At 43.0% G+C, this 119,341-nt stretch overlaps 4 protein-coding genes across 6 annotated transcripts; all 4 read right to left on the reverse strand.

Annotated features, from left to right (window-relative positions):
* Positions 1 to 1,252: 1,252 nt before the first annotated feature.
* LOC128490294 (hemagglutinin/amebocyte aggregation factor-like) lies at positions 1,253 to 3,402 on the reverse strand. The gene is made up of 4 exons (XM_053462124.1): positions 3,273 to 3,402; positions 2,289 to 2,376; positions 1,502 to 1,690; positions 1,253 to 1,409 (listed from the first exon to the last, which is right to left on the reverse strand). The coding sequence occupies exons 1-4, from the start codon at positions 3,400 to 3,402 to the stop codon at positions 1,253 to 1,255; spliced, it is 564 nt and encodes a 187-aa protein (XP_053318099.1).
* Positions 3,403 to 13,240: 9,838 nt separating this feature from the next.
* BRAF (B-Raf proto-oncogene, serine/threonine kinase) lies at positions 13,241 to 34,965 on the reverse strand. Of its 2 annotated transcripts, XM_053465310.1 has the most exons (20): positions 34,706 to 34,965; positions 25,644 to 25,745; positions 24,455 to 24,685; positions 24,153 to 24,256; positions 23,749 to 23,851; positions 22,806 to 22,954; positions 22,184 to 22,303; positions 21,459 to 21,618; positions 21,068 to 21,107; positions 20,279 to 20,398; positions 19,343 to 19,482; positions 19,140 to 19,257; positions 18,330 to 18,414; positions 17,709 to 17,885; positions 17,531 to 17,577; positions 17,274 to 17,392; positions 16,906 to 17,037; positions 16,531 to 16,665; positions 15,683 to 15,836; positions 13,241 to 13,358 (listed from the first exon to the last, which is right to left on the reverse strand). In XM_053465310.1, the coding sequence occupies exons 1-20, from the start codon at positions 34,826 to 34,828 to the stop codon at positions 13,336 to 13,338; spliced, it is 2,382 nt and encodes a 793-aa protein (XP_053321285.1). In that variant the 5' UTR covers positions 34,829 to 34,965; the 3' UTR covers positions 13,241 to 13,335. The 2 variants fall into 2 exon arrangements, with proteins under 2 accessions (XP_053321285.1, XP_053321284.1); XM_053465309.1 differs by lacking the exon at positions 13,241 to 13,358 and having other exon boundaries at positions 15,238 to 15,836.
* A 1,786-nt stretch (positions 34,966 to 36,751) lies between these two features.
* MRPS33 (mitochondrial ribosomal protein S33) lies at positions 36,752 to 41,012 on the reverse strand. 2 transcript variants are annotated; one of them, XM_053465306.1, is made up of 4 exons: positions 40,912 to 41,012; positions 39,622 to 39,717; positions 37,667 to 37,908; positions 36,752 to 37,185 (listed from the first exon to the last, which is right to left on the reverse strand). In XM_053465306.1, exons 3-4 carry the CDS (start codon positions 37,879 to 37,881, stop codon positions 37,080 to 37,082), a joined length of 321 nt encoding a protein of 106 aa, XP_053321281.1. In that variant the 5' UTR covers positions 37,882 to 37,908; positions 39,622 to 39,717; positions 40,912 to 41,012; the 3' UTR covers positions 36,752 to 37,079. The 2 variants fall into 2 exon arrangements, with proteins under 2 accessions (XP_053321281.1, XP_053321282.1); XM_053465307.1 differs by lacking the exon at positions 39,622 to 39,717 and having other exon boundaries at positions 40,912 to 40,969.
* Positions 41,013 to 47,762: 6,750 nt separating this feature from the next.
* TMEM178B (transmembrane protein 178B) lies at positions 47,763 to 119,074 on the reverse strand. The gene is made up of 4 exons (XM_053465297.1): positions 118,652 to 119,074; positions 96,575 to 96,688; positions 48,356 to 48,493; positions 47,763 to 48,019 (listed from the first exon to the last, which is right to left on the reverse strand). Exons 1-4 carry the CDS (start codon positions 119,022 to 119,024, stop codon positions 47,769 to 47,771), a joined length of 876 nt encoding a protein of 291 aa, XP_053321272.1. The 5' UTR covers positions 119,025 to 119,074; the 3' UTR covers positions 47,763 to 47,768.
* Between the last annotated feature and the right edge of the window lie 267 nt (positions 119,075 to 119,341).

Raw genomic sequence — 119,341 nt, forward strand, 5'->3', positions numbered from 1 at the left:
GAGGGGGGACAAAACTGAGCTTTTTATTTACAATTTTTTTTGACCGGTAAACAATGCATATAAAGTAATTATGGCTTAGGGCTACTATACAACTCAAACAGCTACAAATAATTATGGCTTATAAAAGCATGGCGTCCAGCGTGTCCTCTAACTAACCTGGCGCGGTGGCGGCCATACGAAGTGTTCCCGGCCCAAAGCGTGAAACCAATAGAACACTGGTTTCCATGGTGATAGAACCAGGCTTAACAAAATAAGTGGGAATTGGGTACAATCTTGGTTGATGTCATGTGGGTGAGGGTATCTTTAGTACCCCCTACAGCGACCCCAAAACATGGTGCTCTCGGCACCCGCATTATCTGTCTCGTTGGAAATAAGGCTTCGTGGTCTGGACTCGCACGTTCTTACTTTTCATCAGTCCTCTTGTCTTGTTAGTGAGCCGACCCACCTTACGATTAGGATCCCATATATATATGTTTATTATATATATAATAATAATATATTTATTATATATATATATTATGATATTATATATATATATATATATATATATATATATATATATATATATAGATATAATATAATATAATATATACCGTATTGGCTCGGATATAGCCGGCACCCTAAAAGTTTGGTGCTAAGAAAAAGTTTTTTTTAATAGACATGCTGCCAGCCCCCCCCCCATGACTTACCAGTGCATAGAATATATATTATATTATATAATATATATAATATAATATATATGACGGTGATATCTTTCCTGCCATTCATTACATTAAAAGGAGCTTCTGTTTAGGATAATATTCACTGTGAGACGGACGCCGTTTTGTTTTCACCATCATTTATTGAAGATACAGATGATAACAAAAAAAGTATGCACGGAAACGTTAAAAGGGCATTCATTTATCATGGAAATTAAAGCTAAATTACCATCTTATAAGGTTTTCTATGTGTAATTAAAGATGTTCTTGAGTGATCCAAGTTCTTTGGGATTCGAGGAGCGATTTTCCCAGGATTACCCGCTTCTCTCACAGGACTGGTAAGCCCAGCGTCTGTCCCTGTATTGAAGTAAAGGAAAGACACTGATCAGTGACAGGTCGTGCCAGACCGGTGACTCTATTTGTTTTTGGGACGGGTTTGGAGGAGTAATGACTGAAGGACATCGTGGTCTTTCCATGAGCTCTCTGCCGGACCACGGTGAGTACAGAGAACATTTTAACATGCACGTAAAGACGTTTTTAATTTTGGGGTCAACTTACTCTTTGCCGTTGTCATGATAACTTCTGGTCCCCACCAGGTGGTGATTAACTGGGGCGTCCCATCGCAGGTACTGATCAAATTCGTTGACGTAGTCGCTCCATTTGCAGTTGCGAGTTACGGGAACTTCTCCCTGACAGCATAAGAATTTCCACCTGGGGACAAACCAGACGGGGAAGACGTGAGAACTAATGGCCGGCAAGCCAAAGGGAATCATGCCATTTAGCGAAACCCTTAAGATACGTACCTTCTATCCTCTTTACCGTTGTCATGGTAACTGTCCATGCCGCTGAGGACGGAGCCAAAGGGGCAGGTGAATGCTATTTGCTCATCAAAATTATTGACATAATTGGTCCAGGAGCAGGTTCCAGGACGGCTGAATGTGTTTTGGCAGCCGAAGTCCCACATGCGATCCTCTTTGCCATTGTCATGGATACTGAGAAAAATCACGAACATGGAAATGACTGTTTCTAACGGCACGAAAAAAACCCCATAACTGAGCTAAATGAGCCTGGGAGGGGATACTTTGATGCTCTTCTAACTTAGAACGTTGATAACGGAATCCTTCATAATCAGAACATGATACAAAGTTTCCAATGTCATAGAACACAAGTAAGACTTATGTTGGTGAGACATCCCGCGGCGTACGGACAGCAGTCTCGTAACTTGTGGTCCTTCAATACATAGTTTATGATATCTGACGGCAAACTAAAGGTTGTAGCTATGGATACTTCAATGTAGGGCAGGAGAGGCTCGTAACTACCCACCTCGGAGTTGGGTCTCCAGGTGGGATCTTTACCTATCTGCTTACCAAGACTTCATCCAATTCACCTCCCAAGACTTTTGTCCCTCTTTTCAGCCCCGTCTCATCTCTCTAATCTCTTTCTTATGAACCACCTGGCTTGTCTGGTGTCTGTAGATGAGTGTTTAATAATACTTCTACTGCCCCCTTAATTTTAAGTGGAAGGGTTTTCCATCACCTTTACCCCCCATAACTTATGTAATAATCCTATCTACTTATAGATTTTCTGTACCTTATGATTAAGTTGATGCTCTGATGGTTTTGACATTGGAAGAACAGGGGTTGGTCGTAGCTATTCACCCATCTTTCATCTTTTCTTCCTGCAAGTACATTAATAAAAAACAAAACGAGAGAACAAAGTCAGACGTATATTATGACACGGAGTATATATTATTAGCTGAACCTAAAGGTTCTTTTGTTGGTCATGTACGATGCGGTATGCAGACAAATCCGTTGAACGGTAGGGAAAACCTTCTCTGGTTGTGAATTGATAGCTGTGATTAAGTTGTATGTTAGGTAGACATGGCTAGTCCTAAACTAGATTTAAGACCAGGACTATAAGTAGAAAATCGAGAACAATGTCCGTATTACCTTCTGGAGCAGCAAAAACAGCGGTCAGGCCCAATAATAGAACCAACGCCACCTGCATCTCGAGAGGATCGGAGGTCTGAACTTCAGTAGAATTCTGAAGACGTTGTACTGAACCTGGGATACTAAGTATCGGCGTGGGTTTTATAGAGTTCTGTGCTGCTGCCCAGCCACGCCATCAAATATTAACCAGACATCTGTTAGATAATGTCCCCCTTTAATCGCAACTGAAGGTCGGCACTCGAAAACCGGAGCAAATGCTAATCTTTGAGTTTGTTAACTCTGTTGGATAAGAAGAAACATGCAAATTTATTTCCATGGCCTTTCTTATATGAATGATTTTATAGCGTATCGACTGATATATTTTACGCAAAAAAAATAGACCAATAGAATTTATATAAGATGCCAGATATTTAATCAATCGATATCAAGTGTAGATCATTTGTAAAGGGAAGACGAATTGCATTTTTATAATCCAATTAGTCGTTCAAAACTTGTATTTATTTTTTATTTCACAAAGAGTTGAGTCCAATTGTTGAATTGAGAAGCTCGGGCCGACACCACTGGCTTGGCTGATATTGAGCAAGGCAGCTTTTCATTATGGCGGACTGGACGGTCCCCCCCTAACCACAGCGAAAGTCGACTTGGCTTGGGTTGACCTCACTACTGGTCTGCAGCGAGTTTTGGGGCAAATCATCTCTTCGCTTAAAGTAGACTTTGGTCAAGATGGCTGCTGAGTGGGGGAAAGGCTCCAACATGACAAAATCAACTTGACTCTTCAGTAGAAGACGAGTTGATTCACAATTCCAATAAACTCAACCTACATGAAGGACCCAACCCGATGATCAACTCAATAGCTGCCAAGTTAAACTCAGTGTCAACCCAACGTAGTAGTAATCTCACAAGGTCTAATTTGGCTCCTAAATAGTTGAGTTGATGTTTCATTGGGTGCTGTCCAGGGAAAACTGGAACCTTCGGGAATAGCCCTACTGGTGGCAAAAATCAGATGGTTTCATTGTAGAGACATAAACTAAAAATGTTATGATCATGGGGTCTATTCACTAAGTGTTGAGCTGACCACCAAGTCACTCAGCGTACTGAACCCCGTGACGAGCGATGACAGCAAGGTCAAGACAAAGAAGATGGCAGAGTCGGGTCTATGGGAGTGCAGGCCAGGCACCCAAATTACCAGGTCTCAGCTATAGCAACACGGCTGAGATTTTACTTCCCAGGAGGGGTAAAGGGACCAGGGTGTCTTATACTTTGGGGTTTATTTTCTAAGGAGGCATTGGCAGGAGACGCAATGAGCTTCTGCACCAACAGTAGCATAGCTGGCCCTGTATAAAGCATTATCAAATCTGATAATCGAACTATACATTGTGCAGGGCCAACCAAGCCCTTCTTGGGGAGAATGTGCCAGAGATGACTCGTAATAATAATACATAAAGAATTTAAAGAGTTAAAACAACGATCCTGCTAGTTTCTTATTTAGTGAATAAATCCCTATGTGGGTTCTCCTTTGTAACAAACTGCAAAACCCTTAAAGCAACAGATGGGATCCGCGGTGAGCTCGCTGCACAATCTCTTAAAAACATGAAATATCTGTTTTTTAACCTTGGACTCTGTTATTTTCTTGTTACTGTTACTGAGAACCCAAGGAGAGTCGCACAGTATCTACTCACATGGACCAGGATCGTGACCACAGAAGGACAGACTGTGTTTGTAGGTTTATAAGACAGGGCAGAGGCTGCAGGGTGTTCGTGTTCCCACACGTTGCTATAAGGACTTTATATATGTGTTATATAACTTAACCCTCGAGCTGAGCTTCATCCAGGAACCCGGTGGTATAGAAACTAAATAGACGCGGTGGTCTTCACATAAAGATGTTTGTGGGTAACTACGGGCCCATCCCTGAATAAATTCCACTGTTACTCATTGACAGACTTACCAAAAATTGCCCCGGGACCCCCAACGTCACCAAGTAACACGTCCTACAGTGATACCTTTGCCCCAAACAGCTTGTGAGTGCCTTTGCCCCAAGCAGCTTATCAGTGCCATCCTAACCCCAAACAGCCTGCCCGTGCCATCTTTCCTCCAGCTTGTCAGTGCTCCCAAACAGCTTTTCTGTGCCTTCATTGCTTCTCACACCACGCATGCTAACGCGTACTCTATCTCTCTCTCTCTCTCACACACACACACACACCGAATTACACATCCATGCTCACACACACAATTACATAGACATTCATGCTCACATACATGTATGTGTTAGAGTGAGTGTTTGGTTGTGTGTGTCTGTATGTTATTGTAAGTGTCAGTGTCTGGGTGTGTGTGTGAATGTCCGAGTATGTTAGTGTGAGTGTGTAATGCGAGTGTTTGTATTAGTATGAGTGTGAGTATGAGTGTCTCTGTGTTTAGAGGTAATCATCGAAATTATTGACATAGCCGCTCCATTTGCAGCTACGAGTGACGGACACCTCGCCCCGACAGCATAAGAATTTCCACCTGGGAGAGAAAGAGACGGACGCAGGTAGGAGCTTTCTAATCACATCATTATCTGAAGGCGCTCAATGCGTTCTCTTTGTGCTTTAAACACTTTTCACTATTCAGTTTGAACAACAAAAACGCACCATCCTTGTTCGTTTTCATGTTCTCCCGAATACGAATGCGCGAGTCTAGTTAAAATTAAAAGCGTGGGATTTCTTAGTACCCGGAACGGATAATTTGTAGGCAATCGCCTTATCCTGCTTTTGGGCTACTTTTAAGTATTATGATTTTGTCTCCTTTCTAAAAACCATTCCATTGAATAAGTCCTAGTTTTTAATGTTTTTAATATATATATATGAAGTGTGATACATGCCTTCTGTCCTCCTAATAGTTGTCATGGTAACTCTCCACGCCGCTCATCTTTCCATTTTATTTAAAACTGCCAAAAAAAAAAAAAAAAGTCAACATCAAGGACGGCTAAATATAAATAGCTGAATCTAAAGTTACCTGTTTATCAAGTCATTAGCTTTTTTTGTCATTGTCACAACTAAATGTGAACAAACATTAAAGATAGTAGTGGACATCCTCTCATGTTCCTTTTTGGACATTAATACAAAATAATCAAATAGTAATATACTGAGTTTTTAATGGTGACTGACATTTTTGTTTAATTACTTATAAGTTGCTGTCTTCATTTGTAAAAGATAATTATATCATGTTTTCAGGCAGCTGCATATCAGCCATTTGTATGAGATCTGATCCCCGTTCTACACCCCGACACCTTATCATACTGCCTTTGGGGAACAATAGAATGACTCAGTCTTAATCACAAATCTGGACACTCTGACTAATGAAAGTCAATGGAGGAACGGACTCCATTAGCATTGTCATAAAGCATCAGGTCAGTGTGGTGACTGAGCCGGGAAAGTCACCCAAAATATCACATGACTGACAACAATGGCGGCCCCCAGGTCTGCAGATAAAAGGGAGTTCCATGGATCAAAATGAGATAGAAACAAGTTTTCAAAAATCTACGTTTTTGTACCCAGTATGGAACAAAATATTTTTTTCAATGGGACTTGCTCTTTAAGATTTAAAAATGCATTATACTTAACAATTAAGATCAATGTCAGTATTACCTTCCGGGGCGGCAAAAACAGCATTCAGGCCCAATAATAGAACCAACGCCACCTTCATAACGACGGGACGGGACGGGAAGTCCGGATGTCAGTAGAGTTCTGAAGACGTCTTAATCGTTGTGGGATACTTCGTATCAGCCTGGATTTTATAGCGTTCTGTAAATATCACAGGCGACAGATAAAAGATTAACCAATTTAATCAGTTAATTAAAGGCACACCTTTTAGTTGGAAAAGAAAGTTGACTTAAGGTATGTTTACTTTGTGCTGTATAAGAAGATCATTTATGGGTTTTATCTTAATTGAATTAAATTTATCGGACGAGTGAATCAACTAAACATCGTCCGGGGGGAGGGGTAATGCAGTATATGACTATTTTGTATTATATGATACAGTACCTATATATCTCATATACTAGTAACCCATTTTCTTCCCCCAATGACTAATTTACATTAAAAATAAAGTTTGAAATCATTCATTTAAAGTTTGGAAAGTTTAATGTTGGTGGGGCTCCATTCTCCTTTCTTTCTCTGCCGATACAGTTTAGTTTTTTCTATTTTTTTTATCAGCCTATTCCGGGGTTGTTGAGATGAAGTCAATGGCAATTGGATCCAACTCAACAAAAACGACCCACAAAGTCCAGGTTAACTTGCTGGGAATCGATGGGTTACTTTAATATTTGGCTCAGTGCGATGGCGTTGAATGGTTTCAAGCTACTGTAACCCGAAAGAAAAGTGGAGTAGTGACTATCTTCGATGTTGAGTGGAAAGTCCAGTTACTTAAATCATTAGAACCACAAAAAGAACCAAGACCAAGACCAAATTCCACAAGAATGTGCTGGATTCAGTTATCTCGATGAGTCCAAATCTCAACTATAGTCCTATTAGCCCCCCCACGCAATCTTCTAATTATTTTAGGTTACTTTATTAACCCCCCAAGGCTGGTGGCTGCCACAGTAAAATATGCTGTTCCTTTGACCGGTGTTAAAGACCACTTAAGGGTTAACTTATACTTAATAAATTTAATACAATTCTGTTTTAACCCCCCAAAAAAGTTAGGCAACACTTTAGTATTAACCAATTAATGGCATGTTTTTAAATCGCAAATAAAAGCCAATTTAATCTGAGGAATTTTGGGGAAAAAAAGCGTATTTAAATGAATTGAGTACTTAAGGAAAAAGTTCATTGAGGTGGCCGGCCAAATTGAGCGAGTTGGTTGAAAATTAGCAACTTATCTTTTTACCGTAACGAATTCGGCTTTCAGCTCGTCTTTAGTTCACATCGTCTGGACTTGTGTTGAAGTTTACCATGAAAACTACAGAAAATATTTTTTTTTTTATGAATATAAAAAGAAAATTAACAATTAAAGAAAAAAACAAAAAACAAACCAGTCTGGTTTTCCATGCAGTCAATCTTTATTATATCAGTGATCCCATTATTCACATCAGGTACACATACCCTTTTGCCTTTTTTATATAATACAACTCTTTAAATAACTTTACACAGAAATAGTATTCGTCGCTTTAAATTTTATCAAACTTTTTTATTTTTTTCATTTTTTAATTTTCTCAAGTTTCCATGCTCTCTAACCAAAATGAATATTTCCCCATTGTACAAATTTACATGAGAAAAGAAAATTAAAAAAAGGGAGATAGACGGAGCCGTGTAAGGCCAAATAAAAAATTACACGCTGGGATTTAAAATTAAAAAAAAATAAAAAAATAAAAAAAAAAAGTGGAAAAAAAAATAAATATTAAAAGCTAGGTACAAGAAAAAAATCTTGAAAAAATTGTGAAAAAAAATGTGAAAAGATTACTGAAAGGAGGGTACCAGAAAAAGAAAACATACATACTATGTATCACACTGGTGTTTATGTAACAGAAAACATAAAAATAAAGATCTGAGTTTTAAAAAATAAATGTTTCAAGACAGACATATTTGTACTTGATTTATTATTTCTGAGAAGCAGCTTTTTTGTTTAAAAACCTTAAGGACGCAAAAAAATATCTCCAGAAACCTGATGTAGAGATCGGCAGGACCAGCCGGAGATTTATTTGCAGAAAGCATACACGGTGTATATATACGGCGCGGGATCTGCAAAGGTGAGCGTACGTACCAGCGAAGGGATATCCACCTTGCTGTAAATTCTAATAAAGATCCGGCGATTATTATACAAAAATGACAGCTTTCAGTACGATGGAAAATATAATCTTTACTAAAAAAAAACAAAAAAAAAAAACAAGCCAATAGCCATCTTTATTATATTACCGCCAATGTCACAAACCCTTTTAATCCTTCCGTTAAAAATAATAAAAAAAAAAATATGGATTTTGAAATCTGCAGTTCCAGAGTTTTAGTGGAAACAGATTTTTGGGTTCCTATAGGGCTACATTTTAAGTTATCGATACTATGTTAGAAATGCCGGAAATTATTGCAACATTCTGCATTTTGCTTTGGTGAGTTTATGCAAAAAATTCTGCTTTAAAAAATATTAAATAAAAAAAAAAATTGAACAGCGGATTAAGGAAAGAAGCAAGAAGGTTACCGTGGAAACACAATTGTCTTTATAAACTGTACAAGAAGCATTTTGTCGTCTTCGCGGGTAAAATGGGCACATGGGTGCAGACGATGAAATTCGACATTAAGAAGGGGCATCAAACAGCACCAAGAATAAAGAAAATGAAGGAAAGCAGAGTGTATACGAATAGTAGAGACCCGCGCATGTCTAGTATACCCGAAGAGCGCGAACACGACGTCCCGCAGTCTCTGCTTTACGGGAGATCACCTGGGAACGCTTAAAGCTGGCTAAGGAATCCTCAAATTCATCAGGACTGATTGGAAAAATTCAAGTATTCAGATTACCGTTAAGACGCCGCATCCAGATCACGGCACGGCTTCGGAAAGCACGAGGTACGGATGCGACACAATCAAACCGCTGTGAAAAAACGAGCACCGGAACCGGTTTCATCGACCCGGAAAAGGCCAGATGTTGCCTAATTCAGCCAATCGTCACCAAAAAAAAAACAAAAAAAAAACGCTAAATCAGGGACATCCGTTACTCTGATCTTATGAGGTTCTACGATTGATCCGTTTGCACGAAAATCCCAACTCACGGGAACGCGGACATGTGTTTGGAACGGCGGGTGGACAGACCGAACGATGCGACTGAATCAAAAGGACATAAAAAATGTGCCACGGAGATCCAGGAGCAATAAAATATTTGAAGACAAATACATTTTTTTGTTAAATCTCTACAGCTACAAAACTGTATCCAAAAATCAGCCTTCACTCACAGACTTACATCGAGGAAGCCGGCTGTTATCTGCGGTCAGATTCTTGGTTACTATGTTACATCGGTGGAATGTTTGGGATCACTTAAGAACGGAAGAGACCTTAATGAACGCTGCGGAACATGCGGCCCCCGACAGAATAAAAGTATAGGACGGGGCAGAGAAGGAGGCCAATGGATGAAACCATCATAGAAACGCCGAGGAGCAAAGAAGAAGCATTTGAGATGGTCAGCGGCGAAGGAAAATGTATCATGACGTACATGTACGTCACAATGTAAATGGACGCTTGAATTTTTCACAGCTTTCAGTAGAGTTATTGCACTTCCGATAGTAAACTCCAAAAAGAAAAAAACGTCACCTTATGCACATCTATATATACACATTTTACAGGAGACATCGGCCAGAAAAGATGGAAAGTAAATATGGTTTAGGCTATTCTCTACCTACGACTAAATTACCCCGGGCTGTCACACTCCGCATCTACAAGGCCAGGGAGGCATGTATAGGATGTATGGGGAAGGTTATGGAAAGGCTACCCCTGGAACAAAAAAAAAAAAAAAAACAAGAAAACTAAAATTAAAAAAAAATAATAAATAAAAACGTAATAGGAAAATTACATCAAAAAATAAATTAAAGGACAGACATAACACAAAGATGGGCTGATCGCAATCTTAAAAATATTACAAACTGAAATTTTGAAACTGAACATTAAAAAAAGGATTGATTCGACCCGTTCGGTGCGGCTTTGTCCCACCAGCAATTCCAAGGGTTAAAACAACAACCCAAACTACCCCCTATATTATTTTTGGCCCAAACAATGTAAGACTGCGGAAGGTTAATGTTCAGGGGCTTGCGAGTGTGCGTTATGTACACAGTAATGATATGTATAAAAAAAAAAAAAAAAAAAAAAAATTAGCTAATTCTGGAAATGACCATTAAAGCTTAATTTTTTTTCTGTGTGACCCATACTTTTTTCCGCAATCATTTACAAGAAAGATGGCCTTCCCTTCTCGGATAAAAAGCACTTCTAAATATTTATGGGGGGGGGGTGAATGTTAAAATATCACTAGATTCAAAAGACCTAAAAAAAACTTATCCTACCAGCCACCATTTCAAACACAAAGCGTTAGCCGCTCGGCTTCCACCATCACACAAACCCACCACTGGCCGATTACATCCAAAACACCACAAAAAAACAATTAAAAAAAACAACAAGTATTGCTCTTCATACAAGAATGCTTTTCCAGTATATTTACAAGGTGGGGGAGGGGGGCCACATGCTACCAACAGCCAATCCAGTGTTTTAGATGTAAGGCCAGTCCTTGATTTGCATTACGAATGTCAATTTAAAAGTGGGTGGGGCTACCATTAAGCCCCTCCCACTGTATGTATATATATATATATTTTAGTCCAAGTACAAAATACAGAAAAACAAAGCTACATGTTTTTGGGGGATTTTCGGCGAAAATTCATGTTTTGTAAGATGAGAAGCTCGGCGGGGCCGTCCCTCAAACAATCGGCAATTTTCAACAAACGCCTGAAAGAATTACCTAAGTAGTCACGATAATTAAGTTATTCTTTACCAAATTTGCTCTTTTTCCCCCCGTTGGACGGTTAACACGACACTGCTCTACGCCTCTGACCTACCGTGTGATTCGTTCTTCTTAACTTAAGAAATAAACATTGCCGTATTAATTAGAGAAAATAACCCAGAAAATGCTTTAAACCTATAAATGGACCGACATCCATAAGATAATATTTAGGGTTGCCTTCTTCAGACAATTAACCCTTTAAGTGTTTCCCAGGTAGCGATGCCGGCCTCGTTATCCGAGGTCTTCAGCCTCTTCCTCTATCGCAAAACAGACAGGCAAGGCTCGAAAAAAATATGGGGGGGGGGGATATTTCATTAGGACGGCAACCGCTCGGCCCAAAGAGAAAGGTAGTCCCTCTCATAAATAACCATTGGAAACAACCCAAAATGGAATAGAGGGTGTTTTTTGTTACATATGAAGTCTCGCCGACAGCGGGAGAGACAGGCGGGGGGGGGGGTTTTGGGGTCGAGCGGATCGTATCACAGTGGGGGTCCGATAATTACACCCATATACAAGGCCTGGTTCAGCTCGAATATGCCCGACATTTACACTGCAAAATAAATTAAATAAATAATATTATATATATATATATTTATATATATTTTCTTCCTAGTCTGTACACAAGCCCAAAATGACCTTGCCGTGTGCCAACATTTCAGCGTGTAACACGTATGTAAAAGAAACATACAACTATCACTACCCAGAAAGAATGGATTATAAATGTAATGCGTCCAGCTACCCAATAATAGAATGAAAAGGGAAAAAAAAATATTAAAAAATAAAACCCAAACGTAAGATTTTGGGATGGGACGTCAGTAACGACTGTATAATAAAAACAGCCGATAATTTAACGAACCGCCTCTAATCCAAATATTACCCGGAGCCCACGGCCTACGATACGGCTTCTGTGCGTAACCCTTTGGCTGCCAGTATTTAATTACACGTCCCTCTGCCAATGGCAGGCAGCCATTCTTGGGTTTACAAGGACCATTTACTCAAAACCCACCAGCGGCTGTGGAAATTCAACTGTAGGGGATGATGGGAATTGTAGTCAATTTGTAGCCATTGAACTGATCAATAAAAAAAAAAAAAAAAAAAAAAAAAAAAATCAAGGAAAGGATCATTGCTGAAATGATTTGATTAGGCTGCCGGACAGAGTTTATAATCATGATGTCATTAAACACTGCAATTCTGTGCACATGCAATTATTTCCGAGAGAGAAATGATAGGAAATAAATTAATAAAATACATACAATAGGAGAGAGAAGAAAAAAAAAATAAAAAAAGGGATAATTGTGTTAGAACCGTAAAGGAAGGAGGTTGAGAAAAACCAAATACCAGGAACATTAAAACCCAATAAATCTCAAATTAAATAAAATGCAGAATCTCCATTTAATGGATGTAAGGGAACATTTCCAATAATTAAATTTATTTTTTTTTAATTGTTTGGGTTCAACCCAGAGAGAGGAAAGTGTTTTTTTTTTTTCCATTTTTTTTTAATTCCGTGACATAACAGCATAGATTGTTATGCGACTTTTTGAGTTTAAATCACTAGACTTTCCCCAAATATAAGACAACTTGGAAGCACCGCTACATTAAAAAGTAGAAAAAAAAAAAAAAAAAAAATTACACTAGACATGAAATTTTTTTTATATAAATTATGGAGTCCCTTATGAGATAAGCGTTTCCTCCACTTTTTTTTTTTTTTGGAAAGGTAAAAGGGGGGAGATCCGGCATTTTATTTTTACAGATTAGTGAAGAGAGTGACATCAAAGTCGATCATTCGTCCCGTTGTGATTGGTGAGAATTCCGCACAGAACCCAGAGGTTTGTTAGTAGGTTAGACGGTCAGAAGAAAATAAAATTTCCACAATGCAGAAGGATCCAAAGTTCTCATGCCTGCGTAATGCCACAATTTCATGCCCACTCCTTCGGGGTGTATAGAGCAAGGTACAGGGAGCTACCGACCAGCACTGCTGTGTTCAGGGGGAATGTTGAGGTTTTGGTTGGTCCCTTTTCCCTCCCCATTTTTAATTTTTTTTCCTGTGATGGTTCATGCTGATCCTTTATAGAAATTGGACGTATTATCTGCTTATTTTTTTTTTGTGCGATTAGTTCCAGTGCTAAGTAAAACTATAGGAACACAAGACTTTAGGAGTAACGGAGGTGCTGGGGGGGCTGTGAAGTTCACTTGAAGGCTGTAAATTCGCCTGCAGAGGGAGGATAAGAGAACCAGGTTTATCACAAGCAGAAAACAGTCCACAGAAAGAAATTATAGTATATTTTGGAAAAAGAAAAAAAATCTTTACATATCCATTCAGCGAAGCTTACAATCTAATATCTTTCTAGAAGGGGAAAAAAAAAAAAAAAGGAAAATCCTACTTTTGAGAGCTCCCTTACATAGACTCCTCCACATCACCCCCACCTAAGCAGCCCTTCTCCTTGAGCGTCCGACCCCACTTAAGCCGCTAATAGATTGTAAGCTCCCAGGAGCAGAGAGCTCGCCTCCTGCGGCCCCAATGTCAACTTTTGGCGACATCTTAATTTTCACCACGGGATCTGCTCTGTGAAGACGATAAATCAATCCCTGAAAGCCTTTACTTGGGTGCTATAGATTACATTCCTATCGTGAAAACATTTCTTTAGAACCCAGTTTAGCTGGGAAGAATCTCGAAGAACGTGGTGTAGATTTTCTGCTAAATTTGAAAAGCATTAGCGCAAAAAGAAAAAATACTAAAATAAGTGCATAGATTTTTTTTTCTTCAACAAGGTTACTCGCGGAGAACTAAAACGTTTGAGAATCATTTAATGCTTACAAGATGCCGCAGTGACGTCTTGGTCATCTTTCAAACACGGGGATATTTATTTTTGGGAAGTATGGCAAAAAATAATAAAAATAAATAAAAGGTTCTTCATGATGTAAAGGCTGCGACAAGTGATGTCATCGGCTGTAGACTTTTCTACGAGGCTACGTTTAATCTTTAAGGCCATTGTGTAACAATCTTTGACTGTATGGCAGGCATTATAGGCATTCGCCCCCCCCCATAATTCATTATTTTCATGGGGAACGATCAACTAAACTTGCCGCCGAAAAACTAAAAGCCCAAGAATACACAGCCGATGGATGTATTACCATCTGTTTATCCCTATATCTGTTATAACCCAGAGATACAAAACCTATTCTTATCTATAAGAGACAGCAGGTAAACGAGCGCTCGTTATCACGCCATAAAACCATACACCCGAAAACGGCAGGAATCACCCCAACCCTTTGATCCACTACGTCGGCAAAATATCATAAAGCTAGAAAACAGCAGCTGTGCCATCGAGTAGAAACAGCCACAAAGCAGAGCCGGTTCCTTCTTCCGATACCCTACGCCCGCTTCCCTTTAAAAACCAATCGCCCAGATGCTGCGCTGTTTACAGGAAGTTATTTTTTTTTTCCTTTTTACATTGATAAACCCGGCTTTGCCCCCAGACTCCAATAAAGCCTGAGATTATCAATCGATAACCGCTTTGTAATTGCTGTGCCGAGCGATGATGCAAGAAAGAGGAATAAAAAGCACCTTGGTTAAAGCATGGAAGAAGACCAGATTCCCCCCCCCCCAAAAAAAAAATAAAAAAAAATTAAATTTTTAAAAAAAAATAATAATAATAAATTGAAATCCTGCAGGATTGCCAGATATTTGAGCACATTTTCTGTAAATTGGATTATATTTGCAATAAATAAAAAAAAGGAAAAAAGAAAAAATAAAAATACATAAAGTGGGGTTATTCCAGAAAATACAGCAATACAGAAAATTCCCTCCACGGCCATAACGCTCTGCTTGAAAATATATATTTTTAAATAAACTATGTGCCTGCATTTTCCATAACTCAATAAAACGCACATCCTAGGTGCTTTATACGAATCCCCCCTTCAGCCAAACCTAATGCCTGTCCGCTAGCCAAAAAACTAAAAATTAAATGACGCCACGCTACGCACCGGGTCGCCCGTTTGTTCTATCACAGCATTGAAAAAATGTACTAAAAGCTTGCGAATTCTTACCAAAACAAGACACTTTATAGAAGAATGCTTACCGGAAAGTGTTTCTTTTCAATAAAGCGGATATAATTACAATAAAGGACTAAAACAACCCAAACAATCTACTACAACCCACAATAATTTAGTGTTCGTCCCAGTTCTTAGTTTAATGACCTAAGACTCTCCCCCCCCAAACAAAAGTTCTAATAAAATAAAAGAAAAAATTGGGCTTAATGCACAAAACAGAACATTCTTTAAACACTGGAAGTATACACAATATCACACACACTATATACACAAACACGAGCAGGTTTTTACAGAGAGGTACACAGCGTGACGGCACACTCATCGGCATCATTTCATGTACGATCACAACGGCGTTTTGGGAAACGATCTGCTACATAAGGCGTCTGGAAACTCCTGCCAGCAGGGAGTTAAGTGCTTGCAACAAAAAAAAGGGCATTTTCGCCGTCGGTCCGGCCCCTCATAGTCTGTGTATCACAAACCCACCATATCCGCCGGCCTGGATGGGAGTTTTTGGAGAAGCGCAAGTGTACAGGCTGAAGTCCTCCGTCTGGAAGCCGGCTCGGTTCAGGGACGGCTCGGACGCACTGCGGTGAATTTTTGGCAACGAGCGGGCCAGGAGCTCGATGGACGCGAGTATCTACCGGGCAAAACGAGGAGGAAAAAAATAAGATCAACGAACGGAAGAAAAATGTATAGCGACGCATCTTAAGACACAAATTATATCGACTGATTTAAATGGGATTTTTTTGGTCTTCCCTTCACAATGAAACAAGACTCATAGAATTTGCCAGCAGATCGGCCCCATTCGGCCCCCGTCTAGTCGCCCGTTTCTCCTGCTGTAAAGACCCAAACCTTAATCAGTCATTGGTCTCGTCTTAGATTCAGGAGTCGTATGTCTATCCCATGCATGTTTAATACCCTCGCTGTATTACCCTCTACCACCTCTGCTGGGAGGTGCTCGCTTTTTAAACAGCTGTGTAAAAAAAAAAAAACTATTAAAGGATACTGCAAATATATATATATATATCCCCATTGAAAGTAGTGCTAACAGTATAGATGGCGTTTCCCCTTTTGTTGCGTACATTTAAACAGAGAAACAGACTGGTGGAAGTTCACCTATTTTGTTCAAATAGCCGATTTCTACATTTGGGCTTCCACTTTCCTGCGGGTTCCCTAAGCTTTGGATTTTTTCCCGAGTTTTTGTGGCCTCCATAGCCTGTCCTGGGTGATTACGTTAACACTCCAAGCCAGGAACGGCCGCAGTAACACTTCCGCGGCGGGCATAAAAACCGCTTGGAGTTTAGACCTCAACGCAATAGCTGCGCTCTTACCTGCGGGAATAGGGGGCGCTCATCTCTCTTCTTCTTCAGACAGTCTGCCATTAACCTCTTCATTGCTTTAGGACAATTACTTCGAACCTTGCTGAAGTCAGGGGACAGGTAGCCCCTTCCAACCATGAAAATGATCTACAGAAAAAATATATATATATATATAAAAACAGAAAGAAAAATGAAATTAACAGATTATCTTGTTGAGTCTCTCCAACATACTCTGAGTTTAAGGGTAGAATTTGGGAAATTAGAACGACAGGAGACCAGAACTCTAGACGACCAACACATGCCTCCGACGACGGTCCACAGCCTTCAGTCTGCTCCATACCAGCAGAGATGTTCTGGCTCTAGAGACTTAAAACGTTACTTATTTACCTGGTCTCGGTTGTTGATGTTAGAGTAGGGTAGCTGCCCCGTCATCAATTCATACAGTACTACGCCGAATGCGTAGACATCAGACTGAAAGCTGTATGGGTTCTTGTCCTGCATCCTAATTACTTCTGGAGCCTACAGAGTTAACAAAACAAAAAAGAAAGTCAACCAGATCCGACATATTATAGCAATTACACCTGTATGTATTAGATTCCCACCTTATATGTAATCAGTACAACCAGCGGTCTTCACTAAAGATAATTAGTTAGCCCAGGGCTCCTAAAGGTACAATAGTCTCCAAGGCAAGCCATGTTTATCTGCTTCCAACAGAAACGCAGCAGGCGACTGGTCCACGGGTTGTGGGTACTCACCATCCAAAGAATGGACCCCGATAACTGTTCAAACTGATGAGAACCGCTCCATCGGGACTTCACTGTGGCAAGACCAAAATCACCTATCTTTACTGTGAGGTCTTCATGAAGAAAGATATCTGGGATTGGGAGTCAAGGTCAAAACAGCACCTACATAACCTTGACATTGTATACTTTTTTGATGACCTATGGGTACGTCACCAATACGATATACTGGGGGGGGGTTAAAGATACCCGTCTGGGATGGTTAAGGATACTATTGCTCTTCAGATCTCTGTGGATGATCGACTTTGCGTGCAAGTAGCTGAAATATTAAAATTTTACATAAAAAATAAATAAATCACTGTACGAGTCAAAAACAATAGTAATAAAATCTGTGGCCAGGTAGGAAACAATATGGACCATGAACTAAAAGGAGAGGTTGCGGCTACTTACTCCATGCCCTGCGCCGTCTGCCGGGCAATGTCAATGAGCTTAATCATCTCGAATTTGGTCTCTATGATGTGCAGGTGGTGGTAGAGGCTGGAACCTTCACACCACTGGGTGACTATCGCCAGCTGGGGCTTGGTGGAGTAACCCATGAAAAGTAAGATGTTTACGTGTCGTGTTTTCCTGTAATAAAACAGCCACTCTTAAAAGCATATGAAAGAAAAAAAAATAAAAAGAAAAATAAAATAAAAGAATTCTAACCAGAAAAGAAACAAAAAAAAAAAAAAAAAAGTGAAAAAAAAAAAACAACAACGAAGGAAAAAACAAAGAAGGTGGATTTATACATTTATGTTTTTTGGGGATTGCACAATAATATTCTGCCGGTCTATATCTCCAAGTTTTTACAGAAAATGAGATCTCTAAAAGCACATTTAGGAGGGGGAAACATACATTTAAATTGTTGGTGCTCAGAGGATACGCACTCAATGAATTATGTTTTTTGTATCGAAATATACAGCAATTCACTAGGGGGCGCTAAAGCTCTTCAAACAGGTACCAAAACTCAGCCAGGTCAGAGGTTACGCGCAAGTGACAAAAAAAAAAAAATAACGGAAAAATGTCAGTTACCTAAGCACGCCAACTTCATTTTTAAAGGCCTGTAGTTGCTGTGGCGTCGGCGCAGTTACATTCAACATTTTCACTGCAACATCCCCTGGAAGACAGAATAATTAACACATCAGACACAGGGTTTTTTTCTTGATTTAAAAAGAAAGTAATAAACATTTAACTTATGGAGAGGATAGTGGTGTCCGAATGTGTCCTCGTGGGCCAAAACCCCCCCAAAATGACTCAGATATCTCATATCAGGCCAGTTCCATTAGTCTGTAATTGAACACTAATGAGGTCATCGGGAACAAAGATGCCATTTAGCTGGGTGGCTCAGGTCCTTTTAAAAATGGAAACTGTACTTTTTCATATCATTCAGAAAATCTTACACTTAAAAAAAAAAAAAAAAAAGTTATATATAAATATATATAAAAAAAATAAAAATCTAGTTTTGCTGCATAATATAATATGTTTTCAGGCTGCTGCATATCAGCTATTTGTATTCATCTGACCCATCATCTACTAGACAAACCTGTGGGGAACAATAGAATGACTCAGTCTAAATCACCCAAGCAGAGACCCTGACTAACGAAAGTCTATGGAGGAACGGACTTCATTAATATTGCCATAAAGATTCGGCTCAGTGTGGGGACACCATTATTTGGGCGCATTTTCATTCTACGCCCTAAACTCCCCAAGAAAAAAAAACCAAAAAACCCAAGAATTCTCCAAAGAAAGTATATTAAAGATTTAATAAAGTAACAAGTTTTTTTTTTTTTTTTTTTTTTTTTTAGTGTTGCCAGTCATTCTTCAGTAAAAGTTGTGCCGTACCGTGCCATTTTCCCTTATACACTGTCCCAAAGGATCCGGATCCTATTCTTTGCCCAACCGTGATTTGTCCATCTGGGATTTCCCAATCATCGCTGGAGTCTCGACGTCCAAGCGTCTTCTGGAACAACATGAAGGGGAAATAAGAAGGCAGCCCTCGAGAGCGAACGTTAGGTAAAAACGCAGAAAGTCTTCCCGCAGCTCACCATACGACTCCGGTCTTCGGTGGAGGAAGAGGACGACTTGCGCTCGCGCTGCTGGCCGGGGGATTTCTGTAGCGATTTGACACTAGCGAGGGATCCTGGGAGGGATGCAGGGGGAGTAGCAGAGAGCCCTGGAGTCGAAACTGGAAATATATAATAAAAATTTTTTTACAAAAATGTTTAGGAGAAACACAAATTAAAATAAAAACCCTCCACTTGGACTACGCTACTCTAATAAAAATAATATAAGGGGTGGGGGGAATCAAAGAGTGGTGCCTTCTGCCACAAGGTTTTCCAAATATTTCATCATTTATATGCATGAAAATAACCTTGAGATAAACAATAAAACATAAGGAAAAAAAAACTAATATTTTACATATATTCCAGTTTAAGACAGAATAATGAAAAATACTTAAAATAAGTCTAAAATCCCCCAAAATATATATATTGTTACATTTTTTTCCCCATTAGCGTGCATTAAATAGAATGCTGTTTTTTGGGGGTATCAGGCTAGAACCAATAATTGCAAAGTCGCAAGACTCCCTCTATTTCAAAAGGGGGGAGGGCGAGAATATTTAGGTCTAAATTAAGCATGCACGTTACGCCGAGATGTTAGAATCAATAGAAAGCATAGAAAAGGTAAAAGATAGTTAAGAATTAATAGAATCATAGTTTTGTGCATTTGTACTAATCAAACCATATATGGATTAATACTTAATTATAAAAAAAAAAAAAAAAAAAAAACAAACAAAAAATACACAACACACAAAGCATGGGATTCCAACATTGGCGTTAGCACAGTCCGTGTTGAGAACAGTTCTAAGCGGTGTAAGTAGGGACATATGGTATCAGTGGCTTTAGTATTTTGCTTTCAAAAGTGGGGGGTAGGTGAGAAAAAAAAAAAAAAGAAAAAAAGAGAAAAAAAAAAAGCCCAACTACCTCTGCAAACTGGGTCAGATTCAAAATCAAAGACTATTTCACTGGGGACAGAATGGAGGAGTGGGCTGGGGTTCCGAGAGTGGTATTTCCGATGGCTGTGGGTCGGCTGGACCATTGGGGCTGCGGGAGAAACACAGGCATAAAGAAAACAAAAAAGATTTGGGGGAGAATAGAAAGAGGGGGAGATAAAAATGTAATAGTTGGGGGGGGGATATTTGAGTGGGAGGGAAGAATTAGGAGAAACGTCAGCAAATTATTGCGATATACAGACATCTAATTAACACGTTAACATTGGGCAGCTCAGATTAAATCCATTATAAAAATTATAAATTGTAATGGCAGCACGGAAAAGTTACGTGAGAATACAGAGCGGAGAAGAATTTAATATAAATGATTGGGGTTGGTCTCTGTGCATTTGAAGGGGGGATGCATGGAAAACAAACAAATATGATTTTGCATGGAAAACAGAATATCTAAAATCACAAATAAATGAAAAGACCAAATTGTAAGCATTGGCAGAAGAAGCGTTTGAAGACATACACGGCTACATCGTATGATAAAAGACCGGACAAGAACAAAAAAAACGCAACAACGGCTTTAAATTTAATCGGGTTCCGGTGATTGGAAAAATAATTGAAACGAGAGATAAAATGCCAGCCCCTTCTATTCCAAAAGCAACCAAAAACCTAATCATTTTTTTCCTTCAATAAATAATCTTATTTCAATAAACAGATACATTTGGGCCGCGTCACGTCGATTGTTGGTTGAGAAAATGTGTGTTTCACTTACCTCCCTCGCTCCGCTGGAGTCCGGGGTCTCTGATCAAGTCCTAAAAACAGCAAATTATTATTATAATAAAATCAATAATAATAATAAATATTATATTATAATTTTTATACATACAGCCTCCTACTTCAAATAGTTAAAAGTATTTCACATATATTGCTAACAACCCAATCAGACTCTACTGCAACATTCAATTTGGGTTGATTGTGGCCGGTGCCATCAAAAATCTTAGTAAAATAAACACGGGTACGTATAAATCTGAACGTTGGATCATTAACAAACGCAGGAATCCATTCAAGCACAGAAATAGCCGCTACTGTTCGATACGGTAAACATACGACACAATGGGTTAATAAATGATAACTCAGCGCAGAATTCTCTTAAAAGGTCTTACGTCTATATTGACGGGCTCGATGGTGTTTATGTGCACGTTGGGCGCGGAGGACGAACGGTCCCGCTGGCCAAACTGATTCCGGTGGTCTTCATCAGCTGGTCGGAAGGGCTGAGGGATCGGGATGGATTTGGACGGAGAGTTGCTCGGTAGGCTGGGGGGTCTGCGGGAAAGAAAAAAAAATAAATAAAAACCCAAAAGCTATTAATGGCTTCCCTAGCTCTCCATTAACAAACAGTGCAAGAATCTTCAAAAGCTTTTTTTTATTTTTATTTTTATTTTTTTATTATAAAAGGTAGAAAGGTAAAGGGTCTCGAGACAGAAGACTTTGGCAAGCGCTTATTCCGGAGTCACGTTGTCTTTTGCTGATGGGGATAAAAGTAAATCTCTTAGCCAAAAAACACAGCGCTGTTAGCGGAAACTAACCCCGGGTCACAATTCTGAAATAAGCAGAAAGGAGAGGAATCCGCGGACCTCCTACAGATTAAAAGCACAGAAGCACTTTCCGCTTGCTCCTCTCCTGGCTGGTGGACCGCGTTGGGAGAGGATTCGGGGGCCGTGGCGCGTAGTTAAGAGATAAACAATTACAGATGTAGGAATGGACGAGTGAAACACTTATTCAGGGTGGTCTCAAATATCCGCATAGGTAGAGCAGAGATTTTGCCAGGATTTGCTTTTTTTTTTTATGGCGTCATCAAGGTTGGGGAATAAAGGGGGTCAAACCTTACCCAACGACATCTGGAGGGGGTGAAGGGGAACTAGATTCAACGGATGGAGCAACCTCCTCAAAATGAGCTTCCTCCTGAGGTATTGGGTGGTGTTCAAAGAACTTGGATACAAACAGCAAACTAAGGAAAAAAGGGAAAAAAAGAAAAACTTAATAAATCCTAAAGAGGAGAGAATTCACTTTTATAGCCAAGTTTAAGAGGGTATTTCCAGAGCTTCCAGATGGTACTTTAATGACCGTTTAATTAGAAAAGTTTAAAGTTTTTAAGCTGAAAGGCCAGAGGGAGTCAGTGGAGACATCCAAAGCTCCTACAGTTAGTCCAGAGAACCTTTACGGAAAGGGTGGTAGATAAGCAGAGCAGCCTCCCAGTAGAAGCAGTAGAGGGTAATACAACGAGGGGATTTAAACATGCATGGGATAGACATACGGCTCCTGAATCTAAGACGAGACTAACGATTGATTAAGGTTTGAGTCTTTACAGCAGGAATAACCGGGAGGAAATGGTCCAAACCGGACTGATCTGCCAGCAAATTCTATGTTAAGCTTTGGCATATCTTTCAACATTACACAAATAAAGTAAGAGATTCCCACTGTACACAAATTGTGTTATTTATTTAACTCACTCAAGTCGGTCGTAGTTAACACACATGAGCGGCACCTCGGTGCTACACCGCTGGTGGAACTTGTACCCACAAGTCTGGCAACGGAATCCCTGGAATAGCAGCTTCCGGCAAAAGTCACAGAACGCCAGCGTGAAGAACGTCTTCCTTACCTATTAAACACAGAGACCGTGAAGCATTTCCACACAGAAATACATAAAACCAAGTATACAATGAAATGACTAGAAAAGCAACTTTATGTATCTACAAAAATAGGCAAAAATCGGTATTTAAACACAGAACTTTTTTTTATTATTATTATTTTTCATATTACTTGTGCTGTCAGCTCCCAAAATATTCTATTAAGGAAAATGTTTTACGCTGTCCATGTAACCTGGATATGGAACTAAAAGGATCTGTTACCTATAAGAACCCCATGCAGGATTGGTATACAGGATCCCATCAGACGATTCAGAAACGTCGGTGCAACCCTTTTATCAGAACGTCCGGTTTTTCAGATTACTTACCAGTGATTTAGCACCGATTGGATTTTACTGAAAACATGAATGTTCATTTACAAAAATAGCCATTTCACAAAAACGAGACCAGATTAATATTTTAAAAAGTCTGGAGTCCAATGGCCCTTTATCACTCCCATCACTCCTGTGTTCCAATGGCCCTTTATCACTCCCATCACTCCTGTGTTCCAACGGCCCTTTATCACTCCCATCACTCCTGTGTTCCAATGGCCCTTTATCACTCCCATCACTCCTGTGTCCCAATGGCCCTTTATCACTCCCATCACTCCTGTGTTCCAATGGCCCTCTATCACTGTACGCTAAAGGTTTATAATCTGACAGCAGGACCGGCATTTGCCCGGTTATACAAAGTGAGCCGTCTTACACACCCAAGTCCTGACTGAGGTAAGTTAGGTGATGTCACATACACCGGCTCCAATTGTACCTACAAAATTATGGGTCGTCAGGGGCACGTTCTCCAGAACTTCCACGTGTAGCTCTTCGCCGGTGAGCCAGCTGATGTCTGTATCCCAGCCGATTGGTTTCTTCTCTCTGTTGGGGCCGAAAGCAGAACCGTAACCAAAAGTTTTTGTTTTTTTTTTTGTTCTAAACAAAAAAAAAAAACCCCTCGCAAAAAAATAAATAAAAATAAAAAGCCACCGGTTTGAACACCAAACTATTTCAGAGATATGAATAAAATTATATAACAAAAAATAGAAAATACATTGTAGGCGATGGATCAGATCAGTGTCCGGCTTTCCGAAAGATCCACCTGCGTATGAGATCTTCAGGGCTTCTGACGACACTACAGACTTTTTTCTCCTGGGGGGGGGCAAACTAATGGAGATCTTACCCATCCTGATCTCTGTACACTGCACAACATTCTGGAATCAGACCCCGCATCATCAAGGCTTTCTTTAGGCTGTCCCTCACGGTGACGCCGCATCTGGCAGGTACCTGGGTGGGCAAAACATGTTCAAAGAAACATTAAAAACTACACGAAAAAGGAAGACCCTGACAAAATGTAAAGAAGGTCAACATCTTTTTGTAATCACCTATTCCTAGTAAACCAGCCAAGTCCCACTGCCTTTACATGCACTACGAAGCCAGATGGGCAAGCTGTGGACGTGGCGCCATTACTGTCCATGTACTCACCACTGTGCGTTGTTTGTTAGGCAGGAAGACTCTAACGATGGGTTTCTGTGGCGACCTGGGATTGATGCGAGAGAAATCCGACGGGTTCTGGAGGATGGAAAGGGACGGCGGCGCCAGGGGAATGGTGTCGGAGGACAGCGAGGAGCAGTCCGATCCGTTGCCCATGGACTCCAGTAACTGCTGCTCTCTCTTCTGCAGGGCGTCTAGTTTGCTCGTGTATTCTTCATAGGCCTGCGGAAGACACAGCATCGACGTGAACGTCTCAAAGAAGAGTCCGAGAACAAAAAGCTACGTTTCCCCAAAGCGGATCCTGGTTACATTTTGCAGACGCCTCCTGGCTCGGAGTTGTTCGGTTATTCAACTTTAGCTTCTTATCTATGCAATAATTTTGGTCTGGCTCAACTGAAGAAAGGCTAATTAAAGCCTGGATGGTGATAATTATTTGCTTTCATCATTTGGCATGATAAAAAAAAAAAATACAAGGGTCAGATCCTCAATGCCCTCAGTTAGTTAGGGACAGGAAAATCTGACGCATGGCTGAGCCGACCCGCTGGGGGAGATGATACCTGCTGTTATATCGAGTGTCAGCTCCTGTTTACACAACACAGAGAGAGACTCAAGGACAGCGAAATACTGGAGCGCTTACAAATCCTCTTTTTTTTTTGGTTAGGTAAACAGATGGGGAGACAGACCGGCTGTGTGTGTGTGTGTGTGGGGGGGGTAAACAAAAAAACATGTCAGCCGGTCGTAGGTCTGCAGACCAGACTTTGCCCGTTAGGAGACATCTCAAAACCACAGCACTAGATTATACTATAACTAATCGGGGGGGGGGGGTTCGAAGGATGAGATAAGAAGTTGAAAAAAGTTCAAGAGTAGCATAAGGTCCGGGTAAAATCAAGTGGACGCGTCTCCCAATGCAAGCAAAAAATAAAAATAAAAAAAAATGGGGGGTATATGTGATGTAAGCGTGTTTTTTTCCTTCAAATGTATTTTCTTTTTTTTATTTTTGCTCTCAGATGCAATTTAATTATCAAACTGTCCAGATTAAAATATTTAATACAATTAAACAAATTGTGCAACTAATATAAACAAAACCAAACCAAACCAACAAACAAACAAGACACAAACTTTGTAATACCGCATATTTGCGGCTTTCACCATCCAGGGCCGAGCGGATGGCGGCACTAACCTCCAAGTATAATGACGGGGGGTTATTGTCTCCTCCAAATCTCGCTAGAAGGGCTTCAATGTGCTCTTGTGTTAACTTGATCATCTGCTTGATATTCCATACCTAGAAAATAAGAAAATAATCAAAATTCATATAGGAGAAAAAAATAGTTTACATCCCTCTCCAAAAACCAGAAATGGTTGGAGGAACGGTGCGCTCTTTAGGGGCCACAATACCAAGAGGCGTCTCTCTTGGTGAGGGCCACATGTTGACATCGCGAGGTCTCCGGCCTTAATTTAGGAAGCAGTTAACGCGCACGTCTGTACATTTACATGGATGATTTTAATGGGAACATTGAGTGGCGGCTTCAAGCAGCCAATCGGTGGCAAGAACAGCCCGGGGAGGGCGCAGAAGGGCAGCTGCGGAGCCGAGAGACCCCGTAACGTAGGTTCCTTATAAACGGATTTTTGGTCTCATATTAAGCACTACTGCATAGATTGGCTGGATAGAAATGTAAGATGTAGAAGCTGGAAAGCGACAGATTTCTTTTGAATAATTCTCTCTGTGCGTTTGTTTTGCTTGCTCCTCGCGGATAAGAGTTTGGCCAACAGAAATAAAAGAGAAGCCAAAGGACACTTTGCCTCGTTATTGTTGGAACCCAGTAAGAATATGAAGAAAAAAAAAAAAAGATCACGAAATGTATCTAATAACGTATTTACAATCAAAATATTGTCTTATTGCATAGGAGTCGGCGGTGCAGAGAGAACAGCACTACATGCCAGCCCCAGAGGTTATAATATATATATAATTTTATTTAGTACAAACCTATAACATCTGAATCTATTCTGTATCTATTTTAGTGAGAACATTATTAAAGGGGAATTCCTATGGAAAAAATATTTGAACCCCCCACCAGCACTGTATACATTAATATGCCTCCCAGCACCGTATGCAGTAATGTCGATCGGTGACACAAGCCTGGTTTTATCCTGTTTTGCCCCAATAAACGCCCTTTATCTGCAGACCTGGAGCCGCCGTTGTTGTCAGTCATATGATATTTTGGGTGACTTTCCTGGCTCAATCACCACACTGAGCTGATGCTTTATGGCAATGCTAATGAAGTCCGTCCCTCCATAGACTTTCATTAGTCAGAGAGTCCGACTGGGTGATTAAGACTGAGCCATTTTATTATTTCCCACAGGCAATTTGATAAGGAGTCAGGGGGTTTGTCTAGAAGATCGGGGATCAGATAGAGAGAACTCACTGCCGGGGAAAAAAATAAATAAATAAATAAAAAAATATATATTTTTGAAAACTCATTTTTAATGTGATAGGAGGAATATCTTTGTAGGGAGGTCCCCACTTAAAAATAGATTAAAAGGTTCTCGTCAGAGTTGATCTTCTGGATTTTCAGACTGCGTATTGACATCAATAGCCATCTACTTGCTGAATTTAGCTTTGACTGCAGTTGGTCGGCGCCTCTATAATTTTAGGAGTTTAAGAAAGGGTTTATCGAGACTTAATTTGACAAACACGAGACAGTTGTGAGGGCTCTGCCCATGAGCTTACAATCCAGGATTATAAACAGATTACATTTACTGCGCATCTCGGTGTCCTCACCTGAAACGTAACCATTCAGCAAAACTGGGTGTTGGATCCAACTCACCCGGATTACGAGTCGCTCTCGAGCGCCTACGACAGGATCAGCAACTGCTAAAGCCTCATAAAAAAGCCCCGATTACGCATGTTTTTAAATTCGGTACCATGTCAGTAACTCATCATCTTAAACAGAACAGCGTAAACCCTAAGTGTTTTTTGGGGATACCAAGAATAGGCGGCCGGGGATGGGCAAAGTAGGACCCCGAGATTCCACCGAGTGTGAAAATAATACACCTGACGGGCCCGACTGATGATTAACGGATTTTAAATACCCAATTCTTAAGGGTTTGCTGCACGAGAAAGGACTTGTGTTAAAGAATTTAGGACTATGACCATTTCCCCACCATCTACAATCCCAGTTCTTCCCCCAGTAAGTAAAGGGACACTCCGGCCATCATATGCACTTTAATGCATTGGGGGGGCTTCTGCGGACTCCCTCAAGATCCATTTGTACCCCTTTCCCCCCCCCCACCACCCAGGTAAAGGTCCTGTAGGAGCTTCGGCCAAACATCTCCCGGCACAGGACGGACTCATCTCCCACCGAGCGCTACTTCAGCCAATCAGTGGCAAGAAGTGCCCCATCATGGCGGAAAGATGATAATGGGGGGGGGGGTGTCAGGGACGCTAAACTGTCTCTTTAATATTCACCCTACAATAGTGTTTGGAACTTTTTTTTTTTTTTTTTTTTACACTCAATGGGACTTGGGCAGCGGACACCAAGGGAGGGGGTTAAGTAATAAGGCGTTCAACCTGAACAGAACACACCTAGAGATTCATTAGACGGGCTTAGAAGACACGCAGAAAAAGTTATTTTTGAAGTTTTTTGGGGAGAAGAAAAAAAAAAAAGAAGATCTTAAAAGAGCACATCGGTAAAGACAGGGCTTTGCGTGTCACAGCGGTAATTAAGGGAGCCGGTTTGGTCAGAATAACCAGTCGAACGCGTCAGGGAATTGGAGTGCAAGAAGAGGAAAAAAAACGGAGGGCGAGTATAGAAAGGCATCTGGGGGTAGATTTAGATATAAATCTCATAAAACATACAAAAGGCATTTTTATGCTTGAAAAAAATATATATGACAGGTGATAAACAATCCATCTTGACAGCTGGACTGTACAGCTTGCTGAAAAGGGCAGAAAATAAAAAAAATAAAGTATTTGAATAAAAAAAATTGTCTTGAATAACCCAAAATAAATCAGAAAAACTGTTGGCGTCCAGGTTGTTACTACGATATCTCAATATCTAGATCACAGTTTTTTTGTTTTTTTGCTGTCGTGATCTTTAGCATCTTGTATAAAAGGCTTAAAAAAATGTGGTCAGGCTAGAAATTAAGAGTAATAAGGATTATAATTATTAGGTTTTATTACGTTAAATAATGAAGTCAACAACCTATGGAAATAACCAAAATGGTTACACGACGCTGAGCTCAGCATTACAGGTAAACGCTTTGAGGGACAACACCGGAAAATATAAAAAGAAAAAAGTTAAATAAGTAAAACAAAATGACACACACACACAATAATAAATATAAATAATTATATATATATATATATATATATATATCAAAGACGGATAAAAGCCAGAACACAGAGCTTTGATTTTAGCGACATAAAATACAATCTTAGAACACCAAGCAACATTGTTACAGCTTGACGAGTATATGGCGGAGGGATTTTACCCCCATTAACCCTTTAATTAAAGAAGAGCTCCATATTGGCCCAATAGGAGGTGTTTTTTTTTTTAAATTTATTAATTTTTTTAAATATATATATTTATTTTTACACTTTCTACCCGGCTGATTAATAACGGCAGGTTTGTCAGCGACCGCAGAGCTGCAGCTGTTACCCGGATGGCGGCTGCTCGACTCTGGCACGGGTTATTCCCAGTCCCATTACATCTGCCGGTCCTGCCGTCGCCCGTGGGGCGTCTATCAGCGGGTCTGAGAGGCGAGACTCTGAAGAGAGCGTTTCAGGAGATGAGCGCTTTGTGACATTGGTGATTTCAGCTGGGAATCAGTATGCAATATCTCCCTCCCATTCACTCCCTAATGCATTAGGGCTGCAATAATCACACCATATCCCTTCATTCACACAGAAAACAAAAAAAACCCAAAACATGCTTATCTGACCCCGTTTTGTGGGGACCATGGTGCGTGAACGTGCATTCTTTAATGATATAAGTTTCTAACACCAGTCTTATTAAATCCTCCCCCAACTGTTTCTACAGAAAGCACAAAGTGTTCCATAATATGCTTTTCTGCACATGCTCAGTAGAGTTCCAATTCTAGTCAATGGGTGTTCAGCACCCATAGACAACAACAGGAGTGGAAGCAACCAATCATAGGTATAGTATACAAGCATGTACAGGAAGTGTACCTATGCCTACTTCCTGCTTTCAGTAGGAGGCAGCTGGGGGAGGAGTCCCCATAAAAGAATTTATATATAAAATTAGAGAGCTAGACTGTTACTTTTAGAGCTTGTATTGATTGGCTACAGTCATGTCATGTGACTCATTTTGGGTACTTTTATACCATTTGTTGAAGGAATATACTGCAGCGCTATTGGTTATCGCTGAGAAATTTCTTCTAATAGACGGAGAGGCCTACCCAGCTTTCTCTACTTCAGCCCTGACCACAAAGTCATCGATTGTGGCAGAGAACGTGTGGTTTTCATTCAACAAAAGGGCACCGCCGATGCTTCCCAGGAAGACGCAACGATCAATATTAAACCCATTTCTTTCCGGCTGATTAAAATCTTGTCTGCGTCGAGCCCAGATAATAGGTCCGAAATACGGAAGCCACACATCCATCCAGCAAGGGCAGCAGAACAATTTGGGGTTTGGTTCCACCATCATTATTATTTTCAACAGAAACGACTACCGATGCAGCATCTTGAAACGTTCCTGTTGGTCTCGTCTACGATTCAGGAGCCGTATGTCTATCCCATGCGTGTTTAAAATCGCCTCGCTGTATTACCCTCTACTGCTTCTGCTGGGAGGTTGTTCCACTTATCTACCACCCTCTCAGTAAAGTAAAGCTTTAAACCTGATTCTTTAATCTAGAGGTCGACACAGCTACAGGACAAACCCCCCTCAAAAAAAAAGTTAACTCTGAAACCACAAGAAGGTAAGGATCATCATGTAAGAGAAATAAAAAAAAAATGCTTTAAGTGGTTCCAAATACACCCCAGTATTAATTCACTGGAACAGCAGCCTTTATAGAAATTAAACGCCTTATTTGGTATCTTTGGCATTTTATTGCCTTAAACAAAATACCGAAAACCGTCTGAGATCATAAACAACCGAAGATTTTCAAGTCTGGCTGGAAAAAGTTACAAGGGGGCAAAAAACACTGAATTCAATTTAACTGAACGTGTTCCGCAGTCGAAGGCTCCTGTGTGTTTATTATGTTAACCTCTGAACATAAAATGTTCTATTTACACGGCCGTTCAAAGGTTTGGGGTCACCCAGCGGTTTTCATGGAAAACGAGGATATTTCTGGCTGTAACAGAATTAGTCTTTTAAACTTAAACTGGGATCAGCGAACACAACGTGCCATTGGAACACAGGAGTGATGGGAGTGATAAAGGGCCGTTGGAACACAGGAGTGATGGGAGTGTTAAAGGGCCATTGGAACACAGGAGTGATGGGAGTGGTAAAGGGCCATTGGAACACAGGAGTGATGGGAGTGGTAAAGGGCCATTGGAACACAGGAGTGATGGGAGTGGTAAAGGGCCATTGGAACACAGGAGTAATGGGAGTGATAAAGGGCCATTGGAACACAGGAGTGATGGGAGTGATAAAGGGCCATTGGAACACAGGAGTGATGGGAGTGATAAAGGGCCACTGAAACACAGGAGTGATGGGAGTGATAAAGGGCCATTGGGACACAGGAGTGATGGGAGTGATAAAGGGCCATTGGAACACAGGAGTGATGGGAGTGATAAAGGGCCATTGGAACACAGGAGTGATGGGAGTGATAAAGGGCCACTGAAACACAGGAGTGATAAAGGGCCATTGGGACACAGGAGTGATGGGAGTGATAAAGGGCCATTGGGACACAGGAGTGATGGGAGTGATAAAGGGCCACTGAAACACAGGAGTGATGGGAGTGATAAAGGGCCATTGGGACACAGGAGTGATGGGAGTGATAAAGGGCCACTGAAACACAGGAGTGATGGGAGTGATAAAGGGCCATTGGGACACAGGAGTGATGGGAGTGATAAAGGGCCTCTGTACGCCTATGAAGAGATTCCATTAAAAATCAGCTACAATAGTCATTTACAACATTAACCCCGTCTGCGCTGGATTTCTGATCCATTTCATGTTATTTTAATGGACAAAATCTGCTTTTCTTTCAAAAGCAATAACATTTCTAAGTGACCCCAAACTTTTGAACAGTAGTTGTATATGTATAGACAGACTCACAAAAGATGAGTTTCTCCCGTAATATTTATGTATATCATGCTGGATTATTAAGTTTCCCCCAAAAAACATTTTGGTTTCATCGTATTTATTTTGGAAACAAACGAACGAAAATTAAAAAGGAAACTCCTGACTTTGCTGCGATCGCCAAAACAGAACTTCACGCGCATCGACCTTGCGAGGAGGTGGATTTACAAAGTGGAGGGAATTACAAGGCACACAACCCCCCCCGATGACCTTATTCTCGCATTTTAAACCCGGCCAGTTCTGCTATTTATCAGGGGGGATAATGGTTGGCCCCATGTGGAGCACTGCTACCGCACACATTTTAAGGGATACGATAGCTGCATGGTCCCTTTAAATTGTCATGCGTCCCCCTTGCCAACATATAGGGGGTTTCTATACATTTGCTTCAAAAATAACTCTGCAGACCCCCAACTTGCATGCCCATTGGATTCAATAGGAGTGCTTTCCTGCCCCTGATTGGCTGCTTTTTTTTTTGTTAACATATTAAAGTACTCCTGCTGTCCCTTTAAATAAGTGTTTAAAAACCCAACTTTCCAACGTTTCAAAACACAAAGTTTATGTAAACACACGGAGAGTCACAAGTTACAGGAATGCATCAACAAATAGCGGCGGTTTTACTACGACTCGCGATCGTCTCCCAAAAGTAACGGGGGTAATGAGGTTAACGTTTAATCGCAGAATTTGGGGGGGGGGCAACAAACAGCCGTTAAACTGAACAAGAATGTAGTTATTAAAGTTCAGGAGAAAAAAGAAAAGTTTAGAAGAAAAAAAAAACAAAAAAAAAAAAAAAAAAAACACTTCTGCCGAGTGGTTTAATCTCATGTCGCAGTCCTGAATATTAAAGTGCGTAACATCGTGTTTTGTAAGCAAATGGCACAACCCAGTTTCGTAACCAGTTTAACCGCTCGGTGTCATTTCTCTTCTGATTTCGGATGAATACCCTTTAGGCGCATTTCATTTATTTATTTCTTTAGGGTCACCTTGCAGCCACCCGTCAGCCAAGCATCTGCCCTAGCAGGCGGGTAAGGTTGAGACAACAATTAGCCGAGTTGTTTTTGGTTAAAAATTATGAAAAAGAGAGGTAAAAGAATCATAAAAGTCTCTGAAATATTGTTCACTCTCGCTCGGTTATCTGATCTCCAATCTACTGAACAACCCGACTCCTTGTCATACTGCCTGTGGGAAACAATAGAATGGCTGAGTCTTAATCACCCAGCCGGACTCTCTGACTAATGAAAGACTATGGAGGGACAGACTTCATTAGCATTGCCATAAAGCATCAGATCAGTGTGGTGATTGAGCAGGGAAAGTCATCCAAAATATCACATGACTGACAGCAACGGCGGCTCCAGGTCTGCAGATAAAGGGATTTTAAGTCATCGACTGACTTTTTTTTTTTGTTTTTTTTTTTATACGCCAAACTGAGGGTCACAATATCAGACGCTGACTCGTTCAAATTTCAGTCTGGTTTCACAACAAAAGCCACCGTAATTGGCATCTCATAGCTGGAATTCCTGCATGAACACAGGTGGCTCAATAATCGGTGAGTCACAACACAGAAGCGCAAGACAAGGTAATCGCTTAAAGAATTCCGAGGTAGAACCTGCGATCACCAACCGGACGTCCAACCTGATCTCCAGACGCCCTAAACTTTTACATTCTACAGAACCATCCCCGATCTCTGTGTCCTCCTCCAGCTCAGGGACCCGAGTCTAGAAGTCTACAAAACTCAACCAAATAACGAAATAAATGCCGCTATTCTAGAGTCAGAAAGCGATCGTTAACTACAAAAAAAAAAAATTCATATAACATTTGCCACCAATGACCCAGCGTCTCCATTGCAACACCTAGATGCGACTGTGAAACGCGTTGGCGCGGTATAAACAATAAAAATCATAATCACACCCAAGTGCGTAACCTCAGCCAATAACTCCCCATTTAAAGAAATCTTCCCCAAAATGAAGTCATTATAGACCACCAGCAAAGGCATCTCACAGACCCATATCAACGTATCTAGTCAGAGAGGTGGATTAAACAAAGCAAGTCTATGAACTAGATGTTGATTGAAAAGGAACAAGACAGGGACAGCAGCTCGATTTCACCTTAGATCAACCATATAATTTATTATGCACTTATTCCCCCGCTCCGCATGCCCTCTCGTCGTACTCGTATAACCCCGTCTGGACACCTTTAGGGTTTGACAGCACCCCCGGCAGTGAATTCCGCATCTTCGCTGCTCTTACTGTAAAGAACTCTCCCTTCTGCTGAAATTCTTCTTCCGAGTCTTAAAGGAAAAGCGGAAATGCTCTGCACCGTTATGGTGCGTTGGTGTGAGGTCACCGCGGTACTTAGGTCCTATAGGGTTAGCTTAAGGTAAACGCGTTGATGAAAACACCCAGATGACAGATCAGTAAAAATGCCATCAAAAGCCACCTTCAGCTGTCAAAGCCTGTGAAGAATTGCCCCAATTGCCCCTAAGCAGCTCATGGGCTGATAGTCTTGTTACCCAGCTGTCAAAATTACCATCCTGCCTCTTTTACTGCTTGTGCCAGATTCTGATCACAGATGACACAAGCCAGAAAGCCTTTTCTTGTGGATTAGATTGTGAGTTCTTGGGTCCAGAATTACCTCTGCCCCCAGCTGTATTAAATGCCGAGCTGTCATTCATCAAGAGCTAGACTGCAGGTTCTACACTGTATAGCAATGCAGAGTATAGCCCCTGGGTGTACATGGGCTCCTCGTTCATTTGCACGGTGGGGTTGTATTACCTCACAGGGAAGACCCGTCCTTGGCACCCCTAAGCCCAGATGCAGGCCCCCTGATGTGTCAGGTGCAGGCCTTGGCCCTTTGTGTATAGGTGCCTGGGCACGGAGCCATAGGCTGTGTATAGGGATACATGATGCCTATGAGCTCCCTCCATGGTACCACAGACACATACTACATACACCCCCTGGCCCTTAACGCTCACAGCTACCCTCACCTCCTCCGGGTATCCCCCGGCCGCAGACATCTCCCCGGCTCCGCTCAGGCTCCCCGTCTCGGCCGCCAGGTCCCCGTTGAGCAGTGAGGGCCCCTCAGCCGATCCCCCGCTTAGCGCCGCCATCTTGAAGTGATCCGGAGCCGCGGGAGCGAGCACGGGACCTGGGCGCGCGCGCCCCCGATCTCAGCCCGGCCAGGTCTGCTTGGCGTCACCAGGAGGAGGGGGCGGGGCCCCGAAATCAGGGAAAGGGGAGCGCGCGCCGCTAGCAGCGGAGCGAGCAGCCAATCAGCGCGAGGTGAGGCGGGGTCTGCCTGGGCTTCCCTGACGTCAGTGCGGAGGGAGTGAGGGGGGGACAGACACTTGTCCACTAGCACCGCCCACTCGTACAGGTGCAGTGAGCGCGTGCACAGAGCGAGCCCTGACGTCATTGTTCCCTGCGGCCGTGACGTCAGAGTTTGACAGGCGGATGGGGATGGATACTAAAGGGAAGCTGTAGTACGATTTAGCCTGATCAGATAGTAAAGGGAATGAAGAACGGGCAGATCATGGAATGAAGAACGATGAGATGGATGCTCTGTCTATCTCAACTGCAAGCTGGCCCATACCCTAAAGGACCCCAGGGATCACCTACTCGACCCTGCCTGTGACCATGTCCCCAGCCTCTAGATCTTATTCATACTCCTAGAGGGACTGCAATAGAGTATGATGTCATGTGCCAGCAGGGCACTGGGATATGATGTAATTTGCCAGCACTGCACTGAGAGCATCAGCAGCCCTCACAGGAACACAGATGAGATATCAGTGTTCCTGAGCCAGACCTAAACCGGTTTAAGCTCTTCCTTCCCCTCCAGCAGTGGAACCTGTCTTTGGAGAAGGGAAGTTGGTCTGGCTTATGGTCTTGCCCTCACACACATCGACCAATCAGGATAAATTTGGTCACATAGACGATTCAGAACACATACCCAAGTCTGAGCGCTGTTTGGTAAATTCCTCAATGTCCCAACGTGATAAACCAAATAATATCACCAGTGTCACTGGTCTTCGGTAAGCTGGGGTCCCAATCACCGGCACGTGGGGCCGGAGGTGCCCGCCCCAGATAAGGGAAGGTAACTGGAAGCTGCCGTCCTCCCAGGTCAGGGTCACGGCTGTGTCCTCATGGAGGCCATCGGTTACTCGGCATATGAATGCTAAACGATTTTGCTGAGTTGCACCAGAGCTTTATAAACAACTAGAAAGACCCCCAACCGTAGCCCGGGACCAAGAGCTGCAGCGGTAAGATATTCACAGGCTGAACCGTGATCATCACAATGGTCACTGAGGACCACCGGTTACATGATGGCACGGAATGCCACTACCTGAAAAAGCCCCACATACAAAAGTGGTGACTTCATTAGGGTAGACAAAAGGGGGTGGTACTTCCAAAAGAAAAATGGCTCCCTACAGATATGAATTTGGTATTTTATTTATTACATACCCTACCATTCAAAAGCTGTTTTTATGAAAAAGGGTTTTCTAGCCATCAATTAGCCTTTTATACTTAAACGTGGATCAGCGAACTCAACGTGCCATTGGGACACAGGAGTGATGGGAGTGATAAAGGGCCATTGGGACACAGGAGTGATGGGAGTGATAAAGGGCCATTGGGACACAGGAGTGATGGGAGTGATAAAGGGCCATTGGAACACAGGAGTGATGGGAGTGATAAAGGGCCATTGGAGCACAGGAGTGATGGGAGTGATAAAGGGCCATTGGAACACAGGAGTGATGGGAGTGATAAAGGGGCCTCTGTACGCCTATGAAGAGACTCCATTAAAAATCAGCCGTTTCCGGCTACAATAGTCATTTACAGCATTAACCCCGTCTGCGCTGGATTTAATGTTATTTAAATGGACAAAATTTGCTTTTCCTTGAAAAACAAGGACATTTGTCAGTGACCCCAAACCTTTGAACGGTACCGTGTGTGTATGTGTGTGTGATATACATCAATTCAGAATGCTTTCCCAAGCGCAATAAATAAAATGCTCCATACTTGTTACGAAGATCACATTGTTACCTGCAAAATGTTACATTTATTTCATGTACGATGACACAGTTTTATGGGACACACTGTTATGACCTCATGCCTTTCACCAACCAGACCATCCGGGTAATAATCACACAAGTTAATTATACATTAGAGGACCTATGAGCGGAATTATGACCTTCAAGGCTTGAACACCACTGGGTCCTCCTTTATCAGGTCACCGGATCGGCTGCCGACAAGCTGTGCGTCGGGAGGAAGGGGGGGCCATAGAAATCCCAACCGTGGTGAGGGGGTCAGCCTCCCCCCCTCCGGTACATAGGTATAAGTCCAAGACCCCAAAATATTTCTCTCCTATTTCTTCTTGAGGGCTCTTTTCCCCTCGCCTTTCTTGGGTTTTCCTTTCCCACGCAGCTTCCTAAGACGTCTCATCTCTTCTTTGAAGTCTTCATGCTCGTCCCTGTGCGGGGCAGGACAAAAACAAATCCGATGAAGAATGGGGGTGTCCAGAGGGAATGCAGGTTAACCCCTTAATGACAAAGCCTGTACATGTACGGCCTCAAAATGCATTGTTTTCAATGGGTTTAGGGACTGCCCATTGTCCTTAAGGGGTTTCAAGTAAGAGAGGAGTAAAGCATCCTTAAAATACAGATGAGCGGAGAGGATGAATAAGAAACAGAAAACCGGAAATAGAAAAAAATAACATTTTCTACATAAAAATATTCTTAAAATCATTGAATTCCCGTCATAACGTTCAGCTGTGGCGGGGGTTCTTTTATCTACTATTAATTGCATGCAAAGAATCTTGAATAAGTTTGGCCCTTGCTGGCATCCTTATCTCTTGGCTTAATGTTAATTTTTTTTTTCTATTTCGAGTAGAATTCCGTGTTTTTCTTCGGTTTATATCCGTTTATCATGTTAGTAAGACATGGTAGAATTACCTGTACAAGCCGAGAAACCTGAGGTTCCTCATGAGCGACACGTAAGCGTTGTGCTGCGGATACCAGTCGTAGACCTCTTTCCTTTTGGCCAGCGGCTGCTCGCTGAAGAGCTTCACCACCTTCATCGATCGGTCGTCTGTCGGCCTCACCACCTCTCCAAAGATCCTGGCGCTCAGGCGGCCCATCCGGAGGGCGTAGCTGGACAAGGTGGACATGCTGCTGCCGACGAGCGTCAATGCCGCCTGCAGAAAACGCCAAGGGACTGTGTATAAGACATGAGGCAAGATAGACTTACTGGGTACCCTTTAATAGGCAGAAAAAAACAGCCGAACCCCCAATATTAGCCTGTTTAGTTGTAAATATTGTCTAATTCCTCCTTTTTTCTGCACCGGAATCCCAATTCGATTTTAGTTTAGATAGTAAGCTCATGTGCCTGACCCTCAGGAGCCCACCCTAATTTAGTATGAAAGGGCCATAAGGCTAGATGGCAGCTACAGACGGGGTCCTCAACTCTACTACTGCGACATCAGTAAAAGTATATTTGTTATGTATCTGTCGCCCACCCTGCCTTTAAATTGTGCAGCGCTAAGGCATATGATAGTGCTGACACAAAAAGTGATAACAATAGTACAACTCCAGTATAATATACCTTTCAAAAGTTTAGGGTCATAAAGGGCCATTGGAGCACAGGAGTGATGGGAGTGATAAAGGGCCATTGGAACACAGGAGTGATGGGAGTAATAAAGGGCCATTGGAACACAGGAGTGATGGGAGTGATAAAGGGCCATTGGAACACAGGAGTGATGGGAGTGATAAAGGGCCATTGGGACACAGAAGTGATGGGAGTGATAAAGGGCCATTGGAACACAGGAGTGATGGGAGTGATAAAGGGCCATTGGAACACAGGAGTGATGGGAGTGATAAAGGGCCATTGGAACACAGGAGTGATGGGAGTGATAAAGGGCCATTGGAACACAGGAGTGATGGGAGTGATAAAGGGCCATTGGAACACAGGAGTGATGGGAGTGATAAAGGGCCATTGGAACACAGGAGTGATGGGAGTGATAAAGGGCCATTGGGACACAGGAGTGATAGGAGTGAGATTTTTATTTCAAAAATAAGGACATTTCTAAGTGACCCCAAACTTTTGAATGGTAGTGCGTGTGTATTAATTATATATATATACATACAAAAAAAACAAACAAAGCTAGGTATAAAAAGCTTTTCGAAGCTTCACTGGTCTTTATAGCACAATCACACCTATAGCTGCGCCTTTGGTTCATTTTGCATCTTTTTTTTTACTAATCACTGCAGCTGGTTCTAGAAACTTGAACTAGAAACAGGGGACAGAGCTTTATCTGCGCATAACGACTACCATAGCAACCAGGACAAATTGTTTGTTGTATCTCGTTCTATTGATTAGGATTAAATTATATTTTAGATAAAATGTCACTAACTCCTCTGGCTTAGTGGCTATCCCGAAACGCATTGTTCAATTGTTGCTTATATCGATTCCACATCCCAACATAAGGAAGGAAGTTTTACTTTACTGAGGGGGTGGTAGATAAGTGGAACAGCCTTCCACCAGAATTGGTAGAGGGTAATACAGTGAGGGGATTAAACATATGTTTAGACATACGGCTCCTGAATCTAAGACGAGACCAACGACTGATTAAAGGTTTGAGAAACGGGCAGACTAGATGGGGCAAATAGAACATATTTTGGATTACCGAATGTGATTGCTTACTGGTTTAATGGAATGGAATGGAATTTCAAGAAGGCAAACTATATAAGGAGTCATAGCTGCTAAGATTCTGCCAATCATTTTTATTTATCTGTAATATATCGTAACTACCGGCAACTCAGAAGTTCTATAAATATGCTAAACGCTAGGGGTGATATCCAGGTGGGGGTATCACACCCCTCTGGCACCCAAAGGGTTAATCTGCACATACCTTTCTTGCCACTAAGACCTAATGCAGGACGTGGCAGCTAAATAATTGCCCTTAACGTTATTCCGAGAGGCACGGCTGGAATCCCATAAAAGTCACCTGTAAAAAAAATAATTACGCGGTCACTGGCGGTGGAATGAGCAGCATTATGCAATAAAGCCCTAATAAACGTGACATCAGAGAAAAGCAAGCTGCTCGTTGCATCATCCCGGGGGTATGTGCAAGGAGAAAAAAAAAAAAAGGGGGGGTTGGTGCAAAGTTTGAAAAGTGGTCCTATCACCATAGCAACCAATAGGATGGTACTAATCATTGGTTTCTATGGTGATAAGACCACTTGTCAAACTTTTTTTTAAAAGCTCTGTTTGAACATACATGATTTTAATAGTTCCTGTGTTATGGATTAAGGAGGCCTGCGATCACCTCTAAAGGGTCCAATCACACGTAATCCGGGGGGCCGCTGGTCAGTAGGGATGCCTATTAAATATATTATGGAATCAGAATACCGCAGAGCCTTAAAACGAACAATATATATATATGGCTATTTTTTAGGGACTAAGGATATTTTCTAAGTCATATTAATATAACATTTTGAGATTTAAGGGATCAATATTTTAGATCTAGTCTGCCTGTTCTGCGTGCTGTTAAGACTTAAACCTTAATCAGTCGTTGGTCTCGTCTTAGATTCAGGAGCCGTATGTCTTTCCCATGCATGTTTAAATACCCTCATTGTATTACCCTTTACCACTTCTGCTGGGACACTGTTCCATTTATCTACCACCGACCTTTTTAAGCACTTTTTATTGTAATTATTATTATTATGATTGCTTTATGTATATCCCAAACCTTCTTGAAGCTCTTTACCACGTCTATCATTATGTATTGTTTTATACAGCGCCATCATATTCCGTAGCGCTGTACAATGGGTGAACAGGACATGACAAGCAGTATATAACATAACAAATTATAACAGGTGAGGAGGGCCCTGCTGTAAGGAGCTACCCACACTGTAAGGCTATTCCAGGTATCTACGAACCCTCATTTATAAAATATATATTTAATTGTCTTAGTAAATAGATTACAGTACTATTTATTTTGCCATTAGTATATATATCACACCCATACATGCAGTGGGCAAAACCTGCAGCTGTGAATACATATAATATTACCACCATAGTATTCAGTTCTTAAATCCCTCTGCGGGGGGATAATTCTCTGCAGCAAGGGGTAATTCAGTAGGAAATGTAGTGCCCTCTCGGCATGCAAAGGGTAAAACACAATCCAACAACCTCTTACCTGTCTGACCTCTCTATTGCCCCATGCAGCCTGCCTGCTCTGGAAGCAAATCCCCGACTTCCGGGTTACCCAGGCAAGTAACGCGCATGCGCAATGTCAATCTCAGCCGGAGTTAGCGGAGGCAGAAAGACGTCAGGTGAACTAGACTCAGTAACCTAGCAACGGCTGCACACGGAGTCCTAAACACAAGAGACTCAAATGAATGAGGCGCCCTATAGTTCTAAACTGTTTGAAAGACCCTTTTCAATTTTCATAACTATATAAAATATAAAGTAATTCTATGTGAACGGGGTCATTTAATCAAAAAAGCTGCAATGTACTGAGGAGAGAAGCCATGAAAATATGACTTGGATGCATGAAAAGTAAGAAAAAACAAATTTTGACCAAAAACATTATGAAAATATATAGTCATTAATAACAATGTAATGCTGGAATATTTATGCCATGACCCCCCCCCAATGGCATTAATGTACCTGGGTACTCTCAGGGTTTGCCCCGGACTCCCATTTGTTGCTTTTGCTTCCAGTTATGGTTGATATCCCTGCTTGAATGCAGGTGACTCAATTAAGTGTATCTTTAAAGAATGACATGTCGAGGTTTCCACGAGGGCCGCAATATGGGCCATTGGGGGTAACACGTTTTGTGAGTCCATACATAGAATCTTCACGATGGGCTATTAAAGGGTTAATATTTCAACCGTCTCAGAGGCGTATGGGTATAATAGCGTCCCTCTGCCCTAAATTGGGACACTTAGTAGGTATGGATCCCTCTACCTTACAGTACTGCAGGCTTTCTTCCCTGATCCCCTCTTTCCTCCCCTGATGCCCCTCTTTGCTCTCCTAATGCCCCTCTATACTTCCCCCGATGCCCCTCTATACTTCCCCCGATGCCCCTCTTTTCTAGGACTCAGTTTGCTTGGTTTGAGGGTATCACGGGAATCACGCCTTGGAGGAATATTTAATTGTTCTATATAATCACTTTGACATGTAAAACCAATCATGTATCATTATTATTATTATTATTATTTATTTATTTTATTATGTATTATTATTGTATTATAATTTTATTATGTATTATTTTTTTTTATTATGTATTATTATTGTATTGTTTTTATTTTATTATTATGTATTATTATTTATTATTATTGTATTGTTTTTATTTTATTATTATGTATTATTATTATTTTTTTATTGTGTATTATTATTGAATTATTATTTTGGTCTCAGCAATGAAGATTTATTTTAAATTTAAGATAAAGCCAAAACACCCATTGTACAGCGCTGCAGAATACGAAGGCGCTATATATAAACAGTCCCCACAGCTGGGCTGATGCCTCTTTTATTGCTGCTATTACTATTTCTGAAATAACCTGTATAACCTATAACTGCCCCTCGCCGTCTCCCAGATATAACCACGGGCTAAAAATAGGCTCCCCGCCACCGCCGCAAGCCGTTAATAACCCTTCATCAGACGCTCTCTGCAGGGCGACCTCCTAATGGTTGCGATCAGCTGCGGTAACGTTACTATTCTGCTTGGAAACTGCAGAGTCTGTTAGTCCGTCTCGCCGAGAAGGACAGAGACACACGGACAACGAGAGAGAGAGATATATATACAGCGCATGAGCTGCGAATTATAGTCTCCAATAACAGCTGCGGGCCAATAAAATGTCTGTGCAGCGGCAGTAACAGCCAGACTGTCTGCCAGACCAGCCAATCATCGGTGGCCTCGTGTCACCTTGTTTAAAGAGCCAGTTGTCCTTGAACTCAGGTGTGGATGAAGAGGCGAGTGGAGGTGTGTGAGGTGTCTGTACAGCAAAGGGCTTTTATCACATCGTTCCCACCCAAGAGGGTCCCGGGTCACCCGATTTTCAGCCTGTTCATGGACCTGCCATGCGCGAGTCCTGATGAAGGCTGAGGAACGTACCGGGAAAGGCACCGATGTCCTTCAACTGCGACCCTTCCAGGTTGTCTCTAAAAGGGGGCAATTAACCAAACTGGCATGAGCCTACCGAAAAAAAAAAGTTTAGCCCTATTACCCTGAACCAGAAGGGTCGTTGCTGTCCGTGAAGGACATTTTCAAGATATTCACCTTCGAACTTTTGGTTTTTTTTCGCCCCATGAAATTTAACGCATCTCTGACTCCCCATCCCACCAACATCACAGGCGTCCAAATCGCGGTAATTGTGTTGGAGGTATGGCTAGCGGTAGGGGGTGGTGCTTAAGCTAGCAGGGGGAGTGGTCAGATCTAAAAGGCAGATTAGCCGGAGGGGGGGCAAGACCACCCACTCACCCACTCACCATACCCAAAGAGCTACATTGTAGCGCCCAGCTCCATGGTGTTGCGAAGAGACCACGTCAGAGCCGAGGCTTCCCCCAATCGACCCATGATCCCCTCTGCCCGCAAAAGTGGCACAGTGCCTAAAAATTGGGACTGTCCAGGGAAAACCGGGACAACTGGGGGGTATCCCGTTCTATCGACTGTATACATTGACTCTCTTAGAGGTACTTAGGACCCAGTCTTCCCAATACCTTTAAATTAACTTAATTTTCATTTATTTCAATGTTTTTTGGAAAGAAAAACATTTCCATTTAATTTAAAAAAATATATAAAAAGAATGTTTAGACAGATGAAGTATTTCTCCTATTTAACAATGTGGATTTTTTTTTCGTTGTAAACATTTTTACAAGAACGTTATTGTTGCGTATGAAACATATTTTGTTCATATGTAATTAATATGTAATTATAGGTCAAGCTCCACAAAGCTGAGCTGCAACCAAAAATGGTTTATTTTATATACATTTTGCAAATGAATGCAGGTTTCTGTAGTTTTTTTCCCCCCTGTTCCTACTCATAAAAAAAGGATTTTGGTGCGAAGTTCGAAAAAGTGGGTTTTATCACCATAGCAACCAATGGAATTTAACCAACTGATTGGACCATGTTACTGGTTGCCATGGTGATAAGGTCACTTTGTTAAGCATTAACTGAGCTGTTTTTGTTATTCCAGTAGGTGGCGCTTTAACCATTAAATGCGCAGAAAGAATTCACCATCGTTTTCGATCTGGGAATGTTCTTCCCGTCTCCCCCAGCCACCTCGCACTGTGTTGGTTACAGAGCGTATTATTCATTTCAGTGAGACGTGGGCTTTAATTTGTAATTATATTAATATAATTTAACACGGCAGCCCCAGTAAACCTGTTTGAAATCTTCAGGCCTTTATTATCTAAATTGTGGCACTTTAAAGGTCATACACTTTGTGTAAGGAAAAGGGGCTATGTATGTTTGTACGTATGTGAGCATGAATGTGTATGTATAAGTGTATGTGGGCGTGGATGTGTATATATAAGTGGTGTGAGAGGGTGTGTGTGTAAGAATGAGTGTGTATGTGTGTGTTAGCAGGGATGTGTGTGAGGATAGATGTGAATGTGTAATTGGTGTGAGATGTAGTGTGTGTTATGGATGTGTGTGTGTTGTGTTTGTGTGTGAGCATGAATGTGTATATATAAGTGGTGTGAGAGGGTGTGTGTGTTAGAATGAGTAAGTGTACATGTAAGTGCGTTTACGAAAGTGTGCCAGATTGTATGTTGCAAGGGGCAATGATGGCACAGACAAGCTGTTCAGGGACAATGGTTGCATAAACAAGCTGTTTGGGGGCAATAATGGCACAGACAAGCTGTTTGAGGGCACAGAAAAGCTGTTTGAGGGCACAGACAAGTTCTTTGGGGGTTAGGATGGCACTGATGAGCTGCTTGTGAGCGACGGGGGCAAATGCATATTCTGCAGAATCCCCCAAGCATTTGCAACGTGCTGCATGTGTATAAAAACATAACGTGTGGCCCTGCGCAAACTAGATGGAGGCCACACTTACGTGATTTGGTAGTCATCATCCCCAGTCTGGCCCTTAATGCCAGTACGTCCCTCGGGAGGCAGCCGCCTGGATTACCTTCTAATCACAGCAGGACTACAGCTCAACTTTTTCGGATATTAGCAGGCAGTTGGTGGGTTGGACTAAATATTATCTCCGCCCACATTTTGTTTATTTTTTTTCTCATGTCCCACCCCATTCAAACTAAACCACACCCACTTCTTGGGGGCTTGGGAAGATACCTGCGGCCAGGGATTTAAATCAACATTTAACACCAATAAAAAAAAGAACAGAGGAGAGCCGCCATGTTTTAATTACCCGTTTACTTTCCACGACTGTCAGTTTAATCATTTGTATTCTCGTGAACAAATTGTTTAATTATCTATCAGACGTGTTTCCAGCTGGGGAATAATGGAGTCCAGCCTCCGCACTCACAGAGACGCAGCCAAATAATTCCCGAAACCAAATTATTTGTGTCCCTTTAGAATCTAGCATATGTTGTATACGTGGGTTTTAAACACGAGAAAGATTCTAAGTTCTATTAACCCTTCCCGTTCTAGACAGCACATTGTGATGTCCCAGCCAAGAACGAGTTAATTCAGCATTTGCGATACAGCTGCTTCTTGCTCCTACAAATCTAAGCCAACTGGGCTAAGGGCGCTTATCTGGAGGGAGATGGTCTTGGGCTTTCTGGTGTTCGAAGTCCCATCATACAAATATAACACGTGAGCATGGTGGGAATTATAGTCTTACATCAGACAGGAAATTCATGAAAATGCATGAGTGTGTATGTGCAGGTGTGCGTTAGCATGAGTGTGTATGTGCAGGTGTGTGTTAGCATGAGTGTGTATGTGCAGGTGTGTGTTGGCATGAGTGTGTATGTGCAGATGTGTGTTAGCATGAGTGTGTATGTGCAGGTGTGTGTTGGCATGAGTGTGTATGAGTAGATGTGTGTTGGCATGAGTGTGTATGTGCAGGTATGTGTTGGCATGAGTGTGTATGTGCAGGCGTGTGTTGCATGAGTGTGTATGTGCAGGTGTGTGTTGGCATGAGTGTGTATGTGCAGGTGTGTGTTGGCATGAGTGTGTATGTGCAGGTGTGTGTTGGCATGAGTGTGTATGCGTAGATGTGTGTTGGCATGAGTGTGTATGTGCTTGTGTGTGTTAGCATGAGTGTGTATGCGTAGATGTGTGTTAGCATGAGTGTGTATGTGCAGGTGTGTGTTAGCATGAGTGTGTATGTGCAGGTGTGTGATGGCATGAGTGTGTATGTGCAGGTGTGTGTTGGCATGAGTGTGTATGTGCAGGTGTGTGTTGGCATGAGTGTGTATGTGCAGGTGTGTGTTGGCATGAGTGTGTATGTGCAGGTGTGTGTTGGCATGAGTGTGTATGTGCAGGTGTGTGTTGGCATGAGTGTGTATGTGCAGGTGTGTGTTGGCATGAGTGTGTATGCGCAGGTGTGTGTTGGCATGAGTGTGTATGCGTAGATGTGTGTTGGCATGAGTGTGTATGCGTAGATGTGTGTTAGCATGAGTGTGTATGTGCCTGTGTGTGTTAGCATGAGTGTGTATGCGTAGATGTGTGTTAGCATGAGTGTGTATGTGCCTGTGTGTGTTAGCATGAGTGTGTATGCGTAGATGTGTGTTAGCATGAGTGTGTATGTGCCTGTGTGTGTTAGCATGAGTGTGTATGCGTAGATGTGTGTTGGCATGAGTGTGTATGCGTAGATGTGTGTTAGCATGAGTGTGTATGCGTAGATGTGCGTTAGCATGAGTGTGTATGCGTAGATGTGTGTTAGCATGAGTGTGTATGTGCAGATGTGTGTTAGCATGAGTGTGTATGTGTAAATGTGTGTATGTATAAAATATATATATATAAAATAAAAATAAAAAATACACCAGACTAGTATTTATTCCCAATACAACCTCCAATGTTTAATTCCCCAATCCTGTAACGTAATGATCTGTTTCATTACCGAATATTTGTCATGCTCCCGTCTTCAGTCCGAGTGACATATACATTTTATATACTGATAATCCCACATTAAAAATAAGCTTGGACCTTGTAATTCCTAAAAATCAGAGTTCTATTAATGTAAATTGACTGGCACGCACACCGATAACAGTTCAACGTTTTTTTTTCCTTAGGCCTTTGTTTGTTTGTTTGTTTGTTTGTTTGTTTCCTTCGATTTCCATCGGCAGTCCAGCCTGCGTTTCGAGGCCTGAACTAAGGCATCTGAGAAAAAGAAATAAAAATAATAATAATAATCCACGTACGGACACTGCGTTTCTGCGTTAATCTCCAAGCGTCCTTCTTGAGCTCCTCTGAAACACTCGCTACTGAAACTCAACATATTTTGACAAAGAGAACAATTTTTTTTCGGAGGGGCGGGGGAGGGGAAGGATAAACAGCGGTAACCCCCCCCCCGCAAGAAAACACAGATACATATAGATATATATATTTGTATAACAAACTTTACGGTAGCTAAACATCGTGGTTTGCCCACTTATTTCTTTAAGCGGTATTTCTTGACGTGGGGTGGCCGTAGAAGCCATGGTAACGCAACGTTGTTTGATTAACGGAATAGTCCTTCGACGCTAGTCTTTTTTTGAAGATGGTCGTGGATATTTTGCGGGGGTTATGGAGAACTCGGTTAAATGGGGATGGAAGAAATGAAGACGGTGGGAGATAACGGCAAACGGGTCGCTTATCCGAGTTAATGTTGGCTTTACGAAGAAGGCGCTCTGGTCTTAAAGTCAAGAGATCCAAAACATTGATCATGAGTTATCTACAATCCGAGATACGGTCATCAGTCTCCCAGTGTAAAGGCGTCAGCGTTATGGTATTTTAGTTCCACTGCCTTTTCCAACGTGGTAAGGTGGCCACCTTGGAAGGGACTGTTGAAGAAACATCATTGCTCCGTCAGAAGCTGGAGGACATCGCCCCGTCTTATTTCATTACGTTTCCGAGCTTGGGTTTGGGTCTGTTGGTTTTGTTTAGCACACCGTTCCGTTCTCGGGTCTCGTTTTGGGGCAGCTGGTCCTCAGGACAGGCTGCACGGAGGGAGCTAAGGTGCAGAAGAAACCTGAGATTAAAGTCAGGCCCAGTCCCCCCCAGGCACAGAACATGGACCACCCGTAGCCGTGGCTCATGTCGTCGGGTAATCCGTACATGTCGCGCGGGTTCCGGGACAATTCGAAGTTGATCCCTGCCACGCAGGTACACAGTGAGATGATACAGAAAGTGCCTGCAAAGGGAGAAGAAACCTTTAATGTCCATCACGGCCACTCTAATAAATATTAATATAATTAATAAAAGTCATGCACTACAATGAATTGCCATAGTAACCAAAAAAACCCCAGAATTATCAACTCTACAGATGCTGGGGGGATATAATTAATCTCAAACATATTACTTGTGGGTACTGCTTTTTACGATGTATGGAGTGGGTTATTAGTGCTCGCCCCGCTCATTATGTTTACATATATCATGTTTGAAGTGGTCAGACTTACTGGCTTTGCGTTACCAGTTACCAATCCCTGCTGTAAAATGCATCGTCGTGCTTTCGGCTATACATTCTTACCTCCCATGAGGAAGAGAAGACCAGCAACATATTGCATGAGCCCCCTGTCCCAGCAGCACCCCAAGACTCCGATTATCCATCCGAACAGAATAATGGCCACCGCCATCCCCATGAATCCTGCCGTCATCCTGCGTAGGTCTGCAAAAAACATAATAATGAATGAATTAATTAACCGGTTATGTCTGGCCCTTCAATACCCAATCAGAATAAATCTTACTACATTCGATGAAGGCGGCAACCCAACAGTTCTCATAATTCCTGATATATATATACTGTGATTTCCAAAGAGATATTCTAAAAGAAGTCACCTGTGTTCAAGCAGAGATTCCCGCTGTGATATAGCAGTGAGAAAAGTACTCGGATATCATTAAATCTGTTGAATTTGGACTGTGTGACCCTGAGAATCTGCCCATTCACCCCGAGATCATGAGAATGGGGTAAAAACACGCAGAATCTGCCCTTTTACCCAATCATGTACAACACGCCGCATCCTGCGGTCTGTTCATAAACATTCGCAGCTGCAGCACCGTTGACACATGCGCGGCTTACTAAGGACAGAAATATTAACCCTACCACTGCTGAAACGCGCAGGAACGTCCGGAGCAGAAGCCAATGATCGGGTGACGTCACCGTCAAGACAAAAGACCGCAAATATAATTTTTTTCTCTTGGTTAAAATACCAAGAAATGTTAATCTATTATTAGAATATTCCAATATTTTTATGAGAATAAAATAATTGTAGAAGATGGCTTTGTTGGTCCCTGCAAGTCCACAATAATGTGGGGGGGGGTTGTATTTTTTTTAGTTGCAAAAAAAAATCAAATTTAATAAAAAACTAAACATATATAAAAATTTAGCATGCCCCTCCCATGTTCCACAAAACATGGCTTTTTTGTGCCATGAGTGAGAATAAATATAAGAGATTCCTAAAAGTGCCCCAAATGGGGCATAATTCTTTTATTAGTGAATTAAATAATATTTTTAAATTATAGTTTTAATTAAATAATTAGATTAATAATAATAATAAATAAATACAGAGGTTTTTTAATCCATCAGACCGGTTCTATAAATTTTTTAGTTTTTTCTGCGATATTCTAATAATAATTTTCATCTGCTGCATACGTCTGTATTTTTGCTAATGGAATCCATTGTAAAGATTGGCCGACGCGTTTCACCGGCGGACTCTTTTGATCGGCGGTAACGTGCGCAGGCATTGTTATGAGGTTCGTGTTGGTTTTGAAACAATCTTTTGTTTCTCTCGTTAATACCGGCGGTAATCCAATTTAGAAACGGCATTCGGTGCGGGATCCAGACAGCTGGTGACTGCAGACTTCGGTGAGCTCCGCTTCTCAAGGGCTTTCCTAACAGCTCCAACCGGCTGGCGTGAGAGGCAAATATCAAAATATTTAACAGGAATGGTCCAGAGTGATTGATTCTGGAATACAGGAAAGCTGGGCGCACGGATCATCTGCGCAATGGGTGGTATGGAGACTTATAGAAACCCAGAACCTGCTGGCAGATCGGCCCCATTCGGCCCCCGTCTAGTCACCCGTTTCTCCTGCTGTGTTAGCTGTTACTATCTCTGCTGAAAGGCTATTCCAGGCATCTACTTTCTTCATTCGTCATTGGTTTTATAATTTTTCTCTCCACAGCGCTGCGCCACAGCATATGTAGGTGATATATACGGTATATATATACATTTTTATTGTGTAAGCCCCAACGGCATCTCCCACTGTTTGGCGGGGATGCTGGGAGTTGCAGTCTAGTACCAGCTGGCGTGCTGCCGGAGGTGTGTGACCTCCCGTCTGCCTCGACCTGTCTTTCCCTGTAAGTTTAAAGCCCCCGAATGTAAACATGATGTCAAAGCTAATTATTCCACCTGCGCGTCACCTCGGTCTCTCCGACCCCCCGCGCCTGGTGCTTCGCTCGGGGCGCAGCGCTTCCCAGGTGGAGAGCTGGAAGTGGAGGACGCCTGACAACGGATGGAGGTTTCTTGGTTCGTAGAGAGCGCAGGAGAGCTCACTCGGATAGGACTTCATTTCTCGCCCGTCCGGTTCATTCATTCATTTTTTTTTTTTACTTTGTTCGTTTTCTCGTTGCCGCCATGTTACTTGGCACCGTAGATAATACATTATGGATACAGTATCATTGACGTCAAAAACCATGATACAGATACATAAATTCCGTTTTATTCTATTATTCCCGAAAGCCAATGGCAAAAACATACAAGGGGTAAGTATGTTGGATAAGTATGTAGACTTCGCCTTCACATTTTGCATTATGGGGTAAAACCATTTTGGGCAGCTCAAAGGTGGAGAATGGGAGGAGCTATCAATAACCGACACCCATTTATTCAGGCGACGGCATGTTACAGGACCCGATCTGCCACTGGGGGGGCAAAATCACTAAGTATGCAGCCACCGGCTCACTGTGCCAGATGACCAGCCCAGGACTGACTGACTCATATGTGTCGTCACTCCGCACCTGAAAACATGATTTTTATGATGTCGTTTCATACTCCACACATGTTCAGCGGATGCTTTTATGTCATCATGGAGCTTTTCAGCTCCATTTCTGCCGGCAGTCTCAAGAAAAAGAAGTCTAGTTGTCAGGACTGCCCTTATAAATCCGAGACTGTTGTTACCTATAAAACAGCACTCTGCCCTAAGGAGAACTAGATCCTTATGGATGATGTCAGCCCAAATGAAAATATCTATGACATTAAGGGTAAAAAAAATAAATAAACGCATTTTAAGCCTTTTCACATTTATAAAACCAACTTTTTTATATACATATATTTTTTTATATTAAATATTTTTTATTATATATTTTTTACATTACATTTTATATTACAGATTTTTTATGAAATATTTGTTTATATTACAGATTTTTTTATTATATATTTTTTACATTACGGATTTGTTATATTGCAGATTTTTTACATTAGAATTTTTTTATATTACATATTTTTCTTATATTACATGTACTAAGAGGCACAGAAAATATGTTGAATCTGCTAATATTTCGTATTAAAGCTTCGATTTTTTTTTCCGAGTTTATATAAAGCAGTAACATATTCTGTAGAGCAGCACAATATATCTCATAAATTATCCTTATCTCTTTTAAACACACGAGCGCCGGCGGTGTTACCTCCAGCGGAATTTGTTATCTTCCCCCCTGAGAAGCTGCAGAGAATCCCATTTATAAGGTGTCTGAAGAGATGGCGAACGATAAGGTGACGTTATATATGTCGCACCTGATGTTATAGGCTAAAGGGGCTTTTATTTCACTGCAATTTCGATGTGGGGTGCGATGGAGCATTGATTCTCGTAAAGTGTTTCAGAGACAGATGCTCCACGTTCCACAAACTGGGATTTTAACGTAAACATCTATCACAAATCCATTTGTCCCTTCTTTCCTCCCCTTTGTCCCTTCTTTCCTCCCCTTTGCCCCTCTTTCCTCCCCTTTCCCCTTCTTTCCTCCTCTTTTCTCCCCTTTGCCCCTCTTTCCTCCCCTTTCCCCTTCTTTCCTCCTCTTTTCTCCCCTTTGCCCCTCTTTCCTCCCCTTTCCCCTTCTTTCCTCCTCTTTCCTCCCCTTTCCCCTTCTTTCCTCCTCTTTTCTCCCCATTGCCCCTCTTTCCTCCCTTTTGTCCTTCTTTCCTCCCCTTTGCCCTTTTTTCTAGGAGCTCTTTCCTGGGGTCTCACAGGGTATATATAATGGTATCACATCTTCTTCTTCTAAATGCCTCACCCATTTACACAAATAGCAGTAGGGCTCCCCTCTTCCCAACTTGCCCCAGCTCCCCATTGGCCATAAAAGCTGAACAGTGGGGCAGTTACCCGGGACTGTTCGCAAACAATCGGGACTGGCACTCGAAAAAACAAGACTGTTAGGAAGTAGGTTGCTCCTGGACTCCATTTTTCCAGCAGCCACCCTCAGGGTGGTTCCTCTAATAAATTGGTGATAACTATTATACCGGTTATTATTAAGTCCACTAAAAATTCACTTTTTTTGTAACTACCCCCCACCGGAGTAGGAAAGACAGATCTCCTACCCCCCCCCCCATGGCCAGACATTATGCATATACATTTTGCTCCCTGTATCATTTAGCGGGGGGAGCCCGCCACTAATTTCAGCCACCGGATTACTTTAAATTCTTCCATCGCAGTGCCTTATTAGCATTTACTGTACAAAATTTGCCGATAGAAAAAAATATATATATATAAATCCAGAATTAAGCTAAAAGAGGCCATTTTTTCAGCGACTCTCTGCCGTATTAAATAAGCCATTTTCGGATTTCATGCAAGGTGCGCTGCTATTACAGAAAGCGCTTTTTAATAGGAGGCAAAGGGTATAAAAAGATATTAAGCGCTGTCAGACAGCCCTCCTCGTTCCCCTGCACTCTCTCGAATTTAAAGTTTAGTCTCGTATTAACATTTAAATTGAAGACGTCTTTTTTCCACGGGAGAAGGAAAGGCAGAGATAGGAAGAGACAGGCCATCTGCATATAAATAGATGATGTTTAAAAAAAGAAGAGAAAACGTCGGGGAATTATCATTTTTTTTTTCTCTTTTTTTATTTTTTTTATTCTCTTCAACCTTCATTCTGCCGCAACCACGGAAAGTGTGATAGAATTTCTATAAATGCTGATCCTTTGTATCCATTCCTTAAGATTTTCAATGCTTTTCAGCCAAAGCAGGCAGGCGAGGACACATAGTATATCCGACCTGTGCAAGGTTGGCCTTCACAGGCATCTTGAAAATAGGTAACCAGGCTTTTTACTGTCTCCGAAAGCGGATTCCCCCCCCCAAGGATCATGGGAATAGTAGTTAGTAAATTTACGATGGCGCTGAGTTGAAATTTATTGGGGATTATTTTTTTTTATTGAATTAATTGTATCAGATTAAAATAAATTTTTCAAAATATTATATAGTTTTCCATCTTAAAAAATTCTCGCTCTGTTATCTGAGCCAGATCTACTAGAGAAACACCCTGACTTCTTATCGTACTGGGAAGCAATAGAATGGCTCAGTCTTAGTCACCCAGTCAGACTCTCTCGCTAATGAAAGTACTTGACGACTGGACTTCATTAGCGTTGCCATAAAGCATCAGCTCAGTGTGGTGTTTGAGCTTGAAAAGTCATGCAGACTATTTTTTTTTATGTATACCCCGTTTAATTTATAAAGCCGTTTCCTGCTGTTTCTATACATATTATTGGGGCTTTTAGAACTTTGGGGATAATTAGGTAGAAAAAGAACGGTTATTAGGTAAAGATGTACCACGCAAGGTCGATGACGATGCTCCATTGCCGTATTTTTTGACGGCTGCGGTTGTGCCGCTGATAGAGGTCACTTGAAGATCGCTCCGGTATACAGGACGGGAACGCTGCTAACGTTTAGGCTTTTTTTTTTTTTGGCATGGTTTGTATAGCGCTAACCGGGGGGGATATAGCCGTAAAACGAAAAGGACTCGGCTTGATTCCATTTACCGATAAACAGACACACTGTGTTAATTAAGAGAATTGCGTTTTGCCAGCAAAAAGCCCAGCAGGACGTCCGTCCCGCTGATCAAAGACCAAACTTCTTGATGGAATCTTAAAATGCATGAGGCATGAAATTAAATTTTTTTTTTTCTTTTTTGGTAATGGGGAGGGACGAGGCTCCGAATGGCAGAGCGTGAAAAGACGGGGATAGGCAACGCGAGGATGAGCGGAGCAAGGAGAGATGAAAGGGCAAACGAAATGTGATAACAATAAGAAAACTAGTGACGGCGGACATAAATCCCGGCCTTCTCATAATATGTAAGGGTCGCTTTAAGTTGGATTTGTAACATATGAGCATACCTGGGAACTCTCAGGGTTTTACCCGGAGACTCCTGGGGGAAGAGCCGCTTCTCCGGGTCAAAGGGGGGAAGCTCTGGGTCGCGGGGGCGGTGTTGCAACACACCCAACTCCCTACCCACCTCCCCTTAGAAAAATGGACCGCCCACCGATGTCAGCGGGACTGCCCACCGACGTCAGCGGGACCTCCTACTGGCATCCCGCAAGGGGGGGTTACGTGTAGCCGGAGCCAGAGAATTTGCAGGCATGCATATGAGATGAAGCCATAACTCAACCAAGAAATAACTTCGCTTCATCAAATTAATGGCCGGGGCTTTTAATGCCAGTTTTTCTCCGTTTCCCATGATCCCTCAGTGCAGGCACCATTGGAATCCTATCGTAATTCCCAAGCAGGAAGTTGGAAGCCACTTCCTGTTCTCTCCCCGCATTGTTTTAGCGGACGTGCGCTCATCTGGTTTCTTGAAGCAGAAGACCAGGAAACCCCCATAAAATTTCGAGGGGTGACCCTTAGTCCCCGTTTCCAGTGTGATTTCACTGCAGTAACGCCGGTGGTTCCTACGGTTCATGTCGCCTATTTGCCCTTCAGCTCCGGTACCTCGCGCGACAAAATAAACCAAACGTACCCTCTGACCGGCTGATGATTGGCGACCCAAGGAGGCTACCGTCACCCAGCCGGCTTTGGATGCGTCATCCGAGTAACAGGTTGAGTCAATAACTCGTTTCTCAAATCTCCCCTTCGTCAGTCTGAGAACCGCCCGTCCATCCTTAATAATTACTATTGCTCCCCTCTCTCATCTATTCTTTATATCTTTTGGGTTTGAGGTTGTAGAGGCTGCTGCGGGCTGCGTAACTGAGGTTTAAATCTTTGCATTAGTTAGTCGATCAGCGACGTATTCTGGCTTCGGCCAACTAGAGCTCGGACGGACTGGTGATCTCCCCAACCGGCCCGTTTACACCAGGGAGGGCCGAGCCGAGTCAGCACAGCCTCCATATGATACATTACAAGGTGCTGTACGACATGAAACACCGGCATATGACTTCATTAACCGGCACTCCGCAGTGAGAATGGCTGCCAGACGCCTCGTCTGGAGGACCTGTCCTGGCTCAAGCCTACAATCAGTAGATAAGAGATTGTTACGTTTTTACCTTCGCTGGGAGCCAAAGCCCCCCTTCTACACGTACTACTTCTGGGACAATTAGATGACGCAGGAGAGCTTCATTTTTAGACTAAAGGGTAAGAGTTTAATCACCGCCGCGTCTTCCTTAATCGCCGCTCATAGATGGCGACTCCCTACCAGAAATGCTGACCTTGCACATGCGTCAGCAGCTTTTTCCGATACTCGATGCAATTTACAGACAAATTAAAACAATTAAGCGTGTCCTGAGCCGCGGAGGTGTTAAATGCTTAAGTGCTTTCCCCCTTTATTGCAAATCCAATATGTTTTGAGATCAGAGCCAATGTCTGATTAAAAGAACAAAGGAAACCTCTGCTTGCAAGTAATCGATCTGTCAATCAATCGTGTATTTATTCTCCGAACCTATAAAAATGCCCCAGACGGGTGCAACGACTTATGACCCTTCCCCAATCCCCTACCCCCCTCAACATTTCAGGTGCCCACCTTTGTTCAGGTGTGGCTAGATTAGTGGTAGGGAGGGGCAGGACCGGAGGTGGGAAGGGTGGGACTGGGGGCGGGGCATGGGCAAGACTACCGCCCTCTTCCCGCCCACCTCTATATTGTAAACAATCTCTAGCGCTAAAGGATCATGCGCCATCTGCTGGTAGAGTCCAGAAAAGCAGGTTGAGGAGCTGAAAAGAGTCCAATGTAACTTTCACTAAAAGATCATGGGAAATTTAGAAACATTTGCATTGAATGTTGCATTAAATTAGATATAATGAAAGGAACTTTTACTTTAGAGGGTGGTAGATAAGTGGGACAGCCTCCCAGCAGAAGTGGTACAGGGTGATACAGTGAGGGGATTAAACATGCGTGGGATAGACATACGGCTCCTGAATCTAAGACGAGACCAACGACTGATTAAGGTTTGAGTCTTTACAGCAGGAAAGACAGACGGGGCCGAATGGGGCCAATCTGCCGGCAGGTTCTAGGTTTCTATGTTTAAATGCCCCAACTATGGCTTTTGTTGCATCAGATGTCAGAAAAGATATATTTGCAGAACACGGTGATACACTCAGTCGGGGCAACTAGAAAAAGAAGGGCATCAGGGGAGCAAACAGAGTGACAAAGAGATTTCAGTGCAAAAGAGGGACTGGTCCTCCGAAAGGGAGACACCTGGGAGGTACGGGATAACAGAACGGACATGTTTTCCAGCACTAGAATCTTGCAGAATTTTGTTAAATGGTAATGATTTTTAGAGAGCTTGACCTTTCCAGATTAATGGATGAAATGCAAACATTGGAGCAGAGGAGTCCCAATAGAGCTCCGCCCCCTCCCAGATCTCATTAGGCGCTGGCGCGGTAAGCCGCTGTGCCGAGCGCTCGGCCGAGGAGAGATAAGCCCTTTCCTTCTGGGAAATCAATCTCAACGCACCCTCTGCAATAATTACCGCGCTCATCAATAATACGTTTACCTGCCCGGCATTTCTCTCAGAGTGAGAAATAATTACCTGGGGTATGCAGCTGAAGGCACCACAGTGCTGGGGACTCTAACTCTCAGAACACTCAGACAGACTTTTGGCCTTGTTACACTGTATGCCATCAAAAAAAGGGGTTTGTTTCTCCTTGTTAGAATTTTAAACCCAAATTATTAAAGTGACTTAAACACTGGAGCCACCACTGTTGTCGGTGATGTGATATTTTTGGGTGACTTTCCTGGCTCTAACACCACACTGAGCTGATGCTTTATGGCAATGCTAGTGAAGTCCGTTCCTCCATAGACTTTCATTAGTCAGTGAGTCCATCTGGGTGATTAAGACCGAGCCATCCCACAGGTGGTAGGATAAGGAGTCGGAGCGACTTATTAAGGTTTGAGTTGTTACAGCAGGAGAAACGGGCAGACTAGACGGGGGCCGGATGGGGCCGATCTGCCGATGGGTTCTATGATTCTATTATTGTTCTTGGAAAGCTGGGGTTAATAATACTACAGACAGGCTGGCATGCCCTACTTAAATGCCTGGCTTCCGGAGCCCTCTTGAGAGTACTAACTTCCACCAGCGAGACGGCGTTAATAAAACATGATGCCGAGTTTCATGCACAAGACTTCTGCTGTAATCGGGAACATTAAAATCCACAAGTCATGGAAGCCAAACAAACATCGAGACCCACAGCAAACATACAACTAAGATTAACGCATCTTCTGCTTCCATAAACACTCTGTTCTTTTATAAAGAAGAGGGTCTGTGTTAAATGGGGAATACTTTTGTTGTAAACAGTAATACCCCCCAGCGCTGTATACAGTAATATAACCCCCAGCGCTGTATACAGTAATATAACCCCCAGCGCTGTATACAGTAATATAACCCCCAGCGCTGTATACAGTAATACCCCCCCAGCACTGTATATAGTAATACCCCCCCAGCACTGTATACAGTAATATAACCCCCCAGCGCTGTATACAGTAATATAACCCCCCAGCGTTGTATAGAGTAATATAACCCCCCAGCGCTGTATACAGTAATATAACCCCCAGCGCTGTATACAGTAATAACCCCCCAGCGCTGTATACAGTAATATAACCCCCAGCGCTGTATACAGTAATATAACCCCCCCAGCACTGTATACAGTAATATAACCTCCAGCGCTGTATACAGTAATATAACCCCCCAGCGCTGTATACAGTAATATAACCCCCAGCTCTGTATACAGTAATATAACCCCCAGCGCTGTATACAGTAATATAACCCCCAGCACTGTATACAGTAATATAACCCCCCAGCGCTGTATACAGTAATATAACCCCCAGCGCTGTATACAGTAATATAACCCCCAGTGCTGTATACAGTAATATAACCCCCAGCGCTGTATACAGTAATATAACCCCCCAGTGCTGTATACAGTAATATAACCCCCAGCGCTGTATACAGTAATATAACCCCCCAGCGCTGTATACAGTAATATAACCCCCCCAGCGCTGTATACAGTAATATAACCCCCAGCGCTGTATACAGTAATGTAACCCCCCCAGCGCTGTATACAGTAATATAACCCCCCAGCGCTGTATACAGTAATGTCTGTCTGTGTTGACGAAAGCCTGGTTTTATCTCATTTTGTTCCAATAAAATCCCTTTATCTGCAGACCTGGAGCCGCCGTTGCTGTCAGTCATGTGATATTTTGGGTGACTTTCCCAGCTCAATCACCACACTGAGCTGATGCTTTATGGCAATGCTAATGAAGTCCGTTCCTCCCATAGACTTTCATCAGATTGTCTTGCAGGGTGGTTAAGACTGAGCCATTCTATTGTTTCCCACAGGCAGTATGATAAGGAGTCGGGGGGTTTGTCTAGTAGATTGGGGGCTCAGATAACAGAGCGAGATCAAAAACCAACTTCTGTTTTGTTGGAGACACGTAGCCGCACACTATGCTCTTGCGTTCCATACGCTGCCCCCATAAGATGTCTGTACGGTACCCCAATAAATAAGTCCCTCTCTACGATAAGCGTGAGACACGGTATCTGTGCGTCTGAAAAGCTGTGAAGTTCGGTTAGGTCCCCCCGGGGAGAGTTTCCGGGGGGGTGGCATTAATCTCTGTGTTACGTCTGCCTGACAGGCTGTCAACTTAAATGAGCAATTTCCCTTATCATTTTATTCCTCCCGGACAAAATTAATTCAGAGTGTTTACCGCGTCTGATTCTCTCTCCCCGGATCTTATATCCTCTCCCTTCATTACGTCTGTTTTTCCTCTCCTCGCCTTTCCCCGATCCGCGTTCCGAGGCCGATGCCCGTCTTATCTCCGTAAACGAGCTGGTTCACATACTTTGATATTATTGCCGCAGGTGGCTAATCTAACGGATCCATCTTTGTGTCTACAGAAAACCCCCTATGAAATCTAATCTAAAAAAAAATCCACTTTAATTAATATATATATATATATTTATATTTATATATAATTTTTTATTTTTAGGCTTTAGAAAATAGACAATTTTACGATGATATTAAAAAATATATTATTTTACATCATATAATAAGGACCACAATTGGAATACAACTGAATTACGTTGTTAGTAAAATAAAAAAAAATATATTTATTAACACGATAAGGATGCCAATTTTTTATTGGTCGGGAGCTAAAATTTTATCTGAATAGTGTTTTTTCGCAATTAAAATAGCCATAAATATGTTATTTAATTTTCTTTGTTAATGTCAGAATATTTAGGTTACAGCAACAGGTGTTATTCGGGTAGACTTTGCTCATCGCTACAATCGGGTATATTAACTACTCTAAATTGCTTGTTTTTAGTGTTTTTTTTATTAATTGCATAAAAAAAAATCTGAACCGTTAAAACGTGTAAATGTTAAAATAATAAATTTTTAGTGGCTTGGAAAATGTAAAAATAAATTACAACAAAATAATAGATTTCAATCTACCCGTTATGGCAATCATATTTAATTGTAAAAGCTACCACGTCCCTCGAGTCCTGAACCAGTTACCCCGCAAATTACAATGATTCTAGAAGACACAGAATCAGGAAAGTGGAGGGTCAGAGGCAGGTAATCTAAGGATAAATTTGCTATTGAATTTTTTTCTTTCAAAAATTTACATTGTAATTAACGGAAAATGTTATACAGGCAAAAGCGTCAAAATAATAATAAAAAAAATGGACGTTTGAGGTCTATTAAATTCAGACGCTTTCAAAATCCATAATACAATAAACAGCGTGCGATTCAGCAAATCATTTATGGGATGAACACGGTGATAAATCCTCCGGAGTCTTGACATAACTAATGTTCCAATTTTGCAGATGGAGAGATCCAACGATATATTTCAATTTTCCATCACAGAGTCTTCAGAAATGATATTGTAAACAGTTATTTGATGGGAGGATGAATTTCTCTTCGTTTTGTCTTACTTTCCATAATTGGGAAATAACCGTTTCAATTTCAAGAAGAAATAATCAAGAAACGCTTTGATACGCGATATAGAACGTTGTCTGAGTTGGCGAATCTTTGTTTCCACGCTCCGGCTCTTTCAACGGGAAAGAGGTCACCAACGTGACGAAGCCTGGGTCCCGGGTGGACGACAAACCTATAGTAGCAACATTCTGAATGATCTTCTGAGATTACGGGTCACGCGTAGACTCATAAACGGTCAGGTTAGGTTCAGAGTTGCCCCAACGGCCCCTGAAGCCTACAAGGAGGATGGAAAAAGGGCCAGAAGGCTCAACTGGTCCTTGGGTTCCAATGATTAAAGATTGACTATTGCCAGCCCTCTCATGACTTTAGATCTTTCTGGATACTTCTGGTATCAGATAATTCCACCTAACGTCTCAGAGGTCTATCTAGTGATGGTCAAGTTAAGGGTTCGCCTCTCAACACCATTTGTTGAGGCCACCTCAACCAAGACGGGTTTAACAGAGCAAGTAGACCCGAGTTGACCTCTAATAAGCCAAGTAGGCAAAAAAGTCTTCTGCCTCGACAAAATCAACTCTGTGGGAGGTAAAATGACCCAGAATTGGTCAAAAGATCTCAAAAGATCAAAGAGATTAAAAGGAAACTGTAAATTAGAGACTGTATGGAGATATATCTCACTGTGTGAAGCAGAACCAGTTGCTTCCAGTATATAATTTCCAGTAATTTCCTCCTTTGTCTTCTTTATTTCTTTTTTTGGCCATTTCTTTTTCTTTTTTTTGTCGAAATACTGTTTTTTTTTCACACTGTGGTTAGCAGGAGACGGTGGTTATAGAAAATCTAAATTCTTTGCTTTGGAAGATGGAACGTCGCCCCCCCCCCATTATCATTTATTTTCCATACCATGTAACTCTTTCAATACCAGGGGTGCGGTTATCGGTTACTTCCCAGATACCAAATGCCTGATCCCCCAAATTTCATGGCGCCTGAAGGCTAGAAGACACAGGCGGATCTCGTCTTCGCTTGGATTGTCTTTGTTCCTGATTGCCAAGGCTGGCGACGCGCTCATGATAATTTGGCAGGGGTGTCACTCTGTCGCGCATGCAGCTGTTGTGACTGCAGGGTACTGACTGATGTTATGGAATACGGGTCGTTTTCCGCCAACCTATCGCCGAGCTATTCGCCACGTGATTGTGTCAGCATATTACAAATTCCATTACTTCTTGGCAGGGTCGCTGGTCCCGAACCTTTAAAAACCCAGCTGTTTTCAGGCAAATTTGCTTAACTTCCAATTTTATCTCCGTTATTGCATTTTAAATTCCCCCAGTGGGTCGGTGTCTTCCAGAAATGCATTTATCTGGGGACACCGAAGAAGAGCGCGTAAATCGGGGGGTTTCGTGATCTATCCGTGAATTGAACATCTGCCTCCTGTTTCATGCAGGGTATGCTTGGTTTTTTTTGTTTGTTTGGTTTTTTTTTGGAAGATTTGAAGCTCTTTGGAAGGAACTATTTGTCGAATTTAGCACTAAAGAGTTTACGAAGACTAAGAAACTTTTGTCTGTTTCATGACCCCCCCCCCCCGAAAAGAGATTTAAGTCATAATCCGAAATGCGGAATCACACGCTCCGTGGGTAGCCAGCTGGCGGACGCACACTAAGAGATCGCCAGTTATGGTTTTTGACCCTCTCCATCTGGCGCGGGCCCACCGGGTTTGCCATATGGCCCGTCCAGCCCTGATCTCAAATGCTGAGATCCAGTAAACAGACGTCTCCCTCTTTCCTTGGTTTATAAATTAAACGGTGTGAATAAAACCCATTCTTCTTCTTCTAAATTCCCCCACTCACAAATACCCCGCAACAGAGCACAAAGCCACATAAAGAGTCTGGGTGAAGCCCCGCCCACAGCCATGCCTCTAACCACACCCCCTAAAACAAAACATGTCCTTTTTTAGCCATTTCAAACAAGGGGTGGGGTGTCTATCCTTCATTGATAAATTTGGCTCTGCCAGGGGGACCTCCTAATACTCTCAATCGATTGGATCCACCGCTATTCAGCCAAATCCCTGTATTTAATCATTTTAGGCTTTCGATGCATGGCCGAGCGCTACGTTTTCATGCTCATACCCACACCGCAGATTGGATGAGTGTGTGATGCTATTGGCCGCCAGCCCACTGGACATTTGCCCGGTGTGTGCCCTTCGGGCCTGCCCCTGTATACTGCCACCCATTATCCGAGCATGATAGGAGTTGTAGCCCACATCGGAAGCCACAGTACAAAACAGCAATGGCTCAGATCCCCAACACGGCTACTTGCTAAATATATCCTGAGCTATTTCCGAAACCCCTTTCATTACTAAGTCTCTAACTGCTCCACAATTAGCCTTAAATTTGCAGAGACGTTTAAAAATATCTAATTAGCGGTTTCCGAGTGCTTTCCTGCAATTGTTGAATGGATAAGCGCTCCCGATATCTCGCAAACGCTGATATCTCCTGCGAGACACGTGAGCAGGGGGAAGAAAATTGGGCTTTTATCGCAGAACCCAGGCCGGCGGTGCGCTGCGCTGTGTGTATTATAAAGCCATAAATTATACAGTTACCGGCAGATAAAAATAACACCGCAGTGCATGATGGGTAACAGCGTGGAAACTGGCAGCCAGACGCCCGCCAGAATTGGATTGTCTCACTGCTGGGACTAGAAGATGTTTTCGCGAAGGTAGCCGGCAGAAGCGTCGGACGTGCTGGCCTCACGGAAGATATACGTGCCAACAGCCACGTGATTTCTCATTCACCCCCTCGCTGTTTGATTTCAAAAAAACTCCAGGACAGATAGGCACACAATTAATTTTGTGCATTCTTTTTTCCAGAAATAGCTGCCAACAATCCCAAATTAGCCGTGACTTTCCTCACCACTGAGCTTTTTACTGGGGAGCAGGCACACTCAACACCCGAATCGGGCTCCACGGACAAAAAGCAAAGTGGCATTTGTGATACCAATCTTGGATTGGATACATTAAAAAGTCGAGTGTTCAGTCGAGTTAAGGGTTAATTTGATGGAACAAGCATGACGTCACTCGTATACCTTTCTATGTTAACGCTTGCAAAAAAACTTGTTCATTCGCAAGCGCAACTTTCAATTTTGCAAGTTTCAGGTGAGGACATGCTAGTTAAATAAAAAACTGAAAAAGGAGCATTCCAGCGTTTGTGTACTTCCCAACAGTCTAGGTTTTTGTGGGACAGTCCCTATTTTCAGGCACTGCCCTGCTGTCCTGGGTAGATGCCCGTGTGATGATAAAAAGCGCTTAAATGTTGCGACCTTAGAAGGACTTCATCTAGACCAGTAGCTTTTTTTAAAATGTTTATTTTCATTAATTCATTGTTGTTTCAGTACTTTGCTTGTGATTGCTCCCCGAGAGGCTGCGCGAGGCCTCCGTCATTAGAGTGTTTCTGTTTGTAGAGACTCTCTTTACACAGCCGTCCTTAGAGATATAATTTAACTGAAAACAGACACCTGCGTGTGTCTATTATTTGAATAGGTTATTTTATTTTAGTCTTTTGCCTTTATACAGGCTTACACAGCGCTACAGAATATGATGGCTCTATATAAAAGAATACATTATAATAACGCTGGCTATTTTATAAAGTGGGGGGCTGAAAGGATAGAATGCGGCCCCCCCAAATTCAATTGAAAATCTATAAAGATAAAACTTTTGGAGAATATGGGAAAATTAACTTTTTATTCTATAGTTTACAAAGTACCCAAGAGCTTACAATCTACTTCTATGTATCAATATTCTGAATATTTGCTAATTGATTAGGTTGGCCTGTCGGTCGGCACATCCAACACAATGAAATGCGACAAACTTAAAGCAGTCTGACGGGACGCTGCGCATGCTGCACGCCGCGGGATAATTGTTCTGTCAAACGGAACGTCTCAGGTTCTGAAATGAGACGACTCCAGGCGGCTAAGGAGGGCGCAAGGAGAACTTAATAACTTTATTAGACATTTTATATTTTTATAGCTCCTCTGGTGTATATACCAATTTGGGGGAAAAAAGTGTGTTTTAGGAAGCGGCTGCGTTAAAATGCAGAGCAGATGGAGCTAATGTAATGTAAGATCTCAAGGGGGGATTACACATCAGATGAATTGAACCCGAAATGAGACAGCTTCTTTCCAATTGTTAAAATTGATTTAAAAAGAATGGATGAGAAAATCTACCATTTCCTTCCCCCGAAAGACCTACAAATTCGGAAATGAGAAAACGCTAAATCGAGGCGAGGGCTAAAATATTGCAATTCCGGGAAAAATACAATGTAACGTTTAGAATTCTAATTAGGGAATTCTAATTCTTCTTTTTATAATTAAATTAATGGCAGATCTCCAAACCAGGACCCTTGTGTTGTGCAGCAAGAGGCTGGAGGGACATGACTGGTGTGAGAGGTGGGTGTGGTCATCATAGGAAGTGGGTGGGAGCAGGGCGTGGCTACGGGCTTTCTTACAGGAAGAGCCGCCTCCCAGAGCTCAGCCTCAGAGGAACGTGAGGGAGCACAGACCTCCATTGCTTGGATAGTTTCTTATATTAGAGGATCTCCTCAACTGCCCCGTGATCCTCAGCTTCCTGGGACAATATCGTAAGTCAGCACTGTCCTGAAAAAACTGGGAGGAATCTTTTTATTTTGCATTTTCCAACTTCCTGAATTCTTGATGTTAATAAAGTACGGCAGGAAGTAAAGTGTGGAGAATAAAAGAGCTTCCCACAGCCTCATAGAACATCACATGGAACGTCTCAACCCGGTTCCACTAAGGTTTTACACACATTAGGATGGATTTTAAATGATTGTTTAAATATAGGATTAATTTGTGTTGAGCCTTAAATATGTTCTTGTTTAGAAATACAAATATGTTTTTTGGGTTACAGAACCTGGTTTTATCTCATTTTGTTCCAATAAACTCCCTTTATCTGCAGACCTGGAAGCCGCCGTTGTTGTCAGTCATGTGATAACTTGGAGGACTTTCCCGGCTCAAACACCACACTCAGTAGCGTACCTAGCGGGGGGCGGGGGGGGCGGTCCGCACCGGGTGCCGCTCATCAGGGGGGTGCCAACTTGCCGGCACCCGGCACCCCTCCAGAGACGGACAGTAATGTCCGCCGCTGGAGGAGCAGGCTCGCAAGGGAGCAGTATCGGAGGTCTTTAACAGACCACCGGCTCCCTTGAGTGATTTTAAGCCGGTTCAAGGATCTCCCTTGAACCCGGCTTAAAATCACTCAAGGGAGCCGGAGGTCTGTTAAAGACCTCCGATACCGCTCCCTTGCGATCTGCGCGGCAACAGCTGTTGTGCGCCGGGGTTTGTTGTCAGATCCCGGCGCACAACACTGAAGCCGCGCCCACCGCTGTCCGTGCCCTCTGACCCGGAAGAAGACAGAAGAACTGAAGAAGAAGAGGAGAGAAGAGCAGGAAAAAGAGGCTGTAAGGAGAAAAGAGGAAAGGTAGGAAAGCATACAGTGAGAGTGGATTGGTGTATGTGTGTGGATTGTTGTATGTGTGTGGATTGGTATGTGTGTGGATTGGTATGTGTGTGTGGATTGGTGTATGTGTGTGGATTGGTGTATGTGTGTGGATTGGTGTATGTGTGTGGATTGGTGTATGTGTGTGGATTGGTATGTGTGTGGATTAGTATATGTGTGTGGATTGGTGTATGTGTGTGGATTGGTGTATGTGTGTGGATAGGTATGTGTGTGTGGATTGGTATGTGTGTGTGGATTGGTGTATGTGTGTGGATTGGTGTATGTGTGTGGATTGGTGTATGTGTGTGGATTGGTGTGTGTGTGTGGATTGGTATGTGTGTGTGGATTGGTGTATGTGTGTGGATTGGTGTATGTGTGTGGATTGGTGTATGTGTGGATTGGTATGTGTGTGGATTGGTATGTGTGGATTGGTGTATGTGTGTGTGGATTGGTGTATGTGTGTGTGGATTGGTATGTATGTGTGTGTGGATTGGTGTATGTGTGTGTGGATGTGTGTGGATTGGTATGTGTGTGTGTGTGGATTGGTGTATGTGTGCGGATTGGTGTATGTGTGTGGATTGGTATGTGTGTGTGGATTGGTATGTGTGTGGATTGGTATGTGTGTGTGGATTGGTGAATGTGTGTGGATTGGTATGTGTGTGGATTAGTATATGTGTGTGGATTGGTATATGTGTGTGGATTGGTATGTGTGTGGATTGGTATGTGTGTGGATTGGTGTATGTGTGTGGATTGGTATGTGTGTGTGGATTGGTATGTGTGTGTGGATTGGTATGTGTGTGTGGATTGGTATGTGTGTGTGGATTGGTGTATGTGTGTGGATTGGTGTATGTGTGTGGATTGGTATGTGTGTGGATAGGTATGTGTGTGTGGATTGGTGTATGTGTGTGGATTGGTGTATGTGTGTGGATTGGTGTATGTGTGTGGATTGGTGTATGTGTGGATTGGTATGTGTGTGGATTGGTATGTGTGTGGATTGGTATGTGTGGATTAGTGTATGTGTGTGTGGATTGGTGTATGTGTGTGGATTGGTGTATGTGTGGATTGGTATGTGTGTGTGGATTGGTGGATGTGTGTGTGGATGTGTGTGGATTGGTGTATGTGTGTGTGGATTGGTGTATGTGTGTGTGGATTGGTGTATGTGTGTGTGGATTGGTGTGTGTGTGTGGATTGGTATGTGTGTGGATTAGTATATGTGTGTGGATTAGTATATGTGTGTGGATTAGTATATGTGTGTGGATTGGTATGTGTGTGTGGATTGGTATGTGTGTGTGTGTGGATTGGTGTATGTGTGTGGATTGGTGTATGTGTGTGGATTGGTGTGTGTGTGTGGATTGGTATGTGTGTGGATTGGTATGTGTGTGGATTAGTATATGTGTGTGGATTAGTATATGTGTGTGGATTGGTATGTGTGTGTGGATTGGTATGTGTGTGTGGATTGGTATGTGTGTGTGGATTGGTATGTGTTTGTGGATTGGTGTATGTGTGTGGATTGGTATATGTGTGTGGATTGGTATGTGTTTGTGGATTGGTGTATGTGTGTGGATTGGTATATGTGTGTGGATTAGTATATGTGTGTGGATTAGTATGTGTGTGTGGATTGGTATGTGTGTGTGGATTGGTATGTGTGTGTGGATTGGTATGTGTTTGTGGATTGGTGTATGTGTGTGGATTGGTATATGTGTGTGGATTAGTATATGTGTGTGGATTAGTATATGTGTGTGGATTGGTATGTGTGTGTGGATTGGTATGTGTGTGTGGATTGGTATGTGTGTGTGGATTGGTATGTGTTTGTGGATTGGTGTATGTGTGTGGATTGGTATGCGTGTGGATTGGTATGCGTGTGGATTAGTATATGTGTGGATTGGTGTATATGTGTGGATTGGTATGTGTGTGTGGATTGGTGTATATGTGTGGATTGGTGTATATGTGTGGATTGGTGTATGTGTGTGGATTGGTGTATGTGTGTGGATTGGTGTATATGTGTGGATTGGTGTATATGTGTGGAGTGGATTGGTGTATGTGTGTGGATTGGTGTATATGTGTGGATTGGTATATATGTGTGGATTGGTATATATGTGTGGATTGGTGTATGTGTGTGGATTGGTGTATATGTGTGGATTGGTGTATGTGTGTGGATTGGTGTATATGTGTGGATTGGTGTATATGTGTGGATTGGTGTATGTGTGTGGATTGGTAAGTGTGTGAGAGTGATGGGTGTTATGCTGTACCATTTCCAATGTATTTTTCATTATATAATTATGCTCTAAAGTACATCATAACTCCCATCACTCTGTACTGTTCCATACAGTGGCAGAGCTGGGAGACAGAGGCCTTGCACCCCCACCGCAGGACTCCTGAAAGGTAAGTGAACTTCAAAGAGGGAGAGGGTAGATAGTTAGGAGGGGTAGATAGGGAGAAGGGAGTGAGAAGGGGTAGATAGGGCAGAAGGGAGCGAGAAGGGGTAGATAGGGCAATCATACTCCTATCATGCCAAGTCTGCGAGTGCCTCCTGGAATCTGGGTATGCCTGGGCATGATAGGAATGTGATTGCTGTTAACAATTATATATATATATATATATATATATATATATATATATATTGTTATTTAATTGTTTTGTCCTATTTTGGTGTGTTAATTACTTTAAATTTAAATAAAAGTGTTATATTTTTTATGGTGTGTGGGGGGGGTCATATTCAGTTTCGGCCAGGTAGTTTTAAAGTGTGTGTGTGTGGGGGGGTGCCACATACAGGATCCGCCCCGGGTGCCAAATACTCTAGGTACGCCCCTGACCACACTGAGCTGATGCTTTATGGCAATGCTAATGAAGTCCATTGATCCATAGACTTTCATTAGCCGAGAGTCCATCTGAGTGATTAAGACTGAGCCATTCTATTGTTTCCCACAGGCAGTATGATAAGGAGTCGCGGTGTTTGTCTAGTAGATTGGGGCTCCGATAACAGAAGAGAACTCATACAAATGCCTGAAAACATTAAAATATGGGGCAAAAACTGGGTTAAAAAAGAAAACAGCGCAAGATTTTTGAAAACTTATTTTTTATTTTATACTAGGAATGAAAAAAAATGGGAGTTCCGCTTTGAAATAACCATTGTGTGTAAGAAGCCCCCTCGTCTGATGCTTTCCCGGGGCAGACGAGACACAAAGCTACTGATAAGGAATCAGACAATCAGAGACTAGAAATGTCTGTAAATGATTATGAGGATAAGGAAGGGATATTTTGATTGTTTCTATGGCAACCCAGTTGAAGATGTTCATTAGCAGAAAGCTGTTGCCAGTGATAAGGTTGAGCAGAGGAAGCGATCGGCGGCCAATGCAGATTGGGAGCTGGGGGATATTCCAGGACAGGAAAGAATTCATTTTAATATTATTTACTGATTTATATGGAGCCATGATATGCAGCAGCGCTGTTCAATGGACACACGGACATAATATCGTTCAGTCTATGAGGACCTCAACAATGACTCAATTTAGCCAATTACACTCATGGCTTCCTTGTGACCAGGTAGTAGATGCTTCATTGTTTCACAAAAAAGCACTAATAGAATAAGATAAGAAAAAAAATTTTTTTTTTTCTTTTTTACCCCAGTTGTAGTTTTTTTCAGGCAGCTGTATATCAGCCGTTTGTATGATTCTCGTTCTGTTATCTGATCCCCGATCTACTAAACCCCCCGACTCCTTATCACACTGCCTGTGGGGAATAATAGAATGGCTCGGTCTTAATCACCCCATATGGACACTCAATGACTAATAAAAGTCTATAGAGTAACAGACTTTAATAGCGTTGCCATAAAGCATCAGGTCAGTGTGGGGTTTGAGCCGCGAAAGTCACCCAAAATATCACATGACTGACAACAATGGCGGCTCCAGGTCTGCAGACAAAGTGAATTTAGTGGGACAAATTGAAATTTTTTGTCAATTACTGTATACAGCGCTGGGATTTATGCTCAAGGAGAAAACTATATTTTTTCCAAGGACATCCCCTTGAAACATCTCTTACATATAGATCTGCAGAAATTAAAAGGGATCCCCCCCAAAAAAATGAGGGGAAGAGCCACACCTTCATTCATTTGATCTATACATTTTGGTTGGGGATTCTTCCTGCTTAATTTAAAAATCGAGTCTTTACATTCACAATACTGTTTTAGCAGAGTTATAATTTTTAATGCAGATTTAATTAAAGTCATGTGGGTTTTTTTTGGGGGGGGGTGAAATAAATAATAACCAGATCCATGAACCCCAACCAGCTGATTTATACCATTCCACAGATACTCAATGTTCCATTAGACTGTATTAAAGAGCCTGTCCCTTATATTGCAATTAAAAGATACATTAAACGGAGCGCTCTCCTTTCAGGCAGCTGGCGGACTCCGTATTCATGTCTTTTTCTGAGCTGATGGTTATCCGAATAAAGAAAGATTTAAAAGCCAGACAGAGCGCAGCCACCATATTATAGCAGCCATCAATCATCACCTGTCTATTAACTGCAATGGTACAGAGATTGCCAGACAAAGAACTTTCATTTTATTGTTTCCCTGCCCCCACTTTCCTATCTTTAACCCATTCACTGAATTTACAGATCTTGCTGAGCGATGACGAGTCCAAGGTCGTGCTTTTTCCTTTAAGGCGAAGGTCACTAATCAATACTAGTTCCATCACAAGGATCCCTCTGATCTCTTGTAGGTGTTCAAAGGGACCTTCTTGTAGCGGTTTTATGACCTGTTAACTCATAAGGACATGGAGAAGTGACACTGGAATATCCCCCAACAATTCAGGTGTCCAAATCGGGACATTAGTGTTGGGGGTGTAGCCTAGGGCAGGGAGTAGGCAGGGCTTAGGGGGAAAGTGGGTAAGGCTACAGGCATGGCCACCCACCGACCTTATCCGACCTTCACCGCAGTACATGTGAAGGGGCAACTTGGAAGCTGCGTTGGAGGTCCCAAAAAAAAACACAGTTTCAAGGTATGCTGTGCATGCCTCTGGCGTCCCGATTAGCCAGGGAAGAAAGTTGGGAGGGATGCTGATGCCCCTCTTTCCTCCCCTGATGTCCCTCTTTTCTAGGAGGTCAGAATGTTTGCTGTATGAGGGTATCGCAGGGTTCTACAGCCCTAAAAGCCCCGATAATGTGTATAGAAACAGCAGGAAACGGCTTTATAAATTAAACGGGGTAAATAAACCCCATTATTCTTCTTATAAATACATTAGTTATATAAATAGCTATAGATCAAGGTCCTTAAAAAGCCCCGCCGCCGACCAAACCTCTAAACTCACCTCCTAAAACTCATAAACGGGGGATGAGCTAGTAACAAAATACCAGCAACCTTCATTAGTTCTCAGGAAGCAATTGTGATATACAAGTAATTTTGTAACAAAGCAGAGCTGCATAAACAAGAAAAAAAAAATGAAAGGACGATCGGAGCAACGGAGACCAAACTTCCCGTCCCTGGGGAATCAGAACGCCGTTTAATTAGTTTAATTTGAAATTTCGCCTTGAGTCTTTTCAACAGAAATTGAATTCTCCATTTATCTCCTCCCCTCCTGCCCTGTCCTCAGGCTGAGCTTGCTTCATTTTCTCTCAAATACGTATAATTTGCTTTTTTTTGGGTGCTTTTCTGGCGTTTCATTTTTTTTCCCGACTTCTATGCTTTTTGAAACTTTTACTTGTTACATACGTTGATGCTGCGACATTGAAGACAGTTTTGAAACACTCTGTAAACGTTAATATATATTAAAGAGACAGTCTAATATTTAAAGATAAATAAAGAATGCTTATTAAAGTACTTTGTGAGTACTTCTAGAATAGAGGGGCATTATGAGAAAGACTAGCCAAACTAAACAGGGACACTTGGGTGGAATGCCCTTAGTAAATCATTGAGTTAAAAATGTTTCAGCTCATCATACAAACTTCAACAACTACCGTATTATACTGGAGTCCTGCATCAGTTCCAAAAGAATCCTGCTTAAATTAACTAACTAACCAATCAGGAAGAAGGGTTGGTTGCATGCTGGTAAGTATTATGGGGTGTGGTGGGATCCAACCAGTGACAACATAAAAGCTCTAAAAGCTATAAAATACCTTAAACTGCCCTAACATTAGTTACAATATTATGCTTTGTCAATTAATGTACATTTTAACTCCTCCCCCAGCTGTCTCTACTAAGAGCAGGAAGCATACCTCTGTATGCTTCTTGCACATGCTCAGTAGAACCCCCATTCTAGTCAATGGAAGCTGAGCTTGCAAGCACTGCCCAATAACATGAATGCTATCTGGATACTGATATTTTGCTGGCATACACTTGATTGGCTGATGCTTCAATGATTTTAGCCAGAGCGCTACTGAGCATGTGCAAGAAGTATACTGACGAATGCTCCCTGCTTTGAGTAGTGGGGGCTGGGGGAGGAGTTACATGAAACAGAAGTGTAAATTTCTAACTCCAATAACTAAAGTACGCCTGCACAGATTTGCGTGCAATAAAATGCACCGGAGCCCAAACATACATTAAAACTAAAATAGAATGTTCATTTAATACAAAAACAATTAGTTTCTCTGAGGTGAATCTGATTCAAGCCACTTGCTCCCCCATAGCTGGCAGCTCCTCCAGAGTAGAACAGCCATACAATGAATTTTCATGAATTACGGTATCATCGCATCCTCCATGCGAGATGGAATTCTATAATACAGCCGGACAAAAATCTCGGAACAACCCATGACCTTGCGGCCTGGACGGCCATCTTTCAGTCTGAGGTCTCAGGACCCTTTCCCAAGGGCTTTTTATAAATAAATAAAAAAAAACAACTAAATTACCGTATATATTTTCCATTTTAATTGACAATTTATTCTCCAAAACCCAATAATTCTGTCAGACGTTTCAGAATGACAGCTCTTCCGTAAAAAAAAATCCTGTTTCCAAATATTATGTTCCTTGTGTAGTTATATATTTATTTTTTTTAAAAAAGAAAAAAAAACATGAAAGATCTCTCAAACGAAAAAAAGCATACATTTTATACAAATCAGAAAATTCAGAACATCGTCTTTGAACGTCCACAATTAGCGGGTTCATTCTACAATCTTGCATTTAAAAATTATTTATAGTCTTAATAAAAAATGAGGATAAAATTAATATAAAACTTAACATTTAACTCTTATGTTAAAAAGTGGGAAATAATAAAGAATGAGGATTTTAGGTTCAGCAAATACTATTTTACTGACATGTCTTCTAACTTGGCTTTTTACCATTTTCCATACTTTCAAGCAGATCGCTTTCTCCAGATCCCGCATTTTAAAGTTTAGAACACTAACTTCTCCAATTTAATGGGTCTTACAAATTAAAAAAAGCAATAAATATGGTTTAGAAGACCAGTGTATGAATATGCCATGGGAGCAGCTACCTTAACCCCCTGTTCTCCTCCTGGGAGAGAATAAGCCCTTTTTAAACCAAAATTCTCCAAAACAATTACTCTCATTGACACAAACAGCCCCAGCTATAGGTATTTAATGAACAAATGTAGTCATATTTTAAGCTGAAAAGGAGGACAATTGTCTTTTAAATGCTCTTCAGCACCATGGACAGTTCTTGCGGCACATTGTTCTACGAGGGGAATGGAAAGGAATCTTGCTTCATATTTTCATATATATTTTATATTATATATTATATATATATATACCGTATTTTGTTGATCTCCCCTCCTTATATATATATATATATTAAAAAAAATAACCAATTACATTTCAGATATTTAAAGAAAAAGCACCATAATTCCATAATTTGAGGCTCAGACAATGACAGAAAAATGTATTTTTAATACCACACAAGAGAAGTATAAGTGCCGTAGGTGTTCATACACCTGAGCACGTCAATGCCTTTTTATAACCTTTGTTTTGAATTGTTTCACCTTAGAGGTAACACTGCTGGCTCATCATGGTGTTAAAGGCTCTGTTCCACTTACTGTGCTAAATTTAAAATTTTTAGAACTAAATGCGGCTTTAGAAATCCCATTGTTTATACTGATAAATATCCAAGCCTTCCCGAAAATAACGCTTTCATCATATATAAATTTAGCTTCACTCATTTTTTTTGTTCGGGAACACTTTAATTGTCTCGTGACACAAAAGCAAACAGCGATAGGTTGTTGCCATTCTTGTTATACGATTAGAATGATAAGCTGAGGTTTATTTGCTTATTTGCTTGGTTGGGAGACCAATTACTGTTGTCTAAGTGGAACAGCACCTTTAAGAGACGCCATCGTCCGATCTGCCCCACATACTGATTGCTCATCGAGCAATAACGATATCTTTGTTGTTTTTTTAACGTATATTTAATACAAATAAGATAATTACCAAGGACACTCGGCACGTACTGTTCAGTCGGCAGAAATTGGCACCAATTAGAGAGTACGAAGAAAACACATTTTTCTTCATTACTTTGCCACGTGTCTGAATCACCGATTTTCTGTACTATCAGCTCATATTGTATGCAGAGAACATGTTCGCAGGTGCAGACGGGGGGCCGGAACGCCGCGTGGTGAGACGGGGGCCGGAACGCTACGTGGTTCTTAATGTATCCGTCTATGGAGAATGGTCTTAAGATATTGAGTAAGGGAGATACGCGCATTCTAGAATGTTTATAGAGCGTACGGTGGTTTTGGAACTTGTAACGTTTGTAACTGGTGCAGGACTCGGGGGTCAAGAGGCAGGGTGGATGTACCTACTAAATGACCCTGAGTAGGGGTGAGCGAGACAGGAATGAAATGGAGTGCTCAGCATCTACAGCTTGGAGAAAAGAAGAGAGAGAGGGGGAGTGGTAGAGGATAATATAGTGAGGGATTTGAATCATTACTCTGAATGCGAGGTGGTGTTGATGGCCCTCAAGGCTTGGTGTTTGGCCATCTTGGATCCCTCTAAAACCCCCCAACCCCACAGTTAGAACTCTGTAAACCATTGTGAATAGTTCCATGTGCAGCGATGAAAGGTTGATTTCTGGTCCCCATCTTGGCCAATGGGCTGCATTATTGGTAATAACCACTGGCGTCACCAATGGGGCGATCCTTTAGTCAATGTCACCAGCTTTACCCGATGGCCATCATAATTGGATCTGGAATGAGCTCCCCTTTCCGCCCCCACACCCGTCACCTCCGATTCGATATTCTTACTCATACGGTGTATAACATACTGGAATAATGTCAGATATCGTATGTTGACTCACATGGCCGCACTTCAAATAAACAAATAATTATTGACATTTAGCGCCAATTATTTATAGAATTACTCATTTTCGGATAACAGCTGTTTACAGAATATCCATATTTTCCAGTCCGTCACATTGTTCCACAGAACTTAATGTTGTTTCTTGCATAGATGGTTAGAATGGACTGGCGCCCCCTATAGGCGAGTTACTTACATTACAAGGCGGACAATGTGGAAACGGGAGACAGAGAGTGAGACAGGGAGACAGACGGGCAGCGAGACTGTCAACGATGAAACATACATAAGACAGCCCTAAGTCATAACTATCTGAGCTATTTAGCTCTCCCTCTCTGTTTTGCTGTCCCTGACCCTTTCTGTCTCCATCACACACCCCATTTTCCCTCCACCTTTTTACTTCCTCATTCACCACCCCTTCTCCCCTCTTTCTGTCTCTAGCCGCTTCTCCTCATCACCTCTCTCCCCGCTTCTCCTCATCATCTCTCTCCCCGTTTCTCCTCATCACCTCTCTCCCCGCTTCTCCTCATCACCTCTCTCCCTGCTTCTCCTCATCACCTCTCTCCCCGTTTCTCCTCATCACCTCTCTCCCCGCTTCTCCTCATCACCTCTCTCCCTGCTTCTCCTCATCATCTCTCTCCCAAATTATTTCTTCATCATCCTCCCTTCCTTGTTTTTTTTAATTGTTTCCACTACCCCATCTCTCCCCCATTCCCTCCTTCTCCCTTCCCGTCCCTTTCGCCCCCTAGCACCCTCCTTTTTCTTTCACATCCTTTTCTTTGTCTCTATAATCCTCTCTCCTCATTTTTTTCCAACCATTTCTCTCACTTTCTTCCTCCTCTTTCCACTCTGTTTTTTCTCCCTTCTTTTTTCCTCCCTGTCTCATTAATTTCCCTCTACCCTTTTTTCTTCTACCGCAGCCCTTTTCTCCTTCTTTATTAACCCTCTCCCCTCCTTTTTTTCTTCCCCGCTCCCTCCTCCCTCCCCATTTTTTTCTCTGCCTCCATCACTTCCCTTCCCTCCTTTCTCTCTATCTTCATTACCCTCATCCTTCCTCCTTTTTTCTCCCGCTCCCTCCCCCTCCTCTCCTCCTCCTCTGCCTTTCTCTCCCTCCACCTCCAGCAGCAGATAATCATTCCTCCCCATATTGGCTGTCTGGCTTACAATGCAGCCAGCAGGCCCGGTCTCCATGGTAACAGATCCCATGTCAGGCTTCCTCAAAGCTCCCTTTCATTTCATATCCTGCAATTTGCTTCCTTCCTCACAAAAAAGCATAAAAGGTGGGAAAAATAGAAAAATAAATAAAGCCGCAAGAATCTGCAATCAAGGAATGTAAAAAAATAAAAACCCCACAATTTTCTTGCAACCTAAAACCAAGCTGATTATGAGTTTAACTCTTTCTTCTTCTGGATAGCTATGCAAGGGTTAAACAGGCTCATTTTTTGCCAATATTTGCTCATCTATTGTGAACAATCAATAAAATGTGACGGAGGAACGCGGACTACGTTTTATTTGTAATGCAACCTGTAAAAAAATGTACCTGACAAAAAATATGGACAAAACATATATGGAAATCTTTATAAAAATGAATTTTTTCTAAAATTGGCCAATTAAAATAAAAGGGGGAAACAATCTATAACCGTCAGGGCTTAACGCTGCCAACGCTATTCACGTCCACACTGATTCGATACAAAAAAAGCTTAATTAGGGTGTTTGTATAAAAAAAAAAGAATCTTAAAAATCTTTTATTTATTTATTTTTTATCAAAGAGTCCTGAAAAATGTTACATTGCAATTTTTGTTTGTTGTGTATCCTTGGTGACATGAATGTTAAATGGCCAAAGGGGGGCACTTTTGTTCTAGGGGGTGTGGTTAGAGGCGTGGCCTGGGTGGGGAGTTACCCAGACTTTTTGTAACTGATTGGGGTATTTAAAAGAAGAATAATGGGTTTTATTTACCCCGTTTAATTTATAAAGCTGTTTCCTGCTGTTTCTATACACATTATCGGGGCTTTTAGGGCTGTAGAACCCTGCGATACCCTCATACCCAGCAAACATTCTCACCTCCTAGAAAAGAGGGGCATCAGGGGAGGAAAGAGGGGCATCAGGGGAGGAAAGAGGGGCATCGGGGAGGAAAGAGGGGCATCAGGGGTTTGGGAGAGGGACCGGGATTATTTGGCTGCATTAAACCTCAGGTCAGTCACTGAGGGCCTGACGAGGAGGAATTAATATGCAGGTAGCAAGAATCTCGCTGATTTCTCCATGGCTACTGGAATAAATTATTCTGCCAATTAGAATTTTGACCATAAATAGAAGAAAAGTCATGGATTCCATGCGATGAATAATGGACAGTTCAGGAGAAACGTCCTTGTCCCAGAAATAAGGTCATTAGCAAGTTTTCACTTTACTTCTAAACTAAAATTCTAAACATTAAACAAAATTCTAACGTTAACTAAAAATTCCTATTTATTCTAAAATTCTACAAAAAGCAGATCGACTCGTGTCCCTTTGATGCTGAAATTCCTTTAACATGGATGTTAGGCACGGGTGGAGGGGTTTGTTTACCTCCTACAAAATAATGAGTGTATAAAAACCATAAAGGTCCTAAACTGAATTCATCAAATATTAACATTTACAAAAAGGAAAAAAAAAAATTACATTTTTACCAAGTGCTCTGATTGGCTGTGAGGTTACGGTAACGCCATCACGGCTTTTAAACATTGGTCATTGGTTCATCTTACGAAGGTTAATTATTTTAAAAATATCGCTTTAAAAATAAATCTAATGATGTTGCTGCTTTTTAAAATAAAATTTATATAAAATTTTACTTAAAATATATATTAATATAATATATATATATTAATATATTAAATATATAATAATATATATTAAAATTAATATTATTAATATTATATTACTTATATTAGGTGTGAGGCGCACCCAAAGGCTTAGGGCCCCTAAAATCCCAGAGACCCCCCTATTTCTCTCCCCCCCTCTCCTTTATATCTCAGATTTGCCGACTGTCACAACGCGTCGGGAGAGTGGTGGGCGGCAGCTGCTCGGGGCCGCGAACAAACGTTCCTGCTTCATTTCCAGCTAATGGTTTCCACTTAGCAGACGCAGCTGGGGAGGGGGGAGAGAGAGAGAGAGAGGGGGTCTGGAGGTGGAGAAGGGGAGAAAGGCGAATGGCGGAAAGAGGCGTAATAGGGCGGCTAAGCGGTGTGAAAGAGATCTGGAGATCAAAGGCTTGAGAGACAAGGGCAGGCGACATTAACACAATTTAAAAAGTAGCAAAATTCTTCATGCAGGCCCTTCAAGATATTACAAAAAGACGTTTTAATTGCCCTAACATTATAGCACCAAGCTGCTACCCATGCGCAAGCGGGCAAACGAACACGCAGTGCCTCTGTGAGCGTGTAAGGATAATATAATAATGTTAAAGAAATACAATAATACAAGCTTTTTGGGGGAAATATGCTCTTGTTTTTTTTAGTTATTTGTCTTAAATAATACCTTCTTTTTTACAAGGCACCAAAGCGGGCTGAAGCTTAAAAACTGAACTGATTCTGTTCTCTTAATAGGGAGACATAATAACGTCTAATGTCAATAAGCGACCCCCAGTGTTGCTACAAAAACAACTAAGTTAATAAAAATATTTAGCATTTAGTAAATTTAGTAGATTATTGAAGGCCGTGGGCTCAGGCACGCTATATGGCCAAAAGTATTGGGACACCCGACCATTGCACTAACAGGGACTTTGATGACATCACATTCTAAATACACAGACAGTAATATGTAGTTGGTCCCCATTTGCAGCTATAACGGCTTCCACTCTTCTGGGGAGGCTTTCCACAAGGTTTTGGGGCGTTTCTGTGGGAATTTTGCCCGTTCATCCAGTAGAGCGTCTGTGAGGTCCAGCACTGATGTTGGACGAGACGCCCGGCTCACAATCTCCGTTCCGGTTCATCCCAAAGGTGTTCGATGGGGTTGAGGTCAGGGCTCTGTGCGGCCGGCCAAGTTCTTCCACCCCAAACTCATCCAACGATGTCTTTGTGGAGCTTGCTTTGTGCGTTGGGGCCACAGTCTGAAATAGAAAAGGGTCTTCCCGAAACTGTTCCCACAAAGACGGAAGCAGAGCCCTGTCCAAAATGTCTTGGCATGTCCCCTTCCGCACACCGTACAGAGCCCTGACCTGACATATTAATGTCTATGTATTTAGAATGTGATGTCATCAAAGTCCCTGTTGATGTAATGGTCAGGCGTCCCAATACTTTTGTCCGTATACTGTATCTATAACACAACTGAAGGGTTTCTCGCTGCCGTAAGCAGTTAACACATTCCTTACCGCCTTATCAATGAATGTATATACCGTACGTAGCCAGTGGAACGATTCTTTATTTCTGAGCAAATTACTTGTTCATAATTCCAGTATGCAGAAGAAAAATCTTTACTTTGGAGGCTGGACGTTAAGGGAAAGTTTCAGAAGGCGTCAGTTCATTAAGAGCGCGGTGTAAGAAAATCTAATTTAATTCCGGTGGGAAGAAAAATGAGATTGTTCTGCTTTGAAAGAACGCCGTGTGGCGCAGGTACGTTTTAGAAAAGATATCAGCCACCATTGAGAAATCAAATTAACAATAAGAAATGGAACGACCCCCCCCAGAACAGAACAGCCGTGAATAGCCCCCTATTGTCTGAAGCCCACACAAAAAGCTATGAGACGCGAATGTTACAATAAACATCAGTCTGATCACCAAGTAGAAAGAACTCTAACGGGAGAAAGTGGAATTGGTTCTTCGCTGACTGCTGTGCTGAATCATACTTGTTCTCCAGCGGGGACAGACGGGCTGCCGTGGCACTTTAAGGCCAGTGGCCACCTGATGGCGTTTGTCGGCCAACAGCGGGATATGCGCAGCCACGTTTTTTTAAGGCTTATGTAGCTTGCGGCCAGGCTGGAGCGCGGAGCTGATGCCCAACGGCCCCACCGGGCATTAATCCAGTGTGCCAGATGGGCAGGTGGACCTCTTCTCCAAGCTTAACTGTTACGATGAGATCCTTTGAAGCCGTTGGGTCCACCAAGGGTCCAGCGCTTTGGGATAAACCCAGCCGTGGCAAATTATATCTGCTACTCATGCCAATAAGGGATCGTTGTCTTGGTCAAATAGCTGAAGGGGTAAATTGACTAAGCCAGGAGTTTGTAGGAAATTACGATGAAGGGCCACCGCATTGAGCTTCTCCTGCATGCAGGGCTGAGCTGGGGTGATATAACCTATGGAACGCTGGAACGGTGAACGAAATAAAAATGAAAGACCTCATTGATCTCACTTAGATCAGAAGATAATATCCCCTGTATCGTCACCCCCTCTACACACGCTCAGATGGAAATTATCTGAAGGTCCATCTGAAGAAGAGACCGCTATGGTCCCGAAAGCTCATGTAACTTTACATTTAAAGTTATATATCCAACAAAAGCTATGAGCTTCGACTGAAGACTCATAGTCATACCCACAAACACTCTGAGCGCCTAGAAAAAGGAAGGGCATCAAAGAAAGCAGGACCCAGGGATATGGCAACCAAGGCGGGACTGCCCTTCCTATACAGGGACACTTGGGAAGTATGGCATAAAAATGCGGCAGAAAGTGTACGTTGTGGGGGTCTCGACCGCTCTCCTGACAGGTCTCTCGATTGCTTTCAGAAAGGCAGCGTCTTGCGTGCTGTCAGGAGGCTGAGGGCTTAAGTGCAGCGTTTAGAGGCAGGTCATTAGTGGCGAGGCGGCGGGTCGGCGGATTTCGCTGCGGAGGTTCAGAATTCACTCCTCTAATGGTTCAGGAGCGGACGGGCAGTTAGAAGCAAGGAAGCCGACATGAAGAAACGAGGAGAACGGGGGAAAGCTGGGTGGTCTGCGCCTCCGTGATAACTTTATCTCAAACTTAGAGAATTAGGTGACTTCAGTAAAGGTTTTTTAAACCTGATTTTTTTCCTCTGGCTGTTCCCCCCGCCAGCTCCTTGGGAGACAGCGATCTAATCCCGGTTAATTACTACCCGTCGTGGCTTTAATCTGGTTTAATACGCTTTATACCTGACGCCTGAAGAATCCATGAAACCCGAGCGAAGGAGTCAGATGCCTGCCTATCAGCTGGACTGCAGGCTCCTTGGCGAGAAGACGGAAAGAGGCTTATGGATGATATAAAATGTTAGAGAAAAGTAGGGCCCCCCCCCTAAAAGCAGGCGCATTATAAGCAAATCATGAGAAAAGAGTAAAGCTTCTCTACGGGGGTAGATAAGGGACCTAGAAATGTATCCAAAACTCAAATGGTTAAACCACATGCGTCGCTTGCATGGGAGGCAGTTTCAGTTCAGCTTCCTTGGGTTCAAGTTGAAATACCACTTTAAGAGTATTTATACCTTTTTCAATAAGTTATCGTTCACGGGGAATCCTCAGACTGGAGTAGAAGGTCGGCTCGGGCATGCGCGGTAATTCATTCCCAACCGTCGCAATCAGCGTGCACAAAAATCCCTCCAATATCACCAATATCGCCTTATTAACCTATTAAAATATATAATTTCTGGGAAAGTAGCAATCATGGATTTCATAAAATTCTTACTTGTTGAATTCTGCTTCGTTATATAATAATAATAATAATAATAATAATAATATTTAATAATAATAAATAAATAATAATAATTACTGCAATACCAGCCCACTATAATATCAAGTCCCTTTAACCCCTTAATGACAAAGCCCGTACATGTACGGCCTCAAAATGCATTGTTTTCAATGGGTTTAGGGACCGCCCATTGTCCTTAAGGTGTTAAAGAAACTCAAGTCACCCTCAGAGGACATCGCAAAACTTGGCTTGGGTTCATAAACCATATCCGCGAAGGGCTTCATCTATCTGAACGTTTGTCCCTTTCCAGTAATGAGTTAGCGTGAACCGCGGACACAGATGGATGAGCGAAAAGCGCTGGGCAGGTCGGTCACGCCGGGCAAAGTCAAAGAAATACTTTTTGGGAAGGTGACAGCAGGTAACGCTCTTTATTATGAGAAGCCGGCGTCCAACGGACGTCAACCTCAATCAAGGGTGGACCTCGTAAAGCGCTTCTTTAGATCTTCTGATGGATTTTTTTTTACGGGCTGCGTCCATGAATATTCATAGAATTCAATTATTCTCATCGTTCTGCGGAAACGTTCCCGTCTTCCCCCGTTGGCCGTCCAGTATGCGGGGGAGATGATGCGGGAGCACCGCTAGGTCTTCTTTCCGACTTATCACAGCCAGGCCTTGGCGTCCAGCTTTGAAGCGTTGGATGCCTTTGTTGAATGCGGATCGCCTCGGGGTTTGCAATGAAATTAAAGGAACGAGGAGACATAATGAAAAGGGGTCACGTTTCAAGTGGGTCTGTCACCTTCCCGAGAAGCAGTCCTCTCGACTGGGTATCATGGTTATGATTATCCTCTCTCCGGTAATTTAGATCATAGATACGCTCTGGAAACCTCTCTAAGCACAGAGAGAAAATCAGAATCTGGATTAAATAATTGGGCAAAATGGGCCGCGCAAGGCACTCAAAAACTACAACGCTGAGCCAGCATTTTGGAATCGTCTTCCTGCCCCGAAGTTCTCTCCCTTTTCCCTCCTCTCACCTCGAGAAAAGGCTGCCTGAACCAATCAACAGCAATCAGCAACTTAACAATAAGGGAGAGATAACTCACTGGGGAGGAATAATCAGTAAGATCCTGAGAACAGGTTTCTCCCGCAGTATGCCGCGTCTATAAATACAGTAAACACTGGTTTCTTTAGTGTTCCGAACCCAAAAATGCTATATTTGTCTTTAGTAAGATAAAATGTTAATATTGTTAACAATATTCCACTGCCATTAACAATGTTAAAACTTAATGGCCGAATGTGTCGGGACTGTGATAAGAAATTGGTGGAGGGGGAGGAGTGGTAAAAAGTCGGGGTGGAAAAAAAGTGCTGGGGGAGAACAGAGGAGAGCAAAAGGCTGAGAGAAAGAAAGAAAGAAAGAGAAAAAGAAAAAGAAAAGAAAAAGAAAGAAAGAAGGAAGGGATGAGCAAAGGAGAAGAGGAAAAGATAGAATAAAGGGCTGCATGAAAGTAGTCAAAAGTAGAAGAATTGTAAGAAAAGGGCTAGGGGTAGATAAGGAGGCATAGCTGGGGGGGTAAATAAGAGTCGTTTAGTGAGAGGGAGAGAGGAAAAAGGCTATGGAGGAGACAGCGAGGGAATCCATGATCTCTATGAAATTATTTTTATATCTTTCTTTTATCTTAAAGGGAACCGGGTCATCATCCCGACGTGACCCCCGCTCGGAATCGCCCCGGAGGTAGGCATCTGTTACAGCCGTTATTCTGCAATTAGATGTCAGATCCCGGAGAACATCCAAGGCAAGCATGTCTCGTAATAGAAGATTATTGATTAATCCTCGGCGTCTATCGCGGATTGTAATTGTAGATCCCTCCGGCAAACAGGTAGTTAATTTATAAGTTAATTTATAAGTCAATAATAATATCAAGTCTAGAAAGAAAACAGCAAATGGTTAACTGAATTTGGGTCACTAAATGTTTTTCTTTAGATTGTTACATTTAACTCACTGAGTTCCCACCTCCCATGGCTTACTGGCCGGCCCTGTTTGGAGAATTTGGACCGGCCTGGGGGGGGGCAATTCCAGCCCCCCCCCATGGCCAGCCATCTTTAATTTTCCATATAGCAACAAGAACTCTAAAATATTTAGCTAGGGATCTCATTGCTGGCAAAATATAATAATAATTAAATAAAAAAAAATAATAATTAAAATAAATGAATAAATAAAAAAAAATACAAATAAAATAATGAATTACCATGTTTACCAATTATTATACATTATACATATGTAAATAAAATGGGGGGTTAAGTAAGCAGCATTTCCACACATTGTCCAACTTCTCCCTCTTTATTGTTTAGGGGTATAGAGTAATTTGCAAGGGGTCTGTTCAGAGCTGTGAGTGAGATGTTGATTACATTCAATTAATATCCGAGTGACGAGGCTGTAAATATTCCGCTGAGAATAAAAGCTGGAGGTGCCAAAATCCGTGTAAATGGGAGCTAAAGTAGGTCATCCGCACAGAGCCAGAGAGGATTCTGGGAGTATAATAATTGGCTCAATTATAATACAGATTCTAAGCAATAGAACTAAACGGCTAGATTTTAAGCGTTAAAAGTGTTTTTAATTATAATTATATCTTTAGAAAAAAAATCCTTCCTATCAATGCCAAACCCCACCCAGAAATAATTCTATTAAAATGTAAAATTTAGCCCTCATTTTATAATTATTCAGGGAATGTTTAATTGTCATGTGACACAAAAACAAGCACTGACCGGTCATTGCCATAGAAACAGAGTTGTGATTAAAATTCAGATCTATTAAACATTATTTGACAATCACACTGGACCTCAATGAATGTTTCGTCTAAGACAAATTTTGCTTCTCTTTTTTTAGTGAGCTCCATGTAATACTAAGGGGGTGGTAGGTAATGGGAACAGCCTCCCAGCAGAGGTGGTAGAGGGTAATACAATGAGGGGATTAAACAAGCATGGGATAGACATACGGCTCCTGAATCTAAGACGAGACCAACGACTGATTAAGGTTTGAGTCTTTACAGCAGGAACAATTCTTTTTTTGTTATGAATGATTGTTGAATTGTTATGAAATAATTAGACTAAAGTTTGTCGATAACACTGATTTATTTCATGCATGGCCCCCTAGGACTGTTCTTAGGGGAACGCGGAGCTTGGTTTATCTTTAATAATTGTTACTGGGCACAATGGATAGAAGAATGGATAGATTCGTAAATAAACAAAGGAGAGTTTGTTCCATAAGGGTGTCGGAGGCAGCTGCTATAACTCACTTATTACACGCCCTGCATATCCAAGATATAACGGCTTTATGGACAGACAATAACCAGAATAAACTTTATTATCCCAGTTCTAGAATTTGGACAGATCAATAACCTGCCCTGGAGCCTGTTTATTATTACTATGAATTCTAGTTTATTTATAGAGAGCCGGCAGGTTCCGCAGCGCTGTTACAATCCGGGCAGAGTAAATAAAACAAAATATAAAATGACACAGTAACACGTTTAGGCAGATTGGTATGGGAGGAGAAGACTGTCCCGATCTTGTGAGCTTCGGGGCCCCCCAACTTCACAAAGCAACATGTCCCACAGAGCCACCTTTAACCCCAAACAGCTAGTGAGTGCCACCTTTTTCCCCCAAGCAGCTAGTGAGTGCCACCTTTTTCCCCCAAGCAGCTAGTGAGTGCCACCTTTTTCCCCCAAGCAGCTAGTGAGTGCCATCTTTGCCCCCAAACAGCTTGTCTGCGCTATCATTGCCCCCCTCCAACTTACACACTGGCACACATATGTAAACACACTTACGTACACACATTCTAACACACACTCATTCTCACACCACTTACACATACATGCTCACATACAAACACTTACACATACATGCTCACATACAAACATTTACACATACATGCTCACACACAAACACACATACACATCTATGCTCACACACAAACACACATACACATCTATGCTCACACATATACATTCATGCTCACATACATTTATATATAGACATTCATGCCGACATACATACAAACATATATACCTCCTCCGGCTGCTCACACGCTGTGCTGCAATGTAACATGACCCCTGTAGTTATGCCACCGTTGTGTGCCAAGACACGATCGACCATTAGATCAGAATTCTTGTGACTCTGCCCTGGCGTCCCCATTAGCGAGGGGGGGCTAGAAGTTGGGTGTTATGTGAATCTGTGTCGATGGTGAGTACTGGGTACTGAGTACGTTACGCCAACATTCTAATTTAGAATTTTAAAGCGGTTCTGTCCCAAAAACCCTTTACGTTACAAACAGAGCGTGAATAATTGGAATGCTGCGGGACGGCGGGCACAGCAGGGGCAGCGATCTGCCACTTTCCCATTCTGTAACTGGGTATTTTGTCTGAATGCGGAAGGCAAAAAGTAGCCAGAAATTAGGACAATCCTGCTGTAAAATCACAAACGTTTGTAAATGTAATGGAATTTAAGGGAGTATACAGTATGAGGGGATCGCAGGGTTCTACAGCCCTAAATGCCCCCATAATGTGTATAGAAACAGCAGGAAACAGCTTTATAAATTAACCGGGGTAAATAAACCCCATTATTCTTCTTCTAAATGCCCCCCTCAGTTACACAAATACCCCGCAATAGGGCACAAAGTGATAAAAAGTCTGGGTAAAGCCTGGCCCACAGCCCCGCCTCTAACCACACCCCCTAGAACAAACATGCCCCCTTTTTGGCCATTTGGGTTGTCGGGTGGTAGAAGCCGGCAGCGGGTGGAATATACGCGGGTAGAGAATGTCCGAATCCCAGCGAATGCCGGCACAGATTAATCACCGCGATCTTTTACACTATCCGTGAAGGAAATTCATGCCATAAATCGGCTGGTATTTCTTAGATTTCCTCCGTTTCGCTAAATCCTGATATTTTCTTCTCTCTGTACCATTTGCTCATCGCGTCGTACAAATAAGAAATTTCCCTGACTTTTTATTACAAATGTCATCGTGTTGCCTTGGCAACAAATCCCTCCAAACATCTCCGAAGCCCAGAAGCCAAAATGTTAAGTAATAATGTCGGCTCGATGCGACAGCTAACCTCTGCCCCGGCGACATTTATTCCCCCGAATGTGCCTCCGAAACGCGCCGTCACCGAGAGCGACTGATGGAAATATCCAAGCCGACTCGCGGGAAGCATGTCCCGTCACATAGTGGTCTGCTCAGGGATTCCGAGTTCGCCTGGGGAGACCACCGGGGTTAAATAGTTAACATAGTGTGAAAAAAAGGCCAATTTTACGAACACCTTCCTGAAAAATGAAAGGAAAGCTTCGGAAGTCACATAACACTTTGCTGATAGGGTGGTGGATAAGTGGAACAGCCTCCCAGCAGAGGTGGTAGAGGGTAATACAGTGAGGGGATTAAACATGCATGGGATAGACATACGGCTCCTGAATCTAAGACGAGACCAACGACTGATTAAGGTTTGAGTCTTTACAGCAGGAGAAACGGGCGACTAGACGGGGGCCGCGGGGGGCCGATCTGCCGGCAGATTCCATGCTGCCGAGAACAAATTGTATTATCTCCAGCAGCGGCTTACCGAATATCCCCGTTAAATCTTCGCTAGTCGGCGAGACCCATCGTTGATAATCAGAGGCTTATTTTCTAACCTAAAGGGATCTTCTGTAATCGTTCCGGCGGAGCTCCCACCGGATCCACAAATAATAAAAACTAATAAAAATAAAACGATTCCGCGTGACGCTACCTGGAGGAGGAGAATAACGAGCGGACGCGGAATCAGGATGTCTCTCTCCTTTTTGGAAGCGTATAAAATGGAACATTTCGGTTTAGTCATTTGTGGCAAAGCAAGAATTTTTGCACATTTCTCTGAGGCTCATTTTTTAATTCGCACCCCGGGATCATTTGGAATCATTTTCCCACCCGCAGTATTTTTGAATCATGTTTCCCACAGGAGGTGAGGCTACCCGAGGACAGGGTTAGAAAGCAAGGGTTTTAAAGGGTTAATGGTTATTAGTATCTCAGGAGCATCGGACTTAAACAGGAGGGGAAAAGGAGGAGAAACGTTACAAGAGGTCAGAATCTAAAACTAGAGGATCAGAGGATTAGATGGAATGGAAGGAAGTTTTGTTACTGAGAAGGGGGTTGATTAGTGAAACAGCCTCCCAGCAGAAGTGGTAGAGGGTAATACAGTGAGGGGATTAAGCATGCATGGGATAGACATACGGCTCCTGAATCTAAGACGAGACCAACGACTGATTAAGGTTTGAGTCTTTACGGAACGGGCAGATTCTGTTTCTACTCTGCAGGGAGCTCCCTTACACAACCTTCCTCACTGAAGGTGAAATCAGACCGCGGCGGAGCACGAGGTGAAGCACCAAGTAGATTTCCAGCCACAGCCATGGTGACCGTGGGGTATCAGCTGCTAGAAAAATGATTTACAAACACCTCTTCCGTCACGGGCTTCTAAGCCATTCTTGAGCCATATTCCGCTGCTTGGCATCAAACGTAGAACACGGGCAGAAAAGGCTAAAGCGCGTCTCTTTCAAAAATAACGCGGATAAAAAAAACAAAGAGGGTTGCGTTCTGAACCAGAACATGTTTGATAAAGCACTGGCGGGTTGGCGGATCGGGGGTCCACGGGGAATGGCGTGGAGCAGGAGATGCCACGACTCTGCCTATAATTGCTTTCAAAATTCTAAAGAACTTCAGCATCACGCTGAAAAAATAAAATGTGAATTGCAGGTCAGCGATGCTAATGAAGTCCGTTCCTCCATAGACTTTCATTGGTCAGAGAGTCCGACTGGGTGACTAAGACTGAGCCATTCTATTGTTCCCCACAGGCAGTATGATAAGGAGTCGGGGGGTTTAGTAGATCGGGGATCAGATAACAGAGCGAGAATCATACAAATGGCTGATATGCAGCTGCCCGAAAACATTATATTCTGCAAAAAACAGAACACAATATTTTTGATAACTCATTTTTTAATCTGATGCTCGTAATAAAGATTTTTGGTGGAAATCAGCTGACGAGATTAATTATTCAGCCCAGAATGGCTGACACGCCGTACCGTGTGCTCATCTCCTGACATAAGGGTACGGCAGATGGACAGAGAATAAAGAGAGTTTTCCCTGATACCGCCATATTGGACAAATAATTCATTTTGCATTTTGAAAAAAAAAAATTTCTCCATTTATTTTAATTGTCCGGATAAATTCCTATTGGCTTACATTTAAATTTAAAGGGTAAATGTTCAGCTCGTTAGCAATTACCGTGGCTTTAGGGGGGGAATGGCGTTAATTTAGTTGTTGCAATATTTGGAATAACTGGAGGCGAATAGGCGAGAGAGTTAGTATTTAAAAAATGAAAATTAAAACTATTTTGGGTCATAGAGAAAAAAATACTCAGGCGGCAGCTCCCTGCCTCCCATACAATATTAATGATCCCAACCTTGAGAGATGGAATACAATTACTGGGGTGTTGTGAATTATTCAGGGCCTTTGCTCTGGAGCGTGATTAACAGGACGGCTCCTGTCAGTACGAGATATCACGTAATCGATTTCTCCTTCTCAGACCCCTGCAGCCATTCTCGCATCCGCCACGGGCAACGCGGTGACAGACATCATGCATTATACCGCCGGGATACCGCGTGCTAAGGCGAGCGCGTCTCTTCAGAAACTGTTACTCGCTTCCAAATATAATTCCCCGTGTACTTATTACGGAGACCCAAAGTTCCCGCGTAACATCGTCTGACATCCACAGGTGAATATTTAACCAATTCCAATACTTTGTGTGGGATTTGACACAGAAATGTTATTGTTTTTTTTCACACCAGGGGGAAGACATTTCCCTTTGCACACTTTACTTCCTAATGACTCCTGCTCAGGAAGTGATCAGTCAGTGTTACTTCAAACCCAGTCGACCAAATGACCATAGCTGGGAACTCTCTGGGTTTTGCTTCTCCACCCCGGGGGGGGTAACTTAGGATCGTGGAAGAGGAGTAGCAGAAAGGCCCACTCAGCACCCACCTCCCCTACCGCAATGGTTTCTGCCTGCATGTGGTGCTAGCCCTGCATTCAACTTCATTGGGATGAACCAACTGCATCCCGCACGGGGAGGCGCCTGGGTAGCCGACGGCAAATGGCCATACCTGAGAACTCTCTGGACGTTTTCACTTTTGAAGACAATGGGGAGCCTTTAATCTGCCCCGACTGGCCCAGGGAGCTGTAAATTCAATGGAGATCTCTACTGTTGCAGGGACCCCCCCCACACTCCTGGCTCCCATCAGTACCTGGAAACTTCGTAAATGAGCCGACCCTGAGACTCTTGGAATATTAACCCTTTAATAGCCCATCGTGAAGATTCTACGAAATGACTCCCCAAATGTGCGACCCCCCCCCCAGAGGGGCAGGCTGGAGGTGCAGCCCTGGGTCATGCCCAAAGGAAAATACGCCACCGCATCCATGGCTCTTCTCCCGGTCTCTATAGAGAATATGCTTTTACTGGCGTGGGTTACCATAAAGTTCCATGTCACGATATATATATATATATTAAAAAGCCCAGCCCACGCTACAACTAAAGGACCAATCGGCTTCTACAATATAGAAGGAGCAAAATAATGATACACATTAAAAAAAAAAATCTATGAGCGCCGGAATATTTTCTATGGAAAGAAAAAAATGTAGCATTTAGAAAAAATGGGTGATTTTCTTCAGGTAGACATAAAATCGGTAAAAAAATAAATAAAATCCATTCAATACTCTTATTTTTCCAACTTTTTTAGCTAAAAGCCTGATACCGAAACAAAATAAAAAACGCAAGTTATATTAACCGTCCGGAGCATCAAAAGTTATCGTTTCCTGCAACGCGGAGTGTGCTGCTCCCCGCCGGTCGTCCTTATTGGAAACATTGTGTTTTATAACGTCGTTTTGTTTTATACGGTGTCGTGAATTTGCCGGTGTCTTCTTTTACTCAAGGGCGCGGAGTAAGGGGCGCTTTCCCCGCCGGCACCGCTATGAACCGCTAAACACAATATGTTAGGACGCCGTCTCCGCCGTTACTTTTATCGATACGGATCCTGGTTTCGCTTTATGGCGCTAAGTCTTCTTTCTCCTCCAGATTCTATTACTCTTCTGTGTGGCTTTTAACCCATTCAGGTCATCAATGGCAACATTGTATCCGTACATTGCGTTGGGTCTTATCCGCCGTCGCATTCTGTTTCCAAACTTGACGGCGCCCCATTAAGTTTTCCCTCGTAGTAACCGTGACCTTGAAGACGTCCAACCCTCGCTAACGAAAGTTATCAACCCCGTCTTATTTAGCGAGCGGCTCCCTACAGCCGGGCTCGTTATATCTCTTCTCTCGCAGGCCCTTACGTTTATCTTTGGGTCACGAAGTCCGTTCCTCTCCCAACCGCCAAGAGGAACGTCGGTCGGACGCTTTGGGAAAATGCTCCTAAGCATCGGAATTATAATTCCTGTGTGGATGAAAGAGTCGGGAAGAGAAGTCGCTGTAAATGGATTAAAGACTTAAGAAGAAATAAGTAAGGCTTTTTTTTATATAAATCGCCGCGTAGCCTGTGGTGCAAAACACTTCCCGACATTAAAGACTCAACTAAATGAGTGTGTGGAGCCGTGGCCATAATTGGCACCGCACACCGTCAGCTCCGAGCCGGCTGAATTAACACCACGTGGAGTTGTCTTTGACGGCCGCGTTTGTCCTTCACGATTTGTAACGTCCTAATGCACGATGACCCCGCCGGCGTTACGATATATAGTTCCGTGTGCCAAATAATGGAGTGGCGTGTGCAAAGTTAGAACGTCACTTCCAATAAGCAAATTAGATTTTCTATATCAAAATATAACAACTGATTATCGCTTGGATCCAATCAGTGAAATAATGAGCGCAGAAGTGCTGTGTTCAATTGAGCTAACCGAATCAGGAGAGAGCAACTCACATCCCTCAGAGCCAACAAAAGGAGGATGGAAAAAAAAACCTCCAATTCGATGGCATGGGACTCTCCGGTCAGTGACCAAAATGTTAATTATTGAGGAAAATAGTAACCTCCATATAACAGACGCCCCAATGCACGTTTCCCCGGCACCTGGTCGGATTCATCAGGGGGCAGAAAGTTTAAACTGTATATACACTTTACTCATTTCTGGCATAGATCTGGTTTAAAATACTCTCTTATTCAATACGTTTCATTTATTAATTTATTAGTTGTGCTTAAAATCAGCATAGGTGGTGGTTTCCTTTTAAAACCAGATAGAATAAAACGGGAGGGGGAGGGAGAAACCTCTCTGTGTTACACCATTACTCCTTCCCCCTTTCTTCGCCCGCACGGTATGTGTGGAGGCTTCGCCTGGTTGTGAAAGTACTCTGAAGAGGAGAGAAGAACGCCTGCCAAGCGGAGACACGGAATTTGTTGTCGGATAACGTAGGGCAAGAGAGAGTGAGTGGGAGCGAGCGAGAAAAAAAGGAGAATTCAGAGCTTCCAACTTCGTTTCTTCCGTGGGGCTCCCTCCTCGTTTTCTGGCATTCATACAAATGACCAAACTTAACAAAGCTTGTTAAAATATCCCAATGATGTGCAAAGCCCCCTGAGTCTATGAATAAGCGAGCTTTTGGCTGTGCCACGGCAGCAGCGGGCCTGTAAGGGGGATTCTCCGCCGATCCCTTCCCCAGAATGTCTATAACCTCATGGAGATGAGATATTCAGAGCGGTGCACACACTGTTTTATATATATATATAATATGTATATGTAGCAGGCCCGGACTGGCCATCGGGCACACCGGGCATTTGCCCGGTGGGCCGCGGCCGGGCCAGCCCAGGCCGCGGCCGGGCCAGATTGATTTAGGGGCTAATGGAGCTGCAGCTCCAGGCCCCTACCTTAAAATAGGCCCAGTCAGGACCGGACTGACTGGGCCTAATCGGCCGTCCTTAATGCAGGGCAAAAGGGGCACCTGCCCCTTAAGCCCGCAGCAACTGCGACCGGGCCCGCAACTCTAGCAGCGGGCCCGCAACTTACCTGGCAGGCGCGCGAGCAGCGTCTCTTCTACCGCCAGGGGGACGCAGGACTCCAACAGAACCATGTGACATACGCCACGTACGTCACATGACCCTGCTGCGCGTCTGCTTCCCCTGTGTAGATCTGCCGGCGTCTGCGAGCGGCGCGTACAGACAGTTCAGGTAAGGGGGTGAGGGAGGTTGTATGGAATATGTGAGATTGAATGAAAGAATTAATTAATGAGTGTATGTGAAGGAGTGAGTGAATGAATGTTTGTGAATGAGTATATGCAAATGAGTATCTGAATGAGGGAATTAATGAGTATCTGAATGAGGGAATTAATGAGTATCAATGTATGAATGAATATCTGAATGAGTGAATGATTATCTTTGAATTAGTGAAAAAATATTTGTGAACGAGTGAATGAATATGTGTGTGTGATAGCATGGATGTGTAAGGGGGGGCAAAGATGCAACAGGCAGGCTGTTTTGGTGGCAAAGATGCCACAGGCAGGCGGAGGGTGCGGGTGTCAGCGTGGCAAAGCCTGTCCTGGTGTTTGTGATTGGGTGTCAGTGTGGCAAAGCCTGTCCTGGTGTTTGTGATTGGGTGTCAGTGTGGCAGAGCCTGTCCTGTTGTGTGTGTGTTTGGGTGTTGGTGTGGCAGAGCCTGTCCTGGTGTGTGTGTGTGTTTTTAGGTGTCGGTGTGGCAGAGCCTGTCCTGGTGTGTGTGTGTCGGTGTGGCAGAGCCTGTCCTGGTGTGTGTGTGTGGGTGTTGGTGTAACAGAGCCTGTCCTGGTGTGTGTGTGTGGGTGTTGGTGTGACAGAGCCTGTCCTGGTGTGTGTTTTTGGGTGTCGGTGTGGCAGAGCCTGTCCTGGTGTGTGTGTGTCGGTGTGGCAGAGCCTGTCCTGGTGTGTGTGTGTGGGTGTCAGTGTAGCAGATCCTGTCCTTGTGTGTGTTTGTGTATGGGTGTCGGTGTGACAGAGCCTGTCCTGGTGTGTTTGGGTGTTGGTGTGCCTGTCCAGAGCCTGTCCTGGTGTGTGTGTGTCTGGGTGTCAGTGTGGCAGAGCATGTCCTGATGTGTGTCTGGGTGTCAGTGTGGCAGAGCCTGTCCTAGTGTGTGTGTGTTCGGGTGTCAGTGTGGCAGAGCCTGTCCTGGGGTGTGTGTTTGGGTGTTGGTGTGGCAGAGCCTGCCCTGGTGTGTGTAGGAACACAGAAAAGAACCCCAGCACTCCAATCAGCTTCCAATCCTTAGGTTACTTTTTTCAAAGAAAGCAAAACAAAAAAGCAACGTTTCGGCCAAACGTTGCTATTTTTGTTATGCTTTCTGTTTTTGTTTTTTCCTTTTTTCCTGCTAGCTCCCAGCTTCCTGGGAGTTGAGTGCTGAACCATTTCGTCTTTTTTTAACTGTCCTGGTGTGTGTGTTTGGATGTCGGTGTGGCAGAGCCTGTCCTGGTGTGTGTTTTGATGTCGGTGTGGCAGAGCCTGTCCTGGTGTGTGATTGGGTGTCGGTGTGGCAGAGCCTGTCCTGGTGTGTGTGTGTGTGTGTGTGTGTCTGGGTGTCGGTGTGGAAAAGCCTGTCCTGGTGTGTGTGTTTGGTTATCTGTTTCCTTAATTTACAGTAGGAACTATTTCATTTTTACTTATCCAGAGATTAAATGCCCTCCTGAATTTGTAGTGACTTCAGGGGACAAAACATTCAAGGCCCTGAAATCATTTAGTGGAAAAGATAAGGTATTGTGTTATTTACTCTATAATATTTATTTAAAGGATTAGTTGTACTAAATTGTGGCTTCAGGCTTCCCATGTTGAATGACCAAGTATTATGTATATGTACATATATGTTTTTTTTCATAAAAATGGGCTGCTCAGTCTGAAATGCCCGGGCCTATTTTTTGTCCCAGTCCGGGCCTGATATGTAGTGTGAATGTCAGTTGCCCTGGGGCCTGTATAATTACAACAGCAGGAATCCCAGAAGACACGAGTCAAATCACGGAAGACAATTTCTGAGACAGGAATCCACTTTGTAGATAAAAGGAATCTTGTAAAAGTTACAAACAGATGCCGCCTGCTCTTTATACTCTGCGATGGCGACAGGCAATGTCTGACGGACTAAGACTCCCCCCAAGGTGCCGTTCCCCCCACTCAGCCAAATTTAACAATTTTGTAACTGAATCCAGCATTAGAGACATAATTCCTCGTAAGCATATAAAAATGTGCTTTGTTCAGCTTTTTTGTCGGGAACACGTAATTTCCATGTGACACAAGAGCGGGCACTGATAGGATGTTGCCATAGACACCTAAATAAATGATGTGTTGTTTTAATGTTATTAAACCTTCGGCGGGCAGAATAATATGTGAGATCTGCTGAGGTCACCTAGTAGAGAGTCTGGGCAACTGATGTCTGGGCATTATAGGAGTTATAGTACAAAGCTGAGAGCTGATCTGTCTATCATCTAAGACTCAATAACATTGTAACGGACAACTAGAAACGGACGATCGACGTCTCCGGTCAAAATTCTGGATGTAATCGGCACGGCCTGACTTAAGGGAGAAGAGTTGTCCTGTCACTTTAAGGCCAGCGGCCGCCCATTTGGGATTTCACTGCTGCTGGCCTTAAAGAGACAGGACCATTCTTCTCCCTCCAGTCTGGCCGTGCCGATTACATCCAGAAGTTTGACTTCTTGGATACGCGCGGTCGCTCGCTACGCTCTTTGCGCATTGAAGGACCGGAGCCGCCCCGCGAGCGTCCAGGAATGAAAAGTAGTCTACAGCTTGCCAGACGGCCAGTCCCGCTCCGGTCATTGACATACGTCCCGTTAACACGATAATGGTGATGTCATCCATTGCAGGTGTCTAATGGGACCCTCACGTGCCGGTGTCATGCCTCAATGCGGGGGTCCTTAAACTGACCATTAAGGCGCCCAAGCCCTGGCTTTTATCTCTATTGCCATGGGAACTGAGTTGGGTAAATCCAAGTTCTAGAGAAATGGTTTAAAAACTGCAGTCTTAATGGATTAGGAATGAATGATATAAAAAAAAAAACATCAATTACATTTTATTGAAGAAGAACAAATTCCCGGCGCGCAAACCCAAACCTGCAAATGCAACCTCTGAATAAACATGAGGCTTTCGTGGCCAAATAATGTGTCGTTGAGCGCAGATACAACGTATCCCGGCTTTTAGCGGCAATAAATCTATTTACCTCCTTCAAAGCGCACAACATGTTTTTATTTTTTAGGAAAAAAAGCCCACTTTCTCTTCTTTTTGTTTTGCTTCGAGCTCCGTATTGAGGGTGAAATGAGAGAGGCGGATAATAATATAAAATATAAGTCTTAGTTCAGGTATTTGGTCTGGAAGCCCAAACATTAGCTTATTTTTTTTAGGGGGGGCACAACCAGTATCCATGAACGAGGCTCGGCCAACAGGCTTTCATTGCCCCTCGCACCCCACCACCTAGGACTGGGTCCTCACAGGTCCGGGGGCTTTAATGCTCAGGGTGGGCCCTTTCTAGAGTTTGTGGGCTCGTGAGTAATGGGCACGGCAGGGAGAGTGGAATGGGGCAAGCTGGGGGGAGTTGTAAGGGATGGGATAGGGCAGGGGGCTCTGTCTTTAGGTTTTTCCTGGCCCCCAAGCTTACTGATGCTAGGACTCACTTATCATTGGCTGACTTGACGCGGCAGGTGAGCTTATGTGATTTGGTCTCCGCCCTGGGTTATCGTTTTTGTCCAATCGGCAGCCTTCTTGCTGGTTCTAGCCTATGGTGGTGTTCACATGGCGCATCATCGTGGCCACCATTAGAACCTAGAAGCCCAGGAGTGTTGGGCTAACATGACACATCTGGCTCTTTATAGCCTTGAGACCCCCAAAGATCTGCCCCGCCGTAGACTGGCGCAGACCCCCCCCCCCCCGAGGTTCAGCCATAGCTTTGATTATTGAAGAACACTAATGGCGCCAGCTTTGGAAAGGAAGAAGCACGGATACTCACGCAGCGCGTGCCACTCTTCTTGGCGGATCGTCTTGACTGTGTTGAACGTGATGTTTTTGTCGATTTTTGGCGAGGAGTAATGGTATTTGATGAACGAGCAACGCTCAATATCCCCTAGAGAAAGAAAAAGAGACAAAACATGAACTTCAGATGGGTCGTAAATAATGCCATTTATCCATTATTACACAGTCAGTGGGGTCCAGGGGCATTCTGTGGGGGGCAGTTGGCCCCCCTAGTGGGCTCCAGCTCTCAACGAGACATCAAGGAGACCAAAGATCTCCCTTCTAACATGGGGTCATTCATCGTTCAGGGGTCTTTTGTATCTTTTCCGCTTGACCTGATGCGAAGCGCTGCGATATGATGTCATAACAAGACAAGCAAAAGCCAAATTCTGAAGATTTTGTTAAATTCTAAACCTCGGTTGCTGCAAATAAATACATATTTTATGTTCTTTGTTAACTCTGTAAACCTTGTTTAGGTGACTTGGGCCCCTTTATTTATTTGGGTCATTTTTGTTAATGCCGTAAAAATATTCTTCCTTCGGAATGAGGGCTGAAACGGAAGAACTTATTGTTTAAATTTCCCATTCATTATATTTTATTTAGGGACCTGCTGGAAATGAATAGACTTTTTAACCCTTATGTGCCAGGCAGCCGGCTAATGCATTTGTCCAGAATAGCTCTGCACTCACAGGTGTTAACCCTCTGTGTGCCATAGAGGGGAGCAGCTTGTGCATTGCGTTGCACACCCTCGTAGCGCTGAAAGGGTTAACCTCAGTAGTTGCGATGGTTTTTTTTCCCCCATGTTATAGAAGCTTGTCTGACGTAAATGTCGTTCTCAAAGATCCAGACTACAGATAGAGCGCCGGGGATTCATTCCCTGGATCTATCCTCATCAGAGCGAGGAAGACGATGTATCACCTGGATATCAGGTCATCTAAAGCGGGGTCATTCGAGGTCGGGAAACCAACGCTCAGCCCTCAGGCTATCCCGGCAACGCGGCGAGTAGGTGTTTCTTAATAATGCCGTATCGGCCAACACAGATGAAGACATAACGTCACTTAAGCTTTCGAAACCTCAGAGGTCTCTTTTTCAGATGGAAGAAGAGACCTCCGAGGTTCTGAAAGCTTACGTATAGCCCATAACTATCATTCATGTTGTACAAACTCGTCTGGAATCAGTGCAAGGAAACCCACTTTTTTTGCCATTCTGATGGGATCTTCTCTGCGTTCGGAGCCAACGCTCGTTGCTTTCCCTTTCCTCTCATCTCATTCCCCTGCGTTTCTTATTCTGCACTAAAAACACCCGCGCAGGGCGATAAATTATTAGGAGCCGCAATAAAAACCCCATCAATCTGACCCGCTCCAAATGAGAAAACAGTAAAGTAAAAGCCGTTCCCACCGCGCGTCGCCGTGAGATAAAGTGAGCGCTAATTGTCTGGCAAGCGCTCTCCACATTGGAATTTATTTTATTTATAAGCCCTGAGGTCAGAGCTTCGCTGTGAAAAAAGAAAGAGTGGGGAGAAAGGGCCAAATGTGGCCATTTAAGGGCCACGGTGGAACCAGATCCCCTTCTTCCCCCCCCCCTCCCCGGCCAAAAAGACTTATGGGTTGGCTGGACTTTCTTGGTCCCCGATTCCCCTAAAGCTTTTTCGCTCATTCAAACATTCTGTGGCTCTAATCATTTAAATATTGGATAATTCTTTCAAAAACACACAAAAATCCAGCGCAGACGGGGTTAATGCTGTAAATGACTATTCTAGCTGAAAAGGCTGATTTTTAATGGAATCTCTTCATAGGCGTACAGAGGCCTTTATCACTCCCATCACTCCTGTGTTCCAATGGCCTTTTGTCACTCCCATCACTCCTGTGTTGCAACGGCCCTTTATCACTCCCATCACTCCTGTGTCCCAATGGCCCTTTATCACTCCCATCACTCCTGTGTCCCAATGGCCCTTTATCACTCCCATCACTCCTGTGTCCCAATGGCCCTTTATCACTCCCATCACTCCTGCGTTCCAATGGCCCTTTATCACTCCTTCTAATCTGCCTCCTGATGGTGCAATTAGGGATTTAGAGGCTTCCATTGTAGACATTTTGGTTATTCGGCGTTTCCGGCGAGCGTGGGGTTGTTTTGAATGATAAAGAACCCTGACGTTCTTACCGGAATCGAGCGCGATGGTCCGGCTCTTTGTGGTTTCTGCTATAAATGGCTGATAACTACCAAGCGCTTCCTTTTATTGCTTTAATACACCGAGAAATCGCAAGGAGCCCTGAACACCTTCCAAGGAAGCCAGAGACGTAATTATGAGCCATGGCTGGGAAGGCATGGAGCCCGGGGCTTCCCTCCTCGGATATCACCCCGCCGTTGAGGTATGAAGGCTTTTTCTGGCGGCTTTAATGATCTCCTTGGGTGGAACCCAAAATTTCTCTGCATTTCTCATCCCGACGGCCGATGACGACTGAATGGCTGGTGATTTAGCATTCATGGGGTGCGTGGAGAGAGGAGAAGGGGGTATGAGACGGGGCAGAATGTCTCAGATTGGCTCCTACACTCAGTTCCTGCATGCACTTGCTTGCTAACAGAGGAACGGCCCTTGTCGCGGTGCCCCCTACCACCCCAGTGCCATGCTTGGGATCTGGTGTGAAGAAGAGGCCCTGAGACCTGGGGAAGCAGCACTTCACCCGGAGACTCCAGGTCAGACCCCGAGAGTTCCCAGGGAAGACCCAGAGGCAGCAAACAGTACTTTTAATGACAAAATGCCTCCCATTAGCCCTACTATGGTTTTGGCCCCAGTTTTCATGCCTTATATTCTCCCCCTTATTTTCTTCTGTCCCCATTGGCCCCTGCCATATGGCCATTCGGCTGTCTGTCGGAAGCACTGGGGCCATGAGCGCGGACGTTACGGTGACAGAATGGGCCCCCGGTGCCGACATCTTGACAGAGAAGGTTCTACAGCACCCTGAGACCCTTTATATTGGCCTAGATCCAAAACCGCCCCCCAAACCGCAGTAACCATTAGGACCCTTAGGATACTCCAAATATTAACCCTTTAATAGCCCATCACATAATGGTTCTAAAGATCCCACAACTAAAAGAGGATCCACAGATCCAACAAATAAAAGCGGGTCCTGTTATTTAAAGGTCCTGGTCGCAGGCAGTTTTTAATGGGGGTGAGTTAGCGAGGACCCCTATAGGATGAGCGTCTCCCGGCTATAAACGCTCTGCTATTCCCTGGGGTTGGAAGTAAACGTCTCCGTCTGTAAATCTCTTTTACTTGGTGACAAAACCCCCGACTAAGACATTTCTCCGGCTTTCAGAGCCGCCGTCCTGACATTTACTGCCTGGCAGGCTGAGCGCTGACACTCGTAAACCCGAAACGCGGAGACACCGAGACCGCCGCGGCTGCCGCGGCACAGAGAGGATGTCACAGGCAGGGGTTTAATAGCCGGGGAGGATTACGGGAGCTAATTTATCAACAATTACAACACAGAACACAAACCCTGCCGGCAGATCGGCCCCATTCGGCCCCCGTCTCATCTCCCCGTTTCTCCTGCTGTAAAGAGTCAAACCTTAATCAGTCGTTGGTCTCGTCTTAGATTCAGGAGCCGTATGTCTACCCAATGCATGTTTAATACCCTCACTGTATTACCCTCTACCACTTCTACTGGGAGGCTCCTCCACTTATCTACCACCCTCACAGTAACGTAAATCCTCCATACATTCCATCAAAACCTCTGACCCTCAAGTAGGGGAAGGAATGCTCTGGCTGGTCGTCCTGGGAGTTGTAATCCACAGCGGCTGGACTGCCACAGGTTGCCAATCGCAGGGGTAAAATGCGTAGAAGTCGGGTGTCCGAGCCGCGGCGGGCGCGGAGGTGACGGAATTTTTTGGACAGCCGAGCATCTGGAGCTGAAACCGATGCCGTGAAGCTGACGGTCGCCATCGTGCCCCGGGGGCCCCTGGCACCGCGCTGCTGCTTTATGATGAGTGACAGCGAGCGGCGGCGGACGGCGCCGGCCTCTCTCTATACGCTGGCGCTTTCCACCGTGACGGGGCCCAGATTAACCCCGTGCCTGCTTATTTTAATCTGTACACTTCATTATACTTCATACTTACTATTCTAAACCGTAAAATCTAGCATTGGGGATTTTTAGATAAAAAATGTGTTTTTAATGTTTTCATCATAAATTTACCATGGAAGAGAAATTAGGACCATTGGCCATTGTACGGGGGGAGTCTAAAAAAATGAGATGAGTCTGAAAAGCTCTCCTATCACCATAGCAACCAATGGATTGGTCCAATCAGCAGTCAAATTCCATTGGTTGCCCCGGTGATAATTTTGCACCCAAATCATTTTTTTTTTACACTGCACAAAAAAATATTTTTTTTATTTCAAGAGAGAATTCAGCGAATCACAAAACGGATACATTTCCAGAAATTTACTTTTTTTGACACTCGTTTTGTTGGGCTGAAAAGGTGATAAATGAGCCTCGCGCGATGTCACAAAGTGTTATCATCTCCCGGTCACCGCGCCGGGGTCTCACGGACGCCAAATAAAACGCTTTTACTGAGGAATTTTCTCTGCGGGTCCGAGGCCCGTATTAAAGTACGGCTCGCCATTATTTAATTTGGTTTAAATCCAACCCAACGCGTTTTAAATTTACTTTTTTGGCCGCCAATGAAGCGTCGCGGGGGGGCGGGGGGCGGATTTCATCGCAAAGGGAGCGTTTTCATTACTTACTGAATGTTTGTATTTCCGACAAAAAAAAAAGTCCGCTTTCCCCGAAAAACATTAACGGGCTGCGCTTGTGACTCTCGCTGCGCGCCGAGACCCCGCATAAACTGGAAAGGTTAATTACAGAGGAGACGTTTCATTAAGATTGCGTACAATAAGAAGATAGCGACGTCTGCTTCGTGTAAACGCCCCGGAAGATTAAATTACGCCTTTCAATAACCAATTTATTCATCGGCGTAACGCGGGGCTTCTACTAAAAGCTTTTACTTATCCTGCATCTGCTCTCTTTTTTTTCCTTCCCCTGTCTCTTTGCGTGCTGTTTCGCATATCTCTATGTTACCCTCACTGTATTAACCTCTACCACTTCTGCTGGGAGGCTGTTCCACTTATCTACCACCCTCTCAGTGAAGTGAAAGAATTGCTTGTTGCCTGCTATTTTTGCGTATATTCCTGTATAATGTTCTTCTGTGAAGCTGCGACGGGGGAGGTGTCATTTTTTTTTTAGCTTATATACAAAGGATTTTAGTAAAGGAAAGTGGTCCGGACCCCTTTGTGTTCTCTAGTGTGTAATGCCGGCCCGATTGCGACTCGTCTGTTCTACTTCCCCAGGTACAACTCGTACCGCGCGCTCTATTTTTAGCAGGAGAGAAACTGAAGTCTCCTTCGTACCTTAAGAAAGAACGAGCAGGAGATCAAAGAAAAGAAATGCTCAGTGATTTGTGACACGCAATGCGGTCCGACCCTCCCCGCTTCTTCCTGTTTTCTTTTATACAAAATAGAAAAGATTCTACGTTCCGCACTTCAAGCTAAAAAGAATATTATTATTACAGACTGAGTCATGAATATACGCTCGATGATGTCATGGCTGGTGGAGAAGGAGCTCAGAGGGGTAGGAGAAGGCATCTGGAGCCGGGTCAAGGGTTGGGCTGTCATTTAGGACACTATGGGTTGGGTATCTACTGCTGAAGCATGGAGTGAAAACACCGGAGTGAAATCCACCGGATCCCAAATCTTCTTCCAAGGCCACGCTTTCCAGAGGTAGGGCTGGATCTTCTTTCTTCCACATCTGAAGAGGGGAACCGCCGACGTCTTCAGGGATAGGTCAGAAACGAGAAGGCCAACCAGCCTCCCCATCAAAAAAATGAGTCTTTGGGACATGATCATGATGTCAAAAAAAGTGCTAAAAGTCATAGTTACCTATAAAAGGCAAATTGTGAAGGATAATACAATTTTAAAAAAGAGTCATAAAGGCTTTAGATGATTGGCCGCCATTAAAACTGAGGGCAGTTGAAGGGTCCATGGTGAATTCCGTGCTCTCAGCAGCAATATACCCCATGATGGAAAAGGTGTACCCCATCACCATGTCGCCATAGTGGAGCGGGCCTAGGATGGACCTCTTATAGGTACTCGCTTGATCTTAGCCAGAAGACAGACAAGGAGACTCAAGTGTGAAAACCATTGATGGTGCTCCAGAGGTGGCAGGGCCACAGTGGATGTTAGGTCCCCAGTCTTCGCACTCCCCGGAGGGGTGGATATGAGGCTCCTTCCTTCTCTCCCAGGCTGAAGCCTAAGGAGCGCCGTATCTTCTATGGTCTCGGCCAAACAGAGGACCCAATGAAGTCTTCATGGAGCGATGGCAGCCAAAAGGCACAACCCCCACCCCACAAGGACCCGGTTCCACTGTGGCATTTCCGGCGACCGGTGACAAATCTCTAAAACGCATCCACGTGTGGCTGGATAATGATTTCTTATACTCAATAGGGTGACGTTCTGCCAAAATCGTATTCTATCTCCCGCATCAGCTGATGGATCTGGCCGTCAGCCTGAAAGTGACTATTAAATAAATTGGTAAGGGCGGATGACATCACTACACGCCCTCAAAGCCAAGACAGAAAAACACGATTAGATGTATCCAGGAGGATGCCGCCGGAGTCTAGAAGATGGGATTTTACATATTAATACATTCAGAAGAAAGGAGACGGTGTTTTCGAGGGCCTTCTTGACAAGTTAATAGAGAAAATTAATTGCAATCACACAAAACATTAGCATTTTCAGGTGGGCTGATGTTTTTCGGTATTAAAAAAAAAATAGGATGATGAATTAGCCCTTCAAGACTATTAATAATTATTAAAAAATGGACGTATTTCTTATTTTGTTTAAATTGTAGGCTAATTTATTAAACCGGTTATCGCTGGTTTTGCCTCTAGGAATTTTCGGTTTCGATTAAAGAAGAGATTATTATTTTTTATGGCTGGTAAAAAAAAAAATGACTCTGCAAATCGTGTATAATGGCTTCGGAGATTGGTTCAATTTCAATTCATGATGAGATCAGTGGCAGCCTGTGGCAGAACTAGCATTATCCAACCAATGTCCTCTACCCCCCCGCCAAGAAAAGCTTATGTTTTAAGGATGGAGGATTTAAGGGCGCTTCTATATCATCTTACAAAGAACGTTATTGCTGATAAGGTTCCAAGAGCTGGAATTTCGGTGAACTTGGTGGCCCAAATGTCTTAAGTGGCCCTCAAAACTTTTCTCAGTTCTTGTAATGGTTGGGTCCTTGGAGCAGGGAGAATCTCCTACACTAGACCTGCCTCTTCGTTTTTGTGACAGTCTCTCTTCCTCGGCTGTCGAGCCCCTGGATGTTGTGCGGCTGCCGGGACTTGGAAGCTCCGAGGAAGCCCAGGGTCTTCACCAACAACAGCCTACGTTCCATAGACGTTAAGACCCTGGGTACTCGGCTGCCGCTGGGACTTGAGGACTAATACAAGCTGCTCACAACCTCAGCAGTCGCTTTCTTGAATGCTGAGTGGCAGAATATGACGTCATATCAGGGGTCGGCACCAACATCGCTCATGGTGGACGTTTATTGGGGTCTGTGATGGACAACTTACTGATGTTCTATGGACCTTCACATAGTAGACATTCCAATTTATTGATAAAGCGATAGGTCAAGTTGGCATCATTTCTATACCTAACCTGAGTGCGTGGTTTGCTTTTAATGGGGATTGTGCTAAATTGTTGAGGCTTCTCGAAATGGGAAAGTTGTAAATGTCAGATGGGGAAATATGGCCGCCAACCGATTACCGACGGATAAAACATAAACCGTATCGCGGATTACACCCAACTATCGAAGACTTTTTTCTGGATTACTTGGCTTCGCTGCCGGGACTGAAGGCTGATAAAGTGTTATTATCGGAAGGAGTCGTTATTACTGGTAATTTGATCCCTCCGGTTTGCGAGAGACTTACGGGGATATTGCAGACAATCCATTTTATTGTTTAATTAGCTTCGCTTCTCATTAAAATTCAGACTTGCCAACCAAGCGGAAGCATCGCGTCCCTGAAAAAAATGGGGGGAAAAAAGGAAAAAATACAGTAATCTCCAGATGACGAGGGTTCCGGCTCATTGGATCTGGAATCTCCGATTCGCCCGACAATGGCAAAGACAGCCACGGAAAATGGGGGGGGGGATTTGGGGTATTTGCCGCTAGCCCTGCATTAAAAAAAAATCTCACCAAATCCCCAATCTCACCAAATCGTACATTAACCCATGACTGCTTGGAGAGTTTGCATTCACAACTCATTGCAAGTTGCATCTAAAACCTGATTCTGGTGACCCAACCACCTGGACCATACCATCTCCATACTCATCTCCTATGGCAATAAGACTAGTTTTTTTGGGGGGGTTATGTCTAAAATCGAGATTTTTGAGAACTCATATTAAATAATTCAGCTCACGGAATTCAAGTCTCCGACTTGTGAGCGGAGATCGCACAAATTTAATATTTGTGGGCTTTTGAAGTTTAGTCCAACGGCTTTTGAAAGACAGATCTTATAATTACGTTCTAATCTTCGCTCTTACCCTCTAATCTATGTTATCTTGCACCATGTCATATGCATTAAGTCAATTATCTGGCTCTTCCCGTCCCCATATACAATGTATCAGTCGGAATCTTTTCTTCTGCCCCTTATTTTGTGTCCGATTCGTCTTCCGGAGCTCTCCGATCCCGGCGTTCTCAGAGCTAATTCATCAGCCGCGTAGCCACCATTTACAAACATTGGCCAGAACGTTAGGCCGCAACCACTGCTTATTCTAAGGTCGTTCTCACCCCTGGGGCATTTTCACTTAACGGAAGGGTAAATACGGTCAAGTACTTAGAATAGCTCAGGGTTCTACCCACGTGGTCCTCGCCGATGTTTCTGCCATATTTTGTTTGCTTGGAAATACGTCCTGAGTGTCGGAGGTAAATTTGCTGAAATATTGTTCAACAATGTATGAGATGGAAACGTTCCTTTCTTTTGTTTTCCTGCCAATTCTCCGAGCCGCATTCTGTTTGATCGATTCTCGTATGCGACTTTTCCCCCCAGATGTCCTCACAGAAGAGAAACGCGTAGGGGGGAAGTCATGGTTGTCCATGTAATGTTCTGCTCGCTGGTATATACCAGGCTTCTGAAATGCCACAGATTAGGGGGGTAGGGGGGGGGCGTTGAGGCTCTTTGGTCGTATTTTTATCTACACAGCATCTATTCACGGGGGGCTAGAGATCAAATAAACGTCTACCCTCGAGAGGAACCTGGTAGAGTCTACAGATACAACTCCATGAGCTCCTGCCATGAGTGGTCCTAACCAGGAAGGGAGGTGGAGAGGGGGGTAAGCTGTGTTAGTGCTCGGAGTTAATAGACTATAGGTCAAAGTAGAAGAGGACTTAACCCTTTATGTTTCATCCAATGGAATATTCATAAAGAAGCATAGAAGCAGATCTGACCCATACGCCTCATCCGGTCTGCTGTATAGACTCAGTCGTTGGTCTCGTCTTAGATTCAGGAGCCGTATGTCTATCCCATGCATGTTTAATACCCTCACTGTATTACTGTCTACCACCTCTACTGGGAGGCTGTTCCACCTATCTACCACCCTCTTAATAAAGTAAAACTTCCTTCCATTCCATCTCAGCCTCTGACCCTCTAGTGTTAGATTCTGGTCTCTTGTTAATAATCTTCCCTCCCGTCCTGTGTATTATTACGCGCCTTTCTGTATCTAATAAATATACATATAGAATATATAAAATTCCGATCAGCTGATTTGATATCACATTTAGTAGAATAGATGCCCCCGTTAGTAATTTAAATAGTAATCCATTTACCAGACGCATCCAATTACGGCCAGAAATAGGTTGGGAGAGGCGCACGTTCCCTTTCTTATCGGTAAACGCACGCGGCAGCTTCCCCTCGGCTAATGAATCTCCTCCCGTTAGACGCGTTCCTACAATGGATGATGTATGATGCCATTTGCGGGGATTCTCTGGCTATCAGCTAATTGCCGGGGGCCGGGGGGCCGGAGGCTGCCGGTGTTACTGGAAATCCATCCGCTTACAAATCGTCTGAAATCAGACCATATCTCATCTTCATTACTGAACGGCCTTTTCTAGTTTGTCTGGTAAAAGGTTAATGAAAAAAAAAGTACACGATGGGATACGATGTTATTCTATTTTATTTCATTACTCTAATATGATCCATTTTTATTATATTATTTAATCTCTAGAAATAAAAAAAATATGAGTCGTCTACCCTTTGTACCCTTTGGTACATTATGAATAATAATAATAATAATAATAATAATAATAATAATATAAATATAGTATATTAATGTTTAAATATTAATAACAATAACAGGAAATAATAAAAATATATAGTATGTTAATGTTTAAATAAGAATAATGTATTATATATAGTATGTTAATGTTTAAGTGGTAATAATATTCATTGTAAATATTTATTATTATTTATAAATAGTATTAGTATTATTGTTGTTATTATTTGACTTTAATTATATATACTGTATATAATATTAATACACTTCAAAATATGCATTGTATAATGTCAATAAAATATATAAAGTGCCTTTTCTACTAGATTTTGTACGTAGGTTTGTGCCCTATTGACAGCTATTTGCGTAACTGGGTGGGGCATTTACATGAATAATTAATTTTATTTCCCCCGTTTAATTTATAAAGCCGTTCCCTGCTGTTTCTATACACATTATCGGGGCTTTTAGGGCTGTAGAACCCTGCGATCCCCTCATACCCAGCAAACATTCTGACCTCCTAGAAAAGAGGGGCGTCGGGGGGGGAGAGGGGCATCGGGGTAGGAGAGGGGCATCAGGGGAGGAAAGAGGGGGCATCAGGGGAGGAAAGTGGGGCATCAGGGGAGGAAAGAGGGGGCATCAGGGGAGGAAAGAGGGGCATACGGGAGGAGAGAGGGGCATCATGAAAGGTATGCATAGCATCACATACACCTTTTTCCTCCCCTCGGCGTCTGAGTATCGGTATCACGCATCCCTAACACGCTGTTTGGGAAATCATTAAATAACAAGGTTAAGCACTAGGTTAAGATAAGAAATGCGTTGCCTCCTGGAAAAATAAATTGTAAAGTCAATTAAATTAGACATTTTCCAATGTAATCTCTTTCTTCAGACAAGCGTGCCAAATTCACACACCAGCCGCGGCGTTCCACGAACATCGTCAATTCGTAGCGCAACTCGGCTTCATGCGCCAGCGCAACTGACGCCAAGGAGTTAATTGCATCTTTAATCAACGGCTCTCAACTGATCATTTGGAATCTTAGATTAATAAAGCCAACTGGTACAGCTCGGATCCGAACCCCCGATTACTGACAACGTGGAACGCTAGGTAACTGTTCTTTACAAATTTGGACATACAGTATATATATATATTATGGTGCAAAAGTGGTCTTATTGCTATAGCAACCGACGGAATGATCCAATCAGCAGAAATATTCCATCGGTTGTTATCTCTTCTTTTTTTTGTAATCCATAGTGATAATATGCAAAATAGTGCTCCTTTAACCCTTTGAGTACTGGGGGATAGGGTATGATTCTCGCTCTGTTATCTGAGCCCCGATCTACTAAACACCCCGACTCCTTATCATACTGCCTGTGGGGAAACAATAGAATGGCTCAGTCTTAATCACTCACTAATGAAAGTCTATGGAGGGTCGGACTTCATTATCATCGCCATAAAGCATCAGCTCAGTGTGGGGTTTGAGCCGGGAAAGTCACCCAAAATATCACATGACTGACAGCGACGGCGTCAGTCACCCGATTTGTTCATCGTTATTTAACGCGTGTTAAGCGCAGGATAAGGGAAGGTCCCACGCATTGTTTTAAGGTTTTATCTCCAGGAGGTGAGAATCGCCGGCGTCGGAAGGACTTACGCAGCGAAGAGAATTAACATCGCAGACTGAACTCAATCAGCTCTTATTATGGAAGAAAGGAAATGAACGATCAGAGATTAGAACCAAACTCTGACTTGTTCTAATGACAAAATCAAATTGCATGCGCACAATAGCTCCTAATTGCTCAGCCGACGACAGCTTGAGCGCGGCGACAAAACCCCCCCCCAAAAAACGTGAAATTAAAAACCGTGGAAAACTCAAAAGGCTGACAAACGATTACAACCTACGAAGGGCAGTGATGTATTCATGTCTGCAGATATGACATCATATGTCGCGCCTTTTAAAGCAGTAGAATCTCCTTTGTGACTGCCCAGTCCGCAGGGGCACAGTAGAGGGCCTGATTGCCTAAGAGGGCAATTTGCCCCCGGGTTTTGCGATGGGGGAACATACCTGGAAACTAACCGGAGCCTATCCTTGCGGAATGCGGCCAGGACTACCCGCTGACGTAGTTTGGCGGTCCCACTGGTGTCAGTGGGTGGTCCCACTGATGTTGGTGGAGGGTCCTGTTGACGTCACGGGCGGTCCTGCCAACGTCAGTGGACGTTCACGCTGGCGTCATCATGACACCGCTCCCACGACCCGGAGGATTCCGGTGTCAACCCAGAGAAGCAGCGCTCCAACCCGGAGGCACCCCAACCGTTGAAGTGTTAGACATGTTGGCATGAATTTAGATTACACAGCCAATCGATGCCTCCATCATCCCAACGGTGTGCTTGTTGTGGCCGCTGGTTGGATACGCTCACCTTTGGGTGTAACAGTCCCGATTTCGCCACTCTATCCCGCTGTCCCACCGAGCGCTACCTGTCACACTTTTCGGCACAGAGGTAGAGCTTGGCGGGACAGCAGGATTTGGGGGGTCACAATCATGGGGTCTCGATTTCATTTCCTGGTACCCGAGAATCCATACTGCACATGTGCAGAGTTGTGCACATGCCCAGTAGCACTGCCGGTTTGAGTGACACTCTACCTCTACCTCCCAAACTCCGCCCCCCGCATCCCAACTGGTATATAAAGCATTGTGAAAGCTGGATACGCCACGTTAAAGACTTCCACTCACGCAAACCATCCGTTCCTCTCCATTCTCCGCTGGATCCGTCCTCTGGATTTTCTCCAGTTCAGCCGGGGAAGCGCGGGCATCGAGCGCGTTGGTTGTTGGCACCGAGTTTCACAGCGATGCCCACTCAATAACTTTCATTTCAAAATCAATGGAGCACAATGTACACTTCTGCTAACGCAGCCTGTGCTCCGGAGCGTGAGCTGACACGGCAGATGTACGGAGATTCTGCCTCAAATAGAGGGCTTTTAATTCAAATATTATCCAAAGGGGGAGACGGGCCGGTCGAGCCCCTTCCACGGAACCTTAACGAGGGATGGCAGGAACCTCGGCTCGGAGATTAACCTCTTCTTCCCAAAAGACCGGAGTTTTAATGAATTACCGAATCGTGATATATACGTCCTGACGACTATGTAGTATACATACCCCCCCCAACAGATGTTTGGGGTAAATGGTGGGCCTTAGCCGACGAGGACGCTCCCTGGGATGGTCAGGAGATCTCCCCAACCAGCCCGTGACCACCACTGTATACAAAAAGCGGTATAGTGGCAGAAAGCAGGACAGTTGGGAGGTATGCATTATCTAGGGACCATCACAAGGTAGCCAGGGTGAAAGTCTCTGCAGACGTCCATTGATTTTGCGGCTGTCTGGAACAGTTAGGGTAGATCTCCTCTACTGGCCCGTGATCCCAGCTAACCAGGACAGCTGAAATCAGGACTGTCCCTCAAAGACCAGGACAGTTGGGAAGCATCTGAAAGGGTTAAACTGCTTTGAGTGTTAACATGGATCGTGTGAATAAACAAAACCGCCTATTGCCCCGGCGACCGCTTTAATAATAAATCCACAAAACTCTAAATATTTGTAAAAATTTATATTTTTATACAAATATTATGCATTCTTTAATGTATACGTCTGGTTATTTGATATGGTATATTGTGATAAAACAAATACCCCCTCATCAGGGACAATCCCTTTGATACCTCTAATGCCCCAGGAGTAACCTCTTAGGCTACCTGATTCTTAAAGGGACAGTGCACGTTATCTTTTATTATATTTTTATATATTTTTCCCCATATTAATTTTTTTGGTTTGTTGCTATCGCACTGATCTGTGTCTTGCTCATAATAACAGATCCCTGATCCTATACATCACCGTCTTCATGCCCCCCCCAAAAAAAATACCCCTCTCCATTAAATTCCAGTAATTTGGAGTTTTCCAATAAATTGGCCTTTTTTGTCATCATGGAAAGTTCTTTCTGGAAAAAATTAACTGGACTACAAATGGAGCCAATGAAAAAAATGAAATTTTTGGCCCTGAATTATTTTCCTTAAAAAAGAACCAATTATGTATGTTTTGTGCGGCTTAAATTGCTTTTCCGACTTGGAAATGAAATACGTTTGATATTCTCTGTGGAAGCGGAAGGAGATAATTGAAAAGCCTTTGGACTGTTCAGCCAGTTGGTCTTCCTATTTACTGGTTTCTCGTATTGTTGATGTTCTGTTTAGTCCAAGAAGTCCATGAAAAGGGGCAACGGCGGGGGGAGGGGGGAATCTGCCCCTGGTGGGGCAAATCCAAGGAAAATGTCTCAGTAATATGGCTTCCCACCTACAATTCAACCACCTAATACTCAGGGACACTCAATTAAAGGGACACTCCAGCCGGCAGATACACGTTAATGCACTCGATAGGTGACAGGTCCCTTTAAATTCACACGGTTTACATTAAAACGGGAACTCTGGAGCTGCAGCTTCTCCTATAAGTAATTTATTATTTTATTATTTTGTAACAGGTTCTCCTTTGTTGGAGAGGCTGCATGGGATACTAAATTATCCCTTAAATGCCCCTCAGTTAGCATTAACAAAAACCTGGTTTTATCTCGTTTCCCCCCCCCCGATAATCTCCCTTTATCTGCAGACCTGGAGCCGCCGTTGCTGTCAGTCATGTGATATTTTGGGTGAATTTCCCGGATCAAACCATCACACTGAGCTGATGCTTTATGGCAACGCTAATGAAGTCTGATCCTCCATAGACTTTCATTAGTCAGAGAGTCCGTCTGTGTGATTAAGACCGAGCCATTCTATTGTTTCCCACAGGAGTCAGGGTGGTCAGGGAGTCTAGTAGATTTGGCAATAATCTAAAAGTCTTTGTTAAATAAATCTATAGGTCACAAAGCCACATTAAAAATTGTGGTAAAACTCCACCCCTAAACACACCTCTAACCACACCCCCTAGAACAAAAGTGCCCCTCTTTTGCCTTTTAATTCTCAAAAGGCTATATTATATACATAAGTGGAAAGGAGCCGAAATGCATTCCAAGGGGCAATTAAGCCCAATCAGCGCCTTCTTTCATACATGAAAAAAATCTTCCATTTCCTGCCTTTTAAAGCACAAAAGAACCAATTTGCACTAAACGGGGCTCTTCATAAAAACCTCAGGCCGTTTCCTGTACTCATTCACAGACGCTTTACCGGAACGAGCATCACATATAAGTCACACAACCCTAGACGCGGATCACGCGAAAAAAAACAAAAGCAAATCGCCCTTAAAAGATGCAAATCCGTGATTTACGGCCATTCCGCCATCTAATTAACAAAACATCTCGTAGGAACGCGGATGGAAATTCATAACGCGGTGACGCCAGATAATCGAGCTTTTACACGGCCTCATTATTTTCACATTTTTGCATTACGTGCGCAATACAGATCTCACTCCATAAATAAGCGCCGGACAGAGCGGGCGCCGCGGGGTTAAAGTCCATTAAATACCCGGCCTGTTAATCAAGTGGAAGTTTTTTTTCTATTAGCCGAATCGGCGTTATCGCTCTATCCGTGTAACGTGTGCACGTGCTCACAATCCATGTCGAAAATTGGACTTAAATAAAATATTTTCTTAGTTATTAGATTTGAAATGTGTTAAGATGCAGTTCCACCTATAGAACTTAACAAATAGCATTAGAGACATCTGTTCAATGACCAAAGAATTCCCATAAATACAGTACTTTTTATCATGAAAAAGGAGCTCCCTGCCGGCGACCAATAGTGTCACTACTACGGACCTTTAACTCCTGGAGCGGGGAAACCTGTGGTCTCCCCAGGCCGAGTTTCAGCGCCAGGATTTTAAAAGTCCGTACGAGCGACTCTATTGGTCGCCAGCAGGGGGCTCAGCTGACATTAACCAATGAAGAGTGGCTGCAATTCATTGGTTGATGGCAGAGAAGACCCCTGCGGGCAACCAATAGAGTAGCTTGTACGGTCCTTTCAAATCCTGGAGCCCAAGTCTAGTAATAACCCCCAGTGCTGTATACAGTACTATAACCCCCATCACTGTATGCAGTAATATAACCCCCCAGCGCTGTATACAGTAATATAACCCCCAGCGCTGTATACAGTAATATAACCCCCAGCGCTGTATACAGTAATATAACCCCCAGCGCTGTATCCAGTAATATAACCCCCAGCGCTGTATACAGTAATATAACCCCCCAGCGCTGTATACAGTAATATAACCCCCCAGCGCTGTATACAGTAATATAACCCCCAGCGCTGTATACAGTAATATAACCCCCAGCGCTGTATACAGTAATATAACCCCCAGCGCTGTATACAGTAATATACCCCCCAGCGCTGTATACAGTAATATAACCCCCAGCGCTGTATACAGTAATATAACCCCCAGCGCTGTATACAGTAATATAACCCCCCAGCGCTGTATACAGTAATATAACCCCCAGCGCTGTATACAGTAATATAACCCCCAGCGCTGTATACAGTAATATAACCCCCCAGCGCTGTATACAGTAATATAACCCAGCACTGTATACAGTAATATAACCCCCAGTGCTGTATACAGTAATATAACCCCAGCGCTGTATACAGTAATATAACCCCCCAGCGCTGTATACAGTAATATAACCCCCAGTGCTGTATACAGTAATATAACCCCCAGCGCTGTATACAGTAATATAACCCCCCAGCGCTGTATACAGTAATATAACCCCCAGCGCTGTATACAGTAATATAACTCCAGCGCTGTATACAGTAATATAACCCCCAGCGCTGTATACAGTAATATAACCCCCCAGTGCTGTATACAGTAATATAACCCCCAGCGCTGTATACAGTAATATAACCCCCAGCGCTGTATACAGTAATATAACCCCCAGCGCTGTATACAGTAATATAGCCCCCAGCGCTGTATACAATATAACCCCCAGCGCTGTATACAGTGATATAACCCCCCAGCGCTGTATACAGTAATATACCCCCCAGCGCTGTATACAGTAATATAACACCCAGCGCTGTATACAGTAATATAACCCCCAGCGATGTATACAGTAATATAACCCCCAGCGCTGTATACAGTAATATAACCCCCAGCGATGTATACAGTAATATAACCCCCCAGCGCTGTATACAGTAATATAACCCCCAGCGCTGTATACAGTAATAACCCCCAGCGCTGTATACAGTAATATAACCCCCAGCGCTGTATACAGTAATATAACCCCCAGCAATGTATACAGTAATATAACCCCCCCAGCGCTGTATACAGTAATATAACCCCCAGCGCTGTATACAGTAATATAACCCCCAGCGCTGTATACAGTAATAACCCCCAGCGCTGTATACAGTAATATAACCCCCAGCGCTGTATACAGTAATATAACCCCCCAGCGCTGTATACAGTAATATAACCCCCAGCGCTGTATACAGTAATATAACCCCTCAGCGCTGTATACAGTAATATAGCCCCCAGCGCTGTATACAATATAACCCCCAGCGCTGTATACAGTAATATAACCCCCCAGCGCTGTATACAGTAATATAACCCCAGCGCTGTATACAGTAATATAACCCCCAGCGATGTATACAGTAATATAACCCCCCCAGCGCTGTATACAGTAATATAACCCCCCAGCGCTGTATACAGTAATATAACCCCCAGCGCTGTATACAGTAATATAACCCCCAGCGCTGTATACAGTAATATAACCCCCCAGCACTGTATACAGTAATATAACCCCCAGCGCTGTATACAGTAATATAACCCCCAGCGCTGTATACAGTAATGTAACCCCAGCGCTGTATACAGTAATATAACCCCCCAGCGCTGTATACAGTAATACCCCCAGCGCTGTATACAGTAATATAAACCCCAGCGCTGTATACAGTAATATAACCCCCAGCGCTGTACACAGTAATAACCCCCAGCGAGGGTTAGGGCAGTTCTAATTGCCGAGGCATCTAATGGGATATAAGCAGTTGTCAGGACTATCCTGGAAAATCTAAGACTATTGGAAGTTGATTTCTAAACTCCATTATTTCTATTTTATTATTATTATTATTATTTTATATATATATTTTCTTTTTTTACCGTTCCGTAGTTTTGGGAGGTAAGGAACTTGTGGCTTCCCCGCCGCTCACTGCGAGGCCCCGCGATGTAACAGACAAGATGTGACAGCCTCGCTTAGCTTCACATCTAGCCTTGCGCTTCAGCGGGTCCTGCGCTGATCGGACGAGCTGCTCCATTCATACATTTACTCCACTTCCAGGCTGTGGCTAGTGACAGAGCCGGCCCGCGGCTACTCGGATCCACAAAGCAGTAAATGTTAGTAAAATGTCTTAAAAAAACCAGAAAGACGAACAAATGCCCGGTTCGTATGCTTTGCATAAGACATTCTATGGCTGCCTGCCCACAAGTGGTTAAACTATATGTTAAACCTAATAACTCGATGTGAACTTTAGACCGGATCCTAACACCTTACAGAACATGCGCGAATCAAACAGCGGGGAAGATTATTACGTGGGAATTGCACGGGCGCACGTTTTTAACACTTAGCGTAATTTTAAGGTGAAATCATGCAAACGAATATAAAAAAATGATAATATATTGGCAGAGAATAGAAAACAACAACTAAAGCCACGAGCAGACAGACTGAAGTCTGAATATTTTATAAGAGAAAGTGATTCAAAGCTATAAAAACACAAGTGCCCAAGTCACTGCTGAGCACTGGGATATGACATCAGCATATGACATCATACCCTGGCGCTTTGTGACATAGATGCAGCCGGTGCCTCCTCTACGGCTTCCTACGGAGACCGTGATTGGCTCGGCGGGGTCCTCCATAGTGTTAATGGGCTGGTTGGGGAGATCAGAGATCCCCCCGGTAATTGAGAAGAGGGGCTTTGGGGTATCTGATCGTCCTGATGCCCCCCCTTGAACTGCCCGCACCTACGCCATCAGGCAGCCGCTGGCCTTAAAGTGGCGCTGCCGCCTCGTCATCGCCCACCAGTTAGAAGTCGTTTTCATAACTAGGTTTATTAACTAAAAGCCGTATAACTATACATGTTTGGGGGGATTCATTCTGAACACAAGCCCATTCCGATCCTCTACCTCCCGTTCCAGAATTCTGTATGTTCCAAGAATCCAGATATTAAAGGGGAAAGGAGTCTGCGCGATAATTATTTCCCCATCCGGAAAGGTAAATCGAACGCACGGCCGATGGTTATTTAATGTTATGTTTGGAGAAACACGAGTCAGCAGTATTGGGTTATCTGCAAAATATATAACTTCTCTCCGCATCTTAATGATGATTTCCATGAAAAAGCTGCAAAAATTCAATAAACCGAGTCCAGGCCCCCAACCCCTAGATATTTATTTAAAGTGCAGAATAGTGAGGTTTTCTGATTTAGATTTGGGTTTATAATATATATATATATACTGGTGTGTATATATATATATATATATATATATAAATACATATATACATATACATATAGTTATAATATATATTATAACCATATATATATCTATATATATATATATATAGATATATATAAAAAATATTATATATATATCTATATATATATATATATACACATATATAATAAATAATGGAAAAATGTTAACCTAAAAAAAAATATTAATTTTGCTCCCCAGATTTGCTCCCAGGCACCAATAGATTAACCCCCATGTAACTGAATTATAGTTCATATGAGAATATAATATAAAAATGACTAGATTGCTAAATTCCTGTGAAACAGCACATTATGAGGTCATTTAACAGTGAAAGGGTTAAGTAGAAACTCTAAGATGGCGATGAGAGTTTGCAGGCTCCAGTCGGATAAAAACGAGTATTAAAACTATTTTTTATTTTAATTATTCAACTAAAAAAATGCAAATCAAGTATGAGAAGAACGAGCGCTTTAATACCTGAGCCTGAGTCTCTGAGTCTTACGGAAACAAAAGGTAAGGAGAGCCCTGCTCAGTTCAGGGAAGGAAATGGTTAATAATAGGGAGTTTTGGGGCTGAAACCTACGAAAAGAGAAAATAGTCATTCTGGGGATAATTTGCATAAATGCAGGGAATCGGCTCCCGTTACAGACTCCACAAAAGGGATAATAGAGAAATATATATATATATATACAGCGCTACGGAATCTGCTGGCGCTATAAAAATGAACGTCATGTAATATACAAAAAACTTTAACCCCTGAGAATCCACACGGGTAACGTGTCCGTGTGAAATGGTTTATATAATGCAGGTCTGGACATACGTCAAGATTCTTTTTCATTGAACAGATGGCTGTGGATGATGGGAATTGTAGTCAAGCAGCAGCTGGAAGGTTGTCATTCCACGTTCCAATTACTGTATCTCTCTATATATTTTTTGTACCGCGCCGTGGAACATGATGGCGCTATATATATATATATATTATCATAGAGATATTTGACAGGTCCCATTTACATCAATCATTAATTATTCCTAATAATTAATATTTTTGAATATTAGGCGATCGTATCCCTCGGCTTTATGTGCATCCTGCGGCTTCGAGGCGCGTTTGCGAGATGCGGCGCTCCGAGCGTTCTTAGCCGTAGTTTCATAAATAAATAAATAAATCCTAAAAATGATGTCACAGCTGGGGAGGGAATAAAAGCTGCACCTTTCCTTTTATGAGCTAAGCACCGGATTGTGAGCCCTGGCTTTGCACTTAACCCTTTAAGCGTCACTCAGTGCTTCTCCCAATATATCTGCAATCTTTACCCTTTAAATGATTCCCGCATTAAATAAAGGAACATTCTTTTCAGTTATGTCATTAAATCATTTTTTTACCGCAGATAAATGAATGAATTCCTTTATACACATTCTTACAAAATGTTCTAAATAAACAAATTCATTTATTTTCAATTTAATTTTTTAATTTTATTTTAATTTAATTTTTTTTACATTTCTTTTTTAGTTTTTCCTTGCGTGATTAAAATAGGATTCCGCCGTTTCTAATCCCATCCCCATACGGTTTAACCCTATAAGACGGCTTCTACGTATCAATAGCCAGACTTATCTTCTTAGGCAAAGCCTGGGCCGGCCAGGGGGAGGAGGTAATTTTGATTAAAGAAGGGTAATACACAGCAGAGGAAGAACGAAAGGAAAGCTGATGATGAAACATCGCGTGGAGCTGAAAGGGTTACTTTATATAATAATATAATAGCATGTTTATTTAAAAAGCCATCAAAAGCGTGAGCGTTTATACATTTATTTATTTTCCCGTTATTTTATACTCCCCCCCCCTGTTTATTATACTGAAGACCATTGATATAGTGTAAGTGTAAGGGAGTGTAAGGGTTAACCTGCCTGCCATCCCAACACTTTCATCTGTCTACGTATATATTCTATACGTGACTTAACTATAGACGTCTGATAAAGGATTATTCTGGTATAATGGAGAGAAATGCTTGCTTTTGTTCTGTGAACACAAAAAACCCTGAAAAAACCCGGAAAAACAATATCTATCTATATATATATATATATATATATATATATATATATATAGACACACACACACACACATATATATATAAATATATACACACACACACATATATATATATATATTTATTTATTTATATATGTATGTATGTATATGTATATATATATATATGTACCACCAGCACATCAGAGCACATGTATGTTTAAAGTATGGAATAACATACATGCATACGGTATCCAAGTAACATAACACAATGTACACATTACCTTTGGCAATAAGATCTTCGACGTCTTTGTGGAATCCGAGCCGGTGACATTTCCTCCACAGTCCCATGTTGGTGGAGTTGTAGTGTTTGTCGCACTGGTTGGAGGCAGACGCCTGCCGTCTGTTCCTGGCTAGGAGTAGTTTGCCCTCCCAGCGGTCCAGCTTTGACCTGCTAGCCCTAAGCGGGAGGTTATTGTTGGAGTTGTAGATGTAGCCGGGGTCAGTCCTTTTATGCTCGACGTTCTTGCACCTCTCCCGGTGCCGCCTGGCATCCGTCTCGTACCAGTGGTCAGAGCAGATGGCCACGGCTAGCATGCCCAGGGCACAGAGGGCTAAAGCGAGGCCGGCATAAAGCAATAATCTTCCCGCAGCCATGATAACACTCACAGTACCATCAACATCTTCCGAAGGGGTAAGGGTTACCGCGGGGGGCCGGGAACGACGCACAGAGCTACGGTCGGATCTCGAGGTTCACAAATCCAATCGGAGCATGATAACGGGCAGAGGCCGGTTACTCGTTGGCTTGAGACCGATCTATCGATTAGAGAGGGCTTAATCTATAACGTGAGATGCGGAAACAGCCCCCCCGTCCAACACAACCAGTGACCTCCGATAACTTGCTAGAGGAACCTATCCTGGTGGCAGAGTCATGGTATCCCACCGGGGTTGGTCTTGGCCCGGCGGGCGCAATA

This window comes from Spea bombifrons, chromosome 4, assembly GCF_027358695.1.
Source record: "Spea bombifrons isolate aSpeBom1 chromosome 4, aSpeBom1.2.pri, whole genome shotgun sequence".
Classification (NCBI taxonomy): Eukaryota; Metazoa; Chordata; class Amphibia; order Anura; family Pelobatidae; genus Spea; species Spea bombifrons.

Bases quoted from the DNA above. Each gene is read 5' to 3' on its own strand.
- LOC128490294 (XM_053462124.1), bottom strand. From the start codon at position 3,402: ATGTTGGAGCCTTTCCCCCACTCAGCAGCCATCTTGACCAAAGTCTAC. The intron at 2,377-3,272 runs GTTAGGGGGGGA...ATGTACTTGCAG, and splicing joins CCAAGTCGACTTTCGCTGTG to GAAGAAAAGATGAAAGATGG. The intron at 1,691-2,288 runs GTACAGAAAATC...GATTTTTCTCAG, and splicing joins AGCATCAACTTAATCATAAG to TATCCATGACAATGGCAAAG.
- BRAF (XM_053465309.1), bottom strand. From the start codon at position 34,828: ATGGCGGCGCTAAGCGGGGGATCGGCTGAGGGGCCCTCACTGCTCAAC. The intron at 23,852-24,152 runs GTAAGATCTCCA...CGGCCCCAACAG, and splicing joins GTGTACAGAGATCAGGATGG to AGAGAAGAAACCAATCGGCT. The intron at 20,399-21,067 runs GTAAGTGAAACA...TTTCTCCCGCAG, and splicing joins ACTCCAGCGGAGCGAGGGAG to CCCCAATGGTCCAGCCGACC.
- MRPS33 (XM_053465306.1), bottom strand. From the start codon at position 37,881: ATGTCCACCTTGTCCAGCTACGCCCTCCGGATGGGCCGCCTGAGCGCC. The intron at 37,186-37,666 runs GTAATTCTACCA...TGCCCCGCACAG, and splicing joins AGGTTTCTCGGCTTGTACAG to GGACGAGCATGAAGACTTCA.
- TMEM178B (XM_053465297.1), bottom strand. From the start codon at position 119,024: ATGGCTGCGGGAAGATTATTGCTTTATGCCGGCCTCGCTTTAGCCCTC. The intron at 96,689-118,651 runs GTAATGTGTACA...TTCTTTCTCTAG, and splicing joins CGAAGATCTTATTGCCAAAG to GGGATATTGAGCGTTGCTCG. The intron at 48,494-96,574 runs GTGAGTATCCGT...TGTTTTTTGCAG, and splicing joins AGAAGAGTGGCACGCGCTGC to ACCTACGCAGGATGACGGCA.